Source organism: Aulonocara sp. 'chitande type north' Nkhata Bay, linkage group LG11, assembly GCF_057382095.1.
Source record: "Aulonocara sp. 'chitande type north' Nkhata Bay isolate Kocher_YH1m ecotype deep benthic linkage group LG11, A_spYH_male_GT1.1, whole genome shotgun sequence".
In the NCBI taxonomy this organism is placed as follows: domain Eukaryota; kingdom Metazoa; phylum Chordata; class Actinopteri; order Cichliformes; family Cichlidae; genus Aulonocara; species Aulonocara sp. 'chitande type north' Nkhata Bay.
In genome coordinates this window covers 31,768,115-31,871,435 of record NC_141354.1, presented here as the reverse complement: position 1 = coordinate 31,871,435, position 103,321 = coordinate 31,768,115, and the positions used below count along the sequence as shown (strand labels likewise).

Sequence of the window (103,321 nt, the reverse complement as noted above, 5' to 3'; positions counted from 1 at the left end):
AATACTTTTTTTTTGTTTTTGTTTTTGTTACCAAGTTACCACAGGAAGGAAACTATGACTGAGCTAAGCCAAAGATAGCTTGTGAGGGAAGAAATAAATTACATAACAAGTTTTGACCAAGTCTTCTCTAGAATGCTGCTTATGTTGCAACAAGTTCAGGAGAATCTCCCATTTAAGTTAATATTATATTATGTTATTTTTTAAAATTAATTGCAATGTATGCTCATAATAAATTTTGTTAAACTCCTTTTAAAAGGATATAAGTATTAACCCCAAGAGGGATAGAAAGAGTTGAGTGTAGAAGGTTTCAGAAAGACACAGTTTCAGACAGGACAGGCTGCTTGGCCTTGGGTGTATAATAACAGGATGTTCTAATCAACAAGAAGTAGAGACGTCATTGTGTCAGTTAAAACTGAAATCAGCATGAAAATAAAACATTCCTGGTAACAACTGTAAGGTAGGAGGAGCTTTCTGACACAGGGCAAGATCCCAGACTGGTGGTCAAAGACCAGATAAATCAGGGAGCGCTGAGGCTAAACCACAGTATTTCCCCATCAATAGCCAATCACAATTATTTTCCTGTTTTCATGTGTCTAATATATACTTTAATGAATTATGAATTGTACTTTGCTTCTGCATGTGCAGACTGCCTGACTTCTGCAGAGAAGTCCACTGCTACGCAAGTCGAATCTTTAACTGCCCAACAATAAAATATAACTAACAGATAGATTGTCTCCTGAAATTCTCTCAGTAAAAAAGAACTCCACACAGGTAACCACGGGAGGAGTACTGAAGGGCATGAGCACATCTGTAAATAACACGTTTTGGATTATTCTTGCACCATGGATCAAGAGAACACCTTATGGGAGTCGGGAGTTTTGCCTTAAAGGAAACTGCACAGTTTGGAACACTTTTTGCTTTGCACTGTAAATAAATTCACTGTTGCTAACCATGAAAGGCCTATGTTAGTGTCCTGTTCTTAATTAAACATGACAGATGAGGCTTTGTGTTTTATGTCATTATTTATTTTATTTTATGTCATTATTTATCCTTGCATCTTTGTAATGAGTAACTTCAGAGTTTCTCCTTTAAATCTGAATGAAGCCAGAGATATGAGGAAGCGAGTCAGTGTGTATGAATTCATCAAACTGAAGAGTATAAATGTGCTAATGGTCCAAGAAAAACACAGACTGTTTAATTGAGACAGACTGGAGGGAATGGGAGGGAGAAAGGATTTTGAGTCATTTAAACACAGCCAGTGGTGGAGTGGCGCTCCTTTTTTCAAAAAACTTCCTACCAGAGTCCTGTGAATTTCAGGAGGCGGAAAGGGCAGAATAATGGTGGTGAAGGCAAAGTATGGTGTGTTTAAAAATGTATTTGTGGATGTGTATGCTTTACATACAGGATGAGAAAGGGTTCTTTTTTTTCTTTTTTTGAAGATGCTTGTAGCTCATGGAGAGGGAAATCAAGAAAGACAAGGAGCTGGGGGAGCCTCTAACCTTAAAGGAAGTTCAAACTGCTTTACAAAGTATGCAAGGAGGAGTATACAGCTCGTGGAAACTGTAAGTATACAGTGAAGGAGTACAAATACCTGGGTGTTCACCTCAATAATAAACTGGACTGGTCCACAAAGACAAATGCAGTCTACAAAAAAGGGTCTAAGTTGCTCTGTCCTGGACTGTCCGCTGAAGTCCATAGAGCAGGTTGGGGTGGAGAAGATGTTGTCTAAGCTAACATCCATCATGGACAACACCTCCCACCCCCTGCATGAGACAGTAAGAGCTCTGAGCAGCTCGTTCAGCAGTGGACTTTTACACCCACAGTGTAGGAAGGAGCGCTACCGCAAGTCAATCTTACCAGCAGCTGTCAGACTATAACACAGTGCAACATTTTTTTGGTTATCTTACTCATCAGCTTGTTTGTTCACTGTACATTTGACCAGAATTATTCACATCACATCACATCCTGTTTATGACAGTTAAAATAAATAACATTCATATAAGAAATCAAATTGTCTCGCATATATTGTGTTAAATAGGCCTATACTACTTTACTTTAATGTCAGTCATAAGGGTGATACTTTAATAGACATATATTTTATGAGGTGGTACTCATTGTAAAAAAAGTTTGAGAACCACTGTTCTAGTCTATAATTTGATTGGCAAGCTTCAGCCTTCTGTGCATCATACAATCCTTTCTCAATTATTATTATTTATTTATTTTGTGTCTACAAGTTTTAGCCCACACCTAGACAACAATCACACATTCGCACATTCACATGCGTGCTTGTAGCTCAAATTGCACACCTGTACTGATTATACTATGATTTGGAAAATAGTAAACAGTAAACTGTTTTACCTCAGGCACACAGCTATGAAATGATTTCTCTGCCTATTTGGATGAGCTTCCATCTCTGCTAACATGTTCAAACTGCCCCACTGACATCCTGAAATATGTCTGAAACTCCAGATCAAACCCTGGTGCTGTCTTCTCGTGAGAATTAGATGAACATAGAATCTCAGTTTCATTCTTTTCTTATTTAGTAACATCAGGACTAGCTCATCATCTCCTCATGTCAACTTCATTTTTTTCACAATCCGTTTTTGAGGTCAAGTTTTCCGCAAAAACGGAGCGCGTATGTACGTTACACGGTGATTTCAGATGCATAAAATTCTGAACATCGTGTCAGTTTTATGCAGTGCCTTCAGTGTTTAGTGCTCTTTAGACATAAATTAAATTTTTTTACTTTTATCAAAATCTTATGGACTTTGGAAAGAGTACAGCAAAAATGTAGACCTAATGTAGAGGGGGGAAGTGATGAGGCACGAAAATGAAATGTGAAGGATTTATTAGACAAAAATCTCTGAAAGGGAGAAAAGCAAAATACAGGGTGGGCCATTTATATGGATACACCGTAATAACATGGGAATGGTTGGTGATATTAAAGTCCTGTTTGTGGCACATTAGTATATGTGAGGGGGCAAACTCCTCAAGATGGGTGGTGACCATGGTGGCCATTTAGAAGTCGGCCATCTTGGATACAACTTTTGTTTTTTCAATAGGAAGAGGGCCATGTGACACATCAAACTTATAGGTAATGTCACAAGAAAAACAATGGTGTGCTTGGTTTCAACGTAACTTTATTCTTATGTAGTCTCTGGTGTGCTATTCACTGTTATCTCCTGAAATGTCTTAAATCAGCTGTCCAACACTCCATCTGATGTTTTATGGCTGTTCTCAAATCTAAGTGAATGAAGCATCCTAACTACAGTTGTTCCAAAACAGAAACTGGTGAGTGAAGTCAGATGTGCTGTAAAAGTTTGGATTGGCTTAACAGGTCAGAAAAAACTTTGCTTCTTCTGGATTTGGACATGGGTGTATGGAAACACACCCAGTTATAAGTGAGTCTTTTTAGATGTGAAATTGCGCCAAAACAATCAGGAGAAATTGTAATTTCTGACTTCTCAGAGAAGTCCAGTGTGACGACTCAAATTTGGGTATGAAAATGTGAATTCCATTTGTAATTATTCCTTATTTTAAAATATATTTTCAGCTTAAAAAGTTTTTTGACAAATTTCTAAAATATGTTGTCATATTTTTATGACAGGTGGTGTAATACATTGCAAAACATTCCTATTGATGCAATGTAATTATCAACACTTTTTCTTATCTTTAACCACAAAATAATTTATGTGTGCTTTTCAAGTATTTGTATAATATTGGATTTTATAAGTAAAGAGTTGTACTGACTGCATGTGACCACTAGATGAGAGTGTTTGTTTGTTTTTTATATTTACTGAAGCCTTGTTTTGGCTGCATGTCAATAAAATACATTTTGATGACAAAGCTGGAACTAAAACTTTGTTAACATGTTATTGCTGTGCATCAAATCATCAAAAAATCATTCACTATAAATCATTTAATCTTTTAAAATGCCCTAAACATGGCAAAATAAGTTTGTTTCACCTCAAATTGTACTGTAATTTTGGATAAAACACATAATTCCAAAATATCTGTAACACCCTAAGAATCTGTTCTATTTAAAATGCTGTCTCCTATGTCACACAAAATTACTGTCTTGTAGTTTTGGTGCTATCTGTTTTACTTTCATGAGCTGGTGCAAATGATTGAAATTTATTCAGAGGCAGAGAGAATCTATTTGTCCCAGAAATACATGGCATTTTCTAGTGTCTGTAGTTGTAGACTGTGGAATGAAGATAAAACTGAAACTGATGTCTAAAACTGGTTGAATAAAGAACTGCTGTTTATAGTTTTGAACCAACAAAGGCTTGAAATACTAAATGCAAATTTTCAGAGCATACTGCATGAGTGACAATTTGTGAGCTGTCCTTGAAAAGCGGAGCACATCCCACTTCCTCATCCTGATAGGAAGTCAAATAGATGCGGCCAAAGAGGTTATCCTCTTATCAAGGTCAGCATCCATGTATGCCCCCTATGCTGTTATGTAATATGCTGAGCAGTAAACACACTCATTGTGCCAGTATGTAATGCCTAACCTTCTTTATTAGTCACATTGACAGGTGGGAATAAAAGACAAATACATAACCTGTGCCATTTTCAGCACAGCTAAAAGGCCAACAGAGTCCCAAACCACAAAGACACTGCCACCATTGATTAGCTGTTTCAAATCAAAGATACATGAATATGAAGCTAATTACAGAATATAACACCAGCCAGAAATCTAAGCTGCAAAGGATGATCTGTCATTTGTCACAGCTCAGCTTGTAGACTGAAACAAAAGAGAGGAATCAGACAAGGTGACAACTTAAAATTACAAACCATAATTAAAGACAACTTGTTTGTCAACAGGTCAGTAGTGTACAGTAAAGCATATATATATATATATTTGTAGAAACAAAAATATCTCCAGAAATCATGCCATAGCTAAGGTGGTCTAAGTCAAAAAGCTGGTAGCAATGTCAGGACATGGAGCAATGGAGGGGGGAGACTGAGGAGAGGAAGCTTTTATAGCAAAGTTCACTGGGCCCCAGGGTAGCGCAAGCAGAACAAAGTACAACACAACACAAAATCCCAAACAGAGACCTCTAGTGCCATTGAGTTGTTACAAACAGGTGTCTTTGTCTCTCTTATTCTTCTCTCATCTCTTTGCCTCTATTACATCAAACCTCAACTGCATTTCTATGAAAATAAATAGCTACACCTAGTTTGGTAATAGAAACTGACCTCTTAACTGAATGTAACTTGCTCTGCAACCTTCTAAAAATAGCAGGGCGTTATATTTTAATAACAGGTGATCTGGTGCAAGTAAAGTAGTGTAAAGTTGGAGGTACAGATACTAGCCTGCATATCCTGACCTTTTCTATAAGTTTGGGCAGCAGGAATCTCCATATAGACATTTACTGTACTACAGTGTTTTTACTTATAGTAAAGATGTAATATAAATAACCTGCTAGTCTTTTTTTTTTCTTTTGATTTCCACTTAAAACATATCAGCTAAATAAATGGATGCAAATAAATAAATGCTTTGAAAGTTTTGAAATATAAAAGGTCATTCACTTCTTGTTCTGTATCACCCTAAACGTCAACTGCACCTCTACCAAGATGAACAACAAAGTCATGCCCATTCCTGATAATCAGAATCAGAATCAGAATCAGAAAGGGTTTTATTGCCAAATGTTGGGCAGGTTTACAACATTAGGAAATTGCTGCGGTGCTTCAGTGCAAACATACTGTCATAAATTACGCTTAAATAGACATGAAAATAAAAATAAGAATAAGAATTAAAAGTGCTAAGTAGATAGATATATACATGATATATACATGAGTGCAGGTGGTGATCAGTGCCAAACATAGAATGATGCAGTGAACACAGCGTAGGGTCATGTGTTAGTGGTGGGAACAGTCATACGTTTATTGTTCATGTGTGCAAGAGGGGAAGAAACTGTTCTTATGGCGAGAGGTTCTGGTGCGAATGGACCGGAGCCTCCTGCCTGAGGGGAGCAGGTCAAACAGACTGTGTCCAGGGTGAGAAGGGTCAGCTGAGATCCGAGCTGCACGCCCCAGTGTCCTGGAAGTGTACAGGTCACGCAGAGATGGGAGTCTGCAGCCAATCACCTTCTCAGCAGAGCGCACAACACGCTGCAGTCTCTGTTTGTCCCTGATAGTGGCTCCAGCGTACCACACGGTGATGGAGGAGGTGAGGATGGACTCGATGATTGCAGTGTAGAATTGCATCATCGTCCGTGTTGGCAGGTTGAATTTCTTCAGCTGCCTCAGGAAGTACATCCTCTGCTGGGCTTTCTTAATGACGGAGGTGATGGTGGGCTCCCACTTCAGGTCCTGGGTGATGGTGGTACCCAGGAAGCGGAATGAGTCCACAGAGGTGATGGGGGTGTCAGTCAGGATGATGGGGGGGAGTGGAGCTGTGTGCTTCCTGAAGTCCACAATAATCCCCACTGTCTTCTGGGCATTCAGCACCAGGTTGTTGTGGCTGCACCAGGACACCAGACGTTCAACCTCCCTCCTGTAGGCAGACTCATCCCCGTCCGAGATGAGTCCAATAACGGTGGTGTCATCTGCAAACTTGATTAGCTTGACAGACTGGTGGGTGGAGGTGCAGCAGTTGGTGTACAGCAACTGTCTTCCTAACTGACTGTTTGACTTGCTCTGCAACCTTCTAAAAATACAACAGAATTATTCTATAGAATGCCTAGCAGAGGGTTCAGTTTAACCAGTCACGGGAGTAAAATGGAACAGTGTTCACAGGTGCACAGGTACTCTGACTTCCTTACAGAGTCCACAGACATGCATGTGCTAGGTTAATTAACAATCATAAATTTTCAGTAGGTGTTGAAGGTGAGCATGGACATTCTGTCTGTCTCACTGTGTAAGGCTGGCAGGCTGGCAGAGTGTACCCTGCCTATTGTTCTGTGACAGCCAGGAAAGACTTGAGCATCCCCCAGCCCTGAATTGGATAAGTGATGGATGGATGGATGGATGGATGGATGGATGGATGATCATAGGGTTCTGATCAGTGTGAAAATTCTTCTCTAGTAACCAGTGCTAGGTATACAGATGTGAATTTCAGAATTCATCTGTCATTCAGCTTTTTATTTTCACAAATTGTCAGATAGTTTTTATACCAGTTTTGTAAGGAAAATATTCAGTAGTCTATTTGTCACAACGCAATCATTTCTTCACCATTTGTTTTAAATAATTAAGAAGTGAAAGAAAATAACTGAGCAGGAGGATATTTTAGAACGAAATAAAGTCAGGTTTCTACAGCATTTTTCTTCAGGAGCCGACACTCTAATCTGAGCTACTTAAACAAGCGCTTCATGACAGTCCACTTAAATAAAGTTAAACAGATACAATCTGTTTCTCTTCTGCTGTGAATGCAACAACTGTCTCACTGACACAGCAAAAAGCCCATTGTTAGCTTGACCTCCAGTTAAGCCATTTAGCTGACACTCTTAACCAATGTTAGTTGCAGTGAGAGGAAGGACTGGGTGGAATTTTATTTCTTAGATTACTAGAATTCCAAGCCACAAACCTGAAAGTAAAAATCAGAAAGAAATCCAGATAAAACGTCAGAAGTAAACAAAGCAAAGAATGTTTTCTCAGACGAGGATTATGTGTTCTCGATCAACCTCGACCTGTCTTGACAAGTCCGCATAAGGCCTGGAATATTCTACATATCTGGAAAATTACACAACAGCACCATAAACAGAAAGCTCCTTGTTACTTTTTTCTTCTTTTCTTATATGACTTACCAGATTAACAAGCACAATGACCCAGTGAATGAAGCAGTGATAATGTTGTTGTTATTGTTATATAATAATGTATAATCACACCTTAAGAATATCCACACATATTCTGTCATTTATATCACTTCGGAAAACATCAAATGCCCTTGGCCCACATGCGTCTCTGTTTGGATGATGTTAAACTAGATTGTAACTTACTGATAAAGGTTTTGGGTAGATAGGCAAATTCTACAACAATTCGATAAAGAGACGTTTTACATGGATAATGATGCCTCTGGATACAAATTCCACATTTCTTTACAAATTTCCCTACTGAAGGCGGATTTTTCTGTCTGGCACAAGTCATATATCATAGTGACAGTAAGCTAATAGCCATACAATCACACGGAGGTCAGTAAGCCTAGGTTGTGACCTAGGTTACAGTGAGAGGACACTGTAGTCTGCTTCTTCCTCTTTATAAGGGTTTGACATATCCTGTTATTCAGACAAATCACCAGCTCCCAAAGAGAGACAAAACATGCTGATACGACTGGATATCCTTCAGCGCCCACAGGACAAAGGGATGTCTTTCAGCCAGGAAAGTTGGACTGCGGTCCTGAAGGGAGTGGTGAGAGTACGTCTGAATAAAGATGTGTGTCACTGTACAAAACCTGCACCTTGACCTTCAGTGTTACTGATAAAGTACATGAGGACATCCGGTCCACTATTTGGGAGCTATGACAGAACCGTCAACAGCTTTGATTGGCTAGATTCACTCTAAATTTATAGTCAGAGTAAAATTAACGCTTTGACTTATTTATCAATATCAGAGTTTGAGACATGCTTGGTTGGCATTGTTTAATATTGATAAAACCATGTAATGGTTTGACTGGAAATGTTTTTGCTTAATAATAAAATAATGATGTTGTGCCAGTAATGTATATGTGATAATACCCAAATAACTGTGTATCTGTCCCTTTGTATGCTTTTGTACAGTTATGGTTATATAACCACTTGACAGCTCCATTCACTTGTGTTTTTAAGTCAATTAATGTGCTCAAAATGACAATACATACTAAACATGGACATACATGATTGCTAGTATTATTAGCAGTGCTGATTTTTAAAATCTATTTTTAGATTTTGATTTTCTATAGTTATTACAAGAGTATTGTTATCAAAAACTACTCTGACTACAATAACTGAGGAATGAAAATCTTATACTTTTGAAGAAATGTTTAAGCACTTCTACCTTTCCTACCTTATTATTTTATTTTTAATATTTGAAATGTTTGTCCAGTGTCAAAATGGCATATTCACAGGCTCACTTGAGACTGCAGACATTATCTATTTAACTATGTATGTATATGTGTTCCAAATCTAAATGTTGGACTGTAAAATAAGGGTTGAAAATGTAAACATATTGAGTGAAAAACACATATTTTCAAGTATGGTTCTTTTATTGGTTTGTACAGTGAATCGGTTGATTTTCTATACTAAGCTGGAGCCATCTTTCCTTTGAATACAAACATACATGTTTGACTTTGAAAGTCCTTCAGAATGACTCAAACATACAAGAGGACAGAGGGATGCTTTTATCTAAAGTGCCTTTTACCATCATGAATACATCTCATTTATTATGAGTGAAGGTTATGTGATATAAAATGTATCATGAGTGGAAGGTCATCAGCTTATTAAAGCCTTCATGATAAACAGATGTATTATTTCAGTCTCGATATATGCGTCTCCATCACATAAACTCAATGAGAAGGTTCTTGGGAAAGTGATTTGAGTTCTTTTTCTTCTTTCTTTCCTTTTTCTGATCAGTTGATTTTGTCCTTCTGAGCTTCTTCATCAGCCTTAACCCTTGAGGCAAGTAAACACATTGAGTATAATGAAACCTGTATAATACCACCTCAGGCCACTGTCTTTTAAATCTTTCAGTGAATTCTTCTCTGTCAAATACTAGGAATGACAACAAAGATGTGAAGTGTGATGCCAGCACATGAAAAGAATGTCTGTCTCTGTAACAAACCTTGTTTACTTTTACAGCTCTGAAATTCTTTGATATGACTTTTGTGGTCACTTGTATGCAGAAGGTTGTCGTGTTTCTTGGTGTTTTTAGTTTGAGGTTTAACTTGCAGTGTTCACCAAGGCTGTCAAATTAGCATTTAATTATGCCACTATGCTCAGCTAAATGGAGTTAGCTTAATGCTGAAAAAGTAGTATTTATTAATTTATGTCATTTGAGTTTATACATTTATACACTACCAAATTCCTTGGATCTTTCTTTTCAGCGTCCTCGTGTTTTGAACCTTGGGTTGTGTCCACTCCAGTCATTCTGACACTTGAGTATTTTGTCAACGTTTTCTGTTGTCGCTTTCTTTTTTATCTCAGTCATACTAATACAGTACTTGTGTGCACGACTGCAGTACCCCAAACATTAGCACATATGCTGCTGCTACGCTTTTCATTCTATGCTCTGTGCTTTGTGGACATCTACTTAATGTGATGTGGCTCTGATTTTATTCCATCCACATGAGTTGTTTAGTGCAGCACTCTTCTTGTGTTATCTGTCAAAAAATGTATGGAATGAGTTCTACTGGCTTTTTTTATATCATACCTCAAATTTCTATTGAGTAAAAGTTATTGTACAATAATTTTCTTTATAAATGTATCACCCAGCTTTGCCACCTTGGTCAGCAGATGCCAAGCCTCCTATCTGCCACCACACCAGTGTCCCATAATGAGTCCATGACGATGCCAGCCCAACTGCCACCATGCTTCTGCTAAGTCTTCAGAGAACTGGCCACTTGCCATGCTCTTCCACCACCAGGTGCTGGAAAAGCCTCCAGTGGGGTTACATGCCCTTCATTAAGCCCTACCAAGCCCCAATTTCAGCCACCATTTCACCGCCATAGCTGGCCACCTGTTCTGCCTCTCCATCATTAGCCACCACCTCAGCACCTTGGCCATTTGAGAAGCTCCGCCTTCACAGCCATCCTCCTACTAAGCCTCCAGAGAGATTTCACCTTCACTGGGCTTTTCTGTGGCCGTCAGAATTGTTCCACCTTATCCACCGGGCCACCTAAGTGTTGCCTTCTTTGTCATTGCTCTTCTGTTCTATCCCCAGTGCTCGCAACCTTTTTTTAACCCCAGATCGGTCTCCCTGTCCTACTCCAGCAAATCCTACAATTTCTAACATCAGCTGTGCATGTCTGTAGACCAATTTAGTCAACATGATTACATCATACCTGTGCAAGATATAGTTATGAAACCTTATTGTATTGGCAAATTAAATGAAGGCCATGTCTGATGATATTGATGTAGTTGCCAGTGTGAGTCCATTGGACCTACTCTAGTTTTCTTTCAGACATCATTTTACTGGGAAATTAGGCTTTTTTTTCCTCACAAAAACTGTAACCGATGAACTCACAGTTGTGCAACAGGAACAAGTCTGAGCATGGGGTTGACAAGCCAGAGAGACAGTAAGCTTTCACATCCACAAGCCAACAGACATGTTTCTGTCAAACTGAAAATTTTTCTGTGCATCTACAGTATGAAGATATTACATGAAAAGGTCAAGGCCACTCAACAAGACAGCCAAAGAGGGGATGTTTACAAATTGGGAAACAGCTTTCATGCGTCAGCTGGACAGTAAAGTTTCTGCTTTTAATCTAATTGGGACAAAATGCTGTTTGTGTACACAGTAGGGACAAAGTTTTTCAATGTCACTACACATTATTCAATTCAATATTTAGTCTGTTTGGCATATCAGTTATGACATTAAAGTCTTTGATATTTTTCCACAGAACTATATTTTACGTTTTTAAACCCAGACTTATAATTAAGTCTATGTCTATAATCATATTACATGATGTTTCTTAGTATTTTATTTTTTAACTAAATGAAATGACTTTTATATGGAACTTTTTGTGGCCAGTGGTGTGGATTAAGGAGAGTTACAACAGAATTGCTTGTATCATGAAGAAATGTCAGTTAGTGAGGTTAATAATAACAAATTTCCAAGAATAGAAAATATTGAGGGATTCATCTTTATGCCAATAACCCGGAAATGTGTGTCATACACAAACAAGAGACACACAAGATGCCCTTTCAGTGCAAAGGGCAGCGCCTGTCACACAGGGAAGGCAATGTGGATCATGCTGTTTTACAGTGAGATAGCATTATGTATTAAGGTAGCACATTTTGGAATTTAGATAAAAACACAACCACATAACAATATCGTACTATATAACTGAATGAAAAAACTCTGTGACCTCTGTGAATAAAGCAGTAACATTTTTATAGCAATAGCTTTCAATCCTTTTTCCACATGAGGTTCTCTTAAACTAATGTTAAAATATATCAGTAAGAAAAATAGATAATAACACAACTGACCTTAATAAGAACATTATTGATCCTGTGATCCAAGCTGTGGCTCCCGCTATAGCTATTGTGTTGGCTAATGGCTGTAACATTAACTAGTGCTGTAAAAGGCTGGCTATACTTGGAGCAGGTATAGCAATCACTCAGCAAAAAAAACAAACATTAAAACCACTGACAGGTTCAGATGAATGACACTGTTTATTTCATTGCATTAGATTATGGAATGCTTTGCTGAATAACCTTGAATCCTGGCATTATGCTGGTTTGACTTTTCCATCTAAAGCAGGTGTGGACCATTAACTTTCCCAAGTGGGCACAGCTTATTGTTGCCACAATAGTTCCAGTTTCTCATGCTGCTCCTTGGGGAAATTAATCATCCACTGCTGATCTAAACAATGCTGAAATCCAGGTACATCACTCTATGACAAAGGCACTCCCCAGTGGCAGCAGCCTCCTCCTCCTCCTCTGGAACAAGCCAAAGACCTGCCATAGTGCCACAACATTGAGATACCAGGCACCACAGGACAACACAAATGTGTAAACCAAGGCAGACCTACGCACAAGGACTGTGGTTTTAAATTCATGCATACTGTTTTATATATGTGCTTATTTGCCTATGGAAAAGTCAGGGTCCAAGTGAACTACTGATTCATCCTCCACTAACATGATGATTTTAAGGATCCAACAAAGTCCAACAGTACATCATTTTCTCAACTGTTATCCAGTTCAAAGTTGCAAGGGGCTAGAGCCAATCCCAACAAATATAGGGCAATATCCTAAAGGTATACAGGTACTGTATTTTTATGTACTACTCTATAAGTTCCACACTTTTACACCCATTTTCTTAATGGGCTTCTCCTTTTGCCAGGCAAACATGGTAAATAAGAATGCAGTCTTAGTAATTTAGTGCAAGGATTGTAGGTATGCAACCTATGCTAATATGATTGGCTAAAGTCCTCCAAAAAGCCAGCACTGCATAGCCGGCACATAGGTAGAATGCTTTGATGGAAAGGGAGTGATAGCAGAGCTCACAACTATTAGAAAGAAGCACGGACGAGGGATTCAGTGGACAGTTTTCATTATATTTAACACTGTATACTTTCACCACCAAGCATTTTTGGTTTTTCTGACTTCATTGTTTTTCTATGGCAAGGGCTAAGCTACTGTGTCCGTGTGTGGTTTGCCAGCCGCACAATAGCAGAGAGAAAAGCTCTCCAGAGGGTCATCACCACTGTCCATAACGTAACTGAATGGCCTCTCCTCTCCCTGGAAGATCTTTACATTTCCTGCTGCCTTAAAAAAAGCCTTGCAAGTCCAGGGTAGGATGGATTCTAAAAGATCCATCCTACCCTGGACACTCTCTGTTTGAACTGTTGCCCTTAGGCACACGTTTCAGGTTTTCAGGTTTTAAAAATATCTTTCATCCAAAAGATGCTTTTTTTTGTTAAAAGAATGAACTGTGCTAGTATGCCCATAGAATGTTAAATGTCTCTAATGTGTGGTATACATACATGCATGTACACTGTTTAGACATTTAAGCCTTTATCAGGCCTTTTCACTTTGCATCCAATTTTGATTTAATGATGATTTTGATGTGTAATGACAATAAAGATATTATTATTATTGTTGTTGTTACTATTTTACCTTTACCTGGATAAATAATGGCCACACTAACTAACTGAACCACTTGGTGGTACAAACTAGTTACATGAACGTACGGCTAGGCCCATATTAAGCTTCAGTTGTTATCTCCTTAACACAGCACATGTTTTGAAGTCATAGCAAGTGTTTCTTCGCATTTTCTTATTTTCTAACATGTTTGTATATGGGAATATAGAAAGAGCATTTAATTTAACTGAGATTTGCTTTTTGTTTTAAATAAATATATATTCATAAGCGTTCTGAGCGTTTAAAAGCCATCACGTTTCACCGCTGTATGGCCCCTCCCATACTCGGAGGGGGCGTTCCCGTTTGTGTCAGCTCTCGGGTCAGTCAGCAGCGGTCTCCGTGTGCAGGCACTGCTGAACGGGGAAAGACGCTACTGCTCGACCGGGCTGATACCACCCGAGATGTTCCTCCTCGAAAAGCCGAGCTTTTAAAACCGATTTTTTTAAGTCAGCGGTTTGAAGTAAGGGCGGCGAGTCCAGCTCTTGGTGACCGGCTGCGAGAGACAGATGAGTCTGCGGTGTCTCCGCTTGTAGTGAGCTCTGTCTTTGTTTGGCTGTGGTGTCTCTTCTTCAGCTCCGATATGGACCATTTAGAGAAGGAGCACAGGTCCGACGACGAGGCTGATTATGAAGACGAGGAGGTGGACCCCAGAATCCAGGTGATTAACCTTTACTTTTAAAGCATTAAGCGTGTTTTATTAATCGGTTAGGGTTCGTTGTTTTCCAGACAGCAGTATGTCTGTCTCCAAACCGCTGTAGCAGCTAACAGCGAAGTCCTAGCATGATTCAGCCCCTGGATTTTCTTAGTAATTTAATTTTTTTTGTAAATACAAGGTAACACTGTTAGTATTGTCTTCTGTGTTGGTTGTGTGCAGATTGTTGTAGCTCCACTAATACTGGATGAAAGTATTATGTTCAAAAAGCTAGTCCAGTTAATTTACTGGCAAGTCAAAATTTAAATGGTAGAAGCCAGTAATATGAGTAAAAATGTACTTTGGTATTTTAATATCAGGCTTTAAAAGTCATTTAATAAGTTGTTTTCCTAGTCTAGGAAAAAGTAAACCTAAAAAAATGTAATGAATAATGATTAAATAAATGTTTACTTGGTCAGTCCAAGCTTTCTAAAAAATGCAATTTACCAAAGAACCCAGAGATGTCTGGTAATAACTATATGACACTCCTGTTTGAATCGATGAATAGTAGTATTTGGGTTTGTTTATTTGTCCAAGATCATTTCACAGGATAACATGCAAACACCAGCACGAAAAAGTTATTCATGTTGCCTCCTGTAGGGGCTATAGTTAGCATTTTCTTTACAGTGGTTTTTCTTTGGGTCCTGCGAGGAATACAGATTTCTTAATTTGTATCTCCAAATACTCAAATTTCTGGAATCAGAATTTGAATTTGAGGAAGATATTTGATATCAGTGGACCATTGACAGTTTAACATACTGCACTCTTTTCTGCACCTTTTATGAGGGAAAATATATTTAGTGTAATGTACAATTCACAGTTCCAGTGGATTTATTATAATTATTATTTTTTTTTTTAAAGCACATTAACATTTTAAAAGCCATAGTTTACATTCCCTTCTTCCCCATGTTCACATAATTCTTTCCAGATGTTGCTAGTTTTTCTCTCCCATAGTTTTAGGTGTTGTGTTACATTATTATCTCCTCCTCCTTTTTGCTTCATCACTTTGTCCTCATCTCTCTTCCAGGGGGAGCTGGAGAAACTCAACCAGTCCACTGTCGACATCAACAGATGTGAGACGGAGCTTGAGGTCAGTTATTTGGTACACACAGTGTTATGTGCATTGAATGTGTTTGTGTTTTTCCTTTCAGCGTAGTGGAGTTATGTTAGCTTTTGACTGATCAAGCAAATAATCATGCTTATATGACCCCCGTCAGTAATTAATACTTAACATCTACTTCATCTGCTCTTAAAGTCATCGCTCAAAGAGATCAAGTGTTGTTTTGAAGGCTTCAGAATATAGATACAGTTGGACCTTTCCTTTTTGAAGGCCAAATTTCATATAAAGTTCAGATTTTATTCCATGTCAGCAGGTTTCTGCCTACAAACTAACTTGTTACTTTTTTGTGTGAGACACTGACTTGGTGTGTTATATTACAATAAACTCATTTAAGCCTTAAAAACATTTTGCTGACAGCTGTATCCAAATCAATTTACCAAGATCAAGCATGTGAGCTTCAAAGTCTTGGCAAACCACCTCTATATAAAACAGTTTGACTGTTGTGGAGCTATAAGCCCGTGATGACCAAAACAGAAAGAATGTGCTGCAGAGACACGACTCTCACTTGGGCCGTCAAAAACCATTAAACTTGGTGAACTGATCTTTGATCCCATTAAAGCACAGAAGCAGCTGATGGCTTGCATTTATATAGTTCAGCAACATTGTGTGCATTTTTATGGGGCTGAAAGTCCAAATCTGTGTTGCACTGCACAAGTTGACAGTTCTACATGGGGTTAATCGGGGCACTCAGAGGTTAAGCTGAACAGGAGTCCGTGACTTTGCATCTTCTCAGGGTTTCTTTTAAACACAAGGTCTGTATTTTTTTTATTTATTTATTTATTTATTTATTTTGCAGCACAGAATATAGGTGCTCAAATAAGACAAGAACATCTTTTGCACATCAATGCAGCCTATGATGCTCCACTGGTAAATATAAGCAACAATAATGCAAAACTTAAATTATCCATTCACCCCAGCTGTGCACACTCAGCTTCAGAACTTCCCAAAGAAATCCATTCTTTTGTTTATGTCAGCAGCGGGGACACTGTCTTCTTATTTGAATAAAGGTTTCTGTTATTGCTACACTAAGCAGTGTGGTATCATACTGCTTTTGTTTTGCCTAAAGAGGCTTTTGATTTGAAACGTTGATGCTGCTGATGAGTAAAATAAAGAGGTTGGAGTAGTACCGATCCCAGTGTTGTGAAACAGAAAATGTATCTTCACAGCAGTGACGCAAATGATATTTAATTTAGCAGATAACCACAAGTTGCTGACACACCGCCTTAAGCATGAATGTATTGAAGCTGAAGTGCGTCACAGTGTCAGCATCCGAGCCCTGAGAGAGAGGACAGACACTCTGCACCTCAGTCTGCATCAGCATCAGTAAAAAAAAAAGTTCCTTCCAATAAAAGCTGAAAATAAGTACTTCTTGGACATTTTGAATTCAAGACAATTCTGTTTTATTTAGATGGCTCTAAATCACATTAATAGTCACTTCAGGGTGCTTTATACTGTAAGGTAAAGACCCTACAGTATTAGAGAAAACCCCAACATCAGATGATCTCCTATGAGCAAGCTCTAGGTGACAGTGGTAAGGGAAAACTCCCTTTTAATAGGAAGAAACCTTTAACAGAACAAGACTCAGACATGGGCAGCCATATGTCCTGACCAGTTGGTTGTTAGGGGAAAGAAGAGAAAACGGAGAGCATAGGGAGACAGCAAAACACAGCTTATGGGAGAAAGACACAATTTAATGACATGCCTCATGTAAACATCAGGGAACATCAGAGGAGGGAAAAGAGATGAATGGAGAAGAAAAGTTTAGTGTGTCACAGAAAATCCCCCAGCAGTCTGAGCAGCTGGATCAGGGTCACCTGACTTTCTAATCATTATTAGAAAGGAAAGTCTAACTTTAAAAGTAAAAAGGGTTTCTGTCTTCTGAATCCAAACTGGGAGCTGTTTCCACAGAAATGATCTCATGTTGACTAAGTAACACATTAGTTGGAAATGAAACAATGACTGCTGAGGGTTTTGTAAGCCACATCTGACAAAATCTGACACAAGGACAAAAAGAGACTGTTGATTTTTTTTATTTTTTTTACCTCAAACTTAAAAGTCAGTACTTTATCCTCTCATGTTCTGGGGGTCAGAGTTAAAACATATATATATATACCATATGCTGTATCACTCTTTAATATTTCTGGCATAGTTTAATTGCTGACAACTTGATTAACAGAATTTAAAAATAATTCAGATAATCCTGAATTTGTCTTAAGTTAAATTTATTTCTTTAAGGATAAAGAATCACTGATTCTTCTATCTCAGTTAAAAAGCTTTCAGTAAGTTTTTGAATGTTGTTGGTTAGAGAAAACTTTTTCAACTCTTCTGGAAAATCTTTAAAAATGTTAATCCTGTGAAGTAATTAAGTGAAAGGGCAGAGGGGTTATGAAAGTCACGATGATTCATCTTCTGGGGAATGCTTATGTCTGAATAATTTCTTGACAGTTTATTGATGTTCAGGCATTTTAGTTTAAGCCAAAGTGACCCCATCGATTGAGCAACAAGAGTTTTCTCAATACACTATCAATGCACCAGTCGCTGTCAGTTGATGTGGAAGAAGTGGGCAGTGTTGAGTGATTAGAAGATCAGTGGCAGGTGGAGTAGAAGGGCATTTTTAAAAGTGGCGGTGTGGAAGAGAAGACTGGACAAGGAGTAAAAACTAGTTTGACACAACAGCCATGGGCTAAGATTCAAACTACAGGGGAAAAGTGAGGACTGACTGTCAGTAAGCCTGGAAAGCAGAATACAGTCAAAGTCAACTTTAGGTTCGGACATGAGTGAAAGCAAACTGCACTTAGTGTTGGTTTTCTGCTTCCTGTGCAGATCTGACACCTCAGCCTGCTTCAAAATAGACCCTCACAACCTTGGCTTGTGAGTAATCTAACATGAGAGATTGCATCCTTGTCGAACCAGTACACTCAATACACTTTCCTCAATACTGAAAAGCATATTGAGAATTACCTTCTAGGGACCTCTAATACCAGAAAATATAAACTCGTAGGTGTTAAAAGAAATCTAAAGTTGATCATAACTTTTAGTAAATCTTATGTACTGTTATTGACCACATAAAAGTTCAGCGCACAACAAAACAAGAACTGTCGCACCAAAATGATATTTGGTGAGAGCATCTGTCTTTTAGCCACATCCAATTTCCATGGAATTTTCTAAAAAGTGTGGAGTGCTAAACAAGCATTGTGCACTCTGAATGCTGACTAGCTTTTTGTTCTTCAACCTTAAATGTGTGTGTGTGTGTGTATATATATGTGTGTATATATATATATATATATATATATATATATATATATATATATATATATATATATATATATATATATATATATATATATATATATATATATATATATATATATATATATATATATATATATATATATATATATATATATATATATATTAAATTACTTACCACTTTTCTGTTATGCACAGTATATAAGCGAACAATAACATCTTGTTTATTTTCAGTATGTCTACTTTAAATAAATGACACCAGAGCCTGAATTTAACACAAGTGTCATATAAAAGAATTTATCATGGATGTGATTCTGTTTGGTTTGAAAACAAGGAAGTATTTAAAGTTATGAGGATTTGAACAGTTGCTTTGCTGTAGTTTGTTTACTGAATGTTTTTGTTTTTACTTCCTGGATTTTTTTTTATTGATTTTTTTTATTTGCTGTTGTGCTTTGAAGGTTTGTCTCTCATGCAAATTAGATGACTGTGATGAAACTATAGAGATAAATGTCTGAGAAGTTCCCCTTGTTTGTATAGTGGACAAACAAGGCTCTCTAACACTAAACAGAAAGGTCACTTCTTTTCAGTTAGAAAAGTGTATCAGACTAGATTTTCATGGACTGTGTTCATCAGACTGGCTTTAGTTTGTTTTTCAGTTTCAAGAAAAATATATCAGCTCTATCTGGGACATGGTCTGAACACGTTATCCAGATTAAATTATGTTTAATGCTTGATAGTCAGTGTTTGCTTTGCATTTTTCAAATGCCCTTTTTTGTTTGTTGTTCTCTTGAAATTCTTGGGTTTTCAAGGTGCTTTAATGGCTTGGCAGTGAGTTACAAGAGAGGTAACAACAGGGCAAGTTTAATTTCCTTAAACAGCAACTTCATAAACTGTGAGGTTAATAAAGGTCAGGAGTTAAGAGCTACACCATCCTTTAGAAGGATATGACAAATAAAGATGGATAGCAGCATGTGTAATTACTAATGCTGAGGCTTCTACTTTCTCCCCAAAGGAAATTCGCCACAAATTAAATTGCCAGAAATAACAGGAATATGCATAAACATCTATAACATAGACTAATTGCCTTGCTTGAAGGATGATCAATCACTAGAACATGGGGTTGTTCACCAAAGGCCCGTTTTGAACGTTTTTTTTTTTTTTCCTTTTAAAATACAATATTAAAAAACAAACGCACGCATTTTGACGTTTTTAAGATGACTGATTTACTTGACAAGAGGAATATTTAGGTAAGTAGGGGAGTCTTCAAATGGTATACGATTTTATCCTTTTTTGACAGTGAGTAAGCACAAGATTGATTGATTGATTTATTTTTTGCTTCTAAAGAAGCACTAGAGTTGTATTTGTCATTTTTTTGCAACCTCCTGTTCCTAGTTTGTTTTGACTTAAATTGCTAAAGTTTTTTTTTTTTTTTTCTTTTGATCAGGATGCAAGACAAAAGTTCCGCTCAGTTCTGGTGGAGGCCACAGTGAAGCTGGATGAACTGATGAAGAAGATCGGCAAGGCAATAGAGGAGTCCAAACCTTATTGGGAGGCTCGCAGACTGGCCCGACAGGTCAGTGAGCAATGGAAGATGGAGTAAACATTCAAAACTGTCTTTAAGCACAGTTGGGCAACTCAAACTAATCAGTTGAGTTCAAGTCAAGCCTTAGGTGTGGTTATAGCAAGCCTTGGGTATCGACTTGGTTCAAAGCCAATTGCAAGGCTATTAGGTTTTAGCAGTGTGATTTCTTCCCTTCCTGGCTTTTACACAGCTAGTCTATACAGACGTACACATATACAGAATGTTTAGTTATGCATGACCTGCTGGTTGCTTTTTCTTTTGGGGGGCATGTCTCTTGCTATACATTTGCTTTGAAAAGCAGGTTCAATCTCAGCAAGTTTCCTATCAGCAACCATTGATGTATAAAATAGAAAGACCTGGTCAGGCCTCAGAAAGTTTTTAATTAGTTTGGATTTGAAATAAGCACCGAGTAAGTCAGAGTGAAAAACATTGTTCCATTGTCTACTGGTGTTCAAGCCTGATTGTGTGCACCAGTATTTATCTTTTTTTTCCCCCTATCCTCTCCTACCTTCTTTAATGGTTTCATCTTCAGTACTCTTAAAGTGACACCTGGTAATTGCATTCCTTTGTGTAGCTTTCTGGTCTTTGTTTTAATGTGTTTAAAGAGATAAAAAGGGAGGCGAGTGTGACATGCAGACTAATTTCAGACTACATTCTCAGTTCCCCTTTTAGCTGAGCCTCGGTAAAATGTGTGTATGTGTAAATAAAGGGGAAGAAGCCACCTACACATCTTGATAAGAGCCCATACAGCTGTAAGTGCACATTTAGGCAGCAGTGAGACTCAAAAGACTTTATTGTGCAGTTTTATAGGATTCTACTTAAGACACAGGTCTTACTGTCATGCTGTCAGTATTTATCTGTTCACATATCTGTAGATATGTGTTTGAAGGTTAACTTTTCACAGTGTGGTGAAATTTTGGCAATTTTGAAAGAGCTTCTGTAAAGTGACACTGTAGCTGGACTTCCCATTTTTTAGCATTATGACCTTAAACTAGGTTCTCTGAGAGCATTTCTGCTACTATTGTGACAAAGGTCATATGGAAAAGTTTGTAGCAAAAAATATCAATTCCTAGAATTTAGTAACATCCAGATGTGCTGCAAAGAGTCAAATATACTGCGGATTAGGTCAATGATGTGAAATATTCCGTAGAAATGGCTTGCAGTTTCTTGTTAACATTAATGCAATCTAGGGTACCAAGGTTCCTCTGTCAGTTACTCATTTCAAACCTTTTTTGCAAGGAAAAACTGCATGTTGCTATTAAGAATAAATGCACAAACACAAAAGTAAAGTGTGAAATAAATATGTCAGGTATTTGTACAGAAGTGGCACCTCTGGCAGTCTTGCCAATTTTGGTCCTTGGGGGAACTGAGATGAGACTTCCCCCGCACGTGATCGTTCTAGTTCCCTTTTACCTGTCCACTCACCTGCTAGCACAGTTTTACTTTGGTCTTCTCTGCTTGTTTACTTTCACTTTTTAACTGTGCATGAGCAAAAGAACGGTTATCAAAAGGCTATATTCACAATGACTGCTTTTCTTGTGTCCCTAGAAAGGTCATGTGTTGAGAGTAGAATTTTAAAAAGCTGAGGCCGGTTAGATGGTTATTCAAGAATGAAAAGTGACAGGGAAGACAATTTGAAATGCAGAAGATCATGAGTGAGGCGAGGTTTGTACTTTCCTCTAGAGGGAAAAAAATATTTCAATTTTTATCCACTCTTCCTCCTTTATTACGCTGTAAGAGAGACTATCGGAGAAGTTGTGTACAAATACACTCAGCGAGACCACACCACTCTTTCTGCTTGGTCAGCCAGCCGATGATAACTCGATACTGGCCTGACAAAAATAATCGGTTCAAGTTTGTGAGGGGCTTTTAGTTTGGCTCGTGACTTGCTAAAGATGACCCAGTTGTGGTATGCTTGGTGAGAGAAACTGTCCTCTAACTTAAAGAAAGAAAAGTAGCCTTTACTTTGTGAAGCATCTTCCCTTCTGTTCTGAGGAAAACATGTTTCAAAGTGACTGATCTGGACTGCTGTCCTCATTAAGGTAGTGGGTCACCCAAATTTTATTTAGTGGTGGCACAAGGCTGTATAACTGGAGTGTGTTTTTGTTGTTGTTTTTTGTTTTGTTGTTTTGTTTCTTCCCCCATGTAGCATGCACATGTAGAAGAAAGAGATTGGCCATAAATGCTTCCTACTTAGGTTAAAGCAATTTGCACTTTACTGTTTTCCAATTTTCTCTCTATTAAGTCATGACATTAATGTCCTTCTTCTAAATGGCTTTAATTATCTGATTTTCGCTTGCCAACTTAATTTAATTGAACAGTGTGACTATGTCACAGCAGCCTACATGTGACGTGGGTGACAGCAAAGCAGTGTAAAGTTGCTGTTATTTGATTGTTTGCATTTTTTATTTACTCACTGTGCTCACGCTTCTCTAAATGTGTTTGTGTTTGGAACATGTTATTCAAGGGGGGCTTGAAATGCTAATTTATCTCAACAATCCAGGTTTTCTCAGTAGTTCTGATGTTAGAAAACGGTGACTTTGAAATCCCAGCCAGCTTGTCTAAGCCCAGTGTAGCTGAATCCACTGCCATAAACGTTTTCTGTCTGTTGTAGCAAAGTGTGCTTGCTCTGCAAGTGCCTCCCAGGACATGCTTAGTTGTTGTTATGTTTCGTATCAACAGTAGAGGATAAACATTTTGCTCTTTCAGTAAGCCAGTTCTGGTTTTGCTCTTAGGCCTTTTCATCACATGTCACATTCTGTTCCACCCTTGTACCCTGCCTTTCTCTTTGTTTGTTGTGCTCTGTCTCGTGACTGCAGTAGAGTTTCTTACTTGCAATAATTAATTGCACTTGTCTGCACCTGAGCATATAAAGGTAAAGCTTTGCCTGCAGTGATTCTGTGAAGGAAAGCTTTGGATAAGATTTTTGGCACATAACTTTGGGTGTTTGTCAGGCTTATGATAAATCTTTAGTGTGTGTGTGTGTGTGTGTGTGTGTGTGTGTGTGTGTGTGTGTGTGTGTGTGTGTGTGTGTGTGTGTGTGTGTGTGTGTGTGTGTGTGTACATGCAATTGCCCATTTTATTCAGGTAAGACTGTGAATGCATTTCATACTTCCACTAAATAGCGGGTTGTTTTATCTGATTTAATGAACAGAACATCCTGTTGAGCTGACTGTGACTGGGGGTAATAAACAAAAACCCTTAAATTTCCCAACAAGTCTGTTCATCTTGGCTTTCTGTTCATAGTAAGTCTCTCATAAAGTGCCACTCACCCTTGAAATCATTGAGGCCTTTACAAGACTGTACAATCCGTCAGCTTCCTGTGGTCTAAATGTCGACATTATAAGTACTTTCCAGTATAGACTGTGATCATAGATTTATTTTCTGAATAGATGGTGAGGGGAAAAAAGCTGCTGAAGCCTTTTAAAAGCAGCTGCTTATTCGAAGCTGAGAACACTTTTTTTTTTTTTTTTTTTTCTCTTTTTTTGTTTTGAGGGTATCTAACCTCTCTAATGAAGCTGTCGAATCATGCAAATGGGTTCTGACACAGTTGGGCAAAACTCTTGCACCATTCCCTTGATGTCATTTACTTTAATCACTTGCCAACTAAAAATATCTCAAATAAAAGAAACATGCTGGGACTCATTGTCACTGTCCTCGCGTAGCCTTCCATCGCTCAAACTATGCCCACTTCTCAGTACAGCAGAGTGTGATGTTTGGCTTCTGCTCAGCAGAGGTTTAATGATGTAATTGGTGTTTTCAACACATCCTGCTTATCAGTTTGGGAGGGAGCTTCGATACACAGCCTTGTTTCTTTAGTTGTTTCATTGCTTTCTTTCTTTTGTAATTCTTTCTTTTCTTCTTCCTTCATTACACCTTTTCTTGTTTATTGCATAACAAATGCATCACTTTTACTTCCTGTATTGCTGTCCTTTCCGCATTTTTTGAATTCGTCCTTTCAGGGGATTTTTTCTTTCTTTTTTTCTTTTTTTTTTTTTTTTTACTTTTCTAGTCTTCACCCCTCTGGGCACATTTCCTTTCCTTTTATTGTCATGTTGTATTTCTACTTAATATTTCCTTTGTACACCTGATCGTTTTCCTTGGCCCTTCTCATTTTCCATCTCACACTCTCTCTGCTTTCGGCTGTCTTCTGTTATACGATTTCTTCATGTTATTTCAGGTTTGCCCTTTCTCCGTCATCAGTGTGTACACAACATTTGTCCTGACTTACTGCTTTGTTTTGCTGTTCACAAAATACTTGTCTCTCTCTCCATCAAACCGCACGCACACACACACACACACACACACACACACACACACACACACACACACACACACACACACACACACACACACATCAGCAAATTTGATCAACTCTTAATGTTAAGAATGCGTGTGCACTAAGACAGCATCTTATTACTTTACTTTAGTTATTCTGATTGCAGGCTGCAATGTTGCTGTTATATGTACTTTTACAATCGATCCAATTTGAATCAAGCAGAACTCTTTCCTTCAAGAAAACTTGTGGCAGAGAAGGTAAATATTGTATGAATCATACTTCTGACCTTCCTGTTAGAGAACAGTGTATCCAGATGTTAACTTAAATAACATTTAGGTCCTTGTTTTCCTCTTGATCTCACTGGGAAAGGTTTGTCAGGTGGTCCAGAAAGAAAGGGGCGGGGGGGGGAAGAAAAGTAGATGTCCGTACTCGTGACTTCAATGCTAATCTGAGAAGTGGGTCATGGCGACAAGGCTAAAAAGTTTGCAAAGTGATGGGTCAAGCTCACATCCGTTCAAAGACGCAGGTTTTTAAGTGCTGACTGGTGGGATGGAGTAAGGCTGACGTATGAAGTTGGACTTGTGTGTGTTTTAAACATAATGAAATATGCATTGGGCCTGCTATATATTCCACGTCACCTCTCAAGACTCAGCAGGAGATTGAAGTGAGCATATGCAAATATCTCACATCATACTGCTAATACAGCATGTGAACGGGATGTCTTTGGTGTTTCTTGAACACAGGCATTTGAAGGCTTAAAGTGCTTTTTTTTCATTATTCTTTGACAATCCCCTTTTCAATTGTGGATATTTCATTTTGAAGCCAAACCACTTGTCCTTGCTGGTTATTTTGTCTATTAATGGGGGTGAAGAGCAGCAATGGCTCTCTCTGTGTTATGACGGAGCGTTAAAGTGGATGACTCAGTTTCTCCTCATCAGTGTGGCAACTGCAGATTCTGATTGAAACCAGCAGCCCACTCAGCCTGCTGCACCACACTGTGTGTTTGCAGGTCTGCTGATCTTGGTTGTAGAGAAAGGAGCAGTACTTTGACTGTAAATCTGAAAGACAGGAAGGCAGTTTGAGAATAAGATGGGAATGTACAGGATTTAGATAAGGGATGAAGGAAGAGAGGAGTAAATTTGCAGATAAAAGGATGCTTTCTTGTGATGTGACTGATGCACTGATTCAAGACGAGTCTGCATCCAGTCGGCAGGTGAATAATGGGAGCAAATCCAGAGGTGAAAATCTGACAAAATATCACAGGTCTGGATTTATTCCCTAATAACTGGGCAATATGAAGCACACGTTGTGATGCATTACTATGATTATATAAACCACGACCATGTCGTCAAGTTTTTGCCCACAGGGGATCGTCTAGATTGTCTTGGGCGTTATTCTAATATTGTAATGTATTAGGGTGTTTACTGGTGCTGTGGGAATCTCATACAGATCGTCTCGGTTTGAACAGATGTCAGGACTTAACAAGCACATTGCTGGCTGTTGAGAGGATGCTGTGCTAGACTTGGAGTGGAAAATCTAACCCAGTTGAAAGAGAAGTACTGAGATTGTTTGGAGGAAGGCGAGCACAAAGAAGGAGAGGTAGTCAGCAAGAAAGTTCACGCTTTGCTTAATGGATGTGATTTGTTTTGACTGTCTCAGTGGTGAGCAACAAAACCTGTCCAACATGTCTTCCAGTCCCATTAGCTGGATGGGGCTCTGTGAAAGACTGTGGAGGGTTGATACTGAAGGGTTTGCAGCCGCTTATCAAATGCTTCAAGGTTGAGGTGAGGCAGTAGGGGATCCTGCAGAATGTATTTTGCTGAAATTAAAATGTTATGTGTGATGTACACAGATGCATTGATATGCTAATTATTTCCTCACCTCATTGATTAAACGTCAAGTCACATCAGAGGGACACAACAAGGCAGTCTTTGTGAAACAGGGCATACTAGAAATGTGTTGATGGGAACTTAAGAGGATGTCGTTTCATTCGTGCTGCATAGCTTTCTGACATTTATTTTCTTTGGATTATTACTTGCTAGAGTCTGTGTCTAGAGGCGTTAGGATTAGGAGAGCTGCTCCTGTTATAGTTTTTTCTTAAGGATAGTAGTTAAGTTGTCATGTTTAATATGACACTATGTAATACCATATAACTGGCTTCAGGAAGCTTCATGGAAATCTCTTGACAAACATAATCTCTGATAGCAGTGGTTATAATGTTATGTAATTTGAAACAAGAGAAAAAAAGTTTAGGGTAGTGACTCATAGATGTCCCCACATTTCTTGTCAACTTATCTTCTTTCCTTCCCTTTTCTCTTTTTATCATCCTCCCTCTCTGCCTCACTGGTGTGAATTGCTTTTGGCAAGCAATGCAGGCGCACACGGGATGGTGATGAGAGATGAAGTCAAATTTATGGATGGGTGGATTGAAAGAGAGGGATTTGGGTTTTCTGGGAGAGGGGTTGGGGCAGCAGAGGAAGCTGCTGCAAGGTCAAAGCCATCTGGTCTTGTTTTGACCACCTGGGACTCTGTGTGCGTGTGTATGTGCATGTGTATGTTATTGCATAACAACTATTGCAAGCATGTCACTGAGCAGCTCTGACAGAGTTTTTTGTAGATGGGAGGATTTCCTTTTGTACTTTTGGCAATGACTCAATAGGAGCAAACAGGTGTGTTTGTGTCTGTGCTTTTCGCTAACCTTTCTACAGAAATGCAGAACAGAAATTACAAACAAGAGAAGCGGACTTTTATTTTAATATTTATGTTACCGTACACGTTGGACTGTAATTTGTAACTGTTATTGTATGAAGAAGTATAGGAAATCATTACAAGTGCTTTAACTGACTTGGAAAATGTGACTAGAGAAACTGAACATGAACTACTTTTGTAAAAGAGGTAGGTATACCAAATCTGACATATCTCCGCCCCCCCCAAATACCTTCCCTTTAGCATAAATGACTTGACCATCAAGTAGCATCTGGCGCATCAGCAATGCCAATAGCAATACCAACATAAATGACTACATATACCTTAACAGCATCAGCACATGACTCCTCAAGTGTCCTTATTCAAGCCTTGTTTGTAGCTGATAACTAGCTTTGTTATCTGAGCCAATTTGGAAGAGTGAAGAGATGCAGAGAGGCATCTAAAATGCACACTAGCGAGATGTTATTACTTGAGGAAGCAGCAAACACTGTGTACAGTTCACTCATGACTGAGCCCCTTAGTCACATTTTAGGCTGCTGTAGTTACTTCTGTGGGCACGCTTTCACAGAGGGATGACACTATGCACTGCTAACATTACCTTCGCTCACATAAATAGACTTGGAGCAGTCCCTCTCTTCCCTACAACATTGGACTCTTGTCACAAATGCATTACCCATCAGGCTCTCTTCTTGCACAGGATGGGCTCTGCCTGTAACCCAGTAAAAATGAAAGTAGAGGTAGTGAAATTAGGTGAGTTTAAATACCTGGGGTCAACCATGCAAAGCAAAAGGGAGTACACAAGAGAGGTAAGTAGAAGCGAGTGCAGGCAGGGTGGAGTTTTATGCTAGATTCCAAATATATAATTATATTCTGAATTATGTTCAAATTTCAAAGAAATCCACTGTTTAAAAAAACAACAACACTTTTATAGAGAGAGATTTTAAGCTATTCTTGCTTTCATCCTGTCACCGTGTGAAGTGCAGGAAGTGATGCTTTCATCAACATAGCAACTTTTGCGGATCATTCTTTGTTGCAGAAACTTATTAAATTTATTTAACTGTATTAAAAAAAAAAAAAAAAAAAAAAAGCTCTTAACTGTTAGCCCTGTCAGGTGGTACAAATCTGTCTAAAAAGCAAACCCCGGTTAAAACTTGTCCCTTTGAACACACGACAGCAGCCATCTATCTACCCCTGTTCATATCTGGGTTAAATTGCACGTGTCAGACCGTGAAGTGGACATCAGAGGCTTAGGTTTCCTCCCTGCTGCTGAAGTCATCCGTTTAGCCCCAAAGCTCTCACATTTATCTAGGCCAGTCACAGTTCGTTCCCCCTCTCCTGGTATAAACAGCAACATCAGATAGATGGCTGAGGTTAGTCAGGCGTACAGAGACATAAAGGATATCATGTTTACAGCATTCTTGCACTCTTCAGTCGGCATCTTTAATAGATGCCATTGTCCCAGATTGTGCTTCTCCTTTAGAGAAAATTAATTGCCAGGCTTGATGGAGCGGCACAGATAAAATAATCAGATTTCCTGGAAAGCTGGCTGAATCAGGTCACTTTGAAAACAGATTCTGTCTCGTGCATTCCCAAACCTTTTTTCTTGGATGGAAAACAAACTGATTTGTGGTTTGTGTGGATCTCCTCCTACATTAGTCTGGGTACACAAGTGTTGCTCTTACAATGTTTCTCATGAATGTGTTTTTAAAAGGCATATTCCTGCTCAAGTAAAGAAACAAACACCCACATTAAACATGAGCAAATGTGTTATTTCAACAGACTGTGAAATCTGGGCATGTCTTACTTTCAATTTCTGTGGGTTGCTGTGAAGGTCAGTGTAAAGTCTTTATCATAAAGGCTCATTTTATACAACTTTGTCCTTTGACAACTGTGACTGATGATCACATTTGTTCTTTCTCTATGTCCTCTCATCCTTCTATGTTCTTCACCTGTTGGAGTTTGACTGATTTACAGATTCTCACACACAAATGGGCTCCATCCATTTCTTTTTTTTAACATCTATTTTACTTGGGTCGTCTTGGTAAGATTACATTTCTCATGATCCTGCATTCATCCTTTTTTTTTCATTATTTTCCTTGTAATCACAAGTAAATCAAGTTTTCTTATTTTAAAAGGGACTTGGATAATTGAAGCAGCTGTTAAAACAAATTGCACTTGTCTCAAACAGAGGGGCATACATGACATCACAGATCTGTCAGAAGTCTTGCATTACTTACATGTTGGATTCCCTCTGGAGGCTTCAATCTCTGAACATTTCATAGGGAGTGATTAAAGAGTGATTAAAATATGAAGTAGAAGAGCAAATGGTTGGAAGAAAGAGGAAGAGATAAGTGATGATTTTTGCAGAGGTGCAGGGTGAGGAGAGATGGGGATTAAGCATGGTGTGTTGGGAAAGACGTAAAAAGAGGCAGACAAAGTCCTAAATGTGGCTAGCAAGAGAGATTAAGTTGACTATAGGAAGTGACAGATTGGAAGAGAAAGGAAGGATAGCCATTGCTGAAGATTTGGTAAAGGGTCTGATGGTGGGAGAGAGCTCAGTGGATGTAGATGGAAGGAGACAAATGGATAGCAATGACAGGAAGGAGTAATGGTAGAACAATGGGGGGGGGAAGAGGCTGATGCAGAAAGAGAAATGGGTAGAAATGCTGGAAGGCTAGCCAAAGGCACCAAAACTACCAGACCAGAATTAGAGGAATGAGACACTTCAGGTTATTTATTGTCATACAGTTGTCAAAGCGTTGTCATAGACTGCATAAAGGTTGAAGGCAACCTCTTATCTCAGTAATCAGAGAGTAGTCAGTTATAAAATGCATGCATTTTATAGAAGTGAGAGCAACACTCTAATGTTCTTTTTTTTTTTTTTTTTTTTTTTAATGTTTAACTGTACTCATGTGGGCGTAACTTGCTGGTTCAGGTGCACACATGCTTTTGGCTTTGTAGCATTCAGCAGTGAGAGCATGCATATTAATGAGGGTGTTTTGTTTTTGCTTTGTTTTATCTCTTCTCCGCTTTCTGCTTCACCTTTTGCCTTTCTTCCAAGCACTCCCCTCTCCCTCTTTCATCCTTCTCTCTCTTGGTTGCTTATGAGTGTTGCCTTTGAACTCTGGCTTGGTGATGACAGCACTGGCGTTTTACTTGCTTGTAGTTGACATGTTGACACCGCAAAGGGAAGAAAAACTTGGATAAAGGGAGAAAAACAGGCCTTTATTTCTGTGTTGTCACATGTTTTGTTGTTTGTTGGGATTTGAGTGTCTGAGATGTTCTTGAAAACTCAACCATTTAAAAACATGAACACATTTCTTGCTTTGACAACAATTTGCAGAGAAGAGGAGTCTATCGATCCCCTGTTGAAGCTGAATGAGGAGAAGTTTTGGATTTTAAGTTTGGTGTGTACTGAGATGGCATCTTTAGTTCCTTTTCAGCTTCAAAAATGACCTTCTGATTTAATTCTTACTAAAGCAGACCAAGCAGAGAGTAGTGCTGACAGAATGGGGAGGTGAGCGCAGGAGGTAGATGGAGATGGAGTGAGCACGTGCCTGAAGGGTTTCTTGTGGGCAACGTGAGAACAGAGGAGGTGGTAGTGAGGGAACGTGAGAAAAGGAAAAAAAAGTGGTGCTGAAAGGTGATAATCGGTGAGGAGGTGACAGATGGGGAGACAACTTTAGCATTCTTTTTCTCAAATGTGAAGTTTGACTCAGAACTAAAAACTGTGACCGTGAAATTTACAGAAACCCAGTTCTGCTGTCTGTTTCGCAGTAGTGAGCATGCAAACATCAGCTTGAAAGATGCAGTCTGGTCCAATAAACAGTCTGTATGATTTCATAAATTTGCTCATTAATTGTGTCATATGGTGGAAATACATGTGTTGATGCAACTGGACAAAACATCAGTGATGTTTCTGGAATCAAATGTTGACGTATTCTATATTTACAGTGATGCTTTTTACTAACAGTCTTTTCTATGAGCTACAGATCGAGATTGTTTGGTAGAGATGGACGGACAGCTGATGTTGGCATACTAATATCGTCTCTGTGTAAATATTTTCCTTTTTTAATCATTTTACCACAGTGAGCATCTTCCTTTGTCCTGCCTACAAAGAGGAAAGCCAAAGACGTCTTGGCTTCTCCCTAGAATAATTACCAAGACTGCATAATCCCTTCAAAGAACCATCCTCAGCCAAGAAAAATACAGGCTTTTTACATTTGTTTGTTTGTTTGTTTGTTTGTTTGTTTTGTTTTTAAGTGTTTTATTAGTGTTAAACTTTTCGTCATCAGTTGATCTTCCACTGAGATGCTTCCCAGTATGGGAACCCACCGACTGGTCTACCTGGAAATTTACCAAGAGTGTATGGTTCCTGACTTCCTGTTCAAATGCAGATCAATTTAAAGAAGTAAATCCAAGCATTATTTGCTCTCTACTTGGATTGTTACCAGCAGCAGCCAAAGCTGCAGGTTTCATTTGTCCCTGATGAAAAAAGAAAATCAGAAAGCTCCACAAAATAGTGTCGTTTGCTTTTGGATTGTAGAGATCTGTTACATCAAGATATCTGTTTATAGATATCTGCTTCTTTTTACCTTATGCAAGACTTGAATGCAGATGTAATTTGCATACATTAGCAAATTGAGTTTCATAAAGATCCTTAGACACACAACAGGATCAACTTATGATGACAAGCAGAGTGGCTGCAAAAGTAGGACCTTTCTGCTGGATGAGCAAAAACAAACTGGTAAATCATCTGAATATTTAAATACTGATGTCACAAGAGACTACAACGTAAGAGGCATAACTGTAACTCATGCTCTCTGTAGTCTTCAGACAGTCTCGAACACAAAGCTGACCTCATGACAGCAACAAGGCAGAAGCTGTTTGGACTCTGCTGTCGTGGCATGTTGATGACCGTCGATAATGAAATTACAGTGAGCATGTGGTGATGTCAGAGTGCTTGCAGACTAGAGTTTGACTGAGAAAGCTGAGGCAAGACAGATGCTGTGTTTGTGAGTTAAACTCTGAAAGCTAACACATTCCTGGAATTTTTCAGTGAACTTCATCATTAAGACAATTTAAAGGAAACAATAAACAAATGTTCAAATATATTATTAAATATAAGTGTGGCTGTGGAATAATCCTAGGCAAACAATCAGGTGTTTAAAGACAGTCAGCACGGTAAGGCATTGTTGTCTTAAGAAAAGATTGTCTTGGGTATACGCGACTGGCTTTACTGACTTTCAGACTGACCTATATTTACTGTGTTTCACAGAAACACAAATTTCTGTCCACAGCTTTTTAACTTCAACACTTGGCTCATTTAGCTTATTTTACGTGCAGTCTCTTTGAGTGCAACCAAAGACTTTCACTTAAAAGATTGTCGTATCTTTCTGATCTGCAGTGTCTTTTTGCTTGCAGTGGGCGTGTCCTCTGGATACAGTTGTCTTGTGTTGGAAGAACGGCTCAGCTGCGAGTTTCCAGTCATTACGAGTACAGCATTTTGTTTATGTTGTACATTGTGGTTCCTGTTAAAGTGAAGATAAAGTGTGACTTCACAGCAGCTGTCTTTTATATACAGCCTATGGGTGAAATATAGACTTGCAACAAAGTTTGTACAGCAACTAAGTTGATATAAACTGGGTCAGTGGAAACAACAGCTGATCTTATATTCAGCAAAGCGTTTTCAGCTGAATGTTTTCTTTCTGAGGGATCTGTCGTTCTGCAGCGTTTTACATTTGCGTCTTCATGCTGAGCTCTTCTTAATAATCTGAGCATTTCTTTCAAAACTTAAGAAAAAATGACAAGGTAAGCAGTGCTTCTTATTTCTGTCTCAGAGCGATGAAGGGAGTACTGCAGCACATCAGTGGTGACTCATAACATTCACATTACATACTGTACTTCATATGCACACCATGCACTCTTACAGTTATTCAGAAACTTCTTATTCTGGATTAGAGTGCTGTCAGCTTGAACTTTCATATGAGAAGATTAGCTGAGTGCACACTCTAACTCGATGGGTGTGCATCTTCTTTGGCAAACTTGTACTCTTTGGTTTTGTCACTTCCTTTTTCTGGTGTGGTTTTAATGCAACCAAAGAGTTTTAAATACGACGTTATTAATACTTCGTTCAGTCAAACACTCTGAGCCTAACAAAGTAACACTAATCTGGGTGTTCTAGTCATTTTCGAAGACTTTGTTTCAGGACAGACGGGTGGGACATTTATTTGGAGCGTTCTAAAGTAGCAGACACAGTATTTTTTTTTTTTTTTTTTCTATTTTATTAATATATCTTAAATATCAGTGCAGCATTGAGTGACAGTGAAATTTCACACTGATTTGAAATTATTTGGTTTAAGGTGGATTTGGTACCCTACAGATCATTTTGAGGCGTCTCCTTGACTTTCCCTAATAACAACGGAGCAGTAGACAAATCCTTTAAAGGTAACGAGGCCATTGTAAAGTTACCATTAAAAAATCGTCCATAGTCAGATTTGTAGCCAAGGGGTCTGCATTTTGTATTTTATGTTAGTGTTTTTATGTACCCAAATGGCTCAAGGATAAAAGAGTATGTCCTTCAAAAGTGTCTGAAAGTCTGCTTTCAACATTTCATCCATGAAATGTGGACTTTTCAGGCGTTCCCTTAAAAAGGATTCATCTTGTGTGTGTCATGTTTCTGTATCTCTTGCTCAAACAGTGGCATCCCTCATGTAGCTGTTGTGTAGATAAACTAGCTGGAGAGAAATGGAGTGTTGCAGTGTCAAGGCTGCAGCAGCTCTGAGCCTTTATTGTCTCTCTGTATAGCTTTTATTGGCCTGCATAGCACTGAGTTAAATGCTGCTGCTGCTGATGTGTTCAGGCAGAGCTGACAGCAGCTGATAAGACCGGCAGAAAGCAGAGGACACAGACGGGCTTTCAGCCTCACCAGATTAGAGTCAAAATGTCTCAAACTTCTGTCCATTGACACAGAAAATTATGTAGACTGTTCATACATCAGTTTTATTCACAGGTAGAGACTGATATTTCTGAATACATGAACTCAGTATTATTTTTATGATCCGGCTGATTTTACCGTTTTTCTTCCAATTTTTAAAATGTATCGATACTATCTTTTGCTCAGTCTTCTATAACAGTAAACTGAATATCTGTTGGTTGTTTGGTCAGCTAACTGATTTGTATGTGCTCACTTCACTGCATTTTAGATGAGAAATCCTTTTAAATAATAAAATATGATAATAAATTTATATTATCGGGAATAATTTTCAGAAGAATTTCCAAAAATTCTCTCAGCAGGATGCGAAACAGATTGAAGGACACTGGTAAAGATGTTCACTGCTCTGAGTTTCTAACATAAAACTAAACATTTACTGCTGACAGTGATAACTGATGTGCTGTCTAGTGTCCAGCTCGGCTCCTGTGTGCCTTCACCAGTCACATGAACTGATTTAATGTGACACACAGACCTTGTCAAACCACTGCAGCGTTTATCCACAAGAAGCACATGTTGCACCGATTGTGGATTCACACTCATGCACACTGTGAACATGGTAACAGTCTTATCTTGTTTGTAACAGCAGTTTGTAGTCTCAGCTGTACAACTTTGCCTGGATTACGCAAATGGTGTTTCCGACGCAACAGAGAGCTGTGTTGTTGTTGGAGTTAGTTACTATTATTTTTTTTATTTATTTTTTTACACATAAAATATGAAGCAATGCACAAAACATCAGATATGCCTCAAAGCTTGTTTTTAATAATTGCTGCTAGGTGTAGGCTGAAGGTATTCTTTGGGGTTCTTCTTTTTCTACATTGTTTTTCTTTCTTGGACACATTTGACTGTATTTAAGTTGGTTTTTTTGGGACTGGGGAGGGGCTTAGTGCTTAGTGGTCATCTTGCCACTTCTCACATTCAATTGAATTTTACTTCTATAGCGTCAAATTACATCAGCAGTTGCCTTAAGGTACTTTTATACAAACCCTGCAAAACTAACTAAAAGATAACAAACACATTTTCTCTTAAAAAAAAAATTGGTGTTTACAAGTCTGAGATTTCTTTTTTTTTTTTTTTTTAAACAGTGTAAATAGATTGGTGTTTATATGAAATTACAATACTTTAGAAATTCAGAAGAACTAAAGGTTTATTTTATTTTAAAATTAGGTTGATTTTAACTCAACAAAAACACATCTTAAAAATCTAAAGGGCCTGGTAGTTACAGCTGTTGCTGAAGAGAAGAAAACAAATTGGTAACTTTTTTTGAAACAGACGAGTGCTTGTGTTACAGCTGAAGTTTCGTAACTCAATTTTTCTAAATCAATATTATGTTTATTATTAAATTAAAGCTGCTAACAAACACACATAGAAATGTAGTGTGTTTTGTAAATGAAGTTAATATTGCCACCAGGTGATCAACTTGTTTGACCCCTGACTTGACTGGCCTGGGTGCTTCTAGCTCTTACTGGCAACAGGGCAGTTGTAAAGCTCTGTAGCCATAGAGGCAATGTATGTTGATTGTTTTCCTCAGGAAGCAACAAGCACAAGTTTATTATGGCACCAAGAAAACATTTATAGGACATGGGTAATTGTAAGAGTTGCTCAGAGAACATGAAAACTGTGTCAATAAAACCTTAAAATCTGCTAAAGTCAGTTGAAACCAAAAAACAAGAATTTAAAAACTGTATCCAATCTTTCCATCTCCCAGGCCCAGCTGGAGGCCCAGAAGGCCACCCAGGACTTTCAGAGAGCCACTGAGGTTCTGCAGGCAGCAAAGGAAACCATCTCCCTGGCCGAGCAGAGGCTCCTGGAGGAGGACAGCCGGCAGTTTGACGCCGCCTGGCAGGAGATGCTGAACCATGCCACCCAGCGGGTGAGGAGGGGGAAAAGTGGGAATCTCTTCTTCAAAAACTGAATATTATTTTGGGTTTATTTGCTAGTTTTCTGTCAACAGGAAAAATAACACTTAAACTAAATTAACTTATTGTTAATGGTCCATCTACACCAGTTATGATGCCCACTGATTATGGAGCGCTGCGACCTGCAAAATCTTTTTTTGTATTTTTCATTTATGCAAATATTTCATAAAATGTGGAAGGAAAAAAAACAGGGTTCGTGGACCATTTCTAAGGTACTGAACCGAAATATTGGATGACACTGAATTCTGATTGGCTGTTGCAGGTTATGGAGGCAGAGCACACAAAGACGAAAAGTGAGCTGGTCCATAAAGAGACAGCAGCAAAATACACAGCAGCGACTGGACGCATGAAGCAGCTGGAGAAAAAACTCAAACGCACCATCAACAAGTCAAAGTAAGAGCTGAGCAGAATTTAATGGCACCTTAACTTATCTACTTCTGTTTGGGGAGTTTTAGAGCCACTGTTTGGGGTGAAAAAGGCAATAATATATTGCTACATTCATTTTTTTTTTTGCTTCTGAAATTGTTATTTGTCAAATAAGTGATCTCAAAGCTTTTTAACACATTTACAAATCAAACAAATTAACTTCAGTTGAAAGAAAAATTATCGCATTTTATCGTTTTGCCCATTGTGCATGAACCTAACAGATTCGTGAGCAAAAATTAGATGCAGGGACGTGTCCAGAATTTTTTCGTAGGGGTGGCCATACTTCCAGTTTTAATATGCTGTTGTCAAATATAGGCTACTTGAAAAATATGGCAGAAAATAATGATATGCCTGGTTAATTTCCTGTTATTATAGTTGATATGACTGAAAATGAGTACATATGAAAACCATATAACAAACAAATTCTAAAGCAGACTGTGTGAGCCAAATGTTCAGCATCCTGTTTTTGTTTTTTTTAGTCATGACCATAGAGTCTCACTTATGGTCACACTAGAGAACTAAAACTTTCAAGATATTGGGCAGATTTTCTGCAGTCAGTTGTCATGTATGCCATGTGGAAAACAGAACCACAACACGAGACTGTAGCTGCTATTTTAGTGTTTGATGAGTTGAAATATCTTGCATATAGAACCTCAAATTAAACAATGGAAATTATGTAATAACAACAGATCTGCTCCTCCAAACGCAGCTGTTCAAACCTGCTTTGTTTTGCTTCAGTTTTCTGTAAAAGCATCACTGGCAGGTTACACTTCTTTCCATGCAGAAACTCTGTGACGTAGAGAAACTTTCATTTCCAGCCGCACTGAACGTGTTTCTTTTAATATTAATACAAAAGTCAGGTGTTAAAGGGGAAGTCTGGCTAAATGTAGCACAGTCATGGGTTCTATGGTATCACATGATAAAGGTTGCAGCTGGCAATATGGAATGATTGAAATGTTGCTCAGAATGGCCAGAAATCCCCCTTATTTTACCCTAAAACGAAATAATTTCTCAAGGGGAAAGATTTATTTATTTATTTATTTATTTTTTAAACCAGTGCTGCAGTTTGGCAGATGGCTGTTTAGCTTCAGTTCAAAATATGAAGAGGAAAAAAATTACAAATGATCCAACAGAGTTAAGCTCCACACATTTTAATGTGAATGTTACATTCAAAATATCTATTACTGAAAAATGCAATCGATAGAAGTAATTTGCCCTTAATATACTAGAACTGCCTCATAACACATATACCTCATAACTTAAGGGTATCCAAGAAAATTGTAAAAAGGCCTTTTCAGGTTTTTGCAAATGAAAAAAACCTTTTAAACACAAGTTTTTATTTACCTTCAAAAAATTACTTAATTTCATCCAATGATACATATGAGCCTTACAAACTTAAATTCTCTACCATTAAAACCACACAGATGAGAGCTGCTGCTTATACTAACATGCTGCAAACACCTTTGGAGTTTAGTTTGCTGTGTAGGAAAAAGTACATTTGAGCTTCGAGGCTTCAACCTCAAATAAAACTTTAGTTGAAGAATTGCAAAGTTGCATAAGCTCCCCCTTAAGTCTCATATCTTATCATTCAGAGAGGCTGTTTTTGTCTGTGTCAGCCTCCAACTCCCACTCTCTCTCTCACTGTATTTCATTCAATTCTGCAATATGTGAATTTGCATTTGAGGCATCTTCTTCTGCACAAAGATCTAGAACAGGAAGGACCATCTACTACCAAGAGCAGTTTTTGTACTTTTTGTAGGGAAGTGTACCTTTTGTAAGCCACACTTCCTTTCTCATCACTGCAATTCAAACATTGATTTGAAGTATTTGTTAGAGAAATCACTAGCACATAGTTTCACTTAACTTTTTCTAGTCTCTGTTTGTCTGTAATTTAGGTTTAGATGAATTTCTGGTAATTCCAAAAGTTTCACAACTGTTTTATTGGGGGTTTTTGTAACTGTTATAAACCTTTTGTCCCATTCACCCTCCCTATTTATGACTGAATAGGCAGCAACAACTACTCAAAAACCACCAAAGAAGGAAGAAAAGGGTAAACTCTCACCATCTCTCATCCATTTTGCTTGACAGACACAAGTACTTGTTGAATTTTAGATCCAGAGTTTGCTTACAAGACAGAACCATCAGATTTACATTCAGTCAAGTTTCCCAAAACAATTATCTGGTTCCCACGTGAACACTGAAACTTTGCTTGCTGTAATTGTTTCTCTTGGGCATACTGGCTATGAAATCCATGATCTGTGTTTGGTGCTTTACATTCCACAGTTTATCAAAAGATAGCATGGGGCTTTATCAGTGGCTAATTCCCAGAATTAAAGACAATAGTCTACAACGTTTCCCCGCTTATCACGATGTGCATACTGTAACTCGCAGCAGGAACGGTGCAGAATTACAGAGGAACTCAAATACAGATACTCCACTTAACTCATTACTAACACAAAGGCAGGCTTGTGCATTTAGTTCTCCACCATTTGCACTTTCACTCAGTATAAGTTATTTTTCTCTAATACATGCTGACAATATTTTATGTAATCATTTTACTTACTATTTCAAGAATCTGAGTACCTATCAAAATGAGCATACGCATAAAAAATAAAGGTTGATATTTGCTCTGTTGTTGATGTTTACCCTAAACGGCACCAAAAAGAGCTGCTGCAATCTTTTTTGGTAGAGTTTAAAACAATGTCTTTCTTGTCACACGATCTACTCGTTGTTGCTCGATCAGTGAAGTCCCAGCTCCGATTATTAAAGCTGGAATCTTCTAACTGAATTATCAGCTGCAGCCTTGCCGTGTGTTGCCTCAGCAGGGTGTTAATCCATTTTGCATCGTTCGCTCATCCAACATCACAGCCCCCTTTATCTCCCTTTCCTTTGCTGGGTTGCCATGGTGATGATGTGGGTACCGGTCTTTTCTAGGTTAGTCTGTTTTTCCCCCCACGTTCTGTCTGTCCTGACCTCTGCTCCTCCTCCTCCTTCACAGGCCCTACTTTGAGATGAAGGCGAAGTACTATCTGCAGCTAGAGGTATGTGACCCACTGTTGTGCTTTTACAAACCACTTACCACCTCTGTTCTGTTTTATTGTTTCTTTAGACACTGTCAGATCCTAATACAGGGTTAAACAGCTTGACCAGAAACTGCAGTGACTTTTTCTTCTTTTTAATTGAATGTAGATCAACCCGTGCTTGAGGGTTTAATCAGATTAAAGCTGTTTATTCCCAAACTTGATTAGAAACCGCAGCTGTTAGCATTGTTAGAGAGAAAGTGCATCATGCTTTGTTTTATGCCATCTAATTAGCATGAGACACTGCATCAGTAATGTTGATTTTTGTCTTCTGCAGGACATGGAGGAAACTACATTTTTGCATTTAAATATATTAAACTTTCATGAGGTGGTTCTAAAATGTTTGTGTGTTTCTCCTTTGGAGAGGACAGCAGCTGTAGTCAGCTCTAATTCTAGTCGACAGCAGAATACAAAGCTTCCACCTCTGAGCATCAAAGATCTGAATTGTCAGACCTTCCTTAGCACAGAGAAACACTCCAAACTGACCCAAAATCTCCTGTTTATTTTTCCCCCAGAACCTGAAGAAGACTGTGGATGAGAGGCAGGTCAAGCTGTTTCAGGCAAAAGGCGAATACAAGACAGCTCTCAAGAACCTGGAGATGATTTCCGATGAGATCCATGAGCGACGGCGTACCTCTGCCATGGGCCCCCGGGGACGCGGCGTTGGCGCAGAGGGGAGCAGCATTTCTGGGGACGACATCTCCAACTTTAAGATGGACTCTGACGGAGTGTCCAGTGAGTACAAAAACAGTCTTCTTGTCCTTCACTTCATCTCATGAGTCTGTCAAAGATGCTGGTTATGTGGACTCACTGCAAATGTTGAACTGCATGTCTCTGCACACTTCAGCACGACTCAAATGATTCTCTGGACACTTCAGATGATTCAAAGGCTAATTAGTAAAGGTTAAACGTTTCCATGTTTTTGCTCTGTTGATCCGTGCAGCATCAGCTGCTCACTTTGGTGCCTCTCTAAATGTCAGCGATTGCTGTAATGAGATTTCGTTGCAGTCTTGTTGCCATTTAGCAGCACTTAGTGTTAAAGACAACTGAGAAACTTTGACAACATGGCAGACAAGGAAATCACACCTAGGTCTTATGTGTTAATAAGCATGCTCTATCAGAGGGTATCTGTGGGATGCAATAACTGTCTATTTAGCAAAATCTAACTCTTACTCTAAAGATCCATCCACACAGAGGAGACCAGCAGTGATGCAGTGAGACCACAGAAGGTCAATAAATTTAGTGATTTGTAGGTCTTCAGTTAAACCTTTAATTTTTAGATGAGCTACTAGAGGGAAGAATGATGCTGATTGCCATATTAGGGGCTGGTAAATATATCAGAGGGTTGTCTATACAACTGAATTAGAAGGTTACCAGTTGTGTGTAGTTACCCATGTAGTCAGTAAACCTCCTATTGCCAGGAGACTGGCCATTAGAGACCAACTGTTAGCTCTAAGCAATGCACAATAGCAAATTTCATATGTGAGCAAGGATAGAAAGTTTTTCCAACCCTTAAAATAGGCCTCACAGGTTGTCAATCAACAGCAAATTAATTGTTGCATGTTATTATTTGCTAGGTTGTTCAATCTTAGGCAGCTATAATCTGAATTAAGTAAAACCTGGAGCTAGGTCGGGCAGGCAGCTAATGCTTCACTGAGTCATATACTAAACACAGCCTCTCAATGTGGAGGTTTATTCGAGCTGTGAAATCTCACCCGTCTCTCTGTGTGATAATGTCAGTGCCGCAGCCTGGTATTATAACCCTGCCACCACCCTAGTTTTATCCGTACGCTCTAGGGAGATGTATAGACTCATCGATTTCATGTGTTACATATTTTGAGAAGGTGATAAGCTCGCAGCTTTGATGCCAAACTCACACTCTGTTCTGCTGCAGTAATAAATTACATAAATTGTTTGACAAAAAGCAGTTTGGGGGGGTTTGAGACCGATGATGGGACAAAACAAGATATTAGGAGGCGGCATAGAAAATATAAATTTTAACTCTTCAGTACTTTTAATGGTGTTACCATAGTAACAGCAGTTCAGTCCAGAGAGACACTGATGCGTGGCTGAAATGAAAGTTTACTAATTTTGCATTCATGTAATTTGATTTATGTTAGGAAGATGTAACACTTTGTGTGAATATGATGTGACAGATGAGTCCTCTCACTTCTATTTATATCTGTACGCACACACACACACACACACACACACACACACACACACACACACACACACACACACACACACACCTTTCCCTTCTTCCTTCCTTGTCATAATTCCTCCATACCTTTTTCTGACTTTATCATCATTCTCCTTCCATTTTTCCACCCTCTGTTCCACAACTCTTTCTCCTTGTCATTTTCTTCCTTCCATCTTATAAAAACCTCCCTATTCTCATCTCACCCTTCTTTCATCTGTCCTTTCACCAGCATCTCTTCTTCATTCCTTTTTCTCATTTTTTTTTTTTTTTTTGCTAATTGCCTTCTTGTGCCTCTGCCTCCCTCCCACTCTTCTATTCCCCTCCCTCTGCTACAGTGGCATCAGTGTGTTTTGATGAAGACCCGTGCGGAGGAGGCGGCATCATGTCTGAAGACTCTGAGACTCATTCCACCTGCAGCCTGGGTTCGTCTCCCAGCAGCCCGCAAGAGGAGCTGTCACCCTGCCCCTTCGCCAGCTCCTCCTCGTCTTCCTCCTACATGTCCTCCTCCTCTGCCTCCCCGTCCCCCACTCCATCCACCTCCTCCTCCGCGTCCTCCCCGGCTCCTCTGTCCAGGCCCTGCAGTCTTGACCTTCCCAGCACCGTGTCGCTGTCTGACTTCGGCCTAATCTCGCCGGTGCTCGGGCCTCGCAGCGAGTGCAGCGGCGCTTCATCACCTGAATGTGATATAGAGAGAGGTGAGTGATGAGAGAGAAAATCCGGTTTAACCCCATGAAGCTTGCAGAAACTGAAGATGCAAACCCATAATGCACTGATGCACCATCACAAATCAGCTCCTGCTGATATCAGAAGGTCCCTCCAGCTTTCAATTTCCCCGTTTAAAATTCAAAAGTGGTCATTGATATGGTAATATGCGATAACTGAGCCTGTTAATGGAGAAAATGCTAATTTGACCCAGTGTCGATAACCTAACTCCACTGTAGATATATTTAAAAAAACAAAAAAAACAAACATCATTCAGATAAGGAAAAACTCAGACGGCAACGAAAGGTTTGTTTCATGGATGACTCCATTTGTGTGTATTTGCACACAGAAGGCAGTGAAAGTTAAATGGAAGTGTGATGGATGATATTTAAGAATCTATTGTTGGTAACACACAGTCTCCTCCTCCCTGCGTGGCTCACACCTGCTCAAGCCAACATGACTATTAGTCAAAGTGACAGCGAGGCGAGTGCCTCACCTGCAGAAAAAATATTCATCTGCATATCGTCCTGCAGAGAGGAAATGATTCACATAACTTTAGTGACCCTTAATAAAAATTTTGGAGATTTGTTAATGTATCTGTCCAGCTTTCGGTCAAATTTTTCCTGTTATTTGTCTTAGAGAAAAGGTTTTAAAATGAACAAACTTACTTTAACACGCTTTGCAACAGAGAGCAATATTTTCTATAAAAGGACACATTTAATCAGCACTTTGTTGGTTTAAAAAAAAATTGCCTTCTTTTAAAAATTATGTTAAAGAACAAAACATTTCATGTTCACTGACCACCTCCTCCTTTGCCTCAGGTGACCGGGCTGAAGGTTCAGAGGGAAATCTAGACAATGCTCCAACCAGCAATGGCAACAACAACATCAGCTTGACATCCAGCACCAAGAAGAGCTTCAGCCTGGAAGCACGCTTCAGCTTTCTGAACCTGCGACGCCCACGAGCCGACAACACCAAAAACACAGACAGCCTTTCCCAGAAGCCTGAACCCGGGCAAACTGTGGTCCTGGTCAAAGGAGTGTGAAGAACAAAAAGAGAATGTGTTGAAAGGAGTTTGACTCGCCCTTGACTCATTTTGAACCAAATTGGTGTGAGCTGTTTGTAAGCTAGCTGCCACTGCTGCACTCCATTGCCAGTGTTTGTGGTCAAAGAGAGACTTTGAATGTCATAGTTAGTGTATATTAGCTTTGTAAATATACATCTGTGTTTTCCCTTTCTGAAGGACACGGCACCTTTTGAACTCATGTATTACATATAAAGAGCACTGTTATGTTGGCAATGTTTTTGTTAAGGGTGGTGAAAGGTATAAAATTATGTTCTTTTCACTAAAAGCTGAAAATGCGTCTGTCACAAAAGCAAATTGCGTACACTAACTGCGTGCATCTGAAACCTGCTCTATTAAACAACTCGTAAAAGTGAACTTGTTACTGTTAATGACGTTCTGTATACTATGCAGGAAGAAGTTCTGCGTGGCGCAACAGTGAAAACAAGTGTGGAAATGCTAAAGCTAAATAAATAGTCTGACATGTGCTCCTGTATTTGTTTAGAACTATGTTGTAATTTTGAGATTGTGTATGTGACGTGTCTGAGTTTAGATTCGACTGTTTTAAAATTGTTTATTTTCCACATAAACTGCAAATATAATTAAATTTGAAATCGAAGCATGGTGACGAAACCAAAGTGTCTCAATTATATGCACAGAAACGCTCCCCATACTTTCCCCTGAGCTGAAAATGAGGTGAATGATGATTGAGTTCACCATAAGCAGAAGTATTCCCTGTGAACCAAAAGCTCAGGCTTGAGCTACTCTAAACACTCCCTTTCAGATAATTTTTTCTACTTGTGTCAGTGGGATATCATCGAAAGATTGTAAGGTCGTCTCAGGCAGATGGCTGTGTGTGAACAAAGGCTCCACCCACTTGCAGTTTAAATCTTTTCTTTACGAGGGGCAGCCAATCAGAAGAATGCATAAATGTGGGGGAGAAGGGTGAGTGGATGAATCAAAGGTCTAGTGTAAGATAAATATGGATTATTTTGAACTGTGAATCAGAAAATCTACTGTAGTGGAGTCCAAGAATAGAAATATGGTGTTGGAAATGTGTATAATCGGTCGTCATTAATACAGGTTTGGTTTGTGGGGTCGAGCTGAGACAACCCAGCTCGTTGCCACAAAGGGCTGATTGTGGCCTCAAGGATATAAAAGACTGACCTGACCTCCCTCTTTGCTCCCCTCCATGTGGCAGGCAGGCTCCTGAACTGATGGACATTGACTTTCTTCTCATCCATGCATCCATCGCAGCACTGATTTACTGACTTTTCTGTTCATCTTATCTAAATAAAACAGTTAATGCTTATTATACTTGCAGGCTCTTACTCTTTTGTTGAAGGTGGAGTCACATGTAACAAAATGAGGCCTTCTCCTTAGTTTCTTAGCATTACGTTACAGGAGGGCCCTCAACACCAGTTGGTAGTTTGTTTGTTTTTTTAAGAATAACTGTTACTTGTCCTCGGGCCTGTTCGCTGAGTATCAGCGTTTCCATGCTTGGTGGAATTGTTGAGACAGACAAAGGTTTAGTGATGACACTACATGGTTAGGCTGTTGTAAAGCTATTTAACCTGGTGCTTTTTTGGATTACCCACCCTGTAGGCATTAGTGACACAGTCCACCCAGGTGCTGCTGGATTGTTTTTAGTCTTTTTTTGTTCATCACAAGATTACGCCTTTGTGTATTACGTACACGGAAGTGTAACTGAGACGCAAGGGCTGGAGTTTAACCAGGGCAAGTACGTTTAACACGCACCTAATACAACGCATGAAGCCTAGGGTTAAGACTAAGAGCTAGTTGGTGATAGGCAGTTTGTGGGTGGGAAAGTAGTCTTTTACGTCACACCAGTGCAGACTCAACTTCTAATTTTTTTTTGGTGTCCCAGTCTCTGCCCATCTTAACTTCAGAGGGATCTTCTTGAGGACATGGTCCTTACATAACAGAAGCCAATGAGCCACTAGCTGATCGGGGTCAGAAAGTTCCTGTTACAGTCTTTAGAGACACAGGTGACTTAGAGCCCAACATTAATCAGTCTGTTCTTCCACTTTTCCTCAATGTACTGTTACAGAAACAGGGGTAAACCTGTTGAGTCTGATGTTGAGCTCTGATTTGGTGTAGAGGGAGATTTGTATGACATGCCCCTTTGCTTGTTCCTGATGTGTCAGTTATTTTAAGGAATGATCTGACTATTACGTGCGCTTAGATATATTACACTTGCCAGTAGTGTCTTCTGAACAGGCAGTGAGGGATAGCTGTAAAGTGATCAGGATTCAGAGAAAAAGAACGGAGCTTGGTGAGGACACTACCACCACTTATTGTTTAGGTTATTGTTTCTTTGCCTGAAGGTTTAGCAAGATGAACAATAGAATATTTTAGCTCCTGTTAACAGAACAAAGAGACCGTATTAAATGTTTAAAATGAGAACATGTAGGGTTTTAACATACGTTCGACTTTAAACTATTTTGTAAGGATCTTAAGAAAAGTACACATTTTCCAAATCTTAAAGCACGTGTAACTAAATGTGCAGATAGACTTCTTTGGAGGCAACTTGTGAAGTTTAAAATTTCCACGCTGACATGTTGGCATTTATCAGGGTCACATGTGACATGAGCTTTGAGCAGCCCAGTCAGCCCTCTAATTTCTTTTCAGGGTTTTCCCATGCCTGTCTTCATGTTTGCACTTTAACACTGACCTTTTGCCTTTTTTTTCCCTGTTAGTTTAGTCACACACACAACAGCATCACATTAACCTTTTTGTCTTGTCATGGTGTTGCCATCATCACATCCTCTAATTCTAAGGATGTGTAAAGACACTGTGAGAGATGTGCTGTTAGAAGCACAACAGGCCTCACCTGAGCATGAAGCTAGAATTTTATTAACTGTCCAATTACTTTTAAGCTTCTGAAAATGGATTACAGCTGTAATTCCAAGTTAATGAAATACTTGTATTAAACACTTTGAATTAAAGTCTGCACTTTACTCACATGTTGATTCTGTGATTTGAAACACACTGGTGGTGAACAAACACAAAACTACAAAAACTGAGCACCAAACTGTCAATGAAAAAGACTAAAATGAATTATTGCCACACAAAGAAAATTACACCGAAGCCTGATTATTGCACACTAACATAATTCATCATTTTTCATCTCTCCTCTACTTCATATACCTTGTTTTAAAAAAAAATTAATAACACAGATTTTTAACAGAAATCACTAAAAAAAGATTATGAGAACTTACCTTTTTTCTTGTCCAATCACAGCACGGGGTCAGTAATGTCTAAACAACTGCACATTTCAATGAAATTTGAATACAAATAGAACAAACAAACCTAACGACTGGTATGATAAAAGTAAGATAACTGGCTCACCTCACAGCTTTCATGTCAGCAAATTCTTCAGAAGCTGAACTGGCTCTGCTTCATCCGACCGCTCACCTGAAACATCCTGTTATCACAACCTTTCGTGATGATTTTCACAGTTGGATTTTTTTTTTAAATAAAAAGGATCAAAGGATTTTACGGTCAGATTGCCACACAGATGATCAAGACGGATATGGCTGGCTTACCTTTTAATTTAACACTAGATGTCTGACTTATCCCTCTAGCACTGGATCCAGTGTTTATGTCAGCTACATGCAATCATCAGTCAGATGTGTGGGAGGGCTTGAAGTGTCTCTGTCGGGGTTAGGTTATCATAAGGCTGATAGCTGAACATGTCATTAGCACACCTCTATAGCTGACATGATTACTTCTGTTTTGCTTCAGTACAGGATTGCTGTGGCTAGAAATACTGTTATCTGAATATGGCACACTGGCTTCAGAGGTAGATAATGTGATGTACTTGTGATTATCTGCACAAATAATTGAAAAAGAGCACAGACAGAAACAGGTATAATTCTCTGTATTCAAATTCTGAACATGCCAGTCTACTCGACGCTTAGTGCAAGTTCTGCAAATATCATCATTCACACAACAGGTTGCTGCAAGATTGTCTTGTTTCGTCTTTAAATGAGTCGGCTAGTCAGTAATAAAAAGACACGTCAGTATTGTGAGAGATGGATATTCATTACAACAATAAATTATCATCACAGGTGAAAAGAAGTCCCTCGCAATGGATATTTAAAGCTGAACAGTTTACGTCAATCTTTTTACACACCAACATTACTAATTCATTTACAGTCCGCCTCCACTGCACACGTGCTTTTTCCATTGCAAAAGAATAATGGTACACAGACAAGATGCACACGATTCACATGAGAAATTAAAATATTCAAAAATAAATTGATCAAAAAGCCAAGCCAAAAATAAGATAAGCAGTTTTATCTGATTTATTGCGAAGAGGCTTCTGTAATGTTGTGAACAAGAAGTGCACAGCATCGCGTGGCGTGTTAAGCAACAGAAAATCCATCAGCAACTATTTTGAAAATCACTTAATCATTTGTGCAAAAATGCTTCTACATATGTTTATTTAAGTGATGATTAACTCTTTTTCAGTGTTTTACACCACTGTAAACTGCATGTTTTGGATTTCTCCCCTTCATTTTATGAACAATTCAAATTAAATTGGTGAAATCATTAATCACACAAGAAACAGCTGTGCGCAGACTGAGGGTGGCTCACACAGGGGTTTACAGCTGTGCATTGTTCCCATTGAACACAGACTTCTTCAGCATGCAGCCATGGCACTACAGGGCCCATTATACACCCAGCAATGGTTGCTTCGTGCACTGATGGTGACATTTATATTTGCTTTGTGGCATTTTTGAGGGAACAGAAACACTTGTGAGGTTACAGAAACTGGATGGTGCATGACCATGCAAAATGACACTAGCATGGCTTGTGCCAGTGGATCTGACATCAGTGTCCTCATATCCATTCACAAGGGCGAAAATGACAAATATAATGGCCCACAACACACATTTGTAAAGTGAATCATATTAAAGTTAAAATTTAAATTAAGTTTAATATTTATTTCCCAAGTGTTTGCTCTCTGTTACTTAACTTCTGAGTTTGCAAAATAGGTTTAGGTTAACTGAATGTAAATTGGCTGCAGGTGTGAATTGAGTATGAATGGTTGTCTATCTAGTTGCACTAGCCCTGCAACAACCTGCCGACCTGTCCGTGGTGTACCCTGAATTTTACCCTGTAGCAGCTGGGATAGGCTCCAGCATAAAAACAAAACAGAAAAATAAAAAAATGGATGGATGGACTGAACAAAGTTTTCATTACTTGAGCTTTTCTTTACAGTAAGTGCTTGAATATCACAGAGATGGTTCTTAGGTCCGCAAACAACTACAATCAGCTCTGTGACAACTGACTGAACTCCTTCACTTTTAGTTGAACTCTGATGCAATTAAAAGCTAAAAAAAACCAAACAAACAAAAACCATATAGTAAGCTGACCATATCATTTTTCAAACAATGTTCCCAAGGTGAAGCATAAACTTTGATGCTGAAAACTCCAGAAATAAATGGCCTGTAGATTTTGAGTCTGCAAGTTGCAATGCAATGAGAAAAGCACTGAACCTTTCTTTTGTGAGATCAAAAGTCCTTCGGTGAGTTGACTCAATGGTTTTCCATTCAAATGTCTCTAAGCATACAGTACATTTAATGAGCGTAATATTGGCCGGCTGCTTCCACATGATGCAACATATTCCTCATGTTAATTTCAGCATTGGTATTTCAGGGTCTCTAGCCCAAATCCAAATCTAATACAATCACGTACCTCTATGATTGCAACACATATTGTTGCCCAGGGATTTGTGATGCAACTGTAAAGCTTGGCAGAGATGAGCAGCAATGAATATAGCAGCAGCATCTGTACATGACAGAGTGCTGATAGCTGACATCACCCAAAAGAAACTTTCTACACGATAAACTGAGGAAACACGGTGACTTAGGTTGAGCTGCTGTTCGCACCGATGAACCAAAGAGTAAACATGATGAAAAAGAGTTTAAAGTGCAGTGCATCAACAAAACAAAAGGTAAACATATTATGGGTACTTGGCAAGACATTTAAGTTTGTAACAATCAGACATCTACACGCACCCACATACGCACGCTCAGGTATAACAAACTCAGCGTGAATCCTGTCAGTGAAATCAGGCTGTTTCTCACTCAGCCATCACATCCACAGACAACATGTAGAGACATCATTCGACTGCTGCCATACTGGACTCCCTGTGATGCTGCTCTGCTGCACTGCTCCTGAGAATTAAAAATAATATTTTGTTGGTGGTTCAAAGAAACTAACTGCCCCTTCCACCTGACATGTTAACTGTTTTTTTAAAACAGCTTTTTTGGCAGCTTATTTAATTGCTAGAAGAAGTGAATGTCACAACAGATATGATTTCGATATACTCGGAAAGTGATTTAATTACTTCCCAGAAACAGCATGTTGTGTTTTTTTAATTGTGGTTGTCAGTGTCTTTGAAGCTTTGAAGTAATGAGCACCTCAAACATGAAACCCTTGGACTACTTTTCTCATTTATATGAGAGTTGTGTGTTTTCTTTCCCCTGGTCTTTTAATTCATTTTGAATTTCAGCTTCATCATTTCATTTACTTATGTGTATAGTTCAACACTGGTTGGCTTGCTGCTGGTCACATTTTAGACTGAATGCACTCAGCTACAATCCAAAAGTACCGTCATATCTTAAATACATCATCCTTGTCTTAAAATTAAACCTGTGATTTGAAACCACAAGGCTGTAGCTCTTTAGAGCTGAGGTGTTCACCGCAGCAAAACAGATCCTGTGAAGAAGTAGAAAAATCTGCTGTGTTTAAGTAGCGATGTCACTAATTCTGCAGCTTCAACCCCGTTACTGCTCCACATCCCGATGAATGCCAGATGTGTCTGTATAATCATTATTGTTCCATGAAATCACTCAGATTTGCCTACAATAAGAACAAAAATGTTGATACTAATTATTCTATTTGAGGAACTGTGTGCCTTATTAGGGCAAAAGGAGTTACTGCTCTTAACACCATTACTTTGTGAGGCTTGTAATGGGCTGTTTTCTAATTTGGCAGAGATGTTTTTTTGTTTTTGTCCCAAGATGCCTTGATGGTTATGCGTTTTAGTCCATATCAAAGTGCCTCTTTGATTATATCTCCAGAACAGCTTTGTGGTATCCTTGAGTCAGTTTTGAAATTCAAGTCCACATCAGCAAAAGTCTCAGTGAAAGAAGAGAAAATGCTAGCAGCAGTCACATTCTGGGCTTTGTGGAGGCCTTGGCACTTCCAAAATGCAGTTTCAGAAATATATTCCACAATGCCACCAAGTACCTTCCTCCCAATCCCAGCTCCATCTTCATTGGAGCTGGGAGACCTTCAGGGTTGAAGTACTGCTGAAGTCCAAAAAGAAGGGTCCTTCCTGTTTAGGCAGGAAAGTGGTGGGGGTGACGTTATAGATGCCTGCTGGGACATGATCTACCTCCATGTAGCAGAAACCACATCTGCAAGAAGCAAGGAAGAGGCTGTGACGTTCATTTATGGCAGAGGTTGATGTCATTTCAGAAGTGTGGGAAACTAAACATCACATTTTCATTTTAAAAGATAAGCAGACTAACTCTTCTTCATTCGAACGACTTTGACTTAACGGTACTTCCTGTAAATGCTTTTATCAAAAAAAAGAGTTTTTAATCTTCCAAACCTAACCAAATCTATAAACAGAATAATTTGTTGATGTTATTTTAATTTAATTTTTTTAAACCTGGCAAGTAATCAGGAACACTTTCAAATTCTCTTAAGGAAACTGGGTTTGCTAAAAAGACTTAAACATCTTAAACATCTTAAACAGCAGCAAAAATCTGAAAACATCGTAACACACCGACTGATAAAATGCTGCCCCCTGGTGGTAAAATCTAAAATTACTGCATGTCAAACACTGAACTCACTCAGCTATGCCCACATGCTTGTAAACAATAAAATCCACAGCTTAATACATATTCCTGCTGACCGTTTTAGTATTGACCTGTTAAAAATTTAATGATGGTAAAGATCTACAATCGCAGATGGAGACACGTTTTTGAGGAACAAAATTAATTGATCAATAATTTCGAAATATGCAAATTGTAGAAAGAAACATTTTTGTGATCCCTTACAGCAGTAATAAATAAATACTTTCAATCAAATTAAAATTAATTTTGCCCTCAGAAAGTCACAAAGATATCGCATCAGATCAATGTACTGCTCAGATGTAACAATGCTCCTGATGCTCTAAGTGAACTCAAACAAATCTTCTGCAGTGTTGATAAATGACCAGACATCAAACTCAGCTTATGGTCAGGGTGGACTTGTTGCTCTGCAGCTTGTGTACCTTTCACGATGATGCCTGCTCATTACTGTACCTGTAATCGCCACTGGTCTTCTTGTGGAAGGCAGCTGAGCCTGGATCACCCACTGTCGACACTGTCACCATCTCAAACCCAACGCTGTACTGCCTGCAGACACAGAACAGAAATAAAATGCAGAGAATAGCAACTGACTTCTACACAGATCAAAGATGCTCAAGCTAAAGTCATAGGGTTATCCATTGTTGAGGAAAAATAACAGCTTTTTGTTTTGCCTTTATTTGGTTTCCTGCAGTGCAGAGTTGGACTTTAGTGCAACAAGCCTGTGTGTCTCAGTATGTAAGGTAGAAAGAAGGTAAGAGATTGAGCCAGAGGATTTTTATGTGCTAATGCTACATGAGAAAAGTCATTTAGCCGTTGTGCTAATAAGTCACTTAAAGCTAGTCAAACAAATATGCTTGAAATGAAGTAAAATATAAGTGGCAACGCCCTAAAATTATTGCCATTAACGAGGAGATTTAATGCCAGAAAAACAAAACCACTACAAAAACATCTGTCATTGGCATGGTGAACAAACGCCTTAGTTTTTGTGCCATCTGCGTCACTGTTAACCCTCCCTACAGTGTGAACAACTAGAAAAGCATAACTTGGTTTATCTGTTGGACTGCAAATCTTGTTTCAGGCGAACATTTAACAAATTCAAATTTCATTTCACTTCTGAAGTCTTTATATGATAATGTAGCACAGAGTGACAAAGACTTTCAAGTAGTTTTGGCTGTGCTGACATAAATTCCATCAGTTGGTTAGAGATCTGAAGTGCGCCAAAATAAGTGCCGTGACTACGACCCCGGAGGACTAATTTAACCCAATTTTGTGTTATAAAATCTAATTTTCCCAGAATCTTTTTGCTGGCATTTTCTAAGTAGCACATAGATACCCAGACTAAGAGGTTGATGATGCTGATGGTTTCAGTGTTTGTTTTATGTCATCATTTTCTGCTATATGCAGATTATACAACTACGAGCACAGATGAAGTAAAAGTAAAACAAGCTTTTAAATCTATTGGACCTAAAACTACATGAATGATTTCAATGAAAATTGAAAACTGTGCTCCTATTAGGATATTATTGTCATATGGAGACCCAATTTACTCTATACCACATTTGGTATATTGCGCCTCAGTATACCAACTAGGGTATAGGGGGTTCACCTGGATCCTCGGAGTTCGATGAGCAGCGGTCCGGACCGTTCCAGGTTAATCTGATAGATTGGGTTGTTTTTGTACGAGTCTTTGTAGTTTCCACAGCCACCGGCACTGAGCCCCTTCCACTGACCATTGATCTGAAGACAGAAATCAAGTCAGTAAACATAATATCCACAATATCCAACTGTTTGGACAAGGTAAATATATTCACAGAATACAGTTAATATAATGTTGTCTAATTTAGCTAACCAAATTGCCCAAAAATGTACCAGTCCTAAATTACATGATAAAATACATAATGCACAGAATGTAGTTGTTGATTTATAGATAGCATACCCTTTTTGTGTTAGTGAAGGGATTTGGGATCTTGGAGAAGGTGAATTTGCATCCAGTGTAGACCTGCATAAAGAAACAACCTCCATTATTTTAGGGTTCACATTGTTAGTGGGCAAACTGCTCAGTAAAATATTCAAATTTCAATTCATACCCTACCTAATAATACTCCTTCATCATCTATAACTTTGTCAAACTGTACATATTGTAGCTCAAAACACTGTAGAAAACTGTGAATTCTTAACCATCTGCTCATAAAATAAATCTTTTATATCAGTGCCATTCTGGCAAAAGAAACATTAGGAAAGAAATCTGATTTTCTGCTCCGGCTTTGATCTCTGGTGAAAACACAGTGAACACGAGAGAGTTCAATCAGTTATTCCAAAGATGATATTCATAGAGAAACACTGATGTGAGCTGATAGGAGGGGATTTTTTCTTCACGGCTGGCTTGCTGGAGACAGAGGGAGAGAGAGAAACTGAGAGAAAGCCTGCAGTGTTTACAGCAGTCGTGTTGCTGTTACAGAATTCACACACACATAAAACACAAAGCTTCCAGCTGACACGTGCACACGAGTGCACGTTGTTTTTTTAATGAGGGATTTCAGTATAAACTGTTTTCCCAAGTCCTCACTGCGGTTTGCAAGAGGAGTCCATGAATTATAAATAACTAAAAAATATATTTGGGTCACGCAGCACATGCGTGCACTTAAAAAATCCCTGAGAATCTACACTCAAGGACCTGCTTTTTCAGACAAGCTGAAGTGGGTGTAGCAGAATAATGTGAGAGGTGAATTTTAATTTATAGGGAGAGGAGATCAGAGAAGAGCAGTCACTGTTCCTAACTGCATGTAGTATGTACAGTAAGTCTGACAGAAACAAAAACAGACATCGTGCTTATTCTAGCATAACAAAATGCCCAATAGGTAGCTTTGAAACTGTTGTTACCAGCTGCCACATCAAATTCTAGTTAGAGTTAGAAATGATTTCACTAGAAAAAAAAAAGAATTAAGACTAGACTTTTTAAATTACTTTTCAGATTGTACTTCTGTGTATGAGCATAAACAGAGTTAACATCTCTCACCCGCAGTGTGTAGTTGATGGTGTTCTGTTTCTCGTACTGGGAAACCACCAGGGTAAAGGTGTGTGTTCCTGCACTGGTCAGCTTCATCTTGGTCAGATAGTGAGGACTGTTGATACGGATGCCATCTATGAAAGGAGGGGGATCCGCTGGGGAGGAAGAGGAGGTGTTCAAAATAAATAACCACACTGTAGCTTACAGATAACGTAAAACTTTCTTCAAACTCAACTTCTAACTGAATTTTTTCTTAACCCCCAGTATCAAATTTATAGGGTAGTAAATGTTAGTGAAGTTTTTCTTTGTGTCGTTGTAAAAAGGGTGATGCATCACTAAAGCCAGGGCTCTGCAATAGACTAATCTCTTTCTTCCAGGCATCTGACCTTGCTGTATGTGGCGGAAGGGCAGAAATAAAGGCTGCCATCAATCTCCTGCTACCATTCATCTATAGTGGAACTGTCCTTGCTCGGTGGTGCAGAGAAAGAAAGAAAGAAAATGTCCTCTAAGGTATCTATCAAACCTCACCTGGATAGTAAACCTTCTTGCCATCAGTCTTGTAAACGACCAGCGTGATGAACTCTCTGTTTTGTGCAAAATCATCCTGGACAGACACAGTCATAGCACAAAAGTGTAGCATTACAGTATCAGACCACCACATTAATGGAAATGAAATCTGGATGAAATAAAAACATATCAGATCTGTGCCTTTACCTTATCAGTGATGTGTCTGGTGAGAAGCACCCACACAGCAGCACCACCAGCTGGACACTGAACCTCCAGCCTGTACTGGGGATTGTTGGCAAGACTGTACACATCCTTCACTGGACCCTGCTTTCCATCCCAGGTACTGCAGACGGAAAAGAAACCAGAACATAGACATGTCAGTGTAGAATGTCACAAAATGTACCAGAATATTTAGGAGTAAGATACTATGTAATGTTTTTTGTTCCCTTGAATAGTCCTTAAAATGTGAGTGACAAACTCTGCATCCATAAAACATGAGTAATATAAATTAACAGACACCTGTGAATACAGGAGGAGTTTTTAAAGAGTGCCGGATTCCAGCTCAGGTAGATGACATCATAGTATTGACAAAGGTCCTCCCATGCGATCCAGAACACACCTGGAAAGCAAACACAAGTTGATCGTTAACACTAATTTATCATTTTTTAATCATTTTAAGTTTGCCAAGAGAGATAAAAATTGTTTGGATTTATACCCTCACAGTGACTTCGGGTATATACTGGATTTCATTAGCAACATATCGACTATGTCATAAGCTTATGAATAAAGTCAGCGCTGCACATCATGGTGAGTAACTTTTGTAACTTTTGCTTTCTTAGCAAGTGATTTTAATTTTTAAACACTCTCCAATGTTTATTATTTGTAAAGCATAATATTTTTATTCTACCTTTTTAAGCTCTTTTGTGGATACTATTTCATTTTGAATTAATTTTTTATTTATATGGCACCCATTCACAACAGCAGTTATCTTTCCATCCACTTTCTTCTGTTTATCCAGTTTAGGGTTGGTGGAAGCCGATCCCAGCTGCCTTTAGGTACACCCTGGTCATGTTGCCAGTGAGTCACAGGGTGGACACAGAGAGACAGATAACCATTCACACCAAACCTTTTTACCTATGGCCAATTTGGAATCACTAATTAATCTAACCTGACTAACTGAATGTCTTTGGACTGTGGCAGAAAACCAGTGTACATGGACACCGGGAAGAACATGCAAACTACATACAAAAAGATGGTGGATCTGGTGACAGTGAGAAGGAATCAGTTTGCTAATCTATGGGTCCATTTATTTTCTTCTTTTTATCAAATTCATATTTTATTAAACTGCAACACCGGTAAACTGTCTTCTGAGATATTATGGCAAATGTTGAAGATTTCAGCACCTCTGTCTCTTTCTGTGATGGGAAAGTGTAAACACTAAAACCACCTGACAGAGGCAACCAGAGTGAGGCATACCCTCTATTTAATCTAACACTGTGTGAGTAATTTTATGCATGACGCAAGGTGCCACATATTTCTATAACATTTAAAATACCCTTTGATTATTTAAGAATGTGACTAACATTTTCACAAGGTTCTTAAATACACACAGTAAGTGTATATATAATGTGTAACTTAAAAAAAAAAACGTAAAAAAATAAATAAAAATAGTACATTAGTTACCAGGAACAGAAAAACAAACCGACAATAACAGCTAGACTGCGACTGAATATGCTCCATACCCTGGAATTACTTAAAGACAGAATATAAAGACCAATGTGTGTGACCAATGTCAAAGTACTGAATGTAAAACTCAATAAACTCAGATACCGTTATCAAACTTCTGAGCTGTCTTGGGGTCAAAGTTGAGGTATTTCAGGAGCTCAGGTGTCCAGTTCTTCTCATCGCGCTCACTGTAGCGCCCCTTCCACCGCAGATGACTCCACGGATTCTTTAGCTGCAGGAATCGCATTTTCTACAAGAGAAACAAACCCGCAAGTATGAGGTTAATCACACGACCAGAAAAAAAAAGGACAGAATTATCTAAATATACTACAAACTAGCAGGTTTACTAAACATTTACTAAGCAAGATTATAAGAATGAAATGCTCATTCTTCAGTTTAGCGTCATGAGGAATTTTTTGTATTTTGGGAAGTTTAAAAATGTTTTTTTTTTCTTTTTTTAAAAACTTTTTTGTTTTCATCATTTTTTGAACCTACTGACATGAGCAGCTTGTTAAGGAAGTCATAATTGACAATCACTAGCAAAACCATGCACAGAGACCTTTTAGAAGCTTCAGAGATACCTGCACAGCCGGTTAGCAGGGCTGAATTCAATTCATATTGAAATATTGAGTTCACCAGTGTTACAGATATCGGCGCTGCAGCAGGGTCAGTATAATATAAATGTCATAAGTCTGATTTCCCCCCATACTCCATCTCTGAGTCAATATAAGGCAGATGAAAAATTGAAGGAAACACTGAATGTGCAACCGCAATAGTACGACAATCCCATCGTTCCTTTATGATCATCTTTGTATACAAATTTAACTTGATAAGTGCTTAAAGAAACAAACCAGGTGAAAAGTAGAAACATTTTCTCACAAACATCAATCTGACTTTTTTTTTTTGCAACAAAATCAGTTCCCCCTGCTGGAAATTAGAAAGTCCACTACCCATTGTGTATGAGGGGCCACTAATGGCTTGATGTGTATAAACTGACAGTATAATGTAAACAACCAACGTTAACCTTGTATTCCCTGATGTCAAGAACAGCGTAGGCGTGTGTTGGCACTAAACCCCATCTTTCCCCTTCCTCCTCTGTCATTACACCCGTTGCTGTGGTGATGAGAACGTCACCCCTGTGAAACCTTAAACAGGAGAGAGAGAAGCAGATACAGAGTGAGAATAAGCACAGATGTTTAGTTGAGGAATTTATTATGGCCTATAAAATAATTATGCCTGTGCAAGTCTGTGCACCTACCTCTGGAAGAGCATGCGGAAGGTGTCGTCCCTGTTGAATGACTGATTGTCAGAGTGCATAGCGATGCGTTCAGGGATCCAGCCAGTGAGAGCATGCAGATCAATGTTCTGTAAAAATTAGGCTATTATGAAAACAGTTCTTAAGAAAACTAATTTCTTGACTTTGACATCAGACTTTTTTCGAATTCAGAATATATGCAGAAAGTTGTTCAACAGCATGGCTGCAAAATTTAGAAAAAAAGAAGCTTTTTGGAGTTACTAAACCTGGAAGTGAACTAATTACAAAGACACAAATTTATCAAGCTAAAAAAAAAAATGCATATTTATTTTTAAATATATTTAAACTTATTGCAACTGTACATCCCTTTCTCCTCAGTTCCAGCAAATCCCTGCACAAAATATTTTACTTAATTACTTGTTATTGGGGAGCTGTTTTTAGATGTTACCAGGTTACACCAGGAGAAATCACTAATTAACAAATGTCCCGGTTTACTCACCGAGTTGGAACCAGGGAAGTCGTAGCCGCCCATCACCTTCATGTAGGCCTTCTCAATCAGGGACACCCAGAGCTCGTTCCTGTTGCTGGAGTAGGAGCACAATAACTCTCCATTGCGATCCACTGGGAGGAAGTCATCTATAATAACCTGGAACAGGCAAAGAGTCAGTTTCTCAGTTTAAGGAAAGCAGGAGTAATATAACAAAGAACATAACTATAACTTTTTCTCATGCACAGCAGTTATCAGATAGAAGTAAGACTTTTTCCCCACTTTCCATTTTTTGAAGTAAAAAAGAAAAAAAAGAGGATGAATTTGTATACTTAAAAAAATAACTATTGTTATATTTAAATTAATATCAGAATGCATTATTAAATCTACAAAAAAAACCCCACAACAACACAAAACCCAAAACAAAAAATACAAAACAAGATATTTTGTTTTGCATCATGAACAGGTGACATGAGCGTAAACATTTCACAAAGTACTTTTTTTATGCTCATTTCAACTCACATTGTAAAGACAAAATATTTGCAATGCAAATAACCAACAGGTAACTGACTGTTGTAATTCGTTGTTTACCTTCCTGGGAACTCCGTTGATATGGAGTTTGACCATGTACTTTCCACAGGGGTTGTATTCTGGCTCTCCTCGTCTGTTCTGAGGGTAGATTATGCTGCAATACACACACATGCAAGGTTCAATGGCTATTTTGCTTTTTAGTATGAAAGACAGTTTAAATTAAAATGCACTGCATGCTGATGTGCCATGAAAACAATATCAGTAAAGAACAGAAGCTACACAGCACCTGGTGATGAGTTTTTTGTTGTAGCGTCTCTCGTAGGCTGCACTGATGGCTAAAGAGGCCACAAACGAACAGTCAGATACCACCGTCTGGACAGAAGATGAAATGAGGAAATCAATGTGAATGGGTTAATATATAATTACATACATTGCATAAAATCACCATTACTTTAAGTCTGAGTTTGGACTTTTTACACTGAATGTTCAGTTGCATATCAAAAGGTTTTTTAAATAGTCTCTCATAAAAACGCTTATCTGTGGTGTTACTGTGCCATCTACTGGATGAATTTAAGCAGTGAACAAAAAAAAAAACAACAACATTTCTTTACCATACCCATGGTAAAGAAACAAATTTTAAATGCATGATTCTTCAATAACTAACATTAGAAAAATAATTGTGGTAAAGGTCAAAGTTTGAACAAGATTTTTATTTAATATTCAAATATAAGCATTTTAGAAAATACATGTAGAGATCAATTGAGGATTGTGGAAATAAAACGAAACCAGTCTAACCTGTTTGATGCTGAAGCTGGACACAGACATGATCATGGTGGGGTTATTGCAGATCTCATCTGGCCGAACCCAGCGGGAGAAGATGGCTTTCTGTTTGGGTGACAAAGCCAGTTTCCCTGATTTGTCCCTGGTGAGAAGAAAAAAATAAAATAAAAACAAAAACTGTGTTTAGCCAATTCAGTCACACATTTTATTTTTCTATGTCACCAATTTTCAACTACAGTAAGTTTCTGTCAGTAATTCCCACATGCATTGGACCAAAGCTTTATATATGTAATGTTTTCTACTGATAAGCCTGCATTTGTTATACGAATTTAACCTGGAAAAACGTCTTACAACCACATCTCAAAGCAAAAGTGTTTTAGTGTTGAGTGTTTCAGGTATCCTTCCCTTCAATGTGTCAAGAAACAGATACTGCAGTTTCTACAAATCTTAAGACTGTCTCCAAAATACATACATCCGCACATAACTTTTCTCTCCTGAATGTCTAAGTGAGGCTTGTATTAGCTTTGAAATAATGTTACTATTATAAAAACTGCAACAATAAAGCAAACTCACGAGAAAGGTACAGGAAAGGCAAATCGCTCTTTAAGGTCCACGCTCATGAAGGGCACGTAGGCTATGCCATTGATTGTAGATGTACTCCTGAAAATAAAGCACAAGTTTAATGAAATAGAAAAGCTTTGACACATAATTTTGCAGTAGTATTTACATATTTAAAAAGGATAAAACCATTAGGGCATTAAAAGGCCCTATATAAGTTTTCCAGGCATCTTTTGCATCCAAAGATTTCAAAATAATCTTATCAAAGGCTGAGGCAGTAATGTCATTTGCCACCTGGTGTAGTGATTTAGCACAAAACTACATTAAAAAAAAAATGTAAATGTTATACTTTCTAAAATTTTTCAGCAACTAGAAGTGTATACTAAAGGGATACCCAGAAACATTGGCCTTTATGACATATTCAGTGAGCCTTCTCACCTGAGTACCTCGATCTCCTCAGATGTGTAGCGCTGACCTTGGGGCTCACTGGACTGCACAGCCCGGACAGGTTGGGATTGCTGTCGGTCATTGAGGCTGAAGTCTGGCCCAAGAGGGAGGAACTGGCGGACAGGTCCTCCTGAACTGGCACCAGTGCTGGGCTTGGTTCCAGGAGCCCCTGTCCTGTCCTGAGCTGAAGCCGATTTGGACTGGGATTCTTTAAGACCTTCGGCTCTGGCAAAATATAGTGGAAGAAGTTTTTTTGTTGTTCATTTTTTTAACATGCAAAAAGTGAAAACAACAACAACATTAAGACAAAAAGCTCTAGAGCATTAAAAGGAATGATGAACATTCTAGTTTACAACACAAAACCAGGACCATTTTATATGTACCTGTCTAAAGCTTGACGTGCCAGCTGTTTCAGTTTGTTCTGCAGCACTTGCTCAGATGTTTCATTGGACTGGTGAAAACAAACAAACAAAAGAAATCAGGAAGAGGAATTAATGTGAGCATGAGTAGGGATAATATGAGGGAAGTCTAAGTGTCAGTCAGTGAGTGACATAATGAAAAACAGAAAGGGGCCTAGTGAGAGACTAACCGTTTTAATGCACAGCTCCACAGCCTGAGTGTACAGTTCAATAGCTTCATCATCATTTCCCTTTTCATCTTCCTCAAAGGCTTGGGTAACCAGGAAGTGGGCACGTTCCAGGTCCACCTGGTGCCGGGACTTCAGTGGGTCACTTTTCTGTGCTTGAACTAATGTCAAAGGTCAAAGGAAGGAATGGTTAAGACAACAGGTAATTTGACCTAATTCATTTTCCCATGGAGTATTAATGTTGTTGTCATAGAGGATTTTTAATGGACACCAAGTTATCCAAACCTGTTTTTAGCACATTATACTTGAGTAAATGAAAACTCAAGATGAAAGTTGGAAATATGAATATCTTCATTACAAAACAGATTAAGACCAGACACTAGATAAGGAGATTAATGCTCCCTAGTCTCTCCTATCTGACCCAAAGACTCATCTTAAGTACTGTCTGCCCATATTTGTCTCTCATTGTATTCAGTAAGTAAAACAGAATTTAACCTTCCAACAACTTTTCTTGAGCCACCTTTAATCTCTTGAACAGTGCTGAAATAGTGCTTAAACTATCAGTTTAGTAAGTTTACTGGTGCAGCTTAATACAACAGCATACACATAAACTCCACCTTTAAAAATGTCATAAAGTAATTATTATTCTTTGTTAATGCTGGCTCAGACAGGTGCTAAGTTACTTAGTTGTGATTTTTTTGGTAGCTTTCTGGATAAATGATAGAAAGATGATAGAAAAAAAGAGCAATCAATTTCTACATTTCATATCATCGAAATCACTAAACAGCAATACCCAGCATTACACATCATCTAGTGGTAACAGGACTCTTGTACATTCTGTGGCCACACCCATGTGAACACACAAATCAAGAGCATGAGGAGAGTCGTGGAAAAAACTGGTCAGACAGAAACTGAGAAACTGTCCTTTTCAGTAAAAAAGAGAAACATTTTCTTACCCATTAAACACTTCACCTCTTTAAAGGTGTTGCTCAAGATAAATCAACAACTCCAGTAAAACAGGATAATGAGTGTCTTTTAGACAACAAGTTTAATGAACAACATGTGGAGTGTGTTTATTATAATAGTTTCCAGCTATCCATACATTAATTAAAATGGGAGTATATTCAGTCCCAGGTCTATATTTTCATGCAATATTACTAGAGTAGCTTTTATGTGATTTATATTTCACATTAAGCCTTCATTTGTAAGTCATCTGAAAAGCCATCAGAAGCAAAACCCTTTGTGCCTATTGTGAGGTGAGCTTACCTGCATTGTGGAGGGCTTGAACCCGATCCAAGTATTCATTCACTTTCTCCTGGATCCCGTCCAGTTTGGACCCTGCCATGCCAGCATAAATGAGGGCCTGAGCTGCCTCCTATGGAAATCAAACATAAAAGAGGCAGCGGTTAGAAAAGTATCACATCCGGTCACTAAGTACTGGCATCCAGGGACACTAGCAACCCTCAACTTTGACCAAATATATCTGTAAACTGTTGATTCGTGAAGTAGTAGACTTCTTAAATCTAATCCTGCGGCTATTACAGAAATGAAAGTGAGTTTGAACTTCTAAGATTAGCAAAATGCTAACCCTGAAAAATAGCATACGTATACAGGTAAAACTTATTGGCACTTACCTTATAATAAAATACAGCCTCGTTATATTTGCCATTCTGGTCATATGTTACAGCTGTTTTGGCAAAAGTGACAGCATCAAGTTCCAGCGCCGCGGAGTCCATGTCGAACAAAACTTGTTGACAGAGTGACAATCTCTCAGTTAGCCAGAACAGGCTAGCTAACCGTTAGCTACCTATAAAATGTCTACAAACAAAATATCTGCTTTTCTCTGTTGGCACTGTTCATTCTATCAACTCGGAAAAAACATAGTAAAGATAATGCTGATACGTGGTGTTGATCCCACAGCCAAAACTACCACGGCAAAAGTTTTCCTCTGCCTTTTATCAAATGACTACAACATTAGCAGACACCAAAACAACCATACTGTTTCCGGGAGACAATTCGCGCAGTCGCAGTAGAAACGCTAGCACTGTTGAACAAGAGCACGACGGTGCGTTCACGAGCAGGGAAAAATAACATTTTTTTAATACAGCTAACGTTATTTATTGGCAATTGGTAAAATATTGTAGTATAAGTCTAGTCTTTCTTTTTTCTTTATGAGCCATACCATGAAAATATGGGAAAGAGGATGATGCAGAAGTATACAAAGGGTCAGAATGAGTTAAGTTATGTCTGACCAGGCTTACATGGTTATGAGAGGGATAGTGGATACATTGGACACAGGATTTTGATTATGGAGCTGCCAATCAAGAGAAAAAGGGGAAGAGCAATCGTTTTAATGAGGATTTTTTTTTCCCAGAATCACATTTGTTTGCTAAAAATGGTAGAGGATGATCTTACCTGTTGGAAAACTTTACTCGTCTCAAAAATATTTTTTTCTTGCTGATCCCTAATAAACCCTCTATTTCTTGGTTTAAGTCACTACACTCAAACATCTCAAATTTTTTATGGAAAAAAATAGATTGCAGTATGTTTTAAAAATAGGTCAAAACAAAGATTTTTAGAGAGCTCATGGTTAGGGCTAGAACAAGCACTCAGTTGAAGAGTAGAAATCTGCTTTAAAACTGTTTTAAATCTTCGCTTATCCTCTGTAAACTAACACCCATTTGGAGTCTAGATATCAGAAAAAGAAAATGCAACATTTTCCCTCGTGGCACGAGAAAAGAATTACAAATGTAAAAAATCTAGAACATGTTATTCAAGACAGAAACTTTACTCAATTCCAATAACATGTATCAAATTATGAAATCAGCAACAGAAAATTTCTTGAATATCAGTAAATGATTGGTAAATGGCCTGTATTTGTATAGCGCTTTACTAGTCCCTAAGGACCCCAAAGCACTTTACACATCCAGTCATCCACCCATTCACACACACAGTCACACAACTGGTGATGACAAGCTACATTGTAGCCACAGCCACCCTGGGGCGCACTGACAGAGGCACCTGTGACACAGGCAAGATTTAATACCAATCAACTGAACTGAGGTTATTTTTAAAATAGATGACTCAATTTCCTTCCCAACTGCAAAATGGGAGCAAGATCAATCCCTCAAGATAAAAACTTCTCAACACAAATGTGTTTAAATTCCTTAATCTGAGAACTATATGCAAGCTCTAAGGTCTTGTACGCCTGTTCAGAGTTTCTGGCAGAGTATATATGAATACCTATGCACATGGTTTAGTTGCTGTTTTCCAACCTTACCTCACGTGAGTCTTAGGTCAGGTAAGTGAATTATCTATGGATGTGCATACAGCAAACATAGTTCTGAATGCCTTATATACCTCTTGAAGAAAACTATCCTTGGGAACTGGAAATCGAAAAATTATTTGTGCATTACTCAATATAAAAATGTAATCTAGAGAGAATCTCTGCCACCTCAAAACAGCAAATGGGGAAATTAGAATTTTGTTTTTATCTGCTTGCTGCAGATCAGATATATTCTGTACATAAAATACCAATAGCTCCATGAAGCCATGGAACCATTTGAGGTGACTCATAGTTTTCAATACATATAAAAATACTCAGAATAAAATTATTTTGACTCCCAATAAATAATCTTCTTTATGATTTTAGTATATCCAAAACTAAAACAGGATATACATTTTCAATAGGAAAATCTTTTAAACTGTTCATTCTCAGTGCTTCTGATTTTAACCTTTCACATAAATACAACTATCTTAATGTGCATCATACACATAATGCAATTGTCTGTTAGATGTGAGCATGTGGTAACAACGTATCTCATGTCAATAGGGACCAGATTGTCAGTCTTTTTTTCACACATATCTATTTGTTGATGGGAATTATTTATTTGTTTGAACATGTCTGAGGCATAGTTCTCACTCTGCCCCTTGTATGTTCTTATATACACTCAGAAAACACTTTATCAAGTGCACCACAGTAATACCTGGTTGGAGCCATTTTTATGGTCAGACCTTCCTTAATTCTATGTGGAGGATACTTGAAATATTTTCTATATAAATATCTAGAGACACTTGAGTCCATATTAGCATGATACCTTCAAACAGTTACTGCAGATTTGTAAGACTCTATCAAAAGTGCTCTATTGAAATAGAGACCTGTTGAGTATGGGGGCTATTTGACTACAGTGAACTCACATGATGTACTATGTTGCTGGAATCAGCCATCAGAAAAATGGGTGCACTGCTGCCATGAGGAGATGGGCATGGTCAGCAACAATACTAATTTTATCAAGACTCATTTGGCATTAAAGGACACCAAGTGTGCCATTTAAATATACCTCTCAAACCATTATTTTGACACCACCAGTCTGAACTGCTGATACAGGGCAGGTTGGATCCATATTTCCGTGCTGTTTATGCCAAATTCTGAGCCTACCATATGAATATTCCAGCAGACTTTCAGGCAAAAGTTTTTAATAATTTGGTTTAATATACTGAAATAACTACTGAGACAAAAGCATAAATTTACTTTGAAAATTAACTAAACTAATGTGGGGAAAAATAAAATTACAAGAAGATAGAAGTAAATGAATAAAATCAAAACTTTGATAACAACACTAAAATAACAGTGATCTGCATAAAACCTAAATACACAACATGAGAGTCCTCTAAAGCTGAGCCTCCTGTTGTTCCTGCTCTGTAGCTGATGTTGCTCCATTGAGCTTGACTAACACTGAAGTCACTCCATGATGTCGACATCTGTTGCATTATTTCTGTTAGGTTTTTCTTCTGTGTCTCCAGCACCTCATTTTTCATTTTGAGCATCTGTGTCTCTGCAGTCAAATTTTTGATCTGTTTTTCTAAAACTGTGGAGACTATAAGGTTACAAAGGACAGCAGCTAGTTTTTTAAGTGGTTTGAATATATTTACATGTTTCTTATAAATTAATGCAACAATAACTGTTAAAAAAAACACAATCAAATATAAAACATCACACTACTTTGTGTGTAAGTTTTAAAGTTATACTCACAGTAGACGTGAAGGACCATAATATTAGAATTCCCCAGCATGTTGCTAGTGATGGAAAAGATTTATTACAACAACTAAAATTATTTATAGTTTTCTTGAGAATAAAATGAAATGTGTCAAAAAATTATTTAACTTTAGAACAGATCTATAATCACAAAGAAAACTAAACCAGAAAACCTAAAGACAAAACTAAGGCTAAACCTTGTTAAATGTAATACAGACCCCCAAAACTCAGAACACTATATGTACAGAAAAAGGCAAAAATGTAAATACAAAAACTCCAAACTCAGGCAAAAAACTCAGGGTCAATGACAGCTTTTGTCATTTCTGTGTTTTGTATCTTTGTGGGAGATATTACATCTTAAAAAATGTTGTTTGAAAAGCCCTAAAATTCATAAACATGGTCAATAACTTGTATTCCATTGTATAATATTTTTTATTTATTTTCAGTCAAAGGTTACACAGTTTTAAACATTTAGTTACTTTGCATGGGTACATTTCTATTCTAAATGCTCTGTCCACAAATGGCCTTTGGTAAGAATTGCTTCACAAAGTCCAGGAACAGAGATGAACAAAGATACGACCTGTCCACCTGCAAACTTTAGCTTCACCAATCAGAAAAAACAAAGAGGCATAAAACAGCTCATCAGACACTCTTTGATCTAAGCTTAGGATAAATAAGGATTATTTCCAACTAGCAGTCATGCAAAGCTATTATAGTCCAGCAGTCAGAGTATAGAGATGGAAATTAGTTGAATTAGATCATCTGAGGAACATCAGCCAATAACGTTCAGACTAAACCGACCCACACTCTTCCTTCTCACAGTAACCGGCTGTCTCCTCCTCTCTGTGGAAAATCTTCCCATCAGGCTGCACCTTCCACCTCAGCTTCACCTCTTCTCTGATCCCTTGCTCCAGCAGCTTCTCCCTCACCTGAAACACAGTTTTCACACATTAAAAGAAGCTCCTCATTAATCAGCCGTTGTTTCTGTAGTGAGCAGAAAACGTTGTTCGTGCTGTTTCTGGGGGAAATGTACTAAATGAACTGGCTGGTGATGAAACTGAAGTTTGTTATTAGGCCTCATTGCCTGTCATTGGGTCACTTCGTCTCCTCACAGTAATCAGAAATTAAATGACTTCTTCAAGTTAAGAATGAAAAAAGGTTAAATAACAAAAATCGATGGGATTCCATTAAATGAGCCCCGTATGTCTGCAGCTGTGTGCTGTCACGTTTCCCTGAACCTGGACTGTACAGACTAACTGCTCTCTATCATTTCACAGTAGTCATAGCAGTCTGTTCCTTGTATCGGGGCCTGTGTGTCCTCTGACCTGCTGCAGGATGGATTCTTGCACTGTGGGGTCGTTCAGGTCTGCAGATCCTGCCCTCAGCTGAACCTTCACTGACCTCAAGGCTCGGGAAGATTTGACATCTGCAGAGAAAGAAAAGGCCGAATTTCAATTCAATTTTATATATACAGCGCCAAATCACAACAACAGCCGCCGCAAGGTGTTTTAAACGGTAAGGTAGACCCTACAATAATACATATAGAGAAAAAAACAAGCACTTTGGCAACAGTGGGAAGGAAAAACTCCCTTTTAACAGGAAGAAACCTCCAGTAGAACCAGGATCAGGGAGGGGCGCAAGTCGGAGAAAGCAGTCTTACATATTTGTTTAATATGTGCATTGAAGGACATATCCTGGTCAAAAATGACTCCAAGGTTCCTCACAGTGTTACTGGAGGCCAAGGTAATGCCATCCAGAGTAAGAATCTGGTTAGATACCATATTTCTAGGATTTTCAGGGCCGAGTACAATAATCTCAGTTTGATCTGAATTAAGAAGCAGAAAGTTAGCGGCCATCCAGGTCTTTATGTCTTTAAGAAATTCCTGCAGTTTAACTAATTGGTGTGTGTTATCTGGCTTCATGGACAGATAGAGTTGGGTGTCATCAGCATAGCAGTGAAAATGTATGCTATGTCTTCCGATGATACGGAAGCATGTATAATTTAAAAGTGCTATATACATAAAATTGATTTGATACTTTACTTAGGCCATCAAATTAAGATAGATTTTATGTTGTTGTTTCTGAAGATCTGGATGGATATTTTAATGTATTCTTTATTTCTATTTTTCAAGACTTGGAGATTTGCCTTTTTTATATAACTTGGCCTACCCTTTTTAGTTTTGTTAATATTGGCAATAGTGAGAAGTACTATGGTTGGATTCAAATGTATTTAATAGAGGGCATCTAATTAAGGTAAATGTCACGTTTTTAGTTGTTAGAATCTGATCAGCAATATTTTATTTTATTATTTGTTATTTTGTTTTTCAGTTTTCCCCCTGAGTGATTGCCACCTTAATGTGGTCAGGGGGGTTGCGTGCCTCAGTGACACTAAGAGCTAGACCTGCAGAAGCTAAGCCTTCAGGGGGGACACCCAAGTTGGTCAGGTTTTAGGGTAGAGGTCTGACAAAGTGCAATCCAATTACATGACAAAAACAGTTATTCAGAGCACCCCACACAACCCTTACCCCTTTCTTGCCTCCGTTGCCACCATGTGCCCCCTTTACATTTCTGTCTGGAGGAGAAGAGGAGCTGCAGAAAGGTGTGTAAGCTCTGCTTCCTGGTCACAACTCTGGATAGTCATATTTTGGGGGGTTTAATAAATTTGTCCATATTTCTAGAAATGAGAGCTGCTCCATCCAAAGAGGGATGGATGCCGTCTCTCCTGACAAGACCAGGTTTCATCCAGAAGGTTTGCCAATTATCTATGAAGCCCACATCGTTTTTTGGACACCACTCAGACAGCCAGCAATTTACGGAGAACATGCGGCTAAACATGTCACTCCTGGTCTGATTGGGGAGGGGACCAGAGAAAACTACAGAGCCCGACATTGTTTTGGCAAAGTTACACACCCATTCAATATTGATTTTAGTGACCTCCGGGTGTCATTACTGCCGACGTGAATTATGATTTTACTGAATTTATGTTTACCCTTAGCCAACAGCTTTAAATTTCCCTCAATGTCGCCTGCTCTGGCCCCTGGAAGACAACTGACTATGGTTGCCGGTGTCCCTAGCTTCACATGTCTGAGAACAGAATCACCAATTACCAGAGTTGGACCCCCGGCGGGTGTGTCACCGAGTGGGGAAAAACGGTTAGACACATGAACAGGTTGGTGGTGTACCTGGGACTTCTGTTTAAGACTATGCTTCCTCCTCACTGTCACCCAGCCACTCTCTTTCCCCAGCTGCTTGGGGTCTGCCAGGGAACAGCTAGCGGGGCCTACACTATCTTCGGCTGCACCGGCTACAGGGGCCTGGCTAGCTACGGGTGACTCAAGGGTGCGAAGCCGAGTCTCCAATTCAGTAATCCTGGCCTCCAGAGCTGCAAATATGCTACATTTGTTAAAGTATCACTACTGCTAAAGGAGGCTGAGGAGTAACTAAACATCTGACACAATGAGCAGGAAAGTGCACGAGGGACAGGTGAAGAGGCCATGCTGCACATGAAGATTATACTATGAAAAGAGAAGTTATCTAAAGGTTTTTAATTAAATTGGTATGCAGATAAGCTACTCAACTACTACTTCCTGTTCCTGTGTTGGAACAGGAACAGGAAGTGATACTCTACCACAGAGAGAGGGAACATCAAATGACAGCGCCACCCAAAGGATCGACAGTGTTGTGCCAAGAGTGTCCAGATGAGCCCAGGAGGACCAGACTGTGCAGAAACACAGAGGACAGACTCACCTCTGGAGCAGAGGAAGGGGCGTTGTTCATTACAATTATGACTGTAGAAGGAGCCCGTTGATACATCTATTGTGGCACAGTTTTGAGTGTCATCAGGCTGCCCGGGCGCCCATGGCAGGTTTGAGGCTGTGCTCGAGTTTGACCACGTCCAGTAATTTCTATACAGTCCAATCCAGGCCTGATTAGAAGATGTCAACATGTTAGCAACAATGGTGTTGAAATTTGAATCAATCATGCTGCTCAGGTCTATGTATGTCTGTCTGCAGTAAGACTGAGCATCAGGCCAGGTCATCAAGTTCGGCACCAGGATGAACATGCTACCCGTGCCTGAAAGACAAAAGATCAGACGGATTCAGACCTGCAGCTCAAATGTTCAGTTTGTCAAACCCTGGTTCCAAAGTCCAAAACACTCACCAGTAAAGCAGAAAAAGCTATGTTGTTCTGAGCATTGTCTTGTGGACCATGATCCATTACTAGATATTGTAACACACTCCCCAGTCCCTGGCTGTCCCGGGGACCAGGGAGGAAACCAGGATGACTGACGTGGACTGAGGCGAGACCATTTCCAGCTCTTGGAGAGTCCAATCCACACCTCTGTGCTCCCCGCCCATTTCTGGGCTTCCTGGATGAGAGCTGAGCTGTTAACGATGGCGAGGTCAATGTACTCATCTCTGCAGTATTGCTGAGCGTCGTTCCAGGACTTCTGCAGGTCAACGAGGTGGAGCTGTCTGACTAACTGATCAGACTGAAAATGGCAGACCATCACGTAACCTGAGAGAGGACACAAGTCAGTCAGCGCGGTCACAGACTCATCTCAGCTCGATTTTACTCGTCAGGAGAATTTACAGAGATTTGAACAGTGTTGCGGTCTGTTAATATATGTGTCCTTCAAAGGATCTGTAACTCGTATACTGGTTAAAATGTGTTTTACAATGCCTGTGGACACCTACACACTGGTTTCCCGCTCCAGGGCAAAAAAACCCCAAAATAAAAACGTGTTTTTCTCAGCAGTGCACACAAACAGAGCCACGTTCATGCACTCTCTCTTCCCTCCTGTCTTTCTCTTTTTACTCTTTTACTTCACTTTATACAAACTGTTACAAACTACCGACTATTAAACTGTCAATCAAACTTTTAACTGGACCCAAAGAAACCTTTAGAAGTTTAGTTGACATGACAAAGATCTTTGGAGATTGTACGAGTGTTTCTGTGACTGCTTGAAGCTTGTTTACAGACACCTTTAAAATAATCACTATGGAGCAGTTCAGTTTGTGCTTTCATTGATTTTCTGATATGAAGTTTTATTCAAACTATAAATGAGGCGACTGAGATGAGTTTACAGACCTGAGAGCAGCAGGAGGATCAGTCCACACCCCTTCATGGCTGAGAGCTGAAAAATTGTGAAGAATGTCCTCATGAATCTCATCTGCAGCTGCTCTATCATTATTAATCATAACACTTAAACCAGCATCAACAAAGAGGCAGATGTCTCTGTCATTCACTCCATTTCTATCCTAATCTAATGATTCAAACAAAACTATCAAACATATTTAACATTTGAAACGTTCAACTTTAAAAAGTGTTGTCTTTATTCAATTATCATCATTTTGTTTATTAGAATACCAGATAATGAATGTGTGAGATTATCAAATAAACCAAAACAAACATATGCATAACATACCTGACACGATGAGACGTCTGTTAAGCTGTGACACAGTCAGAACTCTTCATCTGATATATATGTCATCCTCGCTCCTCCTCCCACATCTATCAGAGACTTTGTAAAAGTGGTTTTAGAAAGCAGCCCAGTGTTCATTAAAGTGCATTTGTTTAAAGATGCTCAGAGTCATTTAACTGAAGATGACTTATTCAAAGTTATTACAGATGCAAACAGACTAACGTCTGGCAGAACGGGCTGTGAATTGGACCTAAACAATGTCACAGGGGTCGAATCATGAGACTAGGACTGAGGTTAAACACAGGAAACGGGCCGTTTGGTTTCAGGCTTCAGTCTGTGAGTGGAAGAACATGCTTCTCCTCCTGACTGGAGTTCAGCGTGTCTGCTGCATCATCAGCAAAGATGGACGCACTTGGAAATGTTTGTGTCTTCATTTGAATCCAAAGCTGAGGTTCGTGAGTTTGCTTGCTGTGCATGTGTTTGCATGGATACAGCACTGATTCTCTGCCCGACCATTTCAGTTTTATTTGAATAATGTTGTAATTATTATAATTCAAACAAAAGAGGGTTCAAGCTTGACTCCTCCAAACAAATCAGTGATGATGAAGACGCAACCTGACACATTTCACATGTCAGTTCCAATCATAGAGAACAAATAGTTTTTATTTTATTCTTTGTTTGTTTAGCTTCAGCGTGTTTTTTAAAAAAAATGATATTACAGTTTTAGTGCATCTCCTCTAAAAGTGCAAAACTTGCTTTCAGAGTCTCACACAGCACCACTTCCAAAGATGGAGGCTCAAGACAAATAAAATGATTTTAAAGTCACCACTAAATTTCACTGAAAGTAAGTAAATGTTGTTTATGTAGCGCCTCACAATGTGAAGATCACAAAGTGCTTCACAAATAAATACCAAGGAATTTAAAAGAAAAGATAAAGCTTTTAAATATTATAATTGGATGTGCTGCAGGTGATGATGTTGATACAAGACATACCTGTCCCAGTGATCACACGGTGAACGGTGTTGCCACGGCAGCCGGATGCGAGCTCGTTGCCCGTGTTGACTTAGAAGTCCACCTTTGCCAGGTGTCAGCGTGGGTCTGTTCTGCTCGACGCCGGCGGTGCATAGGAAGGAGAGAGTGCTCCTCTATTTATTTTCAGTTTTTAGTTTCATTCGATGGAAACTTTTAGATTTGCTTCTTGTTAGGACTTGGAAAACTTTACTATCCACATGACAGAGCACTCGGACTCATATCTGATTATGTGTAAGATCAAGAGAATATCATAAATGATGGTAAACCTGAAGTCTGCTTTGGATAATTCTCTTTACCAAATCAGTTGGCAACATTTTAGTTTTGTGTTTTGAAGGTTTGAGTAATTGCAGCCACCACGAGTACATGAAAAAGGACTCGAGGTCTTTTTAAACCTTTATTTCCATCCTGTCTGAGCGCAGCCGACAAACGAACATCATGAAAACGATTCAACAGAAAAGTACCCAGTTCTTAGTTAAACTGTTTTATATGTGAAAACTGTCGTTTCAGCTCCGTGTGATGGGAGTCCCCTTAGACAACAATGATGCTAAGTTTAGCTTGTAAAACAGTTTGCTAGTGGAGCTGCTGACACTAGTCTCATTTCAGTTTGATGGTACAAATGTAACAGGAGTGACATTATTGATATTTTACTATATACACACCATTTTTTGGAAAAAGAAAGCTCAGTGGTGGAATCAAATATGACATTTCAGTCAAAATTCAAGGTATTTATTTCTATTTCATATCATTTATGACCCTGTGTGAAAGCTTTAGTTATATTTAAGGAAAATATCCCAAACATAAAGTCAAAGATTTGATCCTTGTGTGTTTCAGATGAAATGAAGACAAACTGATGCAGTAAATATTCTTTTATTGATGAGAAAACTGTGCAGTATAATCTACTTAAGATGCTGAAGATATGAGAGCATTAAACTATACTATACTGCAACAACATGGGAATAGAGCAGCTGTGATAGAAAACAGCATTAATGAATCAAAAGTACGGAAGTGGAGGAAGCAAGAAGAATGAGTTGAACAAAGTTTGATTTATCTGACTGCTTTGTTTCGCTTAATGTGCCTTATGTGCAATTTATGGTCCGAAAAATACACATTTGACTTTTTTATTTGGCACACTGCAGTGTAATATTGCAAAGCACCTCTTTTTAACTTCAGTGGATATTATACATGGTTATGCTCAGGATATGTCAGCCCATTTCTACTGGAAATGCCTTTTGGTTAACCTCTTAAGCCCCAAGCCTACCTGATCTCCTGCCTTTTGCCCCCGTATCAGGGGGCGTTGGGGCTTAAGAAGTTAAACTTTCAGCAAGGAATTTGCATTTGCACTGTTACATTTTTATATAGGTTTAATGCACATAAAAACAGCTGCTTGTTTAAGTGAAAATAAATGGATGGGGGTTTTCTGCGCTAGTAAAGTTGTGGAGTTGTATTTTGTTTCGCAGAAATTATATCGTCAGTTATATCGTTATCGCAAATTTTCAAATATATATCGTGATATATATTTTTGGCCATATCGCCCTGCCCTAATTGATAATATTTCAAAGAAGAGGGTTTAAACTATTTTCATTTTGCTGGTTAAATATAGAGTTAAAGCAGAGTTTCAGTTTTACTCATTGATGGATAATTTAACATATTTTTCTTCTCAGTGGTGTTTTAAGAATGTGGTGTGTTCTGTTATAGATGGCCATTTGTAATTCAGCCCTATGTTCATGTGACAGTTTTGTTTTTTTGTTTTTTAAATCTTCGCTTATCCTCTGTAAACTAACACCCATTTGGAGTCTAGATATCAGAAAAAGAAAATGCAACATTTTCCCTCGTGGCACGAGAAAAGAATTACAAATGTAAAAAATCTAGAACATGTTATTCAAGACAGAAACTTTACTCAATTCCAATAACATGTATCAAATTATGAAATCAGCAACAGAAAATTTCTTGAATATCAGTAAATGATTGGTAAATGGCCTGTATTTGTATAGCGCTTTACTAGTCCCTAAGGACCCCAAAGCACTTTACACATCCAGTCATCCACCCATTCACACACACAGTCACACAACTGGTGATGACAAGCTACATTGTAGCCACAGCCACCCTGGGGCGCACTGACAGAGGCACCTGTGACACAGGCAAGATTTAATACCAATCAACTGAACTGAGGTTATTTTTAAAATAGATGACTCAATTTCCTTCCCAACTGCAAAATGGGAGCAAGATCAATCCCTCAAGATAAAAACTTCTCAACACAAATGTGTTTAAATTCCTTAATCTGAGAACTATATGCAAGCTCTAAGGTCTTGTACGCCTGTTCAGAGTTTCTGGCAGAGTATATATGAATACCTATGCACATGGTTTAGTTGCTGTTTTCCAACCTTACCTCACTGTGAGTCTTAGGTCAGGTAAGTGAATTATCTATGGATGTGCATACAGCAAACATAGTTCTGAATGCCTTATATACCTCTTGAAGAAAACTATCCTTGGGAACTGGAAATCGAAAAATTATTTGTGCATTACTCAATATAAAAATGTAATCTAGAGAGAATGTCCGCCACCTCAAAACAGCAAATGGGGAAATTAGAATTTTGTTTTTATCTGCTTGCTGCAGATCAGATATATTCTGTACATAAAATACCAATAGCTCCATGAAGCCATGGAACCATTTGAGGTGACTCATAGTTTTCAATACATATAAAAATACTCAGAATAAAATTATTTTGACTCCCAATAAATAATCTTCTTTATGATTTTAGTATATCCAAAACTAAAACAGGATATACATTTTCAATAGGAAAATCTTTTAAACTGTTCATTCTCAGTGCTTCTGATTTTAACCTTTCACATAAATACAACTATCTTAATGTGCATCATACACATAATGCAATTGTCTGTTAGATGTGAGCATGTGGTAACAACGTATCTCATGTCAATAGGGACCAGATTGTCAGTCTTTTTTTCACACATATCTATTTGTTGATGGGAATTATTTATTTGTTTGAACATGTCTGAGGCATAGTTCTCACTCTGCCCCTTGTATGTTCTTATATACACTCAGAAAACACTTTATCAAGTGCACCACAGTAATACCTGGTTGGAGCCATTTTTATGGTCAGACCTTCCTTAATTCTATGTGGAGGATACTTGAAATATTTTCTATATAAATATCTAGAGACACTTGAGTCCATATTAGCATGATACCTTCAAACAGTTACTGCAGATTTGTAAGACTCTATCAAAAGTGCTCTATTGAAATAGAGACCTGTTGAGTATGGGGGCTATTTGACTACAGTGAACTCACATGATGTACTATGTTGCTGGAATCAGCCATCAGAAAAATGGGTGCACTGCTGCCATGAGGAGATGGGCATGGTCAGCAACAATACTAATTTTATCAAGACTCATTTGGCATTAAAGGACACCAAGTGTGCCATTTAAATATACCTCTCAAACCATTATTTTGACACCACCAGTCTGAACTGCTGATACAGGGCAGGTTGGATCCATATTTCCGTGCTGTTTATGCCAAATTCTGAGCCTACCATATGAATATTCCAGCAGACTTTCAGGCAAAAGTTTTTAATAATTTGGTTTAATATACTGAAATAACTACTGAGACAAAAGCATAAATTTACTTTGAAAATTAACTAAACTAATGTGGGGAAAAATAAAATTACAAGAAGATAGAAGTAAATGAATAAAATCAAAACTTTGATAACAACACTAAAATAACAGTGATCTGCATAAAACCTAAATACACAACATGAGAGTCCTCTAAAGCTGAGCCTCCTGTTGTTCCTGCTCTGTAGCTGATGTTGCTCCATTGAGCTTGACTAACACTGAAGTCACTCCATGATGTCGACATCTGTTGCATTATTTCTGTTAGGTTTTTCTTCTGTGTCTCCAGCACCTCATTTTTCATTTTGAGCATCTGTGTCTCTGCAGTCAAATTTTTGATCTGTTTTTCTAAAACTGTGGAGACTATAAGGTTACAAAGGACAGCAGCTAGTTTTTTAAGTGGTTTGAATATATTTACATGTTTCTTATAAATTAATGCAACAATAACTGTTAAAAAAAACACAATCAAATATAAAACATCACACTACTTTGTGTGTAAGTTTTAAAGTTATACTCACAGTAGACGTGAAGGACCATAATATTAGAATTCCCCAGCATGTTGCTAGTGATGGAAAAGATTTATTACAACAACTAAAATTATTTATAGTTTTCTTGAGAATAAAATGAAATGTGTCAAAAAATTATTTAACTTTAGAACAGATCTATAATCACAAAGAAAACTAAACCAGAAAACCTAAAGACAAAACTAAGGCTAAACCTTGTTAAATGTAATACAGACCCCCAAAACTCAGAACACTATATGTACAGAAAAAGGCAAAAATGTAAATACAAAAACTCCAAACTCAGGCAAAAAACTCAGGGTCAATGACAGCTTTTGTCATTTCTGTGTTTTGTATCTTTGTGGGAGATATTACATCTTAAAAAATGTTGTTTGAAAAGCCCTAAAATTCATAAACATGGTCAATAACTTGTATTCCATTGTATAATATTTTTTATTTATTTTCAGTCAAAGGTTACACAGTTTTAAACATTTAGTTACTTTGCATGGGTACATTTCTATTCTAAATGCTCTGTCCACAAATGGCCTTTGGTAAGAATTGCTTCACAAAGTCCAGGAACAGAGATGAACAAAGATACGACCTGTCCACCTGCAAACTTTAGCTTCACCAATCAGAAAAAACAAAGAGGCATAAAACAGCTCATCAGACACTCTTTGATCTAAGCTTAGGATAAATAAGGATTATTTCCAACTAGCAGTCATGCAAAGCTATTATAGTCCAGCAGTCAGAGTATAGAGATGGAAATTAGTTGAATTAGATCATCTGAGGAACATCAGCCAATAACGTTCAGACTAAACCGACCCACACTCTTCCTTCTCACAGTAACCGGCTGTCTCCTCCTCTCTGTGGAAAATCTTCCCATCAGGCTGCACCTTCCACCTCAGCTTCACCTCTTCTCTGATCCCTTGCTCCAGCAGCTTCTCCCTCACCTGAAACACAGTTTTCACACATTAAAAGAAGCTCCTCATTAATCAGCCGTTGTTTCTGTAGTGAGCAGAAAACGTTGTTCGTGCTGTTTCTGGGGGAAATGTACTAAATGAACTGGCTGGTGATGAAACTGAAGTTTGTTATTAGGCCTCATTGCCTGTCATTGGGTCACTTCGTCTCCTCACAGTAATCAGAAATTAAATGACTTCTTCAAGTTAAGAATGAAAAAAGGTTAAATAACAAAAATCGATGGGATTCCATTAAATGAGCCCCGTATGTCTGCAGCTGTGTGCTGTCACGTTTCCCTGAACCTGGACTGTACAGACTAACTGCTCTCTATCATTTCACAGTAGTCATAGCAGTCTGTTCCTTGTATCGGGGCCTGTGTGTCCTCTGACCTGCTGCAGGATGGATTCTTGCACTGTGGGGTCGTTCAGGTCTGCAGATCCTGCCCTCAGCTGAACCTTCACTGACCTCAAGGCTCGGGAAGATTTGACATCTGCAGAGAAAGAAAAGGCCGAATTTCAATTCAATTTTATATATACAGCGCCAAATCACAACAACAGCCGCCGCAAGGTGTTTTAAACGGTAAGGTAGACCCTACAATAATACATATAGAGAAAAAAACAAGCACTTTGGCAACAGTGGGAAGGAAAAACTCCCTTTTAACAGGAAGAAACCTCCAGTAGAACCAGGATCAGGGAGGGGCGCAAGTCGGAGAAAGCAGTCTTACATATTTGTTTAATATGTGCATTGAAGGACATATCCTGGTCAAAAATGACTCCAAGGTTCCTCACAGTGTTACTGGAGGCCAAGGTAATGCCATCCAGAGTAAGAATCTGGTTAGATACCATATTTCTAGGATTTTCAGGGCCGAGTACAATAATCTCAGTTTGATCTGAATTAAGAAGCAGAAAGTTAGCGGCCATCCAGGTCTTTATGTCTTTAAGAAATTCCTGCAGTTTAACTAATTGGTGTGTGTTATCTGGCTTCATGGACAGATAGAGTTGGGTGTCATCAGCATAGCAGTGAAAATGTATGCTATGTCTTCCGATGATACGGAAGCATGTATAATTTAAAAGTGCTATATACATAAAATTGATTTGATACTTTACTTAGGCCATCAAATTAAGATAGATTTTATGTTGTTGTTTCTGAAGATCTGGATGGATATTTTAATGTATTCTTTATTTCTATTTTTCAAGACTTGGAGATTTGCCTTTTTTATATAACTTGGCCTACCCTTTTTAGTTTTGTTAATATTGGCAATAGTGAGAAGTACTATGGTTGGATTCAAATGTATTTAATAGAGGGCATCTAATTAAGGTAAATGTCACGTTTTTAGTTGTTAGAATCTGATCAGCAATATTTTATTTTATTATTTGTTATTTTGTTTTTCAGTTTTCCCCCTGAGTGATTGCCACCTTAATGTGGTCAGGGGGGTTGCGTGCCTCAGTGACACTAAGAGCTAGACCTGCAGAAGCTAAGCCTTCAGGGGGGACACCCAAGTTGGTCAGGTTTTAGGGTAGAGGTCTGACAAAGTGCAATCCAATTACATGACAAAAACAGTTATTCAGAGCACCCCACACAACCCTTACCCCTTTCTTGCCTCCGTTGCCACCATGTGCCCCCTTTACATTTCTGTCTGGAGGAGAAGAGGAGCTGCAGAAAGGTGTGTAAGCTCTGCTTCCTGGTCACAACTCTGGATAGTCATATTTTGGGGGGTTTAATAAATTTGTCCATATTTCTAGAAATGAGAGCTGCTCCATCCAAAGAGGGATGGATGCCGTCTCTCCTGACAAGACCAGGTTTCATCCAGAAGGTTTGCCAATTATCTATGAAGCCCACATCGTTTTTTGGACACCACTCAGACAGCCAGCAATTTACGGAGAACATGCGGCTAAACATGTCACTCCTGGTCTGATTGGGGAGGGGACCAGAGAAAACTACAGAGCCCGACATTGTTTTGGCAAAGTTACACACCCATTCAATATTGATTTTAGTGACCTCCGGGTGTCATTACTGCCGACGTGAATTATGATTTTACTGAATTTATGTTTACCCTTAGCCAACAGCTTTAAATTTCCCTCAATGTCGCCTGCTCTGGCCCCTGGAAGACAACTGACTATGGTTGCCGGTGTCCCTAGCTTCACATGTCTGAGAACAGAATCACCAATTACCAGAGTTGGACCCCCGGCGGGTGTGTCACCGAGTGGGGAAAAACGGTTAGACACATGAACAGGTTGGTGGTGTACCTGGGACTTCTGTTTAAGACTATGCTTCCTCCTCACTGTCACCCAGCCACTCTCTTTCCCCAGCTGCTTGGGGTCTGCCAGGGAACAGCTAGCGGGGCCTACACTATCTTCGGCTGCACCGGCTACAGGGGCCTGGCTAGCTACGGGTGACTCAAGGGTGCGAAGCCGAGTCTCCAATTCAGTAATCCTGGCCTCCAGAGCTGCAAATATGCTACATTTGTTAAAGTATCACTACTGCTAAAGGAGGCTGAGGAGTAACTAAACATCTGACACAATGAGCAGGAAAGTGCACGAGGGACAGGTGAAGAGGCCATGCTGCACATGAAGATTATACTATGAAAAGAGAAGTTATCTAAAGGTTTTTAATTAAATTGGTATGCAGATAAGCTACTCAACTACTACTTCCTGTTCCTGTGTTGGAACAGGAACAGGAAGTGATACTCTACCACAGAGAGAGGGAACATCAAATGACAGCGCCACCCAAAGGATCGACAGTGTTGTGCCAAGAGTGTCCAGATGAGCCCAGGAGGACCAGACTGTGCAGAAACACAGAGGACAGACTCACCTCTGGAGCAGAGGAAGGGGCGTTGTTCATTACAATTATGACTGTAGAAGGAGCCCGTTGATACATCTATTGTGGCACAGTTTTGAGTGTCATCAGGCTGCCCGGGCGCCCATGGCAGGTTTGAGGCTGTGCTCGAGTTTGACCACGTCCAGTAATTTCTATACAGTCCAATCCAGGCCTGATTAGAAGATGTCAACATGTTAGCAACAATGGTGTTGAAATTTGAATCAATCATGCTGCTCAGGTCTATGTATGTCTGTCTGCAGTAAGACTGAGCATCAGGCCAGGTCATCAAGTTCGGCACCAGGATGAACATGCTACCCGTGCCTGAAAGACAAAAGATCAGACGGATTCAGACCTGCAGCTCAAATGTTCAGTTTGTCAAACCCTGGTTCCAAAGTCCAAAACACTCACCAGTAAAGCAGAAAAAGCTATGTTGTTCTGAGCATTGTCTTGTGGACCATGATCCATTACTAGATATTGTAACACACTCCCCAGTCCCTGGCTGTCCCGGGGACCAGGGAGGAAACCAGGATGACTGACGTGGACTGAGGCGAGACCATTTCCAGCTCTTGGAGAGTCCAATCCACACCTCTGTGCTCCCCGCCCATTTCTGGGCTTCCTGGATGAGAGCTGAGCTGTTAACGATGGCGAGGTCAATGTACTCATCTCTGCAGTATTGCTGAGCGTCGTTCCAGGACTTCTGCAGGTCAACGAGGTGGAGCTGTCTGACTAACTGATCAGACTGAAAATGGCAGACCATCACGTAACCTGAGAGAGGACACAAGTCAGTCAGCGCGGTCACAGACTCATCTCAGCTCGATTTTACTCGTCAGGAGAATTTACAGAGATTTGAACAGTGTTGCGGTCTGTTAATATATGTGTCCTTCAAAGGATCTGTAACTCGTATACTGGTTAAAATGTGTTTTACAATGCCTGTGGACACCTACACACTGGTTTCCCGCTCCAGGGCAAAAAAACCCCAAAATAAAAACGTGTTTTTCTCAGCAGTGCACACAAACAGAGCCACGTTCATGCACTCTCTCTTCCCTCCTGTCTTTCTCTTTTTACTCTTTTACTTCACTTTATACAAACTGTTACAAACTACCGACTATTAAACTGTCAATCAAACTTTTAACTGGACCCAAAGAAACCTTTAGAAGTTTAGTTGACATGACAAAGATCTTTGGAGATTGTACGAGTGTTTCTGTGACTGCTTGAAGCTTGTTTACAGACACCTTTAAAATAATCACTATGGAGCAGTTCAGTTTGTGCTTTCATTGATTTTCTGATATGAAGTTTTATTCAAACTATAAATGAGGCGACTGAGATGAGTTTACAGACCTGAGAGCAGCAGGAGGATCAGTCCACACCCCTTCATGGCTGAGAGCTGAAAAATTGTGAAGAATGTCCTCATGAATCTCATCTGCAGCTGCTCTATCATTATTAATCATAACACTTAAACCAGCATCAACAAAGAGGCAGATGTCTCTGTCATTCACTCCATTTCTATCCTAATCTAATGATTCAAACAAAACTATCAAACATATTTAACATTTGAAACGTTCAACTTTAAAAAGTGTTGTCTTTATTCAATTATCATCATTTTGTTTATTAGAATACCAGATAATGAATGTGTGAGATTATCAAATAAACCAAAACAAACATATGCATAACATACCTGACACAATGAGACGTCTGTTAAGCTGTGACACAGTCAGAACTCTTCATCTGATATATATGTCATCCTCGCTCCTCCTCCCACATCTATCAGAGACTTTGTAAAAGTGGTTTTAGAAAGCAGCCCAGTGTTCATTAAAGTGCATTTGTTTAAAGATGCTCAGAGTCATTTAACTGAAGATGACTTATTCAAAGTTATTACAGATGCAAACAGACTAACGTCTGGCAGAACGGGCTGTGAATTGGACCTAAACAATGTCACAGGGGTCGAATCATGAGACTAGGACTGAGGTTAAACACAGGAAACGGGCCGTTTGGTTTCAGGCTTCAGTCTGTGAGTGGAAGAACATGCTTCTCCTCCTGACTGGAGTTCAGCGTGTCTGCTGCATCATCAGCAAAGATGGACGCACTTGGAAATGTTTGTGTCTTCATTTGAATCCAAAGCTGAGGTTCGTGAGTTTGCTTGCTGTGCATGTGTTTGCATGGATACAGCACTGATTCTCTGCCCGACCATTTCAGTTTTATTTGAATAATGTTGTAATTATTATAATTCAAACAAAAGAGGGTTCAAGCTTGACTCCTCCAAACAAATCAGTGATGATGAAGACGCAACCTGACACATTTCACATGTCAGTTCCAATCATAGAGAACAAATAGTTTTTATTTTATTCTTTGTTTGTTTAGCTTCAGCGTGTTTTTTAAAAAAAATGATATTACAGTTTTAGTGCATCTCCTCTAAAAGTGCAAAACTTGCTTTCAGAGTCTCACACAGCACTACTTCCAAAGATGGAGGCTCAAGACAAATAAAATGATTTTAAAGTCACCACTAAATTTCACTGAAAGTAAGTAAATGTTGTTTATGTAGCGCCTCACAATGTGAAGATCACAAAGTGCTTCACAAATAAATACCAAGGAATTTAAAAGAAAAGATAAAGCTTTTAAATATTATAATTGGATGTGCTGCAGGTGATGATGTTGATACAAGACATACCTGTCCCAGTGATCACACGGTGAACGGTGTTGCCACGGCAGCCGGATGCGAGCTCGTTGCCCGTGTTGACTTAGAAGTCCACCTTTGCCAGGTGTCAGCGTGGGTCTGTTCTGCTCGACGCCGGCGGTGCATAGGAAGGAGAGAGTGCTCCTCTATTTATTTTCAGTTTTTAGTTTCATTCGATGGAAACTTTTAGATTTGCTTCTTGTTAGGACTTGGAAAACTTTACTATCCACATGACAGAGCACTCGGACTCATATCTGATTATGTGTAAGATCAAGAGAATATCATAAATGATGGTAAACCTGAAGTCTGCTTTGGATAATTCTCTTTACCAAATCAGTTGGCAACATTTTAGTTTTGTGTTTTGAAGGTTTGAGTAATTGCAGCCACCACGAGTACATGAAAAAGGACTCGAGGTCTTTTTAAACCTTTATTTCCATCCTGTCTGAGCGCAGCCGACAAACGAACATCATGAAAACGATTCAACAGAAAAGTACCCAGTTCTTAGTTAAACTGTTTTATATGTGAAAACTGTCGTTTCAGCTCCGTGTGATGGGAGTCCCCTTAGACAACAATGATGCTAAGTTTAGCTTGTAAAACAGTTTGCTAGTGGAGCTGCTGACACTAGTCTCATTTCAGTTTGATGGTACAAATGTAACAGGAGTGACATTATTGATATTTTACTATATACACACCATTTTTTGGAAAAAGAAAGCTCAGTGGTGGAATCAAATATGACATTTCAGTCAAAATTCAAGGTATTTATTTCTATTTCATATCATTTATGACCCTGTGTGAAAGCTTTAGTTATATTTAAGGAAAATATCCCAAACATAAAGTCAAAGATTTGATCCTTGTGTGTTTCAGATGAAATGAAGACAAACTGATGCAGTAAATATTCTTTTATTGATGAGAAAACTGTGCAGTATAATCTACTTAAGATGCTGAAGATATGAGAGCATTAAACTATACTATACTGCAACAACATGGGAATAGAGCAGCTGTGATAGAAAACAGCATTAATGAATCAAAAGTACGGAAGTGGAGGAAGCAAGAAGAATGAGTTGAACAAAGTTTGATTTATCTGACTGCTTTGTTTCGCTTAATGTGCCTTATGTGCAATTTATGGTCCGAAAAATACACATTTGACTTTTTTATTTGGCACACTGCAGTGTAATATTGCAAAGCACCTCTTTTTAACTTCAGTGGATATTATACATGGTTATGCTCAGGATATGTCAGCCCATTTCTACTGGAAATGCCTTTTGGTTAACCTCTTAAGCCCCAAGCCTACCTGATCTCCTGCCTTTTGCCCCCGTATCAGGGGGCGTTGGGGCTTAAGAAGTTAAACTTTCAGCAAGGAATTTGCATTTGCACTGTTACATTTTTATATAGGTTTAATGCACATAAAAACAGCTGCTTGTTTAAGTGAAAATAAATGGATGGGGGTTTTCTGCGCTAGTAAAGTTGTGGAGTTGTATTTTGTTTCGCAGAAATTATATCGTCAGTTATATCGTTATCGCAAATTTTCAAATATATATCGTGATATATATTTTTGGCCATATCGCCCTGCCCTAATTGATAATATTTCAAAGAAGAGGGTTTAAACTATTTTCATTTTGCTGGTTAAATATAGAGTTAAAGCAGAGTTTCAGTTTTACTCATTGATGGATAATTTAACATATTTTTCTTCTCAGTGGTGTTTTAAGAATGTGGTGTGTTCTGTTATAGATGGCCATTTGTAATTCAGCCCTATGTTCATGTGACAGTTTTGTTTTTTTGTTTTTTAAATCTTCGCTTATCCTCTGTAAACTAACACCCATTTGGAGTCTAGATATCAGAAAAAGAAAATGCAACATTTTCCCTCGTGGCACGAGAAAAGAATTACAAATGTAAAAAATCTAGAACATGTTATTCAAGACAGAAACTTTACTCAATTCCAATAACATGTATCAAATTATGAAATCAGCAACAGAAAATTTCTTGAATATCAGTAAATGATTGGTAAATGGCCTGTATTTGTATAGCGCTTTACTAGTCCCTAAGGACCCCAAAGCACTTTACACATCCAGTCATCCACCCATTCACACACACAGTCACACAACTGGTGATGACAAGCTACATTGTAGCCACAGCCACCCTGGGGCGCACTGACAGAGGCACCTGTGACACAGGCAAGATTTAATACCAATCAACTGAACTGAGGTTATTTTTAAAATAGATGACTCAATTTCCTTCCCAACTGCAAAATGGGAGCAAGATCAATCCCTCAAGATAAAAACTTCTCAACACAAATGTGTTTAAATTCCTTAATCTGAGAACTATATGCAAGCTCTAAGGTCTTGTACGCCTGTTCAGAGTTTCTGGCAGAGTATATATGAATACCTATGCACATGGTTTAGTTGCTGTTTTCCAACCTTACCTCACTGTGAGTCTTAGGTCAGGTAAGTGAATTATCTATGGATGTGCATACAGCAAACATAGTTCTGAATGCCTTATATACCTCTTGAAGAAAACTATCCTTGGGAACTGGAAATCGAAAAATTATTTGTGCATTACTCAATATAAAAATGTAATCTAGAGAGAATGTCCGCCACCTCAAAACAGCAAATGGGGAAATTAGAATTTTGTTTTTATCTGCTTGCTGCAGATCAGATATATTCTGTACATAAAATACCAATAGCTCCATGAAGCCATGGAACCATTTGAGGTGACTCATAGTTTTCAATACATATAAAAATACTCAGAATAAAATTATTTTGACTCCCAATAAATAATCTTCTTTATGATTTTAGTATATCCAAAACTAAAACAGGATATACATTTTCAATAGGAAAATCTTTTAAACTGTTCATTCTCAGTGCTTCTGATTTTAACCTTTCACATAAATACAACTATCTTAATGTGCATCATACACATAATGCAATTGTCTGTTAGATGTGAGCATGTGGTAACAACGTATCTCATGTCAATAGGGACCAGATTGTCAGTCTTTTTTTCACACATATCTATTTGTTGATGGGAATTATTTATTTGTTTGAACATGTCTGAGGCATAGTTCTCACTCTGCCCCTTGTATGTTCTTATATACACTCAGAAAACACTTTATCAAGTGCACCACAGTAATACCTGGTTGGAGCCATTTTTATGGTCAGACCTTCCTTAATTCTATGTGGAGGATACTTGAAATATTTTCTATATAAATATCTAGAGACACTTGAGTCCATATTAGCATGATACCTTCAAACAGTTACTGCAGATTTGTAAGACTCTATCAAAAGTGCTCTATTGAAATAGAGACCTGTTGAGTATGGGGGCTATTTGACTACAGTGAACTCACATGATGTACTATGTTGCTGGAATCAGCCATCAGAAAAATGGGTGCACTGCTGCCATGAGGAGATGGGCATGGTCAGCAACAATACTAATTTTATCAAGACTCATTTGGCATTAAAGGACACCAAGTGTGCCATTTAAATATACCTCTCAAACCATTATTTTGACACCACCAGTCTGAACTGCTGATACAGGGCAGGTTGGATCCATATTTCCGTGCTGTTTATGCCAAATTCTGAGCCTACCATATGAATATTCCAGCAGACTTTCAGGCAAAAGTTTTTAATAATTTGGTTTAATATACTGAAATAACTACTGAGACAAAAGCATAAATTTACTTTGAAAATTAACTAAACTAATGTGGGGAAAAATAAAATTACAAGAAGATAGAAGTAAATGAATAAAATCAAAACTTTGATAACAACACTAAAATAACAGTGATCTGCATAAAACCTAAATACACAACATGAGAGTCCTCTAAAGCTGAGCCTCCTGTTGTTCCTGCTCTGTAGCTGATGTTGCTCCATTGAGCTTGACTAACACTGAAGTCACTCCATGATGTCGACATCTGTTGCATTATTTCTGTTAGGTTTTTCTTCTGTGTCTCCAGCACCTCATTTTTCATTTTGAGCATCTGTGTCTCTGCAGTCAAATTTTTGATCTGTTTTTCTAAAACTGTGGAGACTATAAGGTTACAAAGGACAGCAGCTAGTTTTTTAAGTGGTTTGAATATATTTACATGTTTCTTATAAATTAATGCAACAATAACTGTTAAAAAAAACACAATCAAATATAAAACATCACACTACTTTGTGTGTAAGTTTTAAAGTTATACTCACAGTAGACGTGAAGGACCATAATATTAGAATTCCCCAGCATGTTGCTAGTGATGGAAAAGATTTATTACAACAACTAAAATTATTTATAGTTTTCTTGAGAATAAAATGAAATGTGTCAAAAAATTATTTAACTTTAGAACAGATCTATAATCACAAAGAAAACTAAACCAGAAAACCTAAAGACAAAACTAAGGCTAAACCTTGTTAAATGTAATAGAGACCCCCAAAACTCAGAACACTATATGTACAGAAAAAGGCAAAAATGTAAATACAAAAACTCCAAACTCAGGCAAAAAACTCAGGGTCAATGACAGCTTTTGTCATTTCTGTGTTTTGTATCTTTGTGGGAGATATTACATCTTAAAAAATGTTGTTTGAAAAGCCCTAAAATTCATAAACATGGTCAATAACTTGTATTCCATTGTATAATATTTTTTATTTATTTTCAGTCAAAGGTTACACAGTTTTAAACATTTAGTTACTTTGCATGGGTACATTTCTATTCTAAATGCTCTGTCCACAAATGGCCTTTGGTAAGAATTGCTTCACAAAGTCCAGGAACAGAGATGAACAAAGATACGACCTGTCCACCTGCAAACTTTAGCTTCACCAATCAGAAAAAACAAAGAGGCATAAAACAGCTCATCAGACACTCTTTGATCTAAGCTTAGGATAAATAAGGATTATTTCCAACTAGCAGTCATGCAAAGCTATTATAGTCCAGCAGTCAGAGTATAGAGATGGAAATTAGTTGAATTAGATCATCTGAGGAACATCAGCCAATAACGTTCAGACTAAACCGACCCACAGTCTTCCTTCTCACAGTAACCGGCTGTCTCCTCCTCTCTGTGGAAAATCTTCCCATCAGGCTGCACCTTCCACCTCAGCTTCACCTCTTCTCTGATCCCTTGCTCCAGCAGCTTCTCCCTCACCTGAAACACAGTTTTCACACATTAAAAGAAGCTCCTCATTAATCAGCCGTTGTTTCTGTAGTGAGCAGAAAACGTTGTTCGTGCTGTTTCTGGGGGAAATGTACTAAATGAACTGGCTGGTGATGAAACTGAAGTTTGTTATTAGGCCTCATTGCCTGTCATTGGGTCACTTCGTCTCCTCACAGTAATCAGAAATTAAATGACTTCTTCAAGTTAAGAATGAAAAAAGGTTAAATAACAAAAATCGATGGGATTCCATTAAATGAGCCCCGTATGTCTGCAGCTGTGTGCTGTCACGTTTCCCTGAACCTGGACTGTACAGACTAACTGCTCTCTATCATTTCACAGTAGTCATAGCAGTCTGTTCCTTGTATCGGGGCCTGTGTGTCCTCTGACCTGCTGCAGGATGGATTCTTGCACTGTGGGGTCGTTCAGGTCTGCAGATCCTGCCCTCAGCTGAACCTTCACTGACCTCAAGGCTCGGGAAGATTTGACATCTGCAGAGAAAGAAAAGGCCGAATTTCAATTCAATTTTATATATACAGCGCCAAATCACAACAACAGCCGCCGCAAGGTGTTTTAAACGGTAAGGTAGACCCTACAATAATACATATAGAGAAAAAAACAAGCACTTTGGCAACAGTGGGAAGGAAAAACTCCCTTTTAACAGGAAGAAACCTCCAGTAGAACCAGGATCAGGGAGGGGCGCAAGTCGGAGAAAGCAGTCTTACATATTTGTTTAATATGTGCATTGAAGGACATATCCTGGTCAAAAATGACTCCAAGGTTCCTCACAGTGTTACTGGAGGCCAAGGTAATGCCATCCAGAGTAAGAATCTGGTTAGATACCATATTTCTAGGATTTTCAGGGCCGAGTACAATAATCTCAGTTTGATCTGAATTAAGAAGCAGAAAGTTAGCGGCCATCCAGGTCTTTATGTCTTTAAGAAATTCCTGCAGTTTAACTAATTGGTGTGTGTTATCTGGCTTCATGGACAGATAGAGTTGGGTGTCATCAGCATAGCAGTGAAAATGTATGCTATGTCTTCCGATGATACGGAAGCATGTATAATTTAAAAGTGCTATATACATAAAATTGATTTGATACTTTACTTAGGCCATCAAATTAAGATAGATTTTATGTTGTTGTTTCTGAAGATCTGGATGGATATTTTAATGTATTCTTTATTTCTATTTTTCAAGACTTGGAGATTTGCCTTTTTTATATAACTTGGCCTACCCTTTTTAGTTTTGTTAATATTGGCAATAGTGAGAAGTACTATGGTTGGATTCAAATGTATTTAATAGAGGGCATCTAATTAAGGTAAATGTCACGTTTTTAGTTGTTAGAATCTGATCAGCAATATTTTATTTTATTATTTGTTATTTTGTTTTTCAGTTTTCCCCCTGAGTGATTGCCACCTTAATGTGGTCAGGGGGGTTGCGTGCCTCAGTGACACTAAGAGCTAGACCTGCAGAAGCTAAGCCTTCAGGGGGGACACCCAAGTTGGTCAGGTTTTAGGGTAGAGGTCTGACAAAGTGCAATCCAATTACATGACAAAAACAGTTATTCAGAGCACCCCACACAACCCTTACCCCTTTCTTGCCTCCGTTGCCACCATGTGCCCCCTTTACATTTCTGTCTGGAGGAGAAGAGGAGCTGCAGAAAGGTGTGTAAGCTCTGCTTCCTGGTCACAACTCTGGATAGTCATATTTTGGGGGGTTTAATAAATTTGTCCATATTTCTAGAAATGAGAGCTGCTCCATCCAAAGAGGGATGGATGCCGTCTCTCCTGACAAGACCAGGTTTCATCCAGAAGGTTTGCCAATTATCTATGAAGCCCACATCGTTTTTTGGACACCACTCAGACAGCCAGCAATTTACAGAGAACATGCGGCTAAACATGTCACTCCTGGTCTGATTGGGGAGGGGACCAGAGAAAACTACAGAGCCCGACATTGTTTTGGCAAAGTTACACACCCATTCAATATTGATTTTAGTGACCTCCGGGTGTCATTACTGCCGACGTGAATTATGATTTTACTGAATTTATGTTTACCCTTAGCCAACAGCTTTAAATTTCCCTCAATGTCGCCTGCTCTGGCCCCTGGAAGACAACTGACTATGGTTGCCGGTGTCCCTAGCTTCACATGTCTGAGAACAGAATCACCAATTACCAGAGTTGGACCCCCGGCGGGTGTGTCACCGAGTGGGGAAAAACGGTTAGACACATGAACAGGTTGGTGGTGTACCTGGGACTTCTGTTTAAGACTATGCTTCCTCCTCACTGTCACCCAGCCACTCTCTTTCCCCAGCTGCTTGGGGTCTGCCAGGGAACAGCTAGCGGGGCCTACACTATCTTCGGCTGCACCGGCTACAGGGGCCTGGCTAGCTACGGGTGACTCAAGGGTGCGAAGCCGAGTCTCCAATTCAGTAATCCTGGCCTCCAGAGCTGCAAATATGCTACATTTGTTAAAGTATCACTACTGCTAAAGGAGGCTGAGGAGTAACTAAACATCTGACACAATGAGCAGGAAAGTGCACGAGGGACAGGTGAAGAGGCCATGCTGCACATGAAGATTATACTATGAAAAGAGAAGTTATCTAAAGGTTTTTAATTAAATTGGTATGCAGATAAGCTACTCAACTACTACTTCCTGTTCCTGTGTTGGAACAGGAACAGGAAGTGATACTCTACCACAGAGAGAGGGAACATCAAATGACAGCGCCACCCAAAGGATCGACAGTGTTGTGCCAAGAGTGTCCAGATGAGCCCAGGAGGACCAGACTGTGCAGAAACACAGAGGACAGACTCACCTCTGGAGCAGAGGAAGGGGCGTTGTTCATTACAATTATGACTGTAGAAGGAGCCCGTTGATACATCTATTGTGGCACAGTTTTGAGTGTCATCAGGCTGCCCGGGCGCCCATGGCAGGTTTGAGGCTGTGCTCGAGTTTGACCACGTCCAGTAATTTCTATACAGTCCAATCCAGGCCTGATTAGAAGATGTCAACATGTTAGCAACAATGGTGTTGAAATTTGAATCAATCATGCTGCTCAGGTCTATGTATGTCTGTCTGCAGTAAGACTGAGCATCAGGCCAGGTCATCAAGTTCGGCACCAGGATGAACATGCTACCCGTGCCTGAAAGACAAAAGATCAGACGGATTCAGACCTGCAGCTCAAATGTTCAGTTTGTCAAACCCTGGTTCCAAAGTCCAAAACACTCACCAGTAAAGCAGAAAAAGCTATGTTGTTCTGAGCATTGTCTTGTGGACCATGATCCATTACTAGATATTGTAACACACTCCCCAGTCCCTGGCTGTCCCGGGGACCAGGGAGGAAACCAGGATGACTGACGTGGACTGAGGCGAGACCATTCCCAGCCGCTCTTGGAGAGTCCAATCCACACCTCTGTGCTCCCCGCCCATTTCTGGGCTTCCTGGATGAGAGCTGAGCTGTTAACGATGGCGAGGTCAATGTACTCATCTCTGCAGTATTGCTGAGCGTCGTTCCAGGACTTCTGCAGGTCAACGAGGTGGAGCTGTCTGACTAACTGATCAGACTGAAAATGGCAGACCATCACGTAACCTGAGAGAGGACACAAGTCAGTCAGCGCGGTCACAGACTCATCTCAGCTCGATTTTACTCGTCAGGAGAATTTACAGAGATTTGAACAGTGTTGCGGTCTGTTAATATATGTGTCCTTCAAAGGATCTGTAACTCGTATACTGGTTAAAATGTGTTTTACAATGCCTGTGGACACCTACACACTGGTTTCCCGCTCCAGGGCAAAAAAACCCCAAAATAAAAACGTGTTTTTCTCAGCAGTGCACACAAACAGAGCCACGTTCATGCACTCTCTCTTCCCTCCTGTCTTTCTCTTTTTACTCTTTTACTTCACTTTATACAAACTGTTACAAACTACCGACTATTAAACTGTCAATCAAACTTTTAACTGGACCCAAAGAAACCTTTAGAAGTTTAGTTGACATGACAAAGATCTTTGGAGATTGTACGAGTGTTTCTGTGACTGCTTGAAGCTTGTTTACAGACACCTTTAAAATAATCACTATGGAGCAGTTCAGTTTGTGCTTTCATTGATTTTCTGATATGAAGTTTTATTCAAACTATAAATGAGGCGACTGAGATGAGTTTACAGACCTGAGAGCAGCAGGAGGATCAGTCCACACCCCTTCATGGCTGAGAGCTGAAAAATTGTGAAGAATGTCCTCATGAATCTCATCTGCAGCTGCTCTATCATTATTAATCATAACACTTAAACCAGCATCAACAAAGAGGCAGATGTCTCTGTCATTCACTCCATTTCTATCCTAATCTAATGATTCAAACAAAACTATCAAACATATTTAACATTTGAAACGTTCAACTTTAAAAAGTGTTGTCTTTATTCAATTATCATCATTTTGTTTATTAGAATACCAGATAATGAATGTGTGAGATTATCAAATAAACCAAAACAAACATATGCATAACATACCTGACTCGATGAGACGTCTGTTAAGCTGTGACACAGTCAGAACTCTTCATCTGATATATATGTCATCCTCGCTCCTCCTCCCACATCTATCAGAGACTTTGTAAAAGTGGTTTTAGAAAGCAGCCCAGTGTTCATTAAAGTGCATTTGTTTAAAGATGCTCAGAGTCATTTAACTGAAGATGACTTATTCAAAGTTATTACAGATGCAAACAGACTAACGTCTGGCAGAACGGGCTGTGAATTGGACCTAAACAATGTCACAGGGGTCGAATCATGAGACTAGGACTGAGGTTAAACACAGGAAACGGGCCGTTTGGTTTCAGGCTTCAGTCTGTGAGTGGAAGAACATGCTTCTCCTCCTGACTGGAGTTCAGCGTGTCTGCTGCATCATCAGCAAAGATGGACGCACTTGGAAATGTTTGTGTCTTCATTTGAATCCAAAGCTGAGGTTCGTGAGTTTGCTTGCTGTGCATGTGTTTGCATGGATACAGCACTGATTCTCTGCCCGACCATTTCAGTGTTATTTGAATAATGTTGTAATTATTATAATTCAAACAAAAGAGGGTTCAAGCTTGACTCCTCCAAACAAATCAGTGATGATGAAGACGCAACCTGACACATTTCACATGTCAGTTCCAATCATAGAGAACAAATAGTTTTTATTTTATTCTTTGTTTGTTTAGCTTCAGCGTGTTTTTTAAAAAAAATGATATTACAGTTTTAGTGCATCTCCTCTAAAAGTGCAAAACTTGCTTTCAGAGTCTCACACAGCACCACTTCCAAAGATGGAGGCTCAAGACAAATAAAATGATTTTAAAGTCACCACTAAATTTCACTGAAAGTAAGTAAATGTTGTTTATGTAGCGCCTCACAATGTGAAGATCACAAAGTGCTTCACAAATAAATACCAAGGAATTTAAAAGAAAAGATAAAGCTTTTAAATATTATAATTGGATGTGCTGCAGGTGATGATGTTGATACGAGACATACCTGTTCCAGTGATCACACGGTGAACACGGCAGCCGGATGCGAGCTCGTTGCCCGTGTTGACTTAGAAGTCCACCTTTGCCAGGTGTCAGCGTGGGTCTGTTCTGCTCGACGCCGGCGGTGCATAGGAAGGAGAGAGTGCTCCTCTATTTATTTTCAGTTTTTAGTTTCATTCGATGGAAACTTTTAGATTTGCTTCTTGTTAGGACTTGGAAAACTTTACTATCCACATGACAGAGCACTCGGACTCATATCTGATTATGTGTAAGATCAAGAGAATATCATAAATGATGGTAAACCTGAAGTCTGCTTTGGATAATTCTCTTTACCAAATCAGTTGGCAACATTTTAGTTTTGTGTTTTGAAGGTTTGAGTAATTGCAGCCACCACGAGTACATGAAAAAGGACTCGAGGTCTTTTTAAACCTTTATTTCCATCCTGTCTGAGCGCAGCCGACAAACGAACATCATGAAAACGATTCAACAGAAAAGTACCCAGTTCTTAGTTAAACTGTTTTATATGTGAAAACTGTTGTTTCAGCTCCGTGTGATGGGAGTCCCCTTAGACAACAATGATGCTAAGTTTAGCTTGTAAAACAGTTTGCTAGTGGAGCTGCTGACACTAGTCTCATTTCAGTTTGATGGTACAAATGTAACAGGAGTGACATTATTGATATTTTACTATATACACACCATTTTTTGGAAAAAGAAAGCTCAGTGGTGGAATCAAATATGACATTTCAGTCAAAATTCAAGGTATTTATTTCTATTTCATATCATTTATGACCCTGTGTGAAAGCTTTAGTTATATTTAAGGAAAATATCCCAAACATAAAGTCAAAGATTTGATCCTTGTGTGTTTCAGATGAAATGAAGACAAACTGATGCAGTAAATATTCTTTTATTGATGAGAAAACTGTGCAGTATAATCTACTTAAGATGCTGAAGATATGAGAGCATTAAACTATACTATACTGCAACAACATGGGAATAGAGCAGCTGTGATAGAAAACAGCATTAATGAATCAAAAGTACGGAAGTGGAGGAAGCAAGAAGAATGAGTTGAACAAAGTTTGATTTATCTGACTGCTTTGTTTCGCTTAATGTGCCTTATGTGCAATTTATGGTCCGAAAAATACACATTTGACTTCTTTATTTGGCACACTGCAGTGTAATATTGCAAAGCACCTCTTTTTAACTTCAGTGGATATTATACATGGTTATGCTCAGGATATGTCAGCCCATTTCTACTGGAAATGCCTTTTGGTTAACCTCTTAAGCCCCAAGCCTACCTGATCTCCTGCCTTTTGCCCCCGTATCAGGGGGCGTTGGGGCTTAAGAAGTTAAACTTTCAGCAAGGAATTTGCATTTGCACTGTTACATTTTTATATAGGTTTAATGCACATAAAAACAGCTGCTTGTTTAAGTGAAAATAAATGGATGGGGGTTTTCTGCGCTAGTAAAGTTGTGGAGTTGTATTTTGTTTCGCAGAAATTATATCGTCAGTTATATCGTTATCGCAAATTTTCAAATATATATCGTGATATATATTTTTGGCCATATCGCCCTGCCCTAATTGATAATATTTCAAAGAAGAGGGTTTAAACTATTTTCATTTTGCTGGTTAAATATAGAGTTAAAGCAGAGTTTCAGTTTTACTCATTGATGGATAATTTAACATATTTTTCTTCTCAGTGGTGTTTTAAGAATGTGGTGTGTTCTGTTATAGATGGCCATTTGTAATTCAGCCCTATGTTCATGTGACAGTTTTGTTTTTTTGTTTTTTTCCCCTGTGACAAAACTTGTGATGTCTTAATGTTTATTTATTGGTAATAAATGTGTTTTTAAAAATCAAAAAAATCTTTCTTTCTTTCTTTCTTTCTTTCTTTCTTTCTTTCTTTCTTTCTTTCTTTCTTTCTTTCTTTCTTTCTTTCTTTCTTTCTTTCTGTAACCGGGAGGGGAGAGAATTTTGTCATGTTTTGTATTGAAGAACTGTGTTTCCTTAATTAAAATAAAATGTTTTAACATTATTCTTTTAGGTTTAAATTGCTTGGGTCAACTGAGAGCTTTAATTTTAGATTTACAAATCGTATCTGTCTTTCACAAAATAAAGGTCTTGGTATGAAATAATGCCTTGTTGTAGGAGGGGGTGGTTTGAGGCTATCCTGCAGGGAGGGTGGAGATGTGGGTTCACGGGACAGTGCCAAGCAAGGCCGGCTGGCACAGCTGATTTTCATCATGCTAACCAAGACTTCCATATTTCTAGTAGCTGCCGAGGGCTGGTGGAGCAGAAGCATACAAGAGCTGAGCTGAAGCTACAGATTCCACAGAGCCTCCAGCTCTCAACACTGTTAATAAAAGTGCACTCAAACTCATCCAACGGTCTCTGAGTGTGTGTCATGCCAGGGTTCTGGTAACAAGTGTTACACTCATGTTGACTGGGGCTTACTAAAGACAGACTAGAATGTCACCCTCCTCCCTACAACCACATTTCCTGTTGGTTTAGTTCTATGTTTCTGGCCTAAACTCTAATTTTATGTACACTCAACAAAAATATAAACGCAACACCTTTGTTACTGCTCCCATTCCCCATGGGATGGACGTAGAGACCTAAAATTCATTCCAGATACACAATATAACCATCCCTCCCAAACAGTGGTCACAAATCAGTCCAAATGTGTGGTAGTGGGCACATCTGCTATATTGAGATAATCCATCCCACCTCACAGGTGTGCCACATCAGGATGCTGATCTGACATCATGAGTAGTGCACAGGTGTACCTCAGACTGCCCACAACAAAAGGCCACCCTGGAATGTGCAGTTTTGTCTCACAGCAAAATGCCACAGATGCCACAAGCAATGAGGGAGCGTGCAATTGGCATGCTGACAGCAGGAATGTCAACCAGATCTGTCGCCCGTGCATTGAATGTTCATTTCTCAACCATAAGCCGTCTCCACAGGCGTTTCAGAGAATATGGCAGCACATCCAACCGGCCTCACAACCGCAGACCTCGTGTAACCACACCAGCCCAGGACCTCCACATCCAGCAGGTTCACCTCCAAGATCGTCTGAGACCAGCCACCCAGACAGCTGCTGGAACAATTGGTTTGCACAACCAAACAATTTCTGCACAAACTGTCAGAAACCGTCTCAGGGACGCTCAACTGCATGCCCGTCGTCCTCATCGGGGTCTTGACCTGACTCCAGCTCGTCGCCGTAACAGACTTGTGTGGGCAAATGCTCACATTCGATGGCGTCTGGCACGTTGGAGAGGTGTGCGCTTCACGGATGAATCATGGTTCACATTGTTCAGGGCAGATGGCAGCTGAGAATGTCCCAGTTCTTGCATGGCCAGCATACTCACCGGACATGTCACCCATTGAGCATGTTCGGGATGTGCTTGACCGGCGTATACGACAGCGTGTACCAGTTCCCACGAATATCCAACAACCTCGCACAGCCATTGAAGTGGAGTGGACCAACATTCCACAGGCCACAATTGACAATCTGATAGACTCCATGCGACGATGTGTTGCACTGCATGAGGCAAATGGTGGTCACACCAGATACTGACCGGTTCTGGGTCCCCAGACCCCCAATAGCGCAAAAAAACTGCACATTCCAGGGTGGCCTTTTGTTGTGGGCAGTCTGAGGTACACCTGTGCACTACTCATGATGTCAGATCAGCATCCTGATGTGGCACACCTGTGAGGTGGGATGGATTATCTCAATATAGCAGATGTGCCCACTACCACACATTTGGACTGATTTGTGACCACTGTTTGGGAGGGATGGTTATATTGTGTATCTGGAATGAATTTTAGGTCTCTACGTCCATCCCATGGGGAATGGGAGCAGTAACAAAGGTGTTGCGTTTATATTTTTGTTGAGTGTAGTTATACACATTGTCAGTTTTTTATTAGATCATTACAACTCAAGAAATAATTAAGGTTTAAGAGCTTATCAAATAGACATGCTTGGGAAATTACATATGTGAAAGAGTGTAAATTTGAAATACAAAGCCCACGATCTGAATAAACTCCAATAATAGTGGATCTCATGCTTTTCATATGATGCACAAAGTAACATCAGCTGATCGCATTGAGAGCAGAAGAACCGATAAGTGTGATTGATGGGCAGGCAGACTAACAATCCCAGGGAATTGGACTACTGGGAACCAGTTCTTGATTCCCATCCCTCCTTCCAGTTGTGTTAACACTTTTTGTTGTTGTAGTTTTTTTGGGGTTTTTTTTTTATTATACAACTCACCATTTGTATCAGGAGTTTGTTGAGTTGCTTTATTTTCAACCTTCATTTCTTCATGTGCAGCTTCCTTGTCCTGTTTTACTGAGAGTTTAAAGGGTAATTGGAGTTAAACAGTTTTCAAACAACCACAATTTTTGTAGACTTTGGGTCATTTTGAATGAACAAAATATTTTTGCTCAATGTTGACAGAATTCAGCATCTTAAATCTAATTGGAGACATCATAGCTCTTTTTAAAAATGTATTTTTTCTCTGGAACTTTGCCTTAGATTGTACAGGGAAAGTTTGCCTTTGATGTGGCAGCACATATCTCAGTATCTGACCCACTGGATTTGCTTACAGTCTTTTTTTACTGTTTACTATTACTGAAGAAAACATCACCTAAACCAACATGACTTGAAACAGTAATCACATAGAGATGCAGACTTTGCTAAGTTTTTTGGGACTTGTACACTGAGCAATAGCACTGCGTTTAAACAATAGAACATAATAATTATCATAATAGCAATAAGCTTCTGTTTTTGCGTGAGAATGTAAGATGTGTTGAATCTTACATTCTTTTATGGCTTCACACTGAAGACGGGGTGTTCTTATCTACAAGTCACTAGACACTTCTTGTGGCTTGTACACTGAGAAATACCACAGAGCATCATAATAAACTGCTGCTTCACCAGTGTAACTCTGTCTCTTCTAACTAACCTCTGCTTTTGACATATACACTCACTGGACACTTTATTAGGCACGCGATGCTTGTCCTGAGATGACATTGGCTTTGCCTTTATAATTCCATTAATTCTTCAACAAGGTCCAAGAAATATTCCTGAGATTATTATTAATATGATTGCATCTTACACTTGCTGCAGATTTGCCAGCTGGAAATCCATGATGTGAATTCCCCACACCACACAGAACTAATGAGCCAACCACAAGGCATCAACTCATTGCATTTAGACATGTATATAGAGTCAAGACAACCTGCTTAAGTTCAAACTAAGCCTCAAAATAAGGAAACCAACTCCCATGCTCCCTGTTTTTCATGAAAAAAATCACAAAATGTTGACGCTTGTGGGGAAGAGAATAGATGTGTCAAGGCAAATAAGACACTTTTTAAACCATGTGGAGCAGCTCTCACCATTAAAAACATGATAACTTTAGTCAGCTTAGTCAACTTTAGATTTAGCTGTGTTAATGCTGTGAAGCGCAGGATTCTTTATTCCGATGTGCGAGACTCTTGTGGTCCTTCATGAAATTAGCACAAAGTATGTGGAAGTGGTTAAAAGCCACACAAACATGCAGAAGCAACTAGAATAATAAAGAGAAAGAGGAACATTATTGTGTGAATGTTACACAGCATTTAAATGTAAATTCAAGCTAGCATTCACGAAATTGTGCTCCGCACATTTTTTGGCCTTTGACTACTTCCACATACTTTGTGCTATTTTTATGTAGGACCACAAGAGAAATAAAGACTCCTGTGCTAAATAATATTGTGTAATATAATGTGCATCTGTATATTTATTTATGAATGGGTTCTAAATGTTTCTATTTATTTAAACAGTAATAAAGTAAGTTATTTTTTTAATAATTTAATTTAGAATAAAAACACTATTTATAAATCAATATTTCAAAATGAATTATTCATCGATGAATAAATACTTAAATCAACTATTTACTAAAAAAATTAACCTCTGAATAAAAACATTTAACATTTAACTCATTTATAAAAGCTTTTTCAAATTCCAAATAAAAAAACATATTTTCAAAATCTTTTTGAAAGGTTGATACTGGACTGAAATCTGGTGACTGTGGAGGCAGTTTGACTATAATGAACTCACATAGTGTTTTATCTGGCTGGAATCAGCCAAAAGAATTGTGGGTATGAAGAGATGGACATGTTCAACAATAATACACAGGTGGACTGTGCCATTTTTATTTATGCTCAGTTGACATAAATGACCCAAAGTGTGCCAAGAAAATACCCCCCAAACCCTTACAGCACCACCACCAGGCTGAGCTGGTGATACAAAGCAGGATGGATCCATAATTTCATTTCAATCAATGTAAATGAATAAAATCAAAACTTTACTAACAACACTAAAAAAAGTCAAGCTGATATGATAACAATATGCAAAATACACAACATGAGACTTCAATTATAAGCTGAACTTCCTGTTCTTCTCTGCTGCTCTGTAGCTGATGTTGACACTGTGACTGATTAACAAAGTCCAAATGTAGAGGCCAGCTGTCCTTCTTCTACATGTTACAGTAGTTTGAACAGTGTTGTTCTTGGCTTGACTAAAACATTTGTCATTAATATAACATAGCTTAACAATAACTATCATTGCAACATGAAAGAATCTCAGTGCAGATACTTCAGGGAACAACTCATTGATCTGAAGTAATGCAGTGCCCTCTGTTGACCAGTTAATAATATCATCATTAATATTATATTTTGAGACTGAGACTATCCAAAAGTCCTCTGAAGTTTTACTGCAGTATTCAAACAGACAAAGCTTTCTTATTGCAGATCCATGGGTTCTTCTCATTACAGCTCAATGATTTAAATCCTTCGTCTTGTACAGAGATTGCACAGTGACCATCAGAAGGAGGCTGATTCATCCAGGAGCTGAGGAAAACAACAAATCTGCTCAAGGCTGATGGACACTGGTACACTGTAATTGATTTATCACAGATTTGGGAAATACTTGAAATTTATATTGATTCAAAGTGTCTCTTGCCTATTAGTCAGATTCCTTCCATCCAGCCACTTCCATATCCCATCTTCAACTGTCAGACCAATCCAGTATCCTTTGTTTCCATCATATTTCCAACTCTTTTTACTGACAGTTTTCTGAGGACAGAGAGAAAGTTGTCAGAGTTATTTAAACAATTTGCTCTAAGAAAGCTTTCAAGCTAAAGAGATTATATTTTTATTTTCATGAAGTCTGTCATAAAGAGTCCCACAGTTCTCTCAGTACCTTTTCTTCTTCATTAATAACAACAGCTAAATCTGAAATCTTTCCTCTGCAGTTTTCTCGAGCTTCTTCCCAGGTTTTCCATTCAGCACGTTTAACATCATTAACTGCATAGCAGCTGGACTCAACATATAACCAACCAGCCTGACAAGCATTACATTTTCTGTCTGCAAGAATAGAGAACGGTTAATAAACAACATCAGTGCATATCTATGTTAAATTAGGTAATTTTGTACAAATATATTTGGAACATACTGTTTTTTTCTTTGGGACAGTAGGCATCAATGCTCCACTGAGCTCGACTAACATTGAGCTCAATCCATGGTGTCATCATCTGTTGTATTATTTCTGTTAGGTTTTTCTTTTCTGTCTCCAGCTCCTCATTTTTCTTTTTGAGCGTCTGTGTCTCTTCAGTCAAGTTTGCGATCCGTTTTTCTAAAACTGTGGAGACTATAAGGTCACAAAGAACAGCAGTTGGTTTTGGGTTTGAATATATTTATATGTTTCTTGTAAATTAGTGTAACAATAACTGTTAAAAAAACACAATCAAATATAAAACATCACACTACTTTTGTCCTTACACACGTCAGACCAAAGTGTAGTTTTAAAGTTATACTCACAGTAGAATCGAAGGACCATAATTAGTAACAGAATTCCCCAGCATGTTGCTAGTGATGGAAAAGATTTATTACAAGACGACTTCTTATCTGGCAAAAAAAAAAGTTATTTCAACAACCAAAATTATTCATAGTTTTCTTTAGAATACAATGAAATGTGTCAAAGATCCCTTATTATTTAAGCATTGTTCTGTTATGTACAACCACAAACTACATATTGGAGGTAGAAAAAAATGATTTAACTTTGGAACAAATCTATAATCACAAAGAAAACTAAATCAGAAAACCTGAAGGCAAAACTAAGGCTAAACCTTGTTAAATGTAATACAGACCCCCAAAACTCAGAACACTATATATACAGAAAAAGGCAAAAATGTAAACACAAAAACTCCAAACTCAGACAAAAAACTCAGGGTCAATGACAGCTTTTGCCATTTCTGCTTTGTATCTTTGTGGGAGATATTACATCTTAAAAAATGTTGTTTGAAAAACCCTAAAATTCATAAACATGGTCAAAACTTGTATTCCATTGTATAATATTTTTATTTATTTTCAGTCAAAGGTTACACAGTTTTAAACGTTTAATTCCTTTTCATGGGTACATTTCTGTTTTAAATACTCTGTCCACAAATGGCCTTTGGTAAGAATTGCTTTACAAAGTCCAGGAACAGAGATGAACAAAAATATGACTGACATCTGGTAATTTATTCAAAACTGTTTTATGAAAAATCTATGTCAGGAACTTATAATATTCAATTAAACATAATGTTGGAGGCAGATCTGATTATAGACAGAATTCCATATTACTTCAGTTTCCTCAAAGTAGTAAACACATTAGTGCAACACCTTGATGCACGAACGCCAGTCAATTAAAAGTTATAAATGCTGTTTTAACAAAGATCTTTCCTGCTGTTGTCAGCTTGAAGAAGGAAAACTAAAGTATTACAGGAGTCTTTGCTACAATGTCTCCCGATCTGTCTCAGCTGACTGCATGTCTGACCATGGTTTCATCAATTATCACTGGTCAGTGTTCATTACAATATGCATATTGTAGACAGTGGTGCTAGTTTCAGTCATTATGCAAATGTAGTGTTTTTTAAGTTGGAGAAACCTGCATTCAGCTGAGAATGAAGAAGTCACTTGGATGAGTAATGAAACATTTTTCTCAATGAAAACGCGACGTCCAGATGAACAGAATCAAGTTTTTTGGATTTCCTGATTGAGCATGCATCAAGAC

General features: G+C 38.7%; 6 protein-coding genes across 11 annotated transcripts in view; 1 reads left to right on the top strand and 5 right to left on the bottom strand.

The window, feature by feature from the left end:
- Positions 1 to 14,069: 14,069 nt before the first annotated feature.
- Positions 14,070 to 45,112, top strand: sh3bp5b (SH3-domain binding protein 5b (BTK-associated)). The gene is made up of 9 exons (XM_086312169.1): positions 14,070 to 14,442; positions 15,503 to 15,565; positions 20,289 to 20,417; positions 36,111 to 36,275; positions 36,584 to 36,714; positions 39,746 to 39,788; positions 40,343 to 40,562; positions 42,366 to 42,725; positions 43,554 to 45,112. Exons 1-9 carry the CDS (start codon positions 14,365 to 14,367, stop codon positions 43,775 to 43,777), a joined length of 1,413 nt encoding a protein of 470 aa, XP_086168295.1. The 5' UTR covers positions 14,070 to 14,364; the 3' UTR covers positions 43,778 to 45,112.
- On the bottom strand, positions 40,690 to 63,587 carry capn7 (calpain 7). Of its 3 annotated transcripts, none has more exons than XM_086312168.1 (22): positions 63,211 to 63,587; positions 62,843 to 62,951; positions 61,580 to 61,737; positions 61,374 to 61,441; positions 60,982 to 61,215; positions 60,559 to 60,645; positions 60,001 to 60,127; positions 59,492 to 59,577; positions 59,266 to 59,359; positions 58,687 to 58,833; positions 58,191 to 58,297; positions 57,957 to 58,077; positions 57,038 to 57,182; positions 55,727 to 55,826; positions 55,415 to 55,550; positions 55,229 to 55,304; positions 54,710 to 54,855; positions 53,630 to 53,692; positions 53,300 to 53,430; positions 52,147 to 52,239; positions 51,083 to 51,252; positions 40,690 to 42,704 (listed from the first exon to the last, which is right to left on the bottom strand). In XM_086312168.1, the coding sequence occupies exons 1-21, from the start codon at positions 63,310 to 63,312 to the stop codon at positions 51,108 to 51,110; spliced, it is 2,475 nt and encodes an 824-aa protein (XP_086168294.1). In that variant the 5' UTR covers positions 63,313 to 63,587; the 3' UTR covers positions 40,690 to 42,704; positions 51,083 to 51,107. The 3 variants fall into 3 exon arrangements, with proteins under 3 accessions (XP_086168294.1, XP_086168293.1, XP_086168292.1); XM_086312167.1 differs by lacking the exon at positions 40,690 to 42,704 and adding an exon at positions 47,691 to 50,004; XM_086312166.1 differs by lacking the exon at positions 40,690 to 42,704 and having other exon boundaries at positions 47,691 to 51,252.
- A 3,111-nt stretch (positions 63,588 to 66,698) lies between these two features.
- On the bottom strand, positions 66,699 to 72,117 carry LOC147319502 (putative C-type lectin domain family 20 member A). 2 transcript variants are annotated; one of them, XM_086310044.1, is made up of 6 exons: positions 72,040 to 72,117; positions 71,703 to 71,748; positions 70,773 to 71,129; positions 70,359 to 70,685; positions 67,937 to 68,037; positions 66,699 to 67,540 (listed from the first exon to the last, which is right to left on the bottom strand). In XM_086310044.1, exons 2-6 carry the CDS (start codon positions 71,737 to 71,739, stop codon positions 67,403 to 67,405), a joined length of 960 nt encoding a protein of 319 aa, XP_086166170.1. In that variant the 5' UTR covers positions 71,740 to 71,748; positions 72,040 to 72,117; the 3' UTR covers positions 66,699 to 67,402. The 2 variants fall into 2 exon arrangements, with proteins under 2 accessions (XP_086166170.1, XP_086166169.1); XM_086310043.1 differs by lacking the exon at positions 72,040 to 72,117 and having other exon boundaries at positions 71,703 to 71,775.
- A 5,180-nt stretch (positions 72,118 to 77,297) lies between these two features.
- LOC147319501 (putative C-type lectin domain family 20 member A) lies at positions 77,298 to 82,720 on the bottom strand. 2 transcript variants are annotated; one of them, XM_086310042.1, is made up of 6 exons: positions 82,639 to 82,720; positions 82,302 to 82,347; positions 81,372 to 81,728; positions 80,958 to 81,284; positions 78,536 to 78,636; positions 77,298 to 78,139 (listed from the first exon to the last, which is right to left on the bottom strand). In XM_086310042.1, exons 2-6 carry the CDS (start codon positions 82,336 to 82,338, stop codon positions 78,002 to 78,004), a joined length of 960 nt encoding a protein of 319 aa, XP_086166168.1. In that variant the 5' UTR covers positions 82,339 to 82,347; positions 82,639 to 82,720; the 3' UTR covers positions 77,298 to 78,001. The 2 variants fall into 2 exon arrangements, with proteins under 2 accessions (XP_086166168.1, XP_086166167.1); XM_086310041.1 differs by lacking the exon at positions 82,639 to 82,720 and having other exon boundaries at positions 82,302 to 82,374.
- Positions 82,721 to 88,138: 5,418 nt separating this feature from the next.
- On the bottom strand, positions 88,139 to 92,976 carry LOC147319500 (putative C-type lectin domain family 20 member A). Its single transcript, XM_086310040.1, has 5 exons — positions 92,904 to 92,976; positions 91,971 to 92,330; positions 91,557 to 91,883; positions 89,135 to 89,235; positions 88,139 to 88,738 (listed from the first exon to the last, which is right to left on the bottom strand). Exons 1-5 carry the CDS (start codon positions 92,974 to 92,976, stop codon positions 88,601 to 88,603), a joined length of 999 nt encoding a protein of 332 aa, XP_086166166.1. The 3' UTR covers positions 88,139 to 88,600.
- A 7,424-nt stretch (positions 92,977 to 100,400) lies between these two features.
- The window catches only part of LOC147319499 (C-type lectin domain family 4 member G-like), a 4,411-nt gene continuing 1,490 nt past the window's right edge, over positions 100,401 to 103,321 (bottom strand). For both annotated transcript variants that reach the window (XM_086310037.1, XM_086310036.1), the window contains 5 exons: positions 102,088 to 102,174; positions 101,723 to 101,917; positions 101,471 to 101,634; positions 101,231 to 101,343; positions 100,401 to 101,118 (listed from right to left, as the gene is read on the bottom strand). In XM_086310037.1, the coding sequence (XP_086166163.1) occupies positions 100,992 to 101,118; positions 101,231 to 101,343; positions 101,471 to 101,634; positions 101,723 to 101,917; positions 102,088 to 102,174 (686 nt within the window). In that variant the 3' untranslated portion in view covers positions 100,401 to 100,991. The remainder of the gene's footprint in view (positions 101,119 to 101,230; positions 101,344 to 101,470; positions 101,635 to 101,722; positions 101,918 to 102,087; positions 102,175 to 103,321) is intronic.

Excerpts from the sequence above, each read along its gene's own strand:
- capn7 (XM_086312168.1), bottom strand. The coding sequence starts at position 63,312 with ATGGACTCCGCGGCGCTGGAACTTGATGCTGTCACTTTTGCCAAAACA. Across the intron at positions 57,183-57,956 it reads TTGACATCAGGGAATACAAG|AAAATGCGATTCCTGCAGCT; the intron begins GTTAACGTTGGT and ends TTTCTCTTGTAG. Across the intron at positions 54,856-55,228 it reads CAAGAAGGTTTACTATCCAG|CGGATCCCCCTCCTTTCATA; the intron begins GTGAGGTTTGAT and ends CTTCCTCCCCAG.
- LOC147319502 (XM_086310043.1), bottom strand. The coding sequence starts at position 71,775 with ATGAGGACATTCTTCACAATTTTTCAGCTCTCAGCCATGAAGGGGTGT. Across the intron at positions 71,130-71,702 it reads GATCCTCCTGCTGCTCTCAG|GTTACGTGATGGTCTGCCAT; the intron begins GTCTGTAAACTC and ends GTCCTCTCTCAG. Across the intron at positions 70,686-70,772 it reads TAGCTTTTTCTGCTTTACTG|GCACGGGTAGCATGTTCATC; the intron begins GTGAGTGTTTTG and ends TTTGTCTTTCAG.
- sh3bp5b (XM_086312169.1), top strand. The coding sequence starts at position 14,365 with ATGGACCATTTAGAGAAGGAGCACAGGTCCGACGACGAGGCTGATTAT. Across the intron at positions 14,443-15,502 it reads AGGTGGACCCCAGAATCCAG|GGGGAGCTGGAGAAACTCAA; the intron begins GTGATTAACCTT and ends TCTCTCTTCCAG. Across the intron at positions 36,715-39,745 it reads CGCACCATCAACAAGTCAAA|GCCCTACTTTGAGATGAAGG; the intron begins GTAAGAGCTGAG and ends CCTCCTTCACAG.
- LOC147319500 (XM_086310040.1), bottom strand. The coding sequence starts at position 92,976 with ATGAGGACATTCTTCACAATTTTTCAGCTCTCAGCCATGAAGGGGTGT. Across the intron at positions 92,331-92,903 it reads GATCCTCCTGCTGCTCTCAG|GTTACGTGATGGTCTGCCAT; the intron begins GTCTGTAAACTC and ends GTCCTCTCTCAG. Across the intron at positions 88,739-89,134 it reads AAGAATCCATCCTGCAGCAG|GTGAGGGAGAAGCTGCTGGA; the intron begins GTCAGAGGACAC and ends ACTGTGTTTCAG.
- LOC147319501 (XM_086310041.1), bottom strand. The coding sequence starts at position 82,374 with ATGAGGACATTCTTCACAATTTTTCAGCTCTCAGCCATGAAGGGGTGT. Across the intron at positions 81,729-82,301 it reads GATCCTCCTGCTGCTCTCAG|GTTACGTGATGGTCTGCCAT; the intron begins GTCTGTAAACTC and ends GTCCTCTCTCAG. Across the intron at positions 78,637-80,957 it reads CCCCTTCCTCTGCTCCAGAG|ATGTCAAATCTTCCCGAGCC; the intron begins GTGAGTCTGTCC and ends CTTTCTCTGCAG.